General features: G+C 43.5%; 3 protein-coding genes across 6 annotated transcripts in view; 2 read left to right on the forward strand and 1 right to left on the reverse strand.

Moving 5' to 3' along the window:
- Positions 1-25853: 25853 nt before the first annotated feature.
- FLVCR1 (feline leukemia virus subgroup C cellular receptor 1) lies at positions 25854-62582 on the forward strand. The gene is made up of 11 exons (XM_029226961.1): positions 25854-26806; positions 32107-32251; positions 38742-38882; positions 52296-52363; positions 53067-53170; positions 54969-55079; positions 55667-55772; positions 55994-56105; positions 60827-60894; positions 61059-61134; positions 61557-62582. Exons 1-10 carry the CDS (start codon positions 26069-26071, stop codon positions 61131-61133), a joined length of 1668 nt encoding a protein of 555 aa, XP_029082794.1. The 5' UTR covers positions 25854-26068; the 3' UTR covers position 61134; positions 61557-62582.
- A 31296-nt stretch (positions 62583-93878) lies between these two features.
- Positions 93879-128448, forward strand: VASH2 (vasohibin 2). The gene is made up of 8 exons (XM_029229131.1): positions 93879-93972; positions 94614-95043; positions 102621-102709; positions 106607-106663; positions 107176-107250; positions 113673-114054; positions 115278-115393; positions 128045-128448. The coding sequence occupies exons 2-8, from the start codon at positions 94768-94770 to the stop codon at positions 128115-128117; spliced, it is 1068 nt and encodes a 355-aa protein (XP_029084964.1). The 5' UTR covers positions 93879-93972; positions 94614-94767; the 3' UTR covers positions 128118-128448.
- The window catches only part of ANGEL2 (angel homolog 2), a 28050-nt gene continuing 5880 nt past the window's right edge, over positions 122010-144179 (reverse strand). For 3 of the 4 annotated variants that reach the window (XM_029229128.1, XM_029229129.1, XM_029229130.1), the window contains exons 3-9: positions 142628-142884; positions 141323-141392; positions 139699-140120; positions 138678-138804; positions 138204-138261; positions 135937-136100; positions 130661-134325 (exon numbers count right to left, since the gene is read on the reverse strand). In XM_029229128.1, the coding sequence (XP_029084961.1) occupies positions 134174-134325; positions 135937-136100; positions 138204-138261; positions 138678-138804; positions 139699-140120; positions 141323-141392; positions 142628-142884 (1250 nt within the window). In that variant the 3' untranslated portion in view covers positions 130661-134173. Of the gene's footprint in view, positions 122587-130660; positions 134326-135936; positions 136101-138203; positions 138262-138677; positions 138805-139698; positions 140121-141322; positions 141393-142627; positions 142885-144179 lie in introns of those variants that run through there. The other variant, XR_003794484.1, reaches the window with a different exon arrangement.

Consider the following 144179-nt stretch of genomic DNA (forward strand, 5'->3'; position numbering starts at 1 on the left):
CCCTCAAGCATGCAGACACCAAGCCCAGGACAACTGCAGCCCCTTAGCCCAACCTATGTCAGGACCCAGCCCACCCACCAGCAGGCCAACACCAGCTCTGTGACACCTTGGTCCCCTCATCCAGCAGCCCCAGGATCCAGCTTACCCACCAGCAGGCTGACGCCAGCTCAGAGAAACCTTGGACTCCTCAGCCAACTGCTCCAGGATCTAGCCCATCTCACCAGCAAGTCAGCACCAGCTTTGGGACACCCCAGAACCCACAACCAGCCATGTCAAGAACCAGCCCACTCACCGGGAGGCTGACACTAGATCTGGGAACCTCAGCCCCACGACCACCAATCCCAGAACCTAGCTCCACCCACCAGTGGGCCAGCACTAGCCCTGTGACACCTGGGACTCGACAGCAAGCACTTCATGACCTGGCCCTGCTAACCAGCACCTGGCAACCAACCAAACCGGGGGCCAGCCACACTACCAGACTTCCCACAGTACTCAGCCTGCCACAACAGGAGGACCCACACAGCCCACATAGGGGGCACCCCTAGAGCATATAGCTCTGGTGACCAGAGGGGAGTGTGCTGCTGAGATGCATAGGATGTCTCCTATGAAAGGCCAATTCTCCAAAGTCAGGAAGTGTAACCAATCTAGCACATACACAGAAATAAAAACAGCAAATTAGGCAAGATGAGGTAACACAGGAATATGTTCCAAACAAAGTAGCAAAATAAAACCCCAGAAGAACTAAGTGAAGTGGAGATAGGCAATATATCTGATAAAACGATCAAGTTAATGATCGTAAAGATGTTCAAAGAACTCAGGAGGAGATTGTATGAACAGAATGAGAAGTTAGAAGTTTTTAACAAAGAGTTAGAAAATATAAAGAAGAACCAAACAGAGATGAAGCATACAATAGCTAAAATGAAAAGTGCTCTAGAAGGAATCAACAGAAGATTAAATGATATGGAGGAGTGAGTCAGCAAACTGGAAAACAGTGTAAATCACTGATGCTGAACAGAAAAAAGAATAAAAAGAAATGAGGACAGTTTAAAGAGACCTCTGGGACAACATCAGGCATACTAACATTCACATTATAGGGGTCCCAGAAGGAGAAGGGAGAGAACAGGAGCAAAGATCATATTTGAAGACAGAATAGCTAAAAAATTCCCTAACTTGAGAAAGGAAACAGACATCCAGGTTCAGGAAGCAGAGAGTCTCAAACAGGATCAACCCAAAGAGGACCACACTAAGACACATTGTAATTAAAATGACAAAAATTAAAGATAAAAAGAATATTAAAAGCATCAAGGGAGGGACTTCCCTGGCAGTCCAGTGCTTAAGACTCCATGCTTCCACTGCAGGGGCCATGTGTTCAATCCCTGGTCAGGGATCTGATCCCTCATGCCGTGTGACGCATCTAAAAAAATAGAAGGAAGGGAGGGAGGGAAGGAGGAAGGAAGGAATCAGTGTTTTTAAAAAAAAGGCATTGACGGAAAATCTACATACTAAAGTTACATACTACAAGGGAACTCCCATAAAGCTATCAGCTGACTTTTCAGCAGAAACTCTGCAGGCCAGGACAGAATGGCATGATATATGCAAAACAATGAAAGGGAAAAACCTATAACCAAGAATACTCTACCTGGCAAGGCTTTCATTCAGATTTGATAGATCAAGTTTTGCAGACAAGCAAAAGCTGAAAGAGTTCAGCACCACCAAACCAGCTTTACAAGAAATGCTACAGGGACTTCTCTAAATGAAAAAGAAAAGGCCACAGCTAGAAACATGAAAGTTACAAAAGGAAAAAGCTCATTGGTAAAGGCAAATACACAGTAAAGGTAGTAAATCAAGCATGTATGAAAGGAGGTTAAAAGACAAAAGTAGTAAATTCATCTATATCCTCAATATTTAAGGGGTATACAAAACAAAAAAATAACATGTCAAAAATAGTAAACATTGGGGGGAGTGGAGTAAAAATGAAGAGTTGTTAAAATGCAGTTGAACTAAAGAAATCAGCAACTTAAAACAGTCACATGTAGAGTCACATGTACATAAACCTCATGGTATCCACAAACCAAAAATCTATAATATACAAACAAAAAAGAGAAAGGAATCCAAACATAACACTAAAGATAGTCATCAAGTCACAAAGGAAGACAGTACTGTATGATTTCACTTATATGTGGAATCTTAAAAGAACAAACATAAAAGAGAAACAATTATAGGTACAGAGAACAAACAAGTGTTAGCCTGAGGGGAGGGAGTTGGGGGAGGAAAAAAATAAGTTAGGGGGACTAAGGTGAAAACTTCCAATTGCAGAATAAATGAGTCACAGGTATGAGTTGAACAGTGTGGGGAATATAGTCAGTAACTATGTAGTATCTTTGTTTTGTGGCATATCATAACTAGACACCATGGTGATCAGTTTGAAATGTATAGACATCACTGTGATGTGTAACATAACAGGAACTAACATAGTGTTGTAGGTCAATTATACTTCAAAAACAAACTCATAAAAAAAGGAACAGTATTTGTGGTTGCAAGAGCTGGATGTGCGAGGAGGGGGAAGTGGATGAAGGCAGTCAAACAGTAAAAACTTCCAATTATGAGGTAAATAAGTACTGGAGATGTGATGCACAACATGATAAATATAATGAACACTGTTGTATGTTATACATGTTAGGTTTTTTTTGTTTTGTTTTAACATCTTTATTGGAGTATAATTGCTTTGCAATGATGTGTTAGTTTCTGCTGTATAACAAATTGAATCAGCTATATGCATACATATATCCCCATATCTCCTCCCTCTTGCGTCTCCCTCCCACCCTCCCTATCCCACCCCTCTAGGTGGTCACAAAGCACCGAGCTGAGCACCGAGCACCCTGTGCAATGCAGTTGCTTCCCACTAGCTATCTGTTTTACATTTGGTAGTGTATATATATCAATGCTACTCTCTCACTTCATCCCAGCTTACCCTTCCCCCTCCCCGTGTCCTCAAGTCCATTCTCTATGTCTGCGTCTTTATTCCTGTCCTGCCCCTAGGTTCACCAGAACCATTTTTTTTTAGATTCCATGTATATGTGTTAGCATACAGTATTTGTTTTCCTCTTTCTGACTTACTTCACTCTGTATGACAGAATCTAGGTCCATCCACCTCACTACAAATAACTCAATTTCGTTTCTTTTTATGGTTGAGTAATATTCCATTGTATATATGTGCCACATCTTCTTTACCCATTGATCTGTTGATGGACACTGAGGTTGCTTCCATGTCCTGGATATTGTAAATAGAGCTGCAGTGAACATTGTGGTACATGACTCTTTTTGAATTATGGTTTTCTCAGGGTATATGCCCAGTAGTGGGATTACTAGGTCGCATAGTACTTCTATTTTTAGTTTTTTAAGGAACCTCCATGCTGTTCTCCATAGTGGCTGTATCAATTTACATTCCCACCAACAGTGCAAGAGGGTTCCCTTTTCTCCACACCCTCTCCAGCATTTATTGTTTGTAGATTTTTTGATGATGGCCATTCTGACCTGCGTGAGGTGATACCTCATTGTAGTTCTGATTTACATTTCTCTAATGATTAGTGATGTTGAGCGTCCTTTCATGTGTTTGTTGGCAAACTGTATATCTTCTTTGGAGAAATGTCTATTTAGGTCTTCTGCCCATTTTTTGGATTAGGTTTTTTTTTTTTTTTTGCGGTATGCGGGTCTCTCACTGTTCTGGCTCTCCCGTTGCGGAGCACAGGCTCCGGACGCGCAGGCTCAGCGGCCATGGCTCACGGGCCCAGCCGCTCCGCAGCATGTGGGATCTTCCCAGACTGGGGCATGAACCCGTGTCCCCTGCATCGGCAGGCAGACTCTCAACCACTGCGCCACCAGGGAAGCCCAGGTTTTTTGATATTGAGCTGCATGAGCTGCTTGTATATTTTGGAGATTAATCCTTTGTCAGTTGCTTCGTTTGCAAATACTTTCTCCCATTCTAAGGGTTGTCTTTTCTTCTTGTTTATGGTTTCCCTTAGGTCCCATTTGTTTATTTTTGTTTTTATTTCCATTTCTCTAGAGGTGGGTCAAAAACCGTCTTGCTGTGATTTAGGTCATAGAGTGTTCTGCCTGTGTTTCACTCTAAGAGTTTTACACTGTCTGGCTTTACATTTAGGTCTTTAATCCATTTTGACTTTATTTTTGTGTATGGTGTTAGGGAGTGATCTAATCTCATACTTTTACATGTAGCTGTCCAGTTTTCCCAGCACGAGTTAATGAAGAGGCTGTCTCTTCTCCATTGTATACTCTTGCCTCCTTTGTCAAAGATAAGGTGACCATATGTGCATGGGTTTATCTCTGGGCTTTCTATCCTGTTCCCTTCACCTATATTTCTGTTTTTGTGCCAGTACCATATTGTCTTGATTACTGTAGCTTTCTAATATAGTCTGAAGTCCAGGAGCCTGATTCCTCCAGCTCCGTTTTACTTTCTCAAGATTGCTTTGACTACAAGTTGTGAAATATTTTCTTCTAGTTCTGTGGAAAATGCCATTGGTAGTTTGATAGGGATTGCACTGAATCTGTAGATTGCTTTGTGTAGTATAGTCATTTCACAGTGTTGATTCCTCCAATCCAAGAACATGATATATCTCTCCATCTGTTTGTGTTATCTTTGATTTCTTTCATCGGTGTCTTATAGTTTTCTGCTTACAGGTTTTTTGTCTCCTTAGATAGGTTTATTCCTAGGTATTTTATTCTTTTTGTTGCAATGGTAAATGGGAGTGTTTCCTTAATTTCTCTTTCACATTTTTCATCATTAGTGTATAGGAATACAAGAGATTTCTGTACACTAATTTTGTATCCTGCTACTCTACCAAATCCATTGATTAGCTCTAGTAGTTTTCTGGTAGCATCTTTAGGATTCTCTATGTATAGTATCATGTCATCTACAAAGGGTGGCAGTTTTACTTCTTCTTTTGTGATTTGGATTCCTTTTATTTGTTTTTCTTCTCTGATTGCTGTGGCTAAAACTTCCAAAACTATGTTGAATAATAGTGGTGAGGGTGGGCAACCTTGTCTTGTACCTGATCTTAGAGGAAGTCGTTTCATTTCTTCACCATTGAGAACGATGTTGGCTGTGGCTTTGTTGTATATGACCTTTATTATGTTGAGGTAGGTTCCCTCTATGCCTACTTTCTGGAGAGTTTTTATCATAAGTGGGTGTTGAATTTTGTCAAAAACTTTTTCTGCATCTATTGAGATGATCATATGGTTTTTATCCTTCAAATTATTAATATGGTGTATCACATTGATTGATTTGCATATATTGAAGAATCCTTGCATCCCTGTATGGTCATGGTATATGATCCTTTTAATCATATACCATCATATACCATCATGGTATATGATCCTTTTAATGTGCTGTTGGATTCTGTTTGCTAGTGTTTTGTTGAGGATTTTTGCATCTATGTTCATCAGTGATATTGGCTTGTAGTTTTCTTTTTTGTGACACCTTTGTCTGGTTTTGGTATCAGGGTGATGGTGGCCTCGTAGAATGAGTTTGGGAGTGTTCCTCCCTCTGCTATATTTTGGAAGAGTTTGAGAAGGATAGGTGTTAGCTCTTCTCTAAATGTTTGATAGAATTCACTTGTGAAGCCATCTGGTCATGGGGTTTTGTTGGAAGATTTTTAATCACAGTTTCAATTTCAGTGCTTGTGACTGGTCTGTTTATATTTTCTATATCTTTCAAGTTCAGTCTCAGAAGGTTGTACTTTTCTAGGAATTTGTCCATTTCTTCCAGGTTGTCCATTTTACTGGCATAGAGTTGCTTGTAGTAATCTCTCATGATCCTTTGTATTTCTGCAGTGTCAGTTGTTACTTCTCCTTTTTCATTTCTAATTCTGCTGACTTGAGTCTTCTCCCTTTTTTTCTTGATGAGTCTGGCTAATGGGCTATCAATTTTGTTTATCTTCTCAAAGAGCCAGCTTTAAGTTTTATTGATCTTTGATATTGTTTCCTTCATTTCTTTTTCATTTATTTCTGATCTGATCTTTATGATTTCTTTCCTTCTGCTAACTTTGGGGGTTTTTTGTTCTTCTTTCTCTAATTGCTTTAGGTGTAAGGTTAGCTTGTTTATTTGAGACGTTTCTTGTTTCTTAAGGTAGGTTTGTATTGCTATAAACTTCCCTCTTAGAACTGCTTTTGTTGCATCCCATAAGTTTTGGGTCGTCGTGCTTTCATTGTCATTTGTGTCTAGGTATTTTTTGATTTCCTCTTTGATTTCTTCAGTGATCTCTTGGTTATTTAGTAGTGTATTGTTTAGCCTCCATGTGTTTGTATTTTTACAGTTTTTCATGTAATTGATATCTAGTCTCATAGTGTTGTGGTCGGAAAAGATACTTGATACAATTTCAATTTTCTGATTTACCAAGGCTTGATTTGTGACCCAAGATTTGGTCTAGCCTGGAGAATGTTCCATGAGCACTAGAGAAGAAAGTGTATTCTGTTGTGTTTGAATGGAATGTCCTATAAATATCAATTAAGTCCCTCTTGTCTAATGTGTCTTTTAAAGCTTGTGTTTCCTTATTTATTTTCATTTTGAATGATCTGTTCATTGGTGAAAGTGTGGTGTTAAAGTCCCCTACTATGATTGTGTTACTGTGATTTCCCCTTTTATGGCTGTTAGCATTTGTCTTATGTATTGGGGTGCTCCTATGTTGGGTGTATAAATATTTACAATTGTTATATCTTCTTCTTGGATTGATTCCTTGATCATTATGTAGTGTCCTTCTTTGTCTCTTGTAATAGTCTTTATTTTAAAGTCATTTTGTCTGATATGAGAATTGCTACTCCAGCTTTCTTTTGATTTCCATTTGCATGGAATGTCTTTTTCCATCCCCTCACTTTTAGTCTGTATGTGTCCCTAGGTCTGAAGTGGGTCTCTTATAGATAGCATATATATGGGTCTTGTTTTTGTGTCCATTCAGCCAGTCTGTCTTTTGGTAGGAGCATTTAATCCATTTACATTTAAGGTAATTATCAATATGTATGTACCTATTACCATTTTCTTAATTGTTTTGGGTTTGTTATTGTAGGTCTTTTCCTTCTTTTGTGTTTCCTGCCTAGAGAAGTTCCTTTAGCATTTTCTGTAATGCTGCTTTGGTGGTGCTGAATTCTCTTAACTTTTGCTTCTCTGTAAAGGTTTTAATTTCTCCGCTGAATCTGAATGAGATCCTTGCTGGGTAGAGTAATCTTGGTTGTAGGTTTTTCCCTTTCATCAGTTTAAATATGTCCTGCCACTCCCTTCTGTCTTGCAGAGTTTCTGCTGAAAGATCAGCTGTTAACCTTATGGGGATTCCCTTGTATGTTATTTGTTGCTTTTCCCTTGCTGCTTTTAATATTTTTTTCTTTCAATTTAATTTTTCTTGGTTTGATTAATATGTGTCTTCTTGTGTTTTTCCTAAGGTTTATCCTGTATGGGACTCTCTGTGCTTCCTGGACCCGGGTGACTATTTCCTTTCCCATGTTAGGGAAGTTTTCAACTACAATCTCTTCAAATATTTTCTCAGACCCTTTCTTTTTCTCTTCTTCTTCTGGGACCCCTATAATTCGAATGTTGGTGCATTTAATGTTGTCCCAGAGTTCTCTGAGACTATCCTCACTTCTTTTCATTCTTTTTTCTTTATTCTGCTCACTGACAGTTATTTCCACCATTTTATATTCCAGGTCACTTGTCCGTTCTTCTGCCTCAGTTATTCCGCTATTGATTTCTTCTTGAGTATTTTTAATTTCAGTTATTGTGTTGTTCATCACTGTTTGTTTGCTCTTTATTTGTTCTAGATCCTTGTTAAATGTTTCTTGTATTTTCTCCATTCTGTTTCCAAAATTTTGGATCATCTTTACTATCATTGCTCTGAACCCTTTTTTAGATAGTTTGCCTATTTCGTCTTCATTTATTTGGTCTTGTAGGTTTTTACCTTGTTCCTTCGTCTGTAACATATTTTTTTGTCGTTTTTTGTTTTTTTGGTTTTTTGTTTTGATGGGTGGTGCTGTATTCCTGTCTTACTGGTTGTTTGGCCTGAGGCCTCCAGCACTGGAGTTTGCAGCCACTTGGATAGAGCCGGGTCTTGGTGCTGAGATGAGGACCTCTGGGAGGCCTCACTCTGATTAATATTCCCTGGGGTCTGAGGTTCTCTGTTAGTCCAGCAGTTTGGACTCGGAGCTCCCACTGCAGGAGCTCAGGTCTGACCTCCAGCCTGGGAACCAAGATCCTGCAACCTGCGTGGAGCGGCAGAAAAAAAGGAGCAGTACAATATCAAAGAATTGAAAAACAAAATAAAATTGGAAAGATCAAAAATATATTAGGAAAAATATAATTGAAACAACTACAACAAGGTAAAATAAAACCACAACAGATAAAAGAAAAAAAGGGGGGAGGGGGAGACAGGGGGAACAAGCCAAAAGGAGAGAACAATAACAAAGTGTAAAGAATAAAATAAAATTAGAAAAGTAAAAGATTAGGAAAAATAAAAATATAAATGAATCAACAACAATGAATCAACAAGGTAAAACAGAACCCCAATCTAAAAGAGGAAAAAAATAAAAACCCTTGGCTTTGGGGGTGGAGTTTAGGGGTGGGGGTGGAACTTAGGCAGGGGCAAGGTTTAGGGTTGGGTGGAACCTAGGCGAGTGGGGGGGGTGATGTTTGAGTGTGGGGGTGGGACCTAGGTTCAGGACCCACGCAGCAGGAAAAGGCCTTGGGGGCGGGGCCTGGGCGGGGCCTAGGCAGTGCCTCTGCTTAGCACCTGGGCTGAAGGGGAGAGGCAGCACGTCCAAAGGAGGGCCTCTGGAGTGTGGAGTTCCGGAGTTTGGAGGTAGGGCCCTGGGTGAGGGTGTGTGGGTGTGTTTTAGGCCCAGTGCAGTTGGAGGGGGTCTCAGAGGGGGTCTCCGAGTGTAGAGGTAGGGCCCTGGGTGTGGGTGTAGGGGCGGGGCTCGGGCTCTGGGCGGCAGGAGGGAGGCTCCGAGGACAGAGAATTAGGCCCCGGAGCCCAACAGACTCCCTGGTGCCTAAGTGGACAGGGAAAGCTTTGGCCGCGTTCCCTTCCATTCCTCCGTGCCCCCCCACCATGGTCTCCCCCATGGTCTCCCCCATCCCCTTTGGACCCCTAACCGTGGGTGGATCCTGGTGGGTGTGAGAACACCTCTCCTTCCCCAGCCACCCCTCAGGGGTGCTGGTCCTGGAGGTCCGGCCTTTACTTTTGCTCCCCCTTCCCTCCCTCCCACTCCCTCAGGACCCGCATGGCTGGAGGGGGCCTAGGTGGGCAGAGGATCAGGCCAGGGATCTCAGCAGGTTCCTCGGGGTCCAAGTGGGCACGGGAAACTTGTCCGTGCTCCCATTTGATCCTCTGCCCTCCCAATGGTTCTCCAATTTCCCCCTTCTGGCGTGGGATCCCTTCCCCTCCCCCAGCCACCCCTCAGGGACGCCAGTCCCGTCCTGCCTCCACTTCTCCTCCACCTTCACTCCCCACCATGCCCCACATTCTACCCAGTCGCTGGGGGTTCCTCCCATCCCCTTAGGTGTCCATGGTCCCCCTCCGGTGCCTGGTAGGTGCCCTAGTTGTGCAGAGACCCAAATTCCACGTCCTCCTAGTCCGCCATCTTGACTCCGCCCCTACATGTTAGTTTTTAAGAGTAAATCCTAAAAGTTCTCATCACAAGAAAAAATTTTTTTCTATTTAATTTTGTATCTGTATGAGACGATAGACATTCACTAAACTTACTGTGATAATCACTTCATGATGTATGTAAGACAAATCATTATGCTGTACACCTTAAACGTTTTCAGTGCTGTATGTCAATGATATCTCAACAAAACTGGAAGAAAAATTCGTGAATAAATAAATAAGGGAATGGAGACAGTAAGTCCAACTGATTGCAGTTGAGAAATCCAGTATTTTATCTTTCAAACTACTCTTTGAAATGGATGTTGGATAATATGTGTATCTTCACTGGGTTTATTATTCGTTTTTAGATGCATATTTTTCTCCTCTAACCTATAAACGTATTAAATACTACTCAAGTATTTTCTAACATTAAACCTTTTGAAAAATAGGAATAAACTCACTTGGTCTGGAAAAGCAACTCTTTTTGCATTCTCTAGGAGCTGTTCCCCAGCTGAAAGACAAAAAGAGCTTCTCCCCTCTATGCATATGGTGACCTGCCATACTAAAGGAAACAGTTTTTTTAAAGCTTTTTTAAACCGTTTTTTTCTTAATTTCTATATTTTTTCTTGTTTTCTTTTAATTTGTATTAATTTATTTGTTTTTGTAATTTGGCTGTCCTGCGCAGCATGCAGGATGGTTCCCCGACCAGGGATCGAACACAGGCCTCCGCACTGATAGCACCAAATCCCAACCACTAGGCAACCAGGGAACTCCCTAAAGAAAACGTTTCTTATTCCAGCTCTCATCTTTTTTTATTATAGTAAGAATCAGATAGGATAGCATCCTTCCTTTTTTTTTTTTTTTTTTGGCTGTGTTTGGTTTTTGTTGCTGCAGGCAGGCTTTGTCTAGTTGTGGCGAGCAGGGGCTACTCTTCGTTGTGGTGCACGGGCTTCTCATAGCGGTGGCTTCTCTTGTTGCGGAGCACAGGCTCTAGTCTCACAGGCTCAGTAGTTGTGGTGCGTGGGCTTTGTTGCTTCGTGGCATATGGGATCTTCCTGGACCAGGAATCGAACCTGTGTCCCCTGCATCAGCAGGAGGATTCTTAACCACTGCACCACCAGGGAAGTCCCAACTACATTTTCTTTAATTTTCTTTTTTTTATATCAGAAAAAGAGAGAGAGAAGATTTCCAACTAAGCTGGATATCAAGAGTTCTATGTTTTAGAACTTTAGGGTTCAATTTATCATGCTTTCAAAAGTTTGCGCAAGGCATACAACAGAGGCCCTCTTTCTGGGTGGGCCTAGCCATTTACCCTAGGGGCAAAAAAAGAAAAACAAAATACCCTCCATTATTGCTTATATTAGCCCCTGAATATTAGCCCCCATTTTTTATTTTATACTGTGTGGGCTCAGGTAACCCTATTGGTTTCCTTTAGTATGTTTAATTAATATTGCCTGAGCAGCAGATTTATGTGCCTGTCTTACAATACCAGGCAGAGGAAGCATTCCCTAGTGAGACATAATGCCTTTCCTGATAGGGATAGAATAGGATAGTTATACACGTAGTTGTAGAAGTCCCAATAGGGGACTATACATAGAGAGGGAAACCTAGGAAAACTTTGGGAGACCACTGTAAGTTAATGATCACTCAAGAAAGCTGTTGGAACTTGTGGAACGAAGCAGCCTAGCTTAACTATAAAGCCATAAATAAAAACACCAAATCCCAACCACTAGGCAGCCAGGGAACTCCCTAAAGAAAACATTTCTGGAGATAGGCCCCAGGCCATTAGGTGGAAGAAAAATGTTACCACCTTTCTACTGATAATCCTAGTTTGATCTCATAGGGTCAGACACTCTCCAGCCTGATACGAAGGAGGAACTAGTGATGTAAGCCTCATGTCTACTCGAAGAAGGGGATCTTTTCCCCTTTCCTGTCGGAGTCCAGCTCCAACGAGTCCAGGGAAACCTGAGGGATGGACGGTGTCGGCGAAGGAAATGAGACCTGACACCCTTGTAGATGTCAGCACATTAAGCTAAATTTATTTTTTAGAGCAGGTATTTATATGTAGGCAGGTTTCATCATCATGTACAAAATTTAAAAATCTTAACATGTTCTAACCTCAAAATGTTTTTATCAGTTTTTTGAAAATGTCCCCAGTTTTTAGATGTACTAACAAGATAATTTTCTAAGTTTTCATTAGTTGCAGGTTATTTTCTAGTAGTTAAGCCAAGCTATTATGTAAGTTTTTATTACAGAAATGCAATCTTCGTGTTTTTTCTGCATGGGCAAGTTTTTTGAATAGTGCCTTGAAAATATTTACAATATATTCTACAGTTCCTGTGTTCCTGACTCCACTAGTAGCACTCACAATACGTTCTACGCTCCTGTTTATCATCCAGCAATTATTGCCAGAGTATTAACCTTTCTTTTTAGTGGACCCATATAAAACCAAAATTATCAACAACCCCTCCGTAGGGCCACAGTTGTTTAATTGGGGGTGTTTTTCATAGGAACACCCCTATATTTCCAGATTGTGTATTGTGTTCCCAGTTTCCTGGGGCCGGAATAGGTACTTTCCATTTTGTGGTAATAATAGTAGGGGGGGTAGTAGTTTTTCTCATTTTCCTAACCCTGGGCACAAATCCGCCTTGTGCTGTTTCCTTAACACAACCAGACTTAACATCAATAGAGATGTAGTCCACCGACCTGGCACAGTGCTGCTTTGCAGTCCTGCCTTTGATTGCATCATGACTTTGTCACGGCGCAGGGACTCCAGGATGGCTTCCAACACTTTCCCTTTCCTTTGACTATAAAATTGTAGCCCACTTAATCTTCAGGGCAGAGCTTCCTCGCCTGCCCGCTTGCATCTCTTACAAGTGTCCTATATTAATAAATCTACTTCTTGCCTATCGCTTTGCCTCTTGCTGAATTCCTTCTGTGCTGAGACACAAAGAACCTGAGCTTCAGTAAGTCCAGACACTAGGTGAGTGATTCTAATTAAAAGACCATGGGTTCAAGTCCCAACCTGAGGTGCACAGTTTCAATCCCACAATCTAATTAGGCAAAAGAGATCTAACCATCTTGTATAAAGTCCATTCAAATATACCAATTTTTATAAACTGTCACCTCAATTCTATCAAATCTTATACCTTTAATTTTAGCCTTGATTGGGATCCCATCAACGAATCTTCTGAAATAAGAAGTCTCAGAAACTTACGTTTTATCCCCAGCCATTTTACCCATTTTTGTACAAAAGGCTTTGAGATCCCCATTGAGGGACTGAGCCAAGGGACTCAGGCCCTTTTGTCAGTATTTAACTTGATTTATTATCCTAACTGTCCCCAAGCAATTACTGGTCAGGTATCTCAGTGTAATTTTCTTGCAGGCTTTTAAAAAGTTTTTTGAATTGTGGGAAATAGAGCAGACTTGTTCCAGGCCCTTTAATGTTGGGGGAACCACCAGGGGATCCCTTTGTTCCATTCAATCCTAGGTGTGTTACCGAGTCCAAGCTCACTCTGCTCACCACACAGGCCAATAAATCGGACAGCAGGCGTTGAGGCAAGGAAAAGACTTTATTCTTCGGAAAGCCAGCAGACCAAGAAGATAGCAGACTAATGTCTCAAAATAACCATCTTATCGGGGTCTGGATGCCAGTTTCTTTTATAGAACAGAGAGGGGGAGGAGATGAGGAAGTAAAGTAAAAAGGCCATTAGTTTTGCCTGGCTTGACCAGCGCTGGGGAGGGAATGTGTTAATTCCTTCTTTTCTGCAGCCATTCACAGGTGGGCACGGTCAGATTGCCTCCCTGTGAGCTGAACAAAGGCACTTTAGTTTAACATTCTGGCAGAGGGGCAGGGTTCCCTGAGGCAGGCCACTATGTATGGTTATAATAATAAAAGCAACGAAAAGCAAAGGTTAAAGTCGAAGAAACAGATCCGAAGAGTCAAAATTGGCTCTTCCCTGTTACAGGTGGTGTTGTATTAAAACCTTTGTTTTAATTCCATTAATGTCATTTTTATTTATTCCATTTCTTAATAACCATCTAAAGATGTCCATCCTGGACATCCAATAGATGCTGGAGAGGGTGTGGAGAAAAGGGAACCCTCTTGCACTGTTGGTGGGAATGTAAATTGATACAGCCACTATGGAGAACAGTATGGAGGTTCCTTAAAAAACTAAAAATAGAACTACCATATGACCCAGCAATCCCACTACTGGGCATATACCCAGAGAAAACCATAATTCAAAAAGACATGCAGGGCTTCCCTGGTGGCGCAGTGGTTGAGAGTCCGCCTGCCGACGCAGGGGACACGGTTCGTGCCCCGGTCCGGGAAGATACCACATGTCGCGGAGCGGCTGGGCCCGTGAGCCATGGCCGCTGAGCCTGCGCGTCCGGAGCCCGTGCTCCGCAACGGGAGAGGTGACAACAGTGAGAGACCCGCGTCCCGCAAAAAAAAAAAAAATTCTTGCAATAAATGATTTATTTGCTTTCATTTATATAATATTTACTATTCATTAGACCTTACTATGTTTCATTTCTCTTTTCCTTACTTTCTCTGTATTTAAAAAATTTTGTAAATTATTTATTTTGGGGGGCCTTGCCATGTGGCATGTGGGATCTTCCCCAACTAGGGGTCGAACCCGTGACCCCCTGCATTCAGAGCCCAGAGTCCTAACCACTGGACCACCAGGGAAGTCCTATCAGAATTTTATAATCAGTTTCTTGTATGGAATTCTTTGTGTTTGTTAAGAAATGTGTTGAACTTAATTTTTGACACAGTTGATTAATTTTGTGACTTTTGAACTTAAAGATAAATTTCCTCCAAATGTTTTTTTTTTTTATTCAGTCTGAAATCTTCTTTATCTCTAGATTTTACTGAAAAATGTTTATTTAGTGACCTAAATAGACATCAGATTTTCTTTGGCATTTGTAGTCTCTGTGGTTTGTAAGAATATTTAAATTTTTCATTGAATTCCATTTATTGACTGAGTTATGTTTTATGGTGTTTGTTGTTATTAGGAGGCAAATATGGTAACATTCTATTTCAGCAATTCCCAAATAAGATTTAATAAGTAGTCTCTATATATTCTATCCCTCTTAGGACTTGTAACTAAAAATTTGTAAAACTGGAGGATACTTTACATATATACACACATATATAAAATGCATATGTATATTGTATATATGTATGTAACATATAATATACAAAAACTTTATAACTCATCCCCCAATTTATAGATAATAGTGATCTCTTAATTTTCTTTGGGACAGGAAGGATTAATTTGATAAAATGAGCAATAAGACAATGGCTGAGGATAAAAAAAATCACTGAACATGTTTTGCCTGCCTAAAAGTAGTTCTATAGATAATTATTTTAAAAAATTAAAGCCTACTTAAGTTTATTTTAAAATTGCAAATATAATGTTGAAGTCATCATTAAACATGTAATGTTGAAATAAATGGAGATGAACTCTAAGAAAAAAAAAAAAACTATTATCTAGGTACTTCAGAGAGAAGCTAAAACAGAGGATATGGGGGAAGGCCTGTCCTGGGAAGGTCCCATAAGGTCCTGCTCCGTTACAAGTCCAGGATTTTCCTTGAAAACAATTTCAAGTCTGTTGTAATAGTCATGCACAAGTTTGTTAGTCCTTGAGTGCATGCTTTGATTTTATTCCAATCAACAGGTTTTGGGAAGGCCCAAGGAATGGCTTCATGTAAAGTTTTTGCTATTTCTTTGGCTTCAGAGCTGTCAGCTAGCATGAAACATTGAAGATCCTCTAAAGGATTATTCCAGCCAGCTTTAGCCATCCAAAGTTGGGCGATCAGGAAACACAGGCTCATAGATTTGAATGACAATGTTAAATTCCTTTGCAAAATGGTGAGGTTCTCAGTAAGCTTGGAAATCCCTTTGGCTATAGCTAGCAATTCTGCCTTAGTCCCAAGTATGTAAATTAGATTTAAAAGGGTGCCCTCATTATTAGGTTTCAATTTAAACGTATGATTTTGTGTATTTATTTATGTATTTATTTTTTGGCTGCACTGCACAGCTTGCAGGATCTTAGTTCTCTGACCAGGGATCGAACCCGTGACCCCTGTAGTGGAAGTGTGGAGTCCTAACCATTGGACCATCAGGGAATTCCCTAAACCTGTGAGTTTGAATTGGTTGAATGAAAGAGGTTGGGGGTGGAGGATCAAGGGAGGCCTCAGGGTTTGGGGAGTAAAAAGGGAGTTCAGCAAGGGAAGAGGAAAAGAAAGAGGGAGATGGGGGGAAGTGTGGAGGACAGACTTGAGGAGCTGGAGGGGGTGACAGAAGAGTTACCAGTCTTTTGTAACTGAGAAATCTTTTTCAGAAAGTTTAGAATTTATGTCTTGGAAGGAACCGATTTGGGGATCAAAGAATTGTAATTCAGGTCACATAGATTCTGGTAGCAACCTAAACAGCGTCCTGCTGGGGAGTAAAAGTCAGGAGCTTTTAAAGGCAAAGACGGGAGATTTGTATTACAAAGAATTTTAATTGTAGTTGGAGGCAGAAGCTAGTGTTGACTAAACAGGTTTGATAAGGCTAACACTAGAGGGAGGGGAAAGTCCGGTCCATAACTGTGACAAGTTTCAGGTGTTCTTGCAGAGTCCTTGGAATATTTGTGGTTTGGCCCAATTCAGAAGTCCATGGTTCCATCCGTGTGTGAGGTTCACCTCCTTAATGGGTTCCTGGCTCCATTTTAAAACCCCTTGACATAAGTGAATCTATTTTATTTCACATTTCACCAAACCTTACCAAGGTCTTACTTCATTCCCACTCTAAGGTTATAGGATACAACACTAGGCATGCACAGTTGTGGCCAACTATGTAAAATTAAATTTAAACTGTGTTTAGTTACATTTCAGAAGGACAGAAGGCATGATTTAATGTGTAATATAGATTAAAATTTTACAATAATGGAGCAGGCTATCTTCCTAATGTTAGTCACTGCCATCTAAAGGCATTTACCAAGTTACGTGCAAGTGATTCCATACAGCATGAACTGCCAAGTAAAAAGCCTTTTTAAGTACTGAGGGAGTTATAAAATAAGATACTATATAATACAGTCCCTGGCTTTAGCAAGCTCAAATCCAGAAAAGGGATAAAATATGCAAAGGGAAGTTAAATAACATTGCCAGGAAGAGTTCGGCTAGTGGCTCTAACAGTGCTACGAGGTCAGAAGAGAGAGAGGTCTGTAGGGGCTCCAGTCATGGAGAAAGACTAAGGAAGGAGGTGGGAACTGAGCTGACTTGGACCCTAAAGGATGGGTAGCTAGGCCTAACTGAGAGAATATGGAGAGCAAATCTTAGCAGATCATGAGTTCGATTGCATGATAAACATGCACATGGCATCCTGGCTGCACTGCGAGGATTAATGTGGTGTGATTTATTTTCTGCTCTGCCAGTCCTCCTCTGCTCTCGTTATTGTCTCTACTCTGTACACTCAGCCATGCCCAGTTCCTTCACCACTCCTGACCAAAGGGGCACTGTCTTAGTGACCTCACCCTCCCAAGCCTGGACATGAGGAATTTGACTTGCTATGGTAGTGTGAAAGAATTGCAATCCAAAATAGAACTGGAGGAGATAAAATGGAGAATCTTTCGCGTGTGCCCTCAGGAAGACAAAATTAAGGACTAAGAGACTGATTTCCCATAAATGACTGATTTATCAAAAACTGATAGTGTGGGAATTTTCTCAGATGATGGGGTTGGATCCGGAGATTGTCTCCTGTTGACTTTGGGAAGTTTAGCCAGAGGCAGGCAAGGAAGAGGACCCAGATGGTATTGGTCTCACAAAGTGGACTGAATTGAGCTTTGTTTGCATGACTTGTTGGCCTGAAACAAATAGACTGCTAGATATTTTTCCAGCAAAGGTGGGATTATTCAGATCAGTAGAGAATCGCAATTCAGGGTCTGCAACCATGGCGAGCCACATGCAAGTTCCCTGTACAGTAAAGAAAGGAGAATGCTTTTATTGAGGGGAGAAAGAAGTTAGGAGGGCTATAGTAGACAAAGAGACCGTGGCTTTTCATTGGCTGAGTCCTTTTCAGGAAAGGAGTCTTTCTTCTTCCTGTTGCGTTCTGCTGTTGCTGCAGGGTGTGAGAGCGCCCCCTGCTGGTCTCCCAACTCTTTAATTGCGGTTTCTGTTTATTAATTTTTTTGCTTACTTTACAAGAAAATGAAGAAATCATAATATAATATTTTTGGTAATGTTTTTGTAATCGTAATAATCAGTATGAATTTTGTTAGTTTAAATGTATGAATGGCTAAGAGACCCTGATATATTAGAGAATCTGACTTACTAGACTTGTGATTTTAATTTATGTTTAATTGCTATTCCACTTGTAGTTTTTTTTATCCTTTTGTTTGTTTGTTTACGTATTTATTTTTGGCTGATCCGCACAGCATGCAGGATCTTAGTTCCCTGACCAGGAATCAAATCTGTGTCCCCTGCTGTGGAAGCATGGAGTCTTAAACACTGGACTGCCAGCAAAGTCCCCCATTTGTAGTATTTTTTTTTTTTTTTTTTTGGTGGTACACGGGCCTCTCATTGCTGCGGCCCCTCCCGTTGCAGAGCACAGGCTCCAGACGCGCAGGCTCATCGGCCACAGTCCGTGGGCCCAGCCCCTCCGCGGCACGCGGGATCCTCCCGGACCAGGGCACGAACCCGTATCCCCTGCATCGGCAGGTGGACTCCCAACCACTGCGCCACCAGGGAAGCCTCACTTGTAGTATTTTTATTGGAAAGCTCTGTATAGGGAAAACTCTTCCTCCCATGTGTTTCTTCTTTACTCTGACACTACTATCACACTGACAATGCTTCCGACACCAGATGTGTGGGATTTTTTCCATGTCAAGCAATTCTGTGACACCCTCTGAGTGTCCAACAATTCAACTCAATTTTGACACTATCTACCTGGAGATAGCATCAGATCCCACAGGTGAAGATCTCAGTCCCACAAAACTGCTCCTCTCCCCACTTCGGATGACAAATAAATGCAAGTCCAGGTTGTCGCCTATGCTTCTGACCAATTGATTGACTCTAAATCAAGGTTCCCATGACCCCATCCTTGGTTTCGATTAATTTGCTGGAGCAGCTCACAGAACTGAGGAAAGCAGTTTACTTACTGTTTACTGGTTTATTATAAAAGGGTAAGATGAACATCAAGATGGAAGAGATGCAGAGGGCAAGGTATGTGGGAAAGGATGTGGAGCTTCCATGTTTTCTCCAGGAACACCACTCTTCCATACCTGCAGGTGTTTGCTGGGTGTTAGAGAAACTCTCCTAATGCAGTACTTTTGGGATTTTTATGGACGCTTCATCATGTAGGCATGATTGATCATTAATTTCATTTCCAGCCCCTCTCTCCTCTCTGGAGAATGGGAAGTGAGGCTGAAAAGTCCAAGCTTCTAATCATGGCTTGGTCTTTCTGGTGGCCAGCCCCCATCCAGCAGCCCACCAAGAGTCACCTCATTAAAAGTGACTAATGACACTGCTATCACCCGGGAAATTCCAAGGGATTTATCAACTCTGTGTTAGGAACTAGAAAGACATATATTAAAACAAAGGATGCTCCTAGTGCGCTTATCAATTAGGAAATTACAAGGGTTTTAGGAGATCTGTGCCAGGAATGGGGTGAGGGGCAGTGACAGAGACCGATATATATATATTTCTATTATCTCACAGCTGTAAAAGAGTTTCTTTGCAAACAGTATTTCACTGTTTAAGAAAATCTGTTTTAATCAAAAATTTTGGACTTATTAAGTTTGTAAGTAGTGTTTAAAATACTTTGGATGATTTGTTTTGTTAGATTTTTAGCAGTGGTGCATTGGTAGATGTAGCATTTGCCAGTTTCACTGTGTACATGTTCCCATTATGGTCAATTTCACGCTACCTACATGATGTCACTGAAGCTGAGATTGAAATTTGAAATTAACAACTTTAATAAATTTTGTATTGATTTAAACACAAGTAACCATGCTTTCTTTTGTTTTCCTGAGCACAAAACTCTCCCTTAACATTAAAAAACCAACAAAATAAGCTCAAATGACTATGGCTGGGGGTAGGGGAGCCATCAGGGGTAAATGTGTGAATGGAAATCTCTTCTTTAAATTCGTTGTTATGAATCTCACCATCTTTTTTTGTGTGTGTGTGGTACGTGGGCCTCTCACTGTTGTGGCCTCTCCCGTTGCGGAGCACAGGCTCCGGACGCGCAGGCTCAGCGGCCATGGCTCACAGGCCCAGCCGCTCCGCGGCATGTGGGATCTGCCCAGACCGGGGCACGAACCTGTGTCCCCTGCATCGGCAGGCGGACTCTCAACCACTGCGCCACCAGGGAAGCCCGAATCTCACCATCTTTAAAACCAACATGCCAAATCTGATAAATTCATTCAGGTAAAGGGAATAGGAACAAGATGTAATATGGATAATTTAGTGTGATTTGACATTGGTTATACTTAAATCACTCAATAGGCAAATTTTAAGCCAGATTAAGAGAGGCAGGATCTAATTTAGTAAATCTGTGGAGATGTTTTAGGGCGGAACGCTCTTCCCACTTCAGAATTAAATCCCTAGCACATCTGCACAAAAATGTACACATGGTTTCCACCATCTTTCTGTGCCACTACAATGGTAGGCATGAATGTCCTGGCTGATGCTCTCAGGAGCATCAGCAATGCCAAAAAGAGGCCCAAATGTCAAATCCTTACTAGACATTGCTTCAAAGTCATTGCCTGGCTTCTAACTGATGTTGAAGCATGGTGATATTGGTAAATTCGAAGTCATTGATGATCACAGAGCTGGGAGAATTGTGAACCTCCTGGGCAGTTAAAGTGTGGAGTGATCAGCCCTAGATTAGGTGTGTAACTCAAAGATCAAGAAAAATGGCAGAATAATCTGCTCTTATCCTGTCAGTTTGGTTTCATCGTGCTGATGAACTTAACTGGCATCATGGACCAGGAGGAAGCAAGACAAAAACACACATAAGGGAAAACCCTTAGGATTCTTTTTCTAGGAATGTAACATATAGATACAGATAAATCACTTCAATGGGGGGAAAAATACAGCATGGGAGGATTCTGATTTCCAGCTTCCTCCATGCCTCTATTCCCAACTTAACCTTTCCACAGCGTAGAGCAGCATTGCCTTGCCCACTCAGGTGAACAGACATGGTAATAGTGGTGCCAACTGAAAACAATGTTGCTAAAATTTACCTCTCTCCGTGAAACATGGATTTTACATCTAGGGACCTTGTTCTGGTTTGTATCTTACCCTCTTAGACTTCAGGAAACCTTTGCTCAGGAACAGCCACATCACTGTTAATAGTATCTTGGACCTTGGCTCCTGGGTGTCATTCAGATCTCATATCACTGAACTATTACTCATTCAAATTGGTCTGACTTGGCATTTCACATCCATAATGTAGCTGAAACTCATCTTGACTCCCAGCCAAGTGATGTTCTCAGTACTGTCCTCTCTGGCAGAGATTAAGGTTCGTGTTATGTTATATATCCATGATATAAAGTATGATTCATGCCTAAACTGGAACATAAGTATCTACCACTGAAGCCTCAAGAGAGAGGAGGCAAGGTTAAGAGATTAAAATGATAATACAAAGAGATACTGCTGAACTTTCCCCTTTCTGTACTCCATTTGTTACTTTATGGAACTTTGTTGAAAGAGGCATACAAATTTTGTCAAACCCTTTCATTGGAAATATCTTACTTTTCATAAATCATAGAAACTTAAAGTCAGAAAAAATCTGAGATCTAACATAGCTCACTTTTCCATGGAGTTTGGGAATCTTATCCACAACATACCTAGTCCAACACAGATGTTTCATCTAACTCTTGTCTAGATATGTCACGTGGTGGTCCATTCAACTGTTGGCCACTTCCTTTTATTTATTTATTTATTTTGCAGTACGTGGGCCTCTCACTGCCGTGGCCTCTCCCGCTGCGGAGCACAGAATCCGGACGCGCAGGCCCAGAGGCCACGGCCCATGGACCCAGCCGCTCCGTGGCACGCGGGATCCTCCTGGACCAGGGCACGAACCCGCGTCCCCTGCATCGGCAGGCGGACTCTCAACCACTGCGCCACCAGGGAAACCCTGGCCACTTCCGATGACAAGAAATCTCCCTCTTGTGAGGCTAAGAGTAATTAGTATATGCCATTGTGTACTGCCCTTTAGGGACATCCTCAGAGCATCTTCCAGGGAGGGACTTTACCACCATAAATTCCATCTAAAAGAGCTTGGAGTAGCTCCAGGACAATCCAAGCAGGTTTAAATAGACAAGATGGGATCAAATCTAAGATAACATGAGAATGTGATATGACTTTGAGGAGATATGAGTTGATAATAATGGCTATAGGTAATATTTTACTGAGTATTACTGTACATCAGGGATCAAGGAACCATTTAAGTACTTTATATTTATTAGCCATTTATTTCTTACAACCATCTCATGAAGAATATTGTCTTCATTTTCCCTGTTGAAACTGAGGCACAGAGTAACTAGTCCAAAGTCATGCAACTAGTAAGTCAAAGAGCTAGGATTTGAATCCAGGTCATTTGGCTCTGGAGCCTGGATCCTTAACCACCATAGTAGACTATCTCAATAACTGTAACTAAGAATGTGTAAACCGGGCTTCCCTGGTGGCGCAGTGGTTGAGAGTCTGCCTGCCGACGCAGGGGACGCGGGTTCGTGCCCCGGTCTGGGAAGATCCCACATGCCGTGGAGTGGCTGGGCCCGTGAGCCATGGCCACTGAGCCTGCGCGTCCGGAGCCTGTGCTCCGCAATGGGAGAGGCCACAACAGTGAGAGGCCCGCGTACCTCAAAAAAAAAAAAAAAAAAAAAAAGAATGCCTGAACCATGTGCGGGGTGTTATTTACTCACTTAATCCTCACAACAACAATCTAACGAGGCATGCACTATTACAGAACAGCTAAGTAAATTGCCCAAGTTCTCACAGCTAGTGAGTACTGAAGTTGGAATTCAACTCCAGGTAGCCTGGCTCTAGATCTGATACTCTTCTCCACTATTCTAGATCCTCTTGGTGGTATGCTCCATGTAGATGATGATGGTGTCAGATACAGAACTTTGTTAAGTGCAGGGAAGACAAATGACAAGGTGGAAAAGAATAAGATAGGCACCAGCTGGTAAAAGCATGGAGGGAAATTTTTTTTTTTTTTTTTTTTTTTGGTGGCGCCGAGCAGCATGCAGGGATCTTAGTTCACCCACCAGGGATCGAACCTGTGCCCCCTGCAGTGGAAGCACAGAGTCTTAACCACTGGACCACCAGGGAAGTCCACCATGGAGGGAAGTTAGATGCTAACTGGTATCCAGGACACTCAGAGGACTCCCAACTCCCAACCCCAATCATTCTTGCTAAGGACATAGAGAAGACAAATTATCTCTAAACAGATGGAGCCTAAAGAATCAGAAAGAATGGCCTCCCTGCAGGAGTACATTCAGGAAGCTGCCTCTGTGCAGAAAGGAAAGTTATCTTTCCAGTCTGGTAGAAGACAATCTCCAATCTTCACTGGATAATGGGGAAATGAAGCCTAATATAATTTGCCTCTTTTTGGTTTCAGGAAGGGGGTGAGAAGTTTGCAGATATCTGAATGTTTACTGTGAACATGTGGATTTGAGGTACTACTGGGGCAAGTAAAGAAAGGTCAGTTTAAAATTTTACTCATTGGTGATGATCATTTTGAGATGTGTAGAAATATCAAATCACTATGTTGTACACCTGGAACTAACATGTGTTGTAGGTCAATAATGCTTCAAAAAAAAAAAAGAATCAAAAATAAAATTCTATCCACTGGATTACTTTTTTTTTTTAATTTATTTATTTTATCATTTATTTATTTTTGGCTGTGTTAGGTCTTCGTTGTTGCGCTCGGGCTTTCTCTAGCTGCGGCGAGTGAGGGCTACTCTTCACCGAGGTGCACGGGCTTCTCATTGCAGTGGCTTCTCTTGTTGTGGAGCACGGGCTCTAGGCACACAGGCTTCAGTAGTTGTGGTGTGCGGGCTCAGTAGTTGTGGTGCACGGGCTTAGTTGCTCCGTGGCATGTGGGATCTTCCCGGACCAGGACTTGAACCCGTGTCCCCTGCACTGGCATGTGGATTCTTAACCACTGCGCCATCAGGGAGGTCCCTGAGTCCCTTTCTGAACAGGTTTTTGTTGTGTGTGTGTGAGCTATGTAGAAGGTTTCATGGTTCATGAAGGTATTAAAAAAAAAAGCCTCAGAATAATGAATAGTGAGTTGTACTGAATATTAAGCAATGCAATTAGTTCATTTTTCAGAAATCCATATAATAGACATCTTAACTAAGAATGAAGTCCTTTGGATTCCACATTTAGTTATTTTTTTGTTCATTCAGAGGACATCACTCAGTCATCTAAAATAATATCTAAATCAGTGTTTAGAAAATCATATTTGCAGAGGAACTTTACAATTTTTAAAAAAAAGAAATGGATTCACTCTTAAAATAAGTAATTATTTAAAATATCCAATGCTTGTTAGTTGCAGTCATTCAGTAAATATTTATTGAACACCTACTGCTAAGTACTGTTTCAGGTTCTCAGTATACAGCAACAGCAGCAAAGCAAAACAACTTTCAGCCCTGCCCTCACAGAACTGACGTTTTAGTGGGGAAGGAGGAAATAACCAACAACAACAAAATGACATTTTAGAGTGCTAAGCATTAAGAAGAAAAATGAAGGGGATTAGGAGTGGAATGTGCAATTTATATAGGATGACCAAGGAAGACATAAAATGCACATATTTCTTCAGGTTTAGGATTATGTAGTATTTCACCTGCACTGAGACATATCTGATATATTTTTATATGCTACCAAAATAATGATGTTAAGAGGCAATAAAAAGAAAGTGTACTGGGTTTTAGAGTTCTAGGTAGCAACACTTTTTTAAAAAAATAAACATTTATTTATTTTTGGCTGCATTGGGTCTTCATTGTTGCGAGCAGGCTTTCTCTAGTTGTGGAGAGTGGGCGCTACTCTTCGTCGAGGTGCACGGGCATCTCATTACAGTGGCTTCTCTTCCTATGGCGTACCGGCTCTAGGCGCATGGGCTTCAGTAGTTGCGGGGCCCCGCCTCCAGAGCGCAGGCTCAGTACTTGTGGCTCACGGGCTTACTTGCCCTGCGGCATGTGGGATTTTCCTGGACCAGGGCTTGAACCTCTGTTCCCTACATTGGCAGGCGGATTCTTAACCACTGCGCCACCAGGGAAGCCCTACCTTTTAAGATTAAATCCATTGTGAGATACCCCTAGTTTCAATTCCACTTTAATAATGAATACTTGGAGTCTTTTTATTTTTCCTTCAAACTTAGTTTCCCAAGAAGTAGCAGGACTGACTTTTCCTGTAGTCCAGGAACACTTACAAGGCTACGTGTGCTCTTGAGAGTAAGCAATATGTCTCATTTTTATTTTTTATTCCCCAGAGTCCATGACAGTGTGGGGCACATACCTTTCAAAGCAAGTATGGTGCTTGGAAGCCACTGAATGTGTGTCCAGTAAATACTAACTGCAAGTGTTGGTGCAAGGGAGAATGTTGAGCAACAGGGCCTGCTCAGGCACAGCACATCCCAGAGATTCCAACTTCACAAGGCCAGATTTCTGAAGAAATCTCTTTATTTGCATCAAAATGCTTTCTGGTGCTCTCCCTCTGCCGAGACAGCACGAATTTATGAAACGTGCTCCTGTCTGCTTTAAAGGCAGCGTCCGATGTTGGCAGCTGCATTGGGCCGAGAGGCCAAGTTTGTCCTCTGCCAGTGTTAGACCTGTCCCTAGAGGAGCCCCTCTAGGTGGAGAGACTCACGTCTGCCTCTTTGTCTCCCCCGTTTCTCCTAGCCCCTCGTTCCCAGTCCCGAGTTGCCCAATCCAAAGTTCGCCTCCCGCCCGCCCACGCCCAGGTCGGAGGACTTCTGGCCACAGCATCCATCCAGAAGGAGAACACCTAGCGCAGACCTCCAGCTTGGCCTTCCTCGTCTCCCGCCCCGCACACTCACTCCCGCCCCGCACACTCACTCCCGCCCCGCCCCTCCGGAAGCTCCCCGATTGGCTCCGACGGGCGAGGGTGCCGCTGATTGGCCAGCGGGCCTCCACCGCGCAGTGACGCTGCTTTCTCCCGGCCCGGCCTGGCCCTGAGTGACTGCCTGCCGGGCAGCGCACGGGAACGAGGACTTTGCCTGCGGACTCAGGCAGCGCGGGTTGCAGCTCCCGGCTCAGACCGAGGCTCACTCGGCCGGGGAGAGGGTCGCAGGAGCAGTGGGCCGAGGGGTAGGGCTTGGGGTGCAGGGAGGGCCTCGGGTCTTGGGCTGGGGGTGCAGGGCTGGGAGGAGGGCGGGGGCGCCAGGCGGCCCCGGGGAGCCCAGGGACATGGCACTGCCCGACGATGAGGAGGGGACAACGGTGGCGAACGGGCACCCGCCCGCGAACGGATACCTCCCGGTCCCGGGGGACGCGCCCGCTGGAAAGGTGAGTGCGGAGACGCAGAACGGGCCCAAAGCCGGCTGCTTGGCCTTGAATGGGGTCTCTCGGGACAGCCCCAAGGCCGCCTCGGGAGCTCTGGACAGGCCGAAGACTCCGCTGGCCCCGGAGGAGGAGACCCAGGCCCGGTTGCTGCCCAAGGACCCCGGCGAGCAGACGCCGGCGGTCGAGGGCACCCTGGTGCCCCGGACTGCGCTCTCCGCGCGGCGCTTTTTGGTGCTACTGATCTTCAGCCTGTACTCGATGGTGAACGCGTTTCAGTGGATCCAATACAGCATCATCAGCAACGTTTTCGAGGGCTTCTACAACGTCTCCTCGCTGCACATTGACTGGCTATCCATGGTATACATGCTGGCCTACGTGCCCCTCATCTTCCCGGCCACCTGGCTGCTGGATACCAGAGGCCTGCGGCTCACCGCCCTGCTGGGTTCCGGCCTCAACTGCCTGGGCGCCTGGATCAAGTGCGGCAGCGTGCAGCAGCATCTCTTCTGGGTCACCATGTTGGGCCAGTGCCTGTGCTCTGTGGCCCAGGTGTTCATCCTCGGCTTGCCCTCCCACATCGCTTCAGTGTGGTTTGGGCCCAAGGAGGTGTCCACAGCTTGCGCCACCGCCGTGCTAGGTAATCAGGTAAGGACTAGGGTAATAGATGAAAATCGGATCCTGAAGGACCAGATAAAACGTCATAGGCCATGTGAGCTAGGTATATGGATCCTTAGGAGGCATTCTATAAATGAAGGAGAGGAGGTGAGCAGTCATAAAATAGGAAGCAGTCTTGGATTAAAGAGGGGTTTTGATTTATTTGTGAAGACAGACCTTTCAAAACCAGTTTAAAATGACTACCTGGTCATCTTTGAGAATTACCTGTAAAGTAATTAACTGTACAGGCCCATATCTAGGCCTAACATCATAAAAAACTTGTCAGTGCGATAATGAATGAGTCTAAAGTAGGTATTATTTTTGTCATCAGTGTATTCTTTGCAAAAGGAAGGTGCTGTGTTCTGGGAAGTTTGTTCTTATTTTGAGTGGTCCAGGTAAACAGCTTCTGTTTAATTTTATATATTAGCAGTCAGCAGAGTGCCTGGTACATAACAGACATTTGTAAATGATCGCTAAATAAATATAGTGATAAAGACCTCACAGCATTACTGAGTCCTATTACCAAATTTTAACGGTAAGAAAATGCAAGACAAATCATAGATCATAGAATCCATTGCAAAAGCGTGGCTTATTTTGCCAAGTCTCCATTAAACTGTTTCCTAGACTTGCCAACACCATAGGTTCAAATTCATTAGCATTCCAGTAGCATTATTAGGTAGAATTTGTGTGTGTGTGTGTGTGTTTGTGTGTGTGTGTTTTAATTGCAGAATGGTCCTTTTACTGTAATTTAAAATTTGCATATGGAGTCCTATGATACTTTATGTAAATTATATCGAGTGTTCATTCAGCTCGAGGAGAATCAAGTTAAAAACCTGTATAACAAGGGACTTTCCTGCTGGTCCCATGGTTAAGACTTCCCCTTCCAATGCAGGGGGTGCAGGTTCGATCCCTGGTCAGGGAGCTAAGATCCCACATGCCTTGGGGCCAAGAAAAGCAAAACATAAAACAGAAGCAATATTGTAACAAATTCAATAAAGACTTTTAAAAGAAATTGCTTAAAAAAAAAAAAAGACCTGTATAACAAAAATGTTACTTCTCTCTATACATATATCATGTAGCTATGTAACAAAAGAATGTTACTCTTTTACTTCTGGTCTAACACTTGTTTCAGGATCACAGTAAGATCTATTTAAATTCCATGTAAAGAGTAACTCTACATGTGGGCTTATTGCTTTATATTTATTTCCTTTAAAAGTACAGAAGAAGGGATAGCTTGAAATATAGTTGTATATCCAAAATAATTTGTTACTGATATTTTAGTTGGTTGCTTCTGCATGTTTGGATAGGAACTGTTTCCTTCAACTATTTTTTCATTTACGAAATTATATGCAAGATTAATACTTCATTGAGCATGATGGAAATATTATCAACTCCATATCTATGGATTATCTATTTCATGGATAATAAATGGAAATGTTTTCTCACAGGCAGATTTCCCTCTAAGACTTGGCACACCTCTGGGCCTTCCTCCTACATTCTCCCTAAGTGTTCGAATCCTTCCTTGACTCTAGTAGCTCTGCACTTGCTCACGACCCCCAAGTATGCCTAGATTATGGAGTGATCATTCATAGTAATATTCAACATTATTGAGCATTCACTAAACCTGGCACCATGCTAAGTACTTTACACACATTGTTTCGTTTAATTTCATTATGTAAGGTAGGAACTATTAGTCTCCTCATTTTATATATACAGAAGCTGAGACTTGAAGGGATAAAATTATTTTCCAAAAGTCACACAGCTAATTAGCAGCAGAATTCACACTTAGGTCTGTCTGATTCCTGAATCCTATCTTTTAACTACCCATCTACTGTGCCAAGTCTCTAACCTGAGAGAACCTTCTAAAAAAAATTTTTTTTTAAATTTTTTAGCCATGCCGCACGGCTTGCAGGATCTTAGTTCCCCAGCCAGGGATTGAACCCAAGCCCCAGCAGTGAAAGCACCAAGTCCTAACCACTGGACTGCCAGGGAATTCCTGAGAGAACCTTTTAAAACATAGATCAGATCATGTCATAGCTCTGCTTTGAACTCTCCAATGATTTCCCATAGTAATTAAAATAAAATCTAAATTCCTTACTCTGGATTACAAAACCTTACTAATATGTTTTTGCTTCCTTAAACGACACTAAGCTTGCATTTTTCATAAGGGCCTTTGCAAAAACATTCTCTCTGTCTGGAATGTTCTTCCTCCTAAGATCACATTGTTATATTCTTATTATCATTCAGCTCTCAGTTTAAATTCATTTTAAATATCATTCAGTGGCATTTCTTCAGGATCCCATTTAGAGTTGCCCAGTCACTGTCTTATTACATCATTGTACTTTAATCCTCTATGTAGTGCTTATCACTGTCTGATATATTTATGTTTATATATTAATTGTTAATTATTACTCTTCTCCGATCCCCACCATTAGGTTGTAAGTTTCATGAAATAGGCACATCGTCTAAATGTACAGCATTCATTAGAGTGCCTGGCACGTTGTAGATTCTCCATAAAAATTTATTCAATAAATTAATGAGCTTCAGACTTATGTAGATACTGGTCAGCTGGATATTTCCACTTGACTATCCCATATGACCCCACCAATCAAAATTTACCTTGTCTCCCAGCTCATTACTCTTCATTTCCACTGCCACCATCTTAGCCTTGGCCACCTGTGGCTCTCACCTAGAGCTTGCTAACTGATTTTCCTATCTGCAGCTCTTGCTCTCTTCCCTCTATTCTCCACGTTCATCCATTGTGGTCTTTCTAATGTGCACATCTGTCCTGGACACTCCCTTGCCCTCTGCAGTGTCTTCCATTGCCCTTAGGAAAAAATTCAAACTCTCTTTAAGTGCAAGTGAGACCTTCCAGTTCTGCCTCCTGCCAATTCCTCAGCATCACCTCTCTGCACAGCCTCCATTCCTCATATACAGACTTGCTCTGCTCTGAGGGGACTTGTGCACTACTTACAGTTTCTCACAAGGTCATGCTTTCTCCTTCCTTTGTACATGATGTTCCGTTGACTGGGAACATATATATATTTTTTGAATTTTATTTTATTTTTTATACAGCAGGTTCTTATTAGTCATCAATTTTATACACATCAGTGTTTACATATCAATCCCAATTGCCCAATTCATCCCACCACCCCCACCCCCGCTTTCCCCCCTTGGTGTCCATACATTTGTTCTCTACATCTGTGTCTCAATTTCTGCCCTGCAAACCGGTTCATCTGTACCATTTTTCTAGGTTCTACATATATGCGTTAATATACGATATTTTTCTCTTTCTGACTTACTTAACTGGGAACATTTCTATTTCACTTGGCTAACTCTAATTTCTTATTCAGATCTTTGTTCCTTTAGAAATTTTTCCTCAACCCCAAGTCTATACAAGGTGCTCCTCTAAAGTACTCTCTTAGCTAAGGTGACCATATGCTCCAACTGGCCTAGAATAGTCCAGGTGTACATCTGTTGTCCAGTACAACTGCTCATGGGGTCCCTTTCACTCTGACTAGTGTTCTTGCTTGAATGATCAATTACATGATCTTCCCAGTCATGGCACTCTCTACCTCTCATCACAGTACTGCTCTTACTACACTTGTAATTACCTGTTTAACTGTCTCTATCCAGCTTTTTATAGGGAGCAAATGCAATATTTGGTAAATGTTACTTCTCTGCCTCAGCCTCCTCTTTGAAACCTATCTTGGGCCCTTCTGTCTCACCTCCGTCCCCCAAAGAATCTGAAATCTCCCTCCACTGATCCTCCTTTAATACTTTGATTTTATTTCTCTTGTTGTGATGATCATAGTCGGCCTAATTTTTTTTTTCCTGAGGTAAAATTCACATAAAAAAATTAATCATTTTAAAGTGTACAGCTCAGTGGCATTTAGTACCTTCACGATGTTTTGCAGCCATCACCTATATCTGGTTCCCAAACATTTTCATCTACCCTCGAAGAAGACCCAGCTCCCACTAAGCAGTCACTCCTCATTCCCCCCTCTCTAGCCCCTGGCAACCACTAATTTGTTTTCTCGCTATGGATTTCCCTAGTCTAGATATTTCATATAAATAGAATCATACAATATGTGACCTTTTGTGTCTGGCTTCTTTCATTTAGCAAGTTTTCAAAGGTCATCCATGTTACTGCATCTATCAGTATTTCATTCTTTCTAAATAATATTTCATTGAATGGATATACCACATTTTGTTTATCCATTCATTCATTGATAGACAATTTGCTTTTTTCCACCTTTTGGCTATTGCAAATAGGGCTGCTACGGATATTCATGCACAATATTCAATACATGTTTTCAGTTTGGGGGTATATACCCAAGAGAGGAATTGCTAGGTCATACAGTAATTCTATGTTTAACTTTTTAAGGAACTGCCAAATTGTTTCCCATGGTGACTGCACTGTTTTACAGTCTTATTAGCAGTGTACAAGGGTTCCAATTTCTCCACATCATGACAACATTTGTTACTTTCTGTTTTTTTTTAAATTATAGCCATTCTAGCGGGTATGGTTTTGATTTGCATTTCCCCAATAACTAATGATATTGAGCATTTTTTCATGTACTTGTTGAACATATATACATCTTCTTTGGAGCAATGTCTATTCAGGTCTTTTGCCCATTTTTGAATTGGGATGTTTGTCTTTTTGTTGTAGAGTTGTAAGAGTTCTCCATATATTCTGGATGGTAGATCTTTATCAAATATATGATTTGCAAATATTTTCTCCCATTTTCTATGTTGTCTTTTCTCAGCATTTTTTTGTGTATATGGGTGTATTTTTGTTCTCCTTTTTTTTTTTTTTTTGGCGGTACGCGGGCCTCTCACCGCTGTGGCCTCTCCCGCTGCGGAGCACAGGCTCCGGATGCGTAGGCTCAGCGGCCATGGCTCACGGGCCCAGCCGCTCCGCGGCATGTGGGATCTGCCCGGACCGGGGCACGAACCTGTGTCCCCTGCATTGGCAGGCGGACTCTCAACCACTGCGCCACCAGGGAAGCCCTTATTCTCCTTTTTTGTTGTAAGTAGCCAAAGGGTAAGGAGTGTGTCTTACACAACTTTATAGCAGCATCATTTGGATGGTTGGAGCTTAGTAAATGTTTATGAACTAGGGAAGACATTTGACAACAATTTTCCTTTAATGGTATGGTAAAAAGACATTAGAACATGGTGCTTTAGAGCTTACGAAAGGACCTTGCAATAGTGGTTGTCTTTATGTTGATTACTTTTTTTTCTCTTATAATAAGAAGAAAGAATTAACAGGACTGTTTATTTTACAGCTTGGAACTGCAGTTGGCTTTTTGCTGCCACCAGTTTTGGTGCCAAACACACAGAATAACACACAACTGCTGGCTTGTAATATCAGTACCATGTTTTATGGAACTTCAGCTGTCGCCACACTTTTATTTATTTTAACGGTAATTGGTAAGTGAATTATTTTCCCTAAAGCTTAAATAGATAAGTGCATGACAAACATATGAAAATAAAAATAACCAACTCTGAAAATTTGTACTGGTAATATCTCAAGTGCTATTTGCTTGTTTCATTCTTGCTGTTCACTTTCTTGTTGAGGTAATGAATGCTACCGCCTAAGGATATGTTATGGTCCGCTACATCCGTTTTAATATTGTAAAGGGTTTGAAGACTAATTCATCTCATTTGTCTCCCTACTAACTTTTCTTTCCTGATAACTGTTGGTTTCAAACATATTACCTGCCTCCTCTTTGCCTATCCGTCTACGTGTCTGCATCTTACACTAACCTCGCCAGGAACAAGTTCTTGTCGTGCTTTGAAATGATGCGACTAGGCTACAACCTTCCTTTAAATGATAAATCCTTCCAGGGATCCCCAATTTAACAGTTAACTGGATCTGAAAATGTTGACCAGTGAATGATCCTGGGCAGCAGCAAGCTGTTCAGCAGAATTTCAAACTGTGGCAACTATCTGCTTGTTAGGCCACTCCAGCAAAGCACTGCTGCCACCGCTCGTCCCCGAGTCCTCTCGTCCGGGCCTGTCTCTTGAAGCAGTCAGTCAAAATCAGCTGCAAGCAGCCATCATCAGTTTGGAAGAAGGTTTGGGAAGGTCTGCTTTTTAAAGTTATTTTTAATGAGAAACAATTTTGATTTCAGGGAAAAGAATAGGTGCGGCTTATTTAAGTAATAGAGCTGCTAACATAACTATAATATTGCCTTTTGGGCACTCAGTATATCTTAAATTGATTTGAAGAAGAAAGGAACTTTAAAGTTGAAAGGCCATCTTTCAATCATTAAAATTTATAATTAAATTTCATTATAGCTGGAGTTTTAAATTTTATATGTTGATTTTTACCATGGTTATAACAGTAATGAAAAATGCAATTTTTTTTTATGATCACCAGATATAAAATCCTCAGTTTTCAAAGAAAATGTATATTAAAGACTATGGAGTGTTTTGATAGAGATGCCTTTATTTTTTAAAATTTTATTTATTTAATTATTTTATTTTATTTTTGGCTGATTTGTGTCTTCGTTGCTGCACGCGGGCTTTCTCTAGTTGTGGCAAGCGGGGACTACTCTTTGTTGTGGTACGCACGCTTCTCATTGTGGTGGCTTCTCTTGTTGTGGAGCACAGGCTCTAGGCGTGCGGGCTTCAGTAGTTGTGGCACGTGGGCTCACTAGTTGTGGCTCGTGGACTCTAGAGCGCAGGCTTAGTAGTTGTGGCACACGGGCTTAGTTGCTTGGTGGCATGTGGGATCTTCCCGGACCAGGGCTCGAACCGGTGTCCCCTGCATTGGCAGGCGGATTCTTAACCACTGCACCACCACAGATGCCTTTAGAGATGAACTGCTGGACCCAGGGATAGGAAACTCAGCCCACATATTTTTAATTTCCCTTAAGATAATGAACAAAATATTCTCATGGTAGCATTTAAAACATTCTGACATGTCCAATCTACCTATGATTGGTTTTTATGTTTCTGTTAGGGAGTGGCATATTTGCTGTGTGCTGACTACTGAAAAAGGATAAATTATCCCTTGTACTATTTTGGCAGTTTAACAAGGTTTTAAAAGAAATCTATATTTTTAAAAAACAAATTCCTGTATCTACTTTTCTGGTAGCCATATTTGACGTGCTAGATGAAGTATGAGATATAGTTTATATACATTTTGCATAAATGGATCTTCCATTAGCAATAGGGATTATTAAAATATAAAATTCTCGGGCTTCCCTGGTGGCACAGTGGTTGAGAGTCCACCTGCCGATGCAGGGGACACGGGTTCGTGCCCTGGTCCGGGAAGATCCCACATGCCGTGGAGCAGTTGGGCCCGTGAGCCATGGCTGCTGAGCCTGAGCGTCCGGAGCCTGTGCTCCGCAACGGGAGAGGCCACAACAGTGAGAGGCCCGCGTACGGCAAAAAAAAAAAAAAAAAAAAAAAATATATATATATATATATAAAATTCTCTTTCCTTTGATTGCTATGTAGCTTTGCATAAATTCTGGTTTTCCTTTTTTTATCGTCTTCAATTGCTTGTCTCTTTGGAAGAAGTGAGAGTAATAGACTGTATATAAGACATCTATAGATACAAAATTATATATATGACACATGTATTTAAACATATATGTATATATATATATATATATGAGATGCTACAAATATAAGATTTTTATTTGTGGGACAAAAAACATAGGTATGACCATTGGCGTATCACCCTGTATTATTTAAGAAATTAAAAGAGAGCTATTCATGTACATAATTATTTATGTACTCATGGCTTATGAGTAGACAGTGGAAATGGAAATGGGAGGTGAATGGAATGGAAATAGAATAGGAAAAAAAAAAGCTCATTGTCAAGTTTTGCTTGGTGACCTATAAACTTAGTCTTATGATACTAAGCATAGTATAAAAGCAAGATAATATACAGTTGTGATATGAAAGTCTAGGTTGAAAATTGTGACGTTTAAATTAAAAATTTACCTGTTTTCCTTATACCTAAATATTTGCTATTAAGGAAAATATGGATTATTTTAAAAATCCTAACTTTCTTAAAGTTCCTTAATTACTAAGAGACAGTGCTACTTCCTTCTAAATTCTACCCATACATACTTTGGAAGCCCAATCAAATCTTATAAAATAATTTAGTTTTGTGCTGATGCTTTTCAGCAATGTGACATATACCAAACTGGTATTCAGAAGTCTTCCTAAAATACTAACTTGAGGAGGGTTCATGTCATGTAATCCCATTACCCTCCCTAAGTGTAATCCATCTAACATTTCTGGGAATTAAGCCCAACCTTCCACTGAATTTCACACTAATACCCCATTCTTATTGGGAGAATACTATTACAGTCTCTAACATTTGATTGATATGTACCAAACATGTTTAAAAGCACAACTGCATGCTATATTTCATTTAATCCTCAAAGCCCTATAAGGGCGGTACTATTATTATCATTCCCATTTTATAAATGAGGAAACTGGGCACAGAATTTAAGTAAATTTAACTGACTCATGGTCACAGTTAGTATATAAATGCTAAAGATGAAATTTGAGCCTGGGCAATCTAACTCCATTAATAAAATGTTACATATACAAATATATCATTTTAATTTTTACTTAGTCTGATTATTTGTTTCAATTCCTCTTGTATAAGTGGTAATGCTGTTGTATTTGAAAGCTGTTCTTCTTATGCAGAGCAGTAAACTATATCACTTAAGTGTGTCAGTTAAAATCCTTATCATCCTGATTCACTAAAATGAGTGGATGACAGAAACCAAAAGTAATGGCAGTCAAAATATTTAATATTAAGGTATTTAAATACATGAGTATAAAACATGCATGCATAATTTTACTTTTGATTCTTATATTCAGGATATTTATATATTGGCTCCTATTATAAATTGTTAATAGAAGTACGTTTTACTTAGTGTATAAGAATTTCAAGCCCTGAGAAAAGTCTCTGATTTATTTTTAAATATTTATTTATTTATGTTTGGCTGCACTGCACAGCATGTGGAATCTTAGTTCCCCGACCAGGGATCCAACCTGTACCCCCTGCAGTGGAAGCCAAGTCCTAACCACTGGACTGCCAGGGAATTCCCTGAAAAGTCTCTGATTTTTAAAAATAAATATTCCTCAAAAAGACAATGTATTTTGTGTAGTACTCAATAATTACAAAATTCTTTTACACATATCATATAGTCCTCATACCAGCTTGTTGTTATTATCTCCATTTTATGAATGAGAAAGCAATAGCTGAGAAGCAGGAATTGATTTCGAGTCATATAGTGAGATGAGGCAGAGCCAGGATTCAAACCTGTGTTTGTCTTATAATAAATTAATATGTGTAATGTCCGCTTGAATCACAAAGGCACAAATAATGAAATCAAAAGATAATATTATAACCTGATTTCAAAAAATAGAAGTGGTCCTAAACACAATAGATTTGTTATTTATTCATCATGGGAGAAAAGGTTTGAATGTGGTGCCCAAAATCCTTTGGCTACTTTCCATTCCTATTGCTAAGGGTGGAGAATAACTTTTACTAATTAATTATTGTATTAGTTATTTTATTTGCACAACTTTTTGGTGGGGAGAAGAGAAATTAGAAGTCTATTTTTCAGTTTCAAAGGAGAAAGAAAAAGCCATATTTCATCCTTTGAAAGGAGGAATGAGGCGTAAACAGGGTCATAGACCAATGGTTTTTTTGTTCCTCTTTTTTTTTTCTTTATAGACTTAAGCCTGACTTTACTATATTGTGTAGCTGGTAGATAAAATCTTGATTTTGTCCAAGAGAGCAGTTAACTTCCTGAAACTAAGACATAACACTTGTATTCAGAAAACAAGTCTAATGGAATTAAAAACTACCAGAACTTGTTTTTATTTTGCATTTGAGTTCAGATCTGAGCCATTTAGACTTATTTTATTGTAGTAAATAAAAATCTAAGTAAGAGACTTAGGACTCATTCAATACCCATGACTACGTTGTAAGCATAGTTTTTACATTCTGAAACTTTGTTTTACAACATGTGAGTTCTGTTTTACCAATATTAATAAAAAGAAGTATCTCCTATCTTAACTAGGATGCAAAGAGACTTTCAGGAGAGGACAACAGGTGTCCTCAACAGTGCAAGGAGCAGATAGGGTGAAAGGAAGGGGAGGGATTGCAACCACTTAAAACGTTTTATGTCTACCAGTCCTCCAATGTAAGGATATTAAAAAGTAAATATGAGTTATGTCTCCGCTTCAATTAGTTGTAAGACCTATAAAAATAGAAGTCTAGTTTGTTGTTTTATTTATATCATAATTAATCCATGTTTTGGTGAGCAAAGAGCTGTAATTTTTTATTTTTAGCAGCAAACAGGAGAATTAAGAGAATTACAATATTGTGTGCAAGTTTTAAGAATCATTTCTTTCTTTTGCAGTGATTTTCAAACCTGGCTGAGTGTTGAGTTTTGTGTAATACAGTTCTAAGGTTCTGTTCTGGAGGTTCTGATTCACTGAGCCTTCTCTAGAATCCCCAAATCTGTATTTTTAAAAAATTTCTACATGATTACAGTTGACAGTCAGGTCCATCAGATCTAGACCACTTTCAAACTACAAAGCAGGCTTCTTTGTTGGAAGAAAGAAATAGCCACTATTTAAAAAGAGAGAGAGAGAAAGAGGAGGAGGAAATTCTAATATTTTAGAAAATATTACTTTCTTCTGAATCCATATACCTTCTTTTTGGCTTTTGAATTTACCCTACTTTATTGATTCTAAAGTGTACATTTTTTAAATGACGTCTCTGAAATTGAGGTGCCTTTAGTAATCAATCAATGGCATCTAAGATGACTAAGTTCTGGAGATATGCTGTATAACATTATGCCTATAGTTAACAATACTTATTGTACACTTAAAAGTTTGTAAAGAGGGTAGATTTCAAGTTAAATGTTCTTATCACAATAAAAAAAATCAATGGCATGTAACACTGGTGTCAATTGAGGTATGGTTATGTGAAAACCGTCTGTTGATGCCTGCCAAGATCATTAAGGGCCAGCATCAGACCATTTTAGATTCAGTGAAATACAGCATTTTTCCTGTATGTATTTGAGTTTAAAATTTTGAGTCAGTACTAAAACTAGATTTTAATTTCTGATGTACCACTCTTAGCAGGTCAGCTCTTCTATCAGAAAGTCTTGACTCCTGGCTAGCCATACCCTACAGAAATCTCTGCCTAGCCATCTGTTGTAGGAAATTAGTAGATCCTTCCCTGCCCAGCAGAAGGGCAGTCTCTAAATATCTGGCTGAGAAGGCTGTGCGATCTTTCTCTAACTACATAGTAATGGGCAGTGCTAGAACTTACAGTATCAGAAACTATGTATCACACTTTTATGTCTCCCAGCTCTACCCCTAGATTTTCCATATGCAGCTGAAGTGAGTCGGCAAGCAGGACCTAGCTCTGCTCCCATGAATCCACATGGACCTTTTCAGTTCTAGAGGGGTAATTGCACCAGATGATAAACTTTATATCAAATTTCAGAAGAAAATAGGTACTAACTCAAGACAGTCCTCTAAAAGTTCAATAAGATACTGGCTTGCTCATATCTGATATTACCTCTAATTACAGATTGAACCAAATTTAGAAATACAATTGTTGAATACTTAATATAATAAAAATTAATCTTGCTTAACTAAAAACAGAATAATCACTGGGCAAAGTTGTGACATAGTATTGATGGTTTTACAGTTCAGTTCTGTGAATTGGCCAAATCTCTGAGTTTTAGTCCATCTCAGAGGGTTGAGATGATAATATCAAACTATTCTTCACTTAGAAATTAGTGAAAATGAAAAGCCTTCCTATAAAAGACTTTTACTACCTCTTTAAACTTAAACTGAATTTAGTCTGCTCACTAAAGAAGACTTGTATATTGAATTATCTTTTCATGTATGTTTCCAGCATTCAAAGAAAAACCTCAGTATCCACCAAGCCAGGCTCAAGCAGTTCTCCAAGACAGTCCCCCTGGAGAGTATTCCTATGGGAAATCAATAAGGAACCTATTTAAAAATATTCCTTTTGTCCTTCTATTGATCACTTATGGTAAGTGGTTTTATTTTTGTTGGTGTCTGTGTAAACCTTTGAGCATTACAGGTTATTTTCTTATAATCTAGTAGTTTGAGCTAGACTATTATTATAATTATTATATTATTATATAATATTAATATATAATAACATATTAATAACAATATATTATTATATAATATTATTAATATATAATAATATATTAATAACAATAACGTATCATTTATATATTATATAAAATATATTATATTATTATTATTTTCTTATAATCTAGTGGTTTGAGCTTTAATTAATGAGATAATGAGATAGGTTTATTAACTCTATAATAATAGCATAGTCATAAACTTAAAATTTTAACCAAAAGCAAAAACTTCAGAATGGATTTCCTTACATGTTTTTAGAACAAAAAAAATTGGTGGATATTAAAGAGAGAAGCACTCGGGTTTTTTTGTTTTGTTTTTGCGGTACGCGGGCCTCTCACTGTTGTGGCCTCTCCTGCTGCGAAGCACAGGCTCCGGACGCGCAGGTTCATTGGCCAAGGCTCACAGGCCCAGCCGCTCCGCGGCATATGGGATCTTCCTGTACCGGGGCACGAGCCCATGTCCCCTGCATCGGCAGGTGGACTCCCAACCACTGCGCCACGAGGGAAGCCCGAAGCACTCGTTTTTTAAAAAATTTTATTTAATTAAGAAAAGTTTTTTTATACAGCAGTTCTTATTAGTCATCCATTTTATACATATTACTGTATATATGTCAATCCCAATCTCTCAATTCATCACACCACCACCCTCCCCCACCACTTCCCCCCTTGTTGTACATACGTTTGTTCTCTACATCTGTGTCTCTATTTCTGCCCTGAAACCGGTTCATCTGTACCATTTTTCTAGGTTCCACATATATGCATTAATATACGATATTTGTTTTTCTCTTTCTGACTTACTTCACTCTGTATGACAGTCTCTAGATCCATCCACGTCTCTACAAATGACCCAATTTCAGTCCTTTTTATGGCTGAGTAATATTCCATTGTATATGTGTACTACATCTTCTTTATCCATTCGTCTGTCGATGGGCATTTAGGTTGCTTCCATGACCTGGCTATTGTAAATAGTGCTGCAGTGAACATTGGGGTGCATGTGTCTTTTTGAATTCTGCTTTTCTCTGGGTATATGGCCAGTACTGGAATTGCTGGATCATATGGTAATTCTGTTTTTAGTCTTTTAAGGAACCTCCATACTGTTCTCCATAGTGGCTGTATCAATTTACATTCCCACCAGCAATGCAAGAGGGTTCCCTTTTCTCCACACCCTCTCCAGCATTTGTTGTTTGTAGATTTTCTGATGATGCCCATTCTAACCAGTGTGAGGTAATACCTTACTGTAGTTTTGATTTGCCTTTCTCTAATAATTAGTGAAGTTGAGCAGCTTTTCATGTGCTTCTTGGCCATCTGTATGTCTTCTTTGGAGAAATGTCTATTTAGGTCTTCTGCCCATTTTTTGATTGGGTTGTTGTTTTTTTTTTAATATTGAGCTGCATGAGCTGTTTATATATTTTGGAGATTAATCCTTTCTCCATTGATTCATTTGCAAATATTTCCTCCCATTCTGAGAGTTGTCTTTTTGTCTTTTTTATAGTTTCGTTTGCTGTGCAAAACCTTTTAAGTTTCATTAGGTCCCATTTGTTTATTTTTGTTTTTATTTCCATTACTCTAGGAGGTGGATCAAAAAAGCTCTTGCTGTGATTTATGTCAAAGAGTGTTCTTCCTGTGTTTTCCTCTGAGAGTTTTATAGTGTCCAGCCTTACATTTAGGTCTCTAATCCATATTGAATTTATTTTCGTGTATGGTGTTAGGGAGTGTTCTATTTCATTCTTTTACATGTAGCTGTTCAGTTCTCCCAGCACCACTTATTGAAGAGACTGTCTTTTCTCCATTTTATATCCTTGCCTCCTTTGTCATGGATTAGTTGACCATAGGTGCGTGGGTTTACCTCTGGGCTTTCTATCCTGTTCCATTGATCTATGTTTCTGTTTTTGTGCCAGTACCATATTGTCTTGATTACTATAGCTTTGTACTATAGTCTGAAGTTGGAGAGTCTGATTCCTCCATCTCTGTTTTTTCCCTCAAGACTGCTTTGGCTATTTGGGGTCGTTTGTGTCTCTATACACATTTTAAGATTTTTGTTCTAGTTCTGTAAAAAATATCACTGGTAATTTGATAAGGATTGCATTGAATCTGTAGATTACTTTGGGTAGTATAGTCATTTTCACAATATTGATTCTTCCAATCCAAGAACGTGGTATATCTCTCCATCTGTTTGTGTCATCTTTGATTTCTTTCATCAGTGTCTTATAGTTTTCTGAATATAGGTCTTTTACCTTCCTAGGTATTTTATACTTTTGTTGCAGTGGTGAATGCGATTGTTCTCTTAATTTCTTTTTCTGATCTTTCTGATGTTTCATTGTTAGTGTATAGGAATGCAAGAGATTTCTGTGCATCAATTTTGTATCCTGCAACTTTACCAAATTCATTGATTAGCTCTAGTAGTTTTCTGGTGGCATCTTTAGGATTCTCTATGTATAGTATCATGTCATCTGCAAACGGTGACAGTTTTACTTCTTCTTTTCCAATTTGTATTCCTTTTATTTCTTTTTCTTCTCTGATTGCCGTGGCTAGGACTTCCAAAACTATTTTGAATATTAGTGGCAAGAGTGGACAGCCTTGTCTTGTTCCTGATCTTAGAGGAAATGCTTTCAGTTTTACACCATTGAAAATGATGTTTGCTGTGGGTTTGTCCTATATGGCCTTTATTATGTTGAGGTAGGTTCCCTCTATGCCCACTTTCTGGAGAGTTTTTATCATAAATCGGTGTTGAATTTTGTCAAAAGCTTTTTCTGCATCTATTGAGATGATCATATGGTTTTTATTCTTCAATTTGTTAATATAGTGTATCACATTGATTGCTTTGCATATACTGAAGAATCCTTGCACCCCTGGGATAAATCCCACTTGATCATGGTGTATGAGTCTTTTAATGTGTTGTTGGATTCTGTTTGCTAGTATTTTGTTGAGGATTTTTGCATCTATATTCATCAGTGATATTAGTCTGTAATTTTCTTTTTTTGTAGTATCATTGTCTGATTTTGGTATCAGGGTGATGGTGGCCTCATAGAATGAGTTTGGGAGTGTTCCTTCCTCTGCAATTTTTTGGAAGAGTTTGAGAAGGATAAGGGTTAGCTCTTCTCTAAATGTTTGATAGAATTCACCTGTGAAGCCATCTGGTCCTGGAGTTTTCTTTGTTGGAAGATTTTAAATCACAGTTTCAATTTTATTACTTGTGATTGGTCTGTTCATATTTTGTATTTCTTCCTGGTTCAGTCTTGGAAGGTTATACCTTTCTAAGAATTTGTCCATTTCTTCCAGGTTGTCCATTTTATTGGCATAGAGTTGCTTGTAGTAGTCTCTTAGGCTGCTTTGTATTTCTGCAGTGTCCGTTGTAACCTCTCCTTTTTCATGTCTAATTTTATTGATTGAGTCCTCTCCCTCTTTTTCTTGATGAGTCTGGCTAAAAGTTTATCAATTTTGTTTATCTTCTCAGTGAACCAGATTTTAATTTTATTGATCTTTGCTATTGTTTTCTTTGTTTCTATTCCATTTATTTCTGCTCTGATCTTTATGATTTCTTTCCTTCTACTAACTTTGGGTTTTGTTTGTTTTTCTTTCTCTAGTTCCTTTAGGTGTAAGGTTAAATTGTTTATTTGAGATTTTTCTTGCTTCTTGAGGTAGGCTTATATTGCTATACACTTCCCTCTTAGAACTGCTTTTGCTGCATCCCATAGGTTTTGAGTCATTGTGTTTTTACTGTCATGTTTCTAGGTATTTTTTCATTTCCTCTTTGATTTCTTCAGTGATCTCTTGGTTATTAAGTAGTGTATTAGTTAGCCTCCATGTGTTTGTATTTTTTATGTTTTTTCCCCTGTAATTGGTTTCTAATCTCATAGCATTGTGGTTGGAAAAGATGCTTGATATGATTTCTATTTTCTTAAATTTACTGAGGCTTGATTTGTGACCCAAGATGTGATCTATCCTGGAGAATGTTCTGTGTGCACTTGAGAAGGAAGTGTAATTTGCAGTTTTTGGATGGAATGTCCTATAAATATCAATTAAATCTATCTGGTCTATTGTGTAATTTAAAGCTTGTGTTTCCTTATTAATTTTCTGTCTGGATGATGTGTCCATTGGTGTAAGTGAGGTGTTATTAAAGTACCACACTTTTATTGTGTTACTCTCGATTTCCTCTTTTATAGCTGTTAGCATTTGCCTTATGTATTGAGGTGCTCCTCTTTGGGTGCGTATATATTTATAATTGTAATGTCTTCTTCTTGGATTGGTCCCTTGATCATCATGTAGTGTCCTTCCTTGTCTCTCTTTTTTTTTTTTTTTTTTGTGGTACGCAGGCCTGTCACTGTTGTGGCCTCTCCCATTGCGGAGCCAGGCTCCAGACGCACAGGCTCAGCGGCCATGGCTCATGGGCCCAGCTGCTCCGTGGCATGTGGGATCTTCCCGGACCAGGGCACGAACCTGTGTCCCCTGCATCGGCAGGCGGACTCAACCACTGCGCCACCAGGGAAGCCCCTTCCTTGTCTCTTGTAACATTCTTTATTTTAAAGTCTATTTTATCTGATATGAGTATTGCTACTCCAGCTTTCTTTCGATTTCCATTTGCTTGGAATATCTTTTTCCATTCCCTCACTTTCAGTCTGTATGTGTCCCTAGGTCTGAAGTGGGTCTCTTGTAGATAGCATATATATGGGTCTTGTTTTTGTATCCATTCAGTGAGCCTGTGCCTTTTGGTTGGAGCACTTAATCCATTCACGTTTAAGGTAATTATCGATATGTATGTTCCTATTACCATTTTCTTAATTGTTTTTGTAGGTCCTTTTTGTCTTTTGTGTTTTCCACTTAAAGAAGTTCCTTTAGCATTTGTTGTAGAGCTGGTTTGGTGGTGCTGAATTCTCTGAACCTTTCCTTGTCTGTAAAGCTTTTGATTCCTCCGTCAAATCTGAATGAGATCCTTGCCGGGTAGAGTAATCTTGGTTGTAGATTCTTTCCTTTCATCACTTTAAATATATCGTGCCACTCTGTTCTGGCTTGTAGAGTTTCTGCTGAGAAATCAATTGTTAACCTTATGGGAGCTCTCTTGTATATTATTTGTCGTTTTTCCCTTGTTGCTTTTAATAATTTTTCTTTGTCTTTAATTTTTGTCAGTTTGATTACTATGTGTCTCAGCGTGTTTCTCTTTGGGTTTATCCTGCCTGGGACTCTCTGTGCTTCCTGGACTTGGGTGGCTATTTCCTTTCCCATGTTAGGGAAGTTTTCGACTATAATCTCTTCAAATATTTTCTCAGGTCCTTTCTTTCACTCTTCTCCTTCTGGGACCCCTATAATGAGAATGTTGGTGCGTTTAATGTTGTCCCACAGGTCTCTTAGGCTGTCTTCATTTGTTTTCATTTTTTTTTCTTTATTCTGTTCCGTGGCAGTGAATTCCACCATTCTGTCTTCCAGTTCACTTATCTGTTCTTCTGCCTCAATTATTCTGCTATTGATTCCTTCTAGTGTATTTTTCATTTCAATTATTGTATTGTTATCTCTGTTTGTTCTTTAATTCTTCTAGGTGTTTGTTCTTTAACTCTTCTAGGTCCTTGTTAAACATTTCTTGCATCTTCTTGATCTCCATTCTTTTTCCGAGGTCCTGGATCATCTTCACTACCATTATTCTGAATTCTTTTTCTGGAAGGTTGCCTACCTTCAGTTCATTTAATTGTTTTTCTCAGGTTTTATCTTGTTCCTTCATCTGGTACAAAGTACTCTGCCTTTTCATTTTGTCTATCTTTCTGTGAATGTGGTTTTCGTTCCACAGGCTGCAGGATTGTAGTTCTTGTTTCTGCTGTCTGCCAGCACTGTCTTCTTTTGTGAATTCTCCCAGGATGTTTTAGGTCCTTTATAAATTATAGTTGTGACCACCATAAGCATATGGAAAGTGTCATCAATAATTCCTTTCTTTGACCCTGTGTAAACTGTCATCTATTTTGACTACTCTATCAACGTCTCATCCTTCTAGGTCTTTCAGCATAGCAGACAGATATTCCTCCTAACACTGTAGCTTTGACTGCAGGCACCAACACATTGTGTTCCCTTCAGAGTTTTCTGACAGAGTATTCTTTTGTCCTTATATTAACACTGTTTATTAACCAATACCCCCTATTTCTGTCTTACTTGCCTTCAGAAGTCACTCACTGCTATTCTTTTCTTTATATTTTTGGGGGGCAGTGCACACAAGAGTACAGAATTGTTTTATAAGTTGTAACAAGTTATGCTGTGACCTAAACTCTTACCCTTTTACTGGGATTACTTCCCCCCACCCCTTTTCTTAGTGGAAATTATTAAACACAAAAGTAGAACATTTAATTTAATGAATTCCTAAGTACCCATCATCACCCAGCTTCAACAATTACCAACAGTTCACCAATCTTGCTTTTATTTCCTCTGCATTTTTCCTGGAATATTTTACCTTTTTAATTTTTTTTTTTTTTTGGCTTTGGCCACGCTGCAGCTTGTGGTGTCTTAGTTCCCCAACCAGGGATCGAACCCGGGCCCTTGGCAGTGAAAGCACAGAGTCCTAACCACTGGACAACCAGAGAATTCCCTGGAATATTTTAAAGCAAATACCAGATGTTATATCATCTCATAATTAAATACTTCAGTTCCTTTTCTTAATTTTGGTTACCTCCACTGCTTAACTTAAACCTAAAATTCATAACTAGGAAGCAGAGAAAATATAGTGGCTCACTGTTATCTAGTAGAGCAAATTCATTTCTTTAGCCTATCATTTAAGGTGGCTTCTTTCCTTCTTTTATACCTCATTGTTTCCCAATACAAAATTCTCTTTTAGCCAGATTTATAACCAGCCCTGTGTCACATACACAGACACACAAACATGCCTTCACATGCACATACACTGTTAGTTCTCATCTCCGTAATACATTTTGTGCCATTATTTCTTCTACCTGAAATGTGTCCTTTTTTTCGTTAAGCAGTCCTATAAGAGCTAGCTTAACGTTTACCTCACTTATTGTTCATTGTATTATTCATTCATTTATTCATTTATCCTACCAATAATTATCAAGTATCTACTAAATGTATAATAGTGCCCTAGATGCTGTGTGGATTAGAAAGAAGCATGATACATGATTTCCACCCTGAAATAATTATAATTCAATTGAGGAGTTTATGTAAACCTCTGAAAAGTAAACAATAGTGTAAAAGTTATTTATCAGAAAGATAATGACATAAGAGAAGTTGTATGGCAAGTGCATGCTAAAGGCCTTCAGAATACATAATTGGGACAAAATACAAGAAAGGAAGGGGTGTGGATGGCAGGGAGGGCATCACAGCAAAGATGGTGGTTGAGGCTGGCCTTGAAGGACAGGTCAGATTTGGATAGACAAGGGGGAAGAGGGTAATGGCATGAGCAAGGGCCTTAGATGGCACCGTCTCTGAATATTCTGATTTCTGTGGAGCTTTTAGGTGTTTTATAGCACATTATTTAGCACCTGGTTATGCATAAATAATTAGGTAAAAATTTGTTTGAAATTTGTAAAGGACTTCCATATATATTATTTCAGCTGAATTTTTGAGATAGAAAGATTATTATACTTGTTTTAAAAATAAAGACTCTGAGTTCTCATTTCTTTTTCTTTTTTAAAAAAATATATTTAAATATTTATTTATTTGGCTGTGCCAGGTCTTTTTTTCTTTTTGGCTGCATTGGGTCTTCATTGCTCAGTGCAGGCTTCTCATTGCGGTGGCTTCTCTTGTTGCGGAGCATGGGCTCTAGGCGTGCAGGCTTCAGTAGTTGCAGCACGCAGGCTCAGCTGTTGTGGCGCACAAGCTTAGTTGCTCCATTGCATGTGGGATCTTCCCAGACCAGGAACTGAACCCATGTCCCCTGCATTGGCAGGCAGACTCTTAACCACTGTGACGCCAAGGAAGTCCCTGTGCCAGGTTTTAGTTGTGGCACGTGGGATCTTTGTTGCCGCATACGGGATTTTCATTGCAGCATGAGGGATCTTTAGTTGTGGCATGCAGGAATCTTTTAGTTGTGGCATGTGGGCTCTTAGTTGTGGCATGCGGGATCTGGTTCCCTGACCAAGGATCGAACCAGGGCCCCCTACATTGGGAGCATGGAGTCTTAACCACCGGACCACCAGGGAAGTCCCCTGAGTTCTCATTTCTTAATTCTAAATTTTATTTGTATAGGATTTAAAAGGTACAAAGGACATACAATGAAAAGTCAGTCTTCTCCTATCTCTATCCCCAGGTCATCCACTCCCTGGAAGGAATCACTGTTACCACCTGCAACTTATTTGTTATCATTTGCAATTTCTTTGTGAGGCTATAGTATAACCTTGATATCAAAATCAGACAGGGACAGCGTAAGAGAAAAATTATAGGCCCGTTTTACCTATGAACCTAGATGTAAAAATCCAAAATAAAATATTAGAAAACCTAACCCAGCTATTTATAAAAATGATAGTGCATCCTGACGAAGTTCGGTTTATCTCAGGAGTGAGAAATGATTTAGTACTAGAGATGTATGCATATAATTGACCACAGTAAGAGATCAAAGAGGAAAGTTTACCCAATGGCTGAGGAAAAAGCATTTAATAGAATACAATACCCATTGGTTAAAGACTCTTAGCCAATTGTGAGAAAAATGAACTTTCTGAACCTGATAAAGTTTATCTACAAAAACCCTATAGCAAACATCATTCTAAAGGCAGAACCTTAGGAACATTACCCTTAAAAATCAATAAGAAGGGCTTCCCTGGTGGCGCAGTGGTTGAGAGTCCACCTGCCGATGCAGGGGACACGGGTTCGTGCCCCGGTCCGGGAAGATCCCACATGCCGCGGAGCAGCTGGGCCTGTGAGCCATGGCCGCTGAGCCTGCGCGTCCGGAGCCTGCGCTCCGTAACGGGAGAGGCCACAACAGTGAGAGGCCTGCGTACCACAAAAAAAAAAAAAAAAAAAATCAGTAAGAAGTATCCCTTAAAATAAGGATGCCTATTGTCACCACTTCTATTCAACATCCAACTGAAAGTCCTGGCTGGCCCACTAATACAGGAAAAATGAAAAGTATATGAATTGGAAAGAAAAAAGATGCTATTATTCGCAGATAATATGATTATGTATACCAGAGGTCAGCAAACTGTCTTAGGAGCCAAATCCAGCCATTGCCGGGTTTTATAAAGTTTTGTTCGCTTACATATTGTCTATGGCTGCTTTTGAACTACAAGAGCAGCAGAGTAGCCACATCAGAGACCATATAGCCTGCAAAGCTAAAATATTTACTGTCTGGTCTTTTACAGAAAATGTTTTTGCTAACCCCATGGTCTATAAAATAATTCAAGAGAACCTACAGACTCTATTAGAACTAATAAGGATGGGTTCAGAAAGATTATGAGATACCTAACAATGTGAAAATATCAATTGCATTCTTATAAAAAGATACATTTTATAATAGCAACCAAAAGTATAAGATGCGTAGGAATAAATCTACCAAAAAGAACTTAATGTAAATCAGCTATACTTAAATGTTAAAAAATAACTTTATAAATTATAAAACATTGAAAGACATAAGAGAAGACCTCAATTAAGTGGAGGGATATACCATGTTTTTGGAAGACCCGAGATTGTAATAATGCCAGTTAACCTTACAGGACCACTGTATTAACAAATGCCAATTATGGATTTGGACTGATGGAAAGGCCAGACACAGACACAGTCTTCAGAAACTGAACAGAGTTTACTTGTTGAAGGAATTAGAAAGAGGGAGTTGGGAAACCCTGTGGAGAGTTCAGTAATATTCCCCAGGACAGTTGGAGAAGTTTCTTGACTTATTCGTCACCGAAGGGGTGCATAGTTAGGGATCATAATGTCTGAATGAGTGAGAGTCATATCACACCTTTTGGAATTGTACCTGTCCCCCTCCATGCCTAGTATTATATACAAAAGATTGGAGCAGACTTGTACATGGGATAGTCTGGATAGGTACTACACTCCTAGGACAGGTTTTCAGGATATTTTAGTGTCCAAAACTCAGGAACCAAATAAACCAAGAAACTTTTTTTTTTTTTTTTTTTTGAGTTAGGGCTATTTGGAGAAAGCATGATCCCTCACTGTCCCCATCTGTAGCTACTTGCTATCTGAAACTCAGACAAATACCATACTCTAGATTCAGCTAACAGTATTCGTTGCTATTATAATTCTTTCTCCAGATTCTGGCTATCCTCACTGAGGTCTGGAATAGATTTGAGATCACCGTAGGGTACAGTGCAGTAGAATACACTCAAGCCTCAGCACAGGCCTCCTTTATTTTCCTTGGCCTCCTCAGGCTAACCTCGCTGGGTCCCTATGCATTCCTGGGCTCGGTGGGAAGAGAGTAACAAAGGCTAGTTACCCAGGGGTTTTTGATAAGATCTTTAGACCTAGGCCTCATCTTGCAATCTCCAACTTAAACAGGATTTGCAATAAAACTTGGCTAATTCTGAAATTACTGTGAGATAAGTAAGGGCCAAGAACAACAATGGTAATTTTGATGAAGAACAAGGTAAGGAACTAATTCTCAGATATCAAGATTTATAGAGCAGTGGTAATCAAGATGTCATGTATTAGTAAGGGATAGGCAATTAGATCACTGGAACAGAATAGAGAGCCCAGGGACCTAGCCCTGTGTATCGGTTGGCATAGGCTAGGTTGTATTATAGCAATGAAACCCCACCAAAAAAAATCTTAGTGGCCAAACACATCAAAAGTTTATTTCTTGCCAATGCTACCTGTTCACTGTGAGTAGGCAGCAAATTACTCAGGGATCCAGGCACATGTCTCCATGATTACTCAGGTAGGAAATGAGAAGTATCACTTTTACTCACCTTTAAAGTCATATGGCCATGCCACTAAGTGCCTGTATAGAGAAAAACTAGAATATTTGCAGACAGCTGTGATGACTAGAACATTATGCATATATGAAAACTTGATATTTGTAGAAGAGAATCTACATAGTAAATTGTCCTGGGACAATGAATTAGCCATAGAGGAAAAATAAGGTGAAATTAGAAAATGAATTGTGGATTAAAGATCAAAGGGTAAAAATCAGAACTTTAATTTTTTTTTTTTTTTGGCCACACAGCACAGCATGCAGGATCTTAGTTCCCTGACCAGGGCAGGGATTGAACCCGTGCCTCCTGCAGTGGAAGCGTGGAGTCTTAACCACTGGACCTCCAGGGAAGTCCCCAGAACTTTAATGTTTTAGAAGCAATAAAGGGAAGGGAAGGGAACCATCTTTAGTATTCTTAAAAGAATTTCCTAATGCAAAAAACATAAATCCTAAATAAAAAGATTGATAAATATATACATTAAACTAATGATATTTTCTAAAAGGACATGACATAGGCTATGAGAAAATGTCTGCAATGCATATAACCAACAAAGGCTTCGTACTCACAATATAAAAGTGACCCCTACTAATCACTAAGAAAAGAGCAAACAGTCTGGGGAAATCAGAAGGCATTTATATGTTTGTGTGTGTGTATATTGCTCATGTATGATGCTCAACCTTACTAGTAATTGAGGAAATCCAAGTCAAAACCAAAGTAAGATACAATATCCCACACATTCAAATTGGCAAAAAAAATTTTTTTTTAATCTGATGCCAACAAATTTGGCAAGGATGTAGAGTAAAGGAACTCTGTTGGTAGTACAGCAAGTCCCCTACATATGAACCTTCAAGTTGTGAACTTTCAAAGATGCAAACGTGCATTCCATCAACGTCAGGTGTGAGTGAAGTTGCAGCTTGCCCCCCGTCTCCTATTGCTGACGATCCTTCAGCTCTACCATCTCCCACCTCCTCTCCCTCCTCCAGTCAGTAACTCTTCTTGCCTGTTCACTCGATGCCAGCCCCTGTATGTCAGCTGTTGTACTGCACTACTGTACTTTTCAAGGTACTGTACTGTAAGATTAAACATGTTTTCTTTATTTTTTGTTTGTTTTTTATGTATTATTTGTGTGAAAAGTATTATAAACCCATTACAGTACAGTACTATATAGCTGATTGTGTTACTTGGGTACCTAGGCTAACTTTGTTGGACTCACGAACAAATTGGACTTACAAACCCACTCTCGGAACGGAACTCGTTCATATGTAGGGGACTTACTATATAAACTGGCACACCCATTTGGAAGAGTAGTTTGGCTATATCTAGAAAGTAGAAGTTTTACTCCTAGGTACAAACTTAGAGAAACCCTTATACATAAGAACAAAAACATAGTATTTATTGCAACATTGTTTTAAATAGCAAAAAACTGGAAAAAGCCTTAACATGTCTATTGACTTAGGACAAGAGATAATTAAATGGAAGTATATTCACACAATGTACTATTATACACCAGAGAAAACTGATGAGCTAGAACTAAAAGTATCAACATGGTTAAATCTCAAAACCATGATATTGAGTGATATGAGCAAATTACAGATGGATACTAATACCATATTATTTATATAAAATTTAAATACATGCAGAATAATTCTAACTGTGGTGTATTGATACACATGTGTTATAATATCTATGATGATAAACACCAAGATCAGGATGGGGATTACCTCTGAGGAAGAATAGGATTAAGGAAGGTCTAAAAAAATGAATCTACAGCAAAGATGGCAAAATGTTAATGTTTAGCAAGAGGGTGATGAGTAAGGGTATTTGTTAAATTAGTCTCTGTACTATTTTGTATGCTTGAAATATTTAATAATAGAAAAACAATAAACTTAAATTTCAGCTAGGTTAAAAGACTTAGACCTAAAGTTATACAACATATGTGAAGAAACTCCATGATTCAAACCTAGTCATATGATTCCTGATAACCAGCTGTTTTTATTTTTCCTTTTTAAGTATTCTTTAATTAACATTGTCTTACTAATTGCCTTATAAGGCTTCGATGTAGGGGTGAGATCTCTGAAAGAGGGATTCTGTCTTAATGCTTTAACATTCATTAGCTTGTGTAGGTGCTCAGGAAGCAATCCTGATTGCTAGATTGCTGTATACAATGTTATGCATGGGACTGTGATTCCTGGTCCATATGTCTGAATCTAAATAATAGTAAATGATGTAATGACAGAATTTTACAATGACAATCTCTAGTAAGTTTAGGTGTTACGTTGATCAGTCCACATCCTGAAAGGGAATAGCAAGAGGTCTTAATTTTTTCTGTCAACTGTCTAAGAAGACATTATATTTTCACAGCTGTCACAGAGTGTTCCATATTACTTTATGAACTAGTACATGGTACATTGATAGTTTTCTCTTTATTTATTGTAGGTATTATGACTGGAGCATTTTATTCAGTCTCAACATTATTAAATCAAATTATACTGACATACTATAAGGTAAGCTTCTGCCTATATTGTGTTGCATGCCTGGCCAAGAATTTTTCTTTAGCAATATAATCCCTGTTAGCATGATCATAAGGCTAAAGATTTATGACCTTGTTGCTGTAAAAGATTTATATTTGTTTTCACTGAGAATACATTTAGTCCAGTTTATAAAACAACATGGAAAGCAGAAGTCATTATTGCTTTGACAATACGTCAGTCTTTTTAAAAATTTTTTTAAAGAGATAGTGTGACTGGTTATATGAAAAAAGACAAAGAACAAACTTTAAAAGAAACCAACACAAATATAAAGACGTAAATATCAAGCTCTGATCTCTCTTTGCTTTTGAAAGGAGGATGCAGTTGTAGTATGTAAAAGCTATCAGCTTAACTTCCTTTTCAGACATCTGTGAATTACTTAAGAATTCTAACAAAAATTACTGTACTTTCTAACCATGGAAGATCAAGAAAAATTCCCTTTTTGATTTCTCCCATATATCAGGGTTTTTTTTTTTTCTGTTTTAATGTAGAATGTCCTTTAACATGTGCTTTTCCTTCCTCTACCCCATTCACCTTAACACATGTACTGAATTCTTCATGTTATATTGTATGCTTAATTTTATCTGCTATTTCCGTTGACTTTGAGAAGGTATTGGAATGTGAAGGATCTGTTTGAATTCGAAGTATCTGATCAACTTCTTTTGAAAAACATTTTAAGGGAGAAGAAGTGAATGCTGGAAGGATTGGGCTAACGCTAGTGTTAGCTGGAATGGTGGGCTCTATTCTTTGTGGTTTATGGCTGGATTATACCAAAACATACAAGTAAGTGAAAGTAGGCAAATGTATGGTGTACAACCTAAGGTATTTTGGTTTTGAAGGAACCTTTACTTTTTATTTTAAGAAATTTACAAACTGTTATTGTTACTAAAAGACTTGGATTCTAGACACTCTTAGGTTCCCTTAACTTTTGAATACAGTAGTCTCTGTATTATCTTATCGGTCTTGTTTATTTCAACTTTGAGAACTTGGATACCTTATGAACTCTCCTCCCCTCTAATAATACTCACATATACCTCTTCAGAATGGATCATTTCTATTCTAAAAAGAGCCCTTTCTGAGAAACATTTGACTTCTGACAGAGACTTTATATTGCTCTTTTCTCATGTTATGAACTTAAAAACAAACAAATAAAAAGTTGTTCTTTCCTATCAAAAGGCTTTTTGGTAAAAATTGTTTGGCTAAAATGCCCCCAAACTGTAGTTCCACTTAACTCTAATACTGTAATACATAATATGAAGATGCTATATTAATTGTACATCTTTATGGAACCAGAAAAATGCTAATACAAAAGAAAAAGTGAGTAATACCAACTAGGAGACTGAGAAAGGGGTTTCAGAGGCAGCATCTTTTGCACTGGGCCTTAAAAGAATAGCTATATTTCAAAAAAAAAAAAAAAAGAAGAAGAAGAAGAAGAATAGCTACATTTCTTAACAGACAGAAACTTCCCATCTGTTTGGGAGAAATGAATGAATGGAACTATGAATGAATGAAGTAATGGAACTATGTCCTCTGCGCCTTTCAAGGCCTAAGATATATTTGATACCATTATCTAAACCCTTTCAACATACTGCTGATCTTGAAATTCTCCAAGATAGTTCTCGTGTAATTTAAGACAGCACTTACTGTGGCTTCATTATTACGTAATGGTAGCTTAGAGTAAAACCCATTAAATTTGTAGATGAAGGGAGCATATGTAAAGGATTTATATTTATTAATAGTCTTTGGTCCATTTTATAATTAGGAAACTGGATTGGCATAGAAATGTTCTTTGTTGCCCTGGCTTTCTTCTCAGGATAACTGCCATTCATTCACCAAGTTCCTGTTTTGTTTTTTTTTTTGTTTTGGTTTTTTTTGTGGTACGCGGGCCTCTCACTGTTGTGGCCTCTCCCGCTGCGGAGCACAGGCCCCAGACGCGCAGACCCAGCGGCCACGGCCCACGGGCCCAGCTGCTCCGCGGCACGCGGGATCCTCCCGGACCGGGGCACAAACCCGCGTCCCCTGCATCGGCAGGCGGGCTCTCAACCACTGCGCCACCAGGGAAGCCCAATGGGAAATAATATTTGATCCCTGTCCTTAGGATCAGGTGTTCCTGATAAGGTGTTCACATATGTAAAGTTAAATAATAATATAACAGACTAAAATAGATGTCAAGTGCCAATTATGTACATAGAAAATGATTAGGGAGTTTGGAAGAAAGGAGAATCTTGTAAGCTGCAGTGGTTAGGAAAAGCATTTTGGAAGAGGTGGAATTTGATCTATATCTTGAAATACGGATAGGGAACTATCCCATTTGGTGGCACAAAAATGATTTTATCCTTATGAGTTTTCCTTCTTGTCTGAGCATTGGATATGATGTGAGTTTTGTTGTCTGTTGCTGTTGAAACTTAAATTTAATCTTTCAAGTCCATGCCTTGGTGGAAACATTTTCCATAGATAAGAAGGGGTTAATCTTGAAATCTGAAGAATTTATTACTGTATGGACAGAGCATAGCTAGACGTGATTTTTATATGCCTAAGAAAATCGGACAAAATACTAACAATTTTGTTGTTTTTGTTTTAGACATACTACTTTGACAGTTTACATTTTGTCTTTTGTTGGAATGGTTATATTTACTTTCACACTAAACCTTGGGCACATTATCATCGTGTTTGTCACTGGAGGGTTGCTTGGGTAAGCATCGCATGTATTTAGGAGGAATGATAGCATGCTGTTATAATTCTGAAGTATCACTACGGTGGTTTTTAACTTTTTTAAGTTCATCTAAAAGTTCTTTAATATTTTATTTTTTATTTTTAGTTGTTTAATGTCTTTATTGGAGTATAATTGCTCAAAAGTTCTTTAATATTTTAAACTTTAAAAATCTGTCTTGTGCATGTCAATGTGTAATTCTTTACAACTATAAAAATTAGCTTAAAATTATTTTTTTGCTATACTATAGGTGAAAAATGGATAAGCCTCACTTAATCCAAGTAACTTTACTTGGCTAGAAAGACAACTGACTTAGAAAACTAGGGGTAAATTTTTCTCAGGAAAAATAATTAGAAACTGTTTTGCTTCCTAGTTCATGGTTTTGCTTCTCAGTTCTCATGTCCTTGGGTTAATTGGTGAATCATAATAGTGCCTTCCTTTCACATACCAACCTCAAAACATTCACTTACTTGATAATTAGAATAGGTCTGAGAAGTTAAGCAATTGCATCAATATGTGATATTGTCCTTTTAATGATTCTTTCTGTGATTTTGGATTTATTTTCTTAGTTTCTTCATGACTGGTTACCTCCCCTTGGGTTTTGAATTTGCTGTTGAAATCACTTACCCTGAGTCTGAAGGCACTTCATCTGGTCTTCTTAATGCTGCTGCACAGGTAAACCTCTGATTTCTCTTAAATCTGAGACCATTAGTTTACCAGATAGTCTAGTGGATAATGAGTTTGACCATAGTTTTTGTTTTAAAAATTCCACCTTTCAATGCATGTTTCTAGAAGCCAAAGCATATGAATAAAATAGTTAAGAAAAGTTCTGGGGAAAACATTATATTTGTTTTAAAGAAGCAAACAATAAAAATATTTCTCTTACTTTATTTTAGATATTTGGAATTTTATTCACATTGGCGCAAGGAAAGCTCACGTCAGACTATAGTCCTAAGGGAGGGAACGTTTTCCTCTGTGTTTGGATGTTTGTAGGCATCATTTTAACAGGTAAATTAGGGAATTTGCCTGCCAAAGTACTCGTGTCATGTTGTCTTTATATTTAATTTTCATTTATATTGCTTCTCAAGGCTTGACAGAACTCAAGAAAAAAATGAGATAAAAAGCAGGATATTATTGTTTCCCTTCAAGGATATGAATCTATGAATTCATTTTTCAGGTTTCAAATTCAATGCAATTACTATGCATAGAAAACAAAACCATTGTAACAAGTGTCAGTAAAGGCCTGGAATGGACAGACCTGGCCTCAAGTTGTGATTCTGCTGCTCACTAGCTGTGTGACTTTGAAAAGTTACTCAACCTCTCACATCCTCCCTTTCTCATTTATATAATAGGGTATTAAAAGCCTGCTTTATGATGGTTATACAATTTTTTGAATATAATTTTAAAAACACTGAATTGTATACATTAAAGGGGTAAATGTTATGATATGTGAATTGTATCTAAAAAAAATGTATATAGATGTAATATAAATATGGTAAAAATAGCAAAAAGAAAGGGGGAAATGCAACTATACTATTGCAAGATTTCTACATCTTTCTTGAAGTAATTCTGTATAAAGTCTAAGAAGATTGTGATAAATTAAAGATGCACAGTGTACTCCCTAGAGCAACGAATAAAAAATAATAACAAAAAAAGGCTGCCTTAGGGGGTTGCTGTGAGGATTAACTGAGATGGTTGATGAAGAGCTCCTAGTATAGTGTCTGGCACCTAGGACATGCCTGATCATGTATCACATAGGCTGCTTTTTTTTTTTTTTTTTTTGCTGTACGAGGGCCTCTCACTGCTGTGGCCTCTCCTGTTGAGGGGTACAGGCTCCGCGCAGGCTCAGCGGCCACGCCTCACGGGCCCAGCCGCTCCACGGCATGTGGGATCCTCCCAGACAGGGGCACGAACTCGTGTCCCCTGTGTCGGCAGGCGGACTCTCAACCACAGCGCCACCAGGGAAGCCCTGCTTTTTTTTTTCTTAAGATTTTTTTTTTTTTTTGGCTGCGTCGGGTCTTAGTTGTGCGGCATGTGGGATCCTCCGCTGTGGCGTGCAGGCTCTTTGTTGCAGCACACTGGCTTCTCTCTAGTTGTGGCCCATGGCTTGTGTGCTCAGTAGTTGCGGCACATGGACCTAGTTGCCCTGTGGCATGTGGGATCTTAGTTCCCTGACCAGGGATCAAACTCATGTTCCCTGCATTGGAAGGCAGATTCTCAACCACTGGACTTCCAGGGAAGTCCCCTTAAGATTTTTTTGATGTGGAGCATTTTTAAAGTCTTTATTGAATTTTTGCTTCTGTTTTATGTTTTGTTTTTTTGGCTGCAAGGCATGTGGGATCTTAGCTCCCCAACCAGGGATCGAACCCACACCCCTTGCATTGGAAGGCGAAGTCTTAACCACTGGACCGCCAGGGAAGTCCCAGGCTGTTATTATAATGTGGTAACCATGGGACGAAGTCAAATGGTGGTGGTGGAAATAGCGTGTGGAATTATTTGCCAGTTCTTCTTAGGTTTAGTCAGAATAGACATGGGCAGGAAAGAGAATAGCGCCCAATCTCCAGAAGAAGAGCATGTAAAAGAACTTTTATCCATAGTTTGTCCAGGCACACGGGTGTAAGGATGAATTTCGAAGCAAGATTTATAGGGAATTCCCTAGCAGTCCAGTGGTTAGGACTCTGAGCTTTCACTGCGGGGGCCCAGGTTTGATCTCTGGTTAGGGAGCACAGATCCCACAAGCTGTGGTGCGTGGCCAAAAAAAAAAAAAGCAAGATTTATATCCAGTAGTGCTTCCAGGCCCATGTTGGCCTCAATTGTTATTTCACTTTGTTAATTTCTTTCAGAGTCCCCTTGTCAACATGAGAGACAGAGCCATGGAGACTTGAAGAGGGATTATTTTTTTGATCTGGTATAACTTGATTCAAGGATAGAATCTAACAGAAAGATATGAATCAAGGCTTCTTTTTATATTCGTTGAATACCTGATCATTCTTTTTGAAACCCCCTATATGATAAGTGCTTACCAGTGATAAGCACTTATTTTGGAAATACACAACCACCTAAGGTCACTATCATTCATTCATTACACTCAAAGAGACTAAATGTACCATTTCCTCAAAGAAAAACATCCTACCACAGAAGTGTTTTCTTCTTATTCTCTTCAGTTAGTAAAACAAAGCGTACAAAACTGAATGTTTTGTAACTGAATGTATGTAATTTAATACATTAACTGTCTTAACTACTGATCTGTCATAAATAATTCCATATTTGTTCTTAATTTCCAGGGAAGTAACACCTAGCTATCAAATAGAGTGTTTCTGTTGCACCAAAAAAGGGAACAGTTTTGTGTTCTCTTTTCACATTATCTTATAGTAAGATTCATAAATGTTAATTCAAACAGGTGAAGTACAGAAAATTAATTAAGAAGTGAAAAAAATATCTTTAAAATTAGTTTTACATTGATACTTTTGCCACCTAAAAATGCTAATTAATGTCTCTCATATGTTGAATGTTTTACTGGAGAGAGATGATGGATTTATATCCAGTAGTTATTTGTTTAGACAGAGGAAAGAAGGCTGGGAAATTCCTGAGGTGTGGTGAAGGTGGTACCTTTTCTTTTTACATTTTTTTGAGAATTGTTGGCATGTCTTGTTTTGACAGGGGAATTACCATTTAAATGCAGTGCATTCTGCTTTTCCAGTATTGACAGCTCTCTGTAAAGTCTATTATATAGGCTCCTTAGCCCATTTATGTCCATTGAAAAAAGTGTTTCTAAACACTTCACAGTGTTTCTAAATTCTATGATTAATATTAATGGTAAAGAAATCCACAGTTTCCCCCTATAAAAAATGAGTAGCCTCTTTGATTTGGTGGATTGTACAACAGTGTCGAGCAGATCAGCCGATATCGATCATTGCTGCAATTTAAAGCATGACGTTTTAATATCAAGCTGCTTGTAAATATGAGCTTGTTATACAACATCACTTTAAAATCATTTAAATGCATTCAGAAAGGCCATTTTACATATATCCAATTAGTTCAGCGTAAATATCTGAATTTCTAAAATATTGGTATCAGTAATGGAACAGAATTCTAAGGGGCCGTGTGGATTTCTAAAGAAGCATTAGTCTAATTTTTAAGACTGATTTTACTTTCACCTTTCAGACTTTGCTTTATGACTGATTAGATTAGTTAACTACCCACAAACTTTTATCTTTTCTTGTTTTACACTCTCTTTGTGCAGTCTGTGGCCTTAACTACCACATTAATCTGTACCTCCAGACCCTGATCGCTTTTACATTTCAGACCAATATGTCTAATCATCTATTTATCTCTGGACCTGGATGTCCCATGGGATTTTATACTCAACCTATGCAGAACTGAACTCACCACCTTCCCAATCACACCAATTCGTCTTGTATTTTCAGTTTCAATAACTAGGACCTCCATCCATTCAATTGCCCAAGCAAGTCACCCACTTCCCCCTCCCTATTCCCCATTTTTCATATCCTATCAAACCACTGAGTCTTTTTTAAAAAATATTATTTATTTATTTATTTTTTGGCTGCGTTGGATCTTATTTGAGGCACACGGGGCTTTTGCTGAGGCGTGCGGGCTCTTCGTTGCGGCGCTGGGCTTCTCTCTAGTTGTGGCGTGCGGGTTTTCTCTTCTCTAGTTGTGGCGCACAGGCTCCAGAGCATGTGGGTTCTGTAGTTTGCGGCACGCGGGCTCTCTCATTGAGACGCACGAGCTTAGTAGTTCTGGCATGTGGGCTTAGTTGCCCCGCGGCATGTGGGATCTTAGTTCCCCGACCAGGGATCGAACCAACGTCCCCTGCATTGGAAGGCGGATTCTTTACCACTGGACCACCAGGGAAGTCCTCCAAACCACTGAGTCTTATTGGTTCGATTCTAAAATATCTCTGAAACCTGTCCCTATATCACCATTTCTCACACATGCAGGCTTTCCCACCTCTCGGCAGGATGAAAGCCTCTTGACTGGCCTTCCTGCCTCTAGCCTTGTTGCTGATGACATCCCCCGCACAGCTGCCAGACTGAGTTCCCTAACGCACAGACCTGATCATGTCCTCCCCTACTCAGACGCAATGTCATCCTGCCAACCCAGCCTCCCATCTTGCCACCTGCCTCTTGTACTTGATGTTCCAATGATCCCAAACTACCTCTAGTGCCAAGAATAGGCTGTACTCTTCCTGTCCTGGTCTCTTGGCATGTACTGGTTTCCGCCTGCCTAGAATGCCTTCCCCTCTCCTCTTATCTGCTTGACAAGTTCCAACTCATTTTTCAAGTTTCAGTTCAAACATATCTCCTCTGGTAAGCCTTTCCTGATTTCCTTCTGACGTAGGTATTTTTTTCCCCACACTTCCGCTACACTGTGCGTGCCTGCATTATTGGAGTTGTTATACAGTGTTATAATTGTTTGCACGTCAGGGTTTCCCTAGACTGGAGTGTCCTTTAGGGAAAGAATGGTGCTTTTCATCTTTGTGTCTTGGTTCTTAGCATCCTGTATTTGTTCACTAATGAATGACTTGCTAATTAAATTAATGGCTTAGAGAGATACTGTTATTTTTTCAGGCTACAAGAATGTTATGGAATATTATGGTACTGTAGAGTGCTAAATTTGACAGTATCAAAAAAGATTTTGTACTGCTTAGAAAAAAATATATTTATACATACTCTACGGTAACTCCATTGATGCTTCTCTGTTTGCAGCATTAATCAAGTCTGATCTGAAAAGACACAATATAAATAAAGGAATTACAAATGGCGATATTAAAGCTGTAAGTAGTGAATGTTTTTATGATTATACTATTGAGAAATGTGTGCCTAGAGTGAGTATAAACCCGTCTACCCCATCAGCTTTTTTTTTATTCCTGTGGATCTGTCATAATGGCATATGCCAGATACGTACTGTAAATTTTTTATCCTCTTATTCTTTCTACAGGTACCAGTTGATAGCCCCACAGATGAAGAATCAAAAACTATTCTGATGTCCAAGCAATCAGAATCAGCAATTTGAGGTGAAAGCAAAAGTTAATATCATGTGATAATTGAGTAATAAAGCTTAGTTTATAGGTTGTGGGAATGGACACTTACTTGAAAATTATTGTATGATTCCTGTATGCAGTTACTGTTCTTATTTATTAATTTAAGCAATATTTTGCTTAAAATACTTTTGTTTACATCATTTTAACACTACCATTTATCTAATGAGTGTCCCATCTTATATTATTGACCTAAAAGTAAGCTTCTTGACATTTGGTTTTTAAAAGTAAATGTTCTTTTCGTAGAAAATGGAAGCTTAGAAGGCTTTCTAAAATGATAATATGGAGGTCCAATCCCTTCAAGTCACATAGGAGTACATGCAATTTGTTTATACAAAACTATCCAGTGGAACCAAGTGTACAATGTATTCCTAATTATCTCCCTTTCCATTGTTCAGACCAGCTGTCCAAGCCCCCTCAGTGTGAATACAGTCTACGAATATGACACTTCTAACCCACCAAATGACACTATTGGGATGAGACTTCCAGATGACCTCTTAAGATTTTTCCCATTTCTTACATTCTTGTTAGAAAATACTTTGTAACAGGTACTGTCAGTGACCATAAAAACTTTTCTGTGTGCAGACGGAACCCATAACTTTGGTCTTAGGCATATGTTCTCATTAAGCGAAGTAGCTCAGACACAGACTCATTACCTTGAGTTCTTCTTTGTGCTGCCTTCCCATTCATCGCAAGAATGCTAACACTATATTTTTTCACTCCAACTTGATATAGAGTAGTTTTGTATCCACTACCTTTTTTTACTCTTTTTTTCTTCAATATATAACTTTCTAGTAAGAAAATTTCATCCTATGTGTTACTGGCTTTTTCATGATTTTTTGTATCACACCTTATACTTTTGCCTTGAAGATTCCTGAGATAAGGAAATCTGTAATAACTTCAGGTAGCCTAGGTATTCCTATTTAGTGGAGACCTCTTGAAATGCTGTCTGTTCTAATTCAGCAAATCATTCTTTATGGAATCTTTATCATTCTTTGAGGAATCCTTTGCCCAGGTCTGTGCTCCCTCAGTGTGTTGGGGGAGTGGATTCTTTTCTTCACCACAGAATGTGCATAGGCTCCAAACTGTTGGAACATCTGCTCTTTTACATGCTCAGGGTAAGGAGAATAGGACCAAATGCATTTCCACAGTGCCTACCACTGCGTTTTGTTTACAGTGAGAATCTCAATGTTGTTCATGTCCTGGCTCTCTAAGCTGATAGGGAATATCTTTAGAGTAATGGCATTTAAACAGCCATAATATTTATATTATGTCCACAGAAACACAAAAAACCAATCAGGTATTCCCTTGAATATCCTTGAAGTGAATTAGCAATTCTGATTTGGGTGTACTATATGCATCGCTTTATACTGAAATTATAACATTCTCTGTAACCAAACGACAATAAATTATGTGGAATCTTACCCTGGAGAACGTGTTACTGGAAGAACTTAGCTGGGAATCAGGAACTTCAGGTCTATGTCCTGGATCTGTTTCTAGTTTCCCTGTAAATCAGCCAGCACTTTCCTCATCCGTATAATGAATGTGTAAAATTTGATCTCAGAGATCTTTTTTGAATTTTAAATGCACTCATCGGGGGATAGACCAAATCATTGTACCACAGGAACTTAAATCTAGCTGTAGAAAAATTCCCTGGACAGTTGAATAAACAACTGTGGTTGTTACCTTGTAGATACAGGAAACTTAAAATCTGTTTTTAGAACTCCCCTGGTGGCACACTGTTTAAGAATCCGCCTGCCAAGGCAGGGGACACAGGTTCAAGCCCTGGTCCGGGAAGATCCCACATCCTGCGGAGCATCTAAGCCCATGCGCCACAAATACTGAGCCTGTGCTCTAGAGCCCGCGAGCTGCAACTACTGAGCCCACGAGCCACAACTACTGAAACCCATGCACCTAGAGCCTGCGTCTGCAACAAGAGAAGCCACCACAATGAGAAGCCTGTGCACCACAACGAAGAGTAGCCCCTGCTCACCACAACTAGAGAAAGCCCTCACGCAGCAACGAAGACCTAACACAGCCAAAAATAAATTAATTTTAAAAATATGCATGACAAAATTTTTAAAAAATAAAATCAAATCTGTTTTTAGCCTTTTTGTTCAGCTGGTGATAGCTCAGGCAGAATATGCTGAATCATTAACTTCCTTAGATATTTACGTCACAGATTTTATGGCCAAAAATATATTTTAAGGTACCTCCTCTAAATAATTGTTTTTACTTGTAAACAGTCAATGTTATTTCAAATGATCATATACTTGTCAAGTTCCTGAGGTTTGAACAAATTACAGATAAAAGTTGGAATATTTTATTTCTAAAAAGCATATATACATATATGTCATATGTATTTTTCCTTGTTGATTAGAAAAAGAATGAAATATGTTGTGACAAAACACAAAATGAATTGATAATTTTTCTGTATTTTGAATTAAATTTGTCTGTAATACATCAAACAAGAATGTCATGTAATTCTATGTCGTATCTTTGGAATATGGAGTTGGTAACTATCACTTGTGTAAATTTTAATCAAGTGATTTTAGAAAGAAACTGGATGCTTTCAAAAGCTCTTGTATTTATAAATGTTGCAAATATAGCTTTTGCCTTTTGTGAATGTTGGAGAAATGTCTTTAAAAATGTGTTTTAAAAATATGTGTAAACATAGAGTATTGCCAGAAGAATGCCTGTTTGTCTTAAGTCATTTTTCATGTTCTGATTTTTGCTTTTTGTACTATTTAGCTGTATGCTTGTTCTTCAGTTATTTCAGACTTGAGATAAATTTATTTTTTTAAGGTTAATTTTGTGTGGCTTTTTTCTTTTTAAGTTATGATGTTTTAGTACACATGGGGAATGGAAAGGGATTATAACATTTCAGAATGGGCCAAGGGGGAGAGGTGGTTTGTGGAACACAGTAAGTCCCCTACATATGAACGAGTTCTGTTCCCAGAGCTCATCCCTAAGTCCAATTTGTTTGTAAGTCCAACAAAGTTATTTTCACTTTTGTTTCCATTGTTATTGCTTGGCGCTTCTTAGCAGTAGTACCAGCTACATCCCTGCTGCTTTCACGCTTGCTTCCAGACATCCTAGGCTTGAAATAAATATGCTATACTACTGTACTCTATATAGTACTGTACAGTAAGGTACACAAAAGCACGTGATTGGACATGCAAATGCACGTTCGCATCTTTGAAAGTTCGCAACTTGAAGGTTTGTATGTAGGGGACTTAACTGTACAAGGTAACAAAGCCCACCAGGGTCAGGGTCCAGATCAGGTTCAGGGCTGAACCAGCAAAGTAGCCAGGGCTCAATTTCTTCCCCTTACTTTGGTGCCTGCCTCTCATTGGCCAGATGGGTGGCCCGCCATGAGCCATCATGGACACTACATCTAAGCTCCAGACAGTTTGCCTTTTTCTCCTGGTAGCACGTGCCTGTATGGGACCGTATATCCTAGAGTATGTGTCACTGTTCCCCAAGGCCTTGCTGATGAATGTAATAATACCAATCTACAAGTTTATTCATTGAAAATAGGGTAGGATAAATGTTCATTCTTCATAAGATTAAGTGAGATAATACATGAAAAGTGTTTAGAATTAAGCTTGACATAGTCAACACTCAAAAGTTGGGTATTGGGACCTCCCTGGCAGTCTAGTGGCTAAGACTCCACACTTCCAATGCAGGGGGTGCAGTTTCGATCCCTGGTTGGGGAGTAAGATCCCACATGCCACGCAGTGCAGCCAAAAGATTTTTCTTTTTTAAAAAGGGGCATTATTCTAATACATTAATGACTGGTAACTAGCAACGACTACCACTTACATGTATTTAAATTTGAAGAGAGACGTTCAAGTGACATATCAAAAGAATACCAATGAGGAAAATCTGAAGTCCTGTGGAGGGTCAACAGAGAAGATATTTGGGGAGAAGGGAAGTGGTGGCCTGCACCATTCAAATCAAACCGGGCAGGGGTCTGCCCACTCCAAATCCTCCCGAAGCTAGTCTTGTGTACTAATAAATGGGTTAGTGTCTATTAAGGAAACTGTAATAGAGACTGGAGGCCAGATGAAAGATTGGTCTAGGGCAGTGACTCCCAAAGGTTTTGATCTCAAAATTCTTTTACACTTAAAAATCAATATGTATCATATTAGAAACTAAAACAAAACTACTTTATTCATTTAAAAATAACTTCATTATATCTTAACATAAGTTACATCTTTATGAAAATAACTATTTCCCAAAATAAAGGTGGTGAGAAGAGTGACTCTTTTAAATGTTTAAAGAATGCAAAACTCTTTAATGTCTGGCTTTATAGAAGACAGCTGGATTCTTAGATCCTGGGTTCAATCTGTAAAGATAAGCTATTTTGACATGTTTGAAGGAAAGCTTTGCAGGTATCTGGAGCTGGAAAGGGAAACGTACTAGTCTTTTCAGGTAATTGTGGATATTCTTTAATACTATACCAAAATTCGAACTGGTAGTGTCTTAAAAGTTAGTTGCTATGTGGAATCTGAAACTTTGTTATATTAAAATCTAATGGTCTGTCTTCTTGTTTAAATAGATCTGTAACCATGCATGATTTTGTAATATTATGCATTGACATTTGGAAAATAGGATTTCACTGAATTATGCAGCTCTTCCAAATACTGATATATTTCATTATATGGTGCCAGACATATCACCTCTGATCTCATCAGAAAGTCTTTCAAGTATTGGGAAGCAGTCAAGCTCATACAAGTCTTCTGAATCTTGTTTTGGCAGAGGCAGGATTTCCAAAACACTAATTTTAGTTTGAAAACTTGATTCTTATCATTGGCAAAAAAAATTGTCAGTTGCTTCTTGAAGTGACTCGCTTCATTGTCTCTTGAGAAAATATCTACTAAATGCCCATCTAGGTAACCGTAATTTATGTCAGTCGTTCTTTCAAGTGAAAATGATTTTCTGTGAAAATAAGGCTCTAGTTCAGCTTGCAACTCAAATAATTGTACAAGTGCTTTTCTGCGAAACAACCCTCATACTCCGGTGTGTGGCAGGGTGTGTTATGCATACTTTCCATGTCATCACAAAATATTAAAAAGTCATATACCCAAGGATCGGGATTCAATAGCTCTTACTCCTTCACTGAGGATATTCTTAGGTGAAACTGACTTTTTTTAAACTGCAAATGCGTGGTGGTGAAGGATCCAATGACCACCAGTAGTATAGTTTGGTGCCACAGCCCTAGGGCTAAGATGCCAGCAGTTTTACCAGTTACCGCTTTTTGCAAATGTCACCCAGTAAAAAATGCAAGTAACTTCTTTGTATTATTATTATTACAAGAATTTTGACATGGTTTCCCTGTAAAGGGTCTTGGGGACTCCCAAGTTTCTGCCAACCGCACTTTGAGAACCACTGTTCTAGAAAAGAGATTGGTTTTCAATCAATGATTGACAGTGTGAGAAAAAAGGAAGAATGGAGAGTAAGAGGGGGTCAAGGATCAAAGGTGTCTAATAAGGGGACAGAAGAAAGAATCATTGGAGACAGAAGAGTCTGTGAGAAAGGAAGGCAGAACTGGGTAGTTTTATTAGTTACCCTATAATAAACAGAGACTTCAAAATCTAAGCCCTTTCTTAGATCCTATTGAAAAGCGCTAAAATTACATTTAGATTTTCAGTGGAAAAAAAGACTTCCTTTCAGAAAAGAAGTACCATTCTCATTTTCCACAGCAGGCAAAGATATATAGGTAAGTAGCACATTTCTTTTTTAATATATTTTAAAATTTTAACCATGTGCATTTTATTGCATGTATTTATACCTTATTAAAGCTTAAAAATATTATCCAAAATAAAAATCTGGATTTCTTACTGTTTTTGTAAAATCCCCTATATTGACTTCACCACTTTGTGCCACACCCCCTGGGAGGGTCACCTTGCCTCAGTGGTCAAAAATATAAATGAGCAGGGCTTCCCTGGTGGCGCAGTGGTTAAGAGTCCGCCTGCCGAGGCAGGGGACACAGATTCGTGCCCCTGTCCGGGAAGATCCCACGTGCCGCGGAGCAGCTGGGCCCGTGAGCCATGGCCGCTGAGCCTGCGTGTCCGGAGCCTGTGCTCCGCAACGGGAGAGGCCACAACAGTGAGAGGCCCGTGTACCGCAAAACAAAAAACAAAAAACATATATATATATATATATATATATATAAATAAGCAACCAAGACTGTTCCCACCTGATTCAACAGGAATATTGTCTGGGTCACAAAGTCCATTACTCGATGAAAAGATATCCCTTCTCTCTATTCTCATTTTTCTGTCTGCACAGAAATGGCCTTGAGGAGGATAGCCCACAGAGGCTACAGAAATCCACAAAACCTTCAGATTATTTTCTCTTGTAATGTCCTCTGCTATACAAGCTTCACAATTCAGGAGATCTGAGAATTTCTGTACATGCTCATCCTTCACAGCCACAATGACTGGAACATTGTCATTGTGGATGCCCCTTTAAATGAGGCACATTCCAGCCAGCTTGTAATAGTGTCCTCCTCTCACTATTAATCCAATGTTTTCTGTAACAATTATCATTCCCCCTATAATCTTACAACCAGTGATGCTATGCTACAGAATTCTGCACATAAGGGCACATGGCTCTACTGAAGGACCTGGGAGAATATTTTCCTCACTAATGCTGAGCTCAAGGCAATATCCCCTGTGAACAAGACAACAATTTCACGTTACTCTCAGAAGCAACGAAGGTTGTCACAACAATTGCTCCTTCCCCAGGCTGACCTCTGAACCAAGAAAATATGGCACTCGGGCCACAAATTAGGACCAGAAAGCTCTGTAGTCTTCCCTTGGAAGCCTTGGGCAATAATGCAAACAAGGCCAAAATGGAGAGAGGTATATCTGCTATCATACTGTGCTCTTGAGGCACACAAAGCATGGGATTCCCAACAAAAGCCGATCACTCCTTTATGTTAGCAGAGCCCAACTGTTTTCAAATCATCCCATACAGTGAATGGAACCTCAAGATTTAATGTGGCTTAAACAGTGAGACCTTTATAATTGCACAAACCAGAGCAATCGGAGGGAACCTACTACTCCTGGATTGGTGACTTGATGGCTAGAAAATCCTATCATAGGAGTTAATGTGAGGCCAACAATATCCCTGAATAAGGTCGTCCATTTTTGCAAGTCACAAGCAGAGTCCTTTGGGCCAAAAATGGGTCAGGTCAGTGACTTAACTCATCAAAAAAATGAGAAAGGAGTGGGTGCTCAGGATTCTCACAGTCCCTCCTGTGAATGGGAAAAACCAAGGTTTCTTTTCCTGAACACACTGTGGCGGGTGAATGCTGTACACTGTGAGTGCCTGCCAGGTGGGAGAGGTGAAATGGCTTTGGCCACAGAAACTGTCAGTGACAGAAATCTGGCAAGGGACCTGGGCAGGTTAAAAAGTACGGTGCAGCTCCCACGTGCCTGGGATGTTTGCAGATGTTTGGATGTATGAGGTTCAATTCAGATGGTACCACAAGGAGGGATCTCAAGTGTTGACATACTGAAAAAGGAAATTGTACATCCCTGCACATGCAAGATGTTTTTTTTCCTTCTGAAGTCTGTGGTTCCAGAGTCAAAACCTTGGGCTAATGGCCTTGTCATATTCATTGCATTAACAAGGCCTTGATCCAGTGCAAACTGTCTAGTGTTTGAAGAGACTGGAACTGTAGGTAAAGAATTCAGCATATTCCCCAAATTGTAAGGCCTTTTCTCAGTGTGAACTCTCCGATGTGTGATGAGGTTAGAGCTTTGGCTAAAGGATTTCCCACATTCACTGCACTCATAAGGCCTTTCTCCAGTGTGAACTCTCTCATGTCTAATGAGATGGGAACTTTTGCTAAATGATTTCCCACATTCGCTGCACGTGTAACATCTTCCTCTAGTGAGGACTCTCTGGTGCTGAATAAGTGTGTTTGCCACTGAAAGTTTCTGGGCAGACTCCCCATTTATAATGATTTTTTTCCCCTTGGAAAGGGAGCCTCATGCTCAGTTCCACTAATTTTTTTGTTTGTTTTTTTGCGGTACACGGGCCTCTCACTGTTGTGGCCTCTCCCGTTGCGGAGCACAGGCTCCGGACGCGCAGGCTCAACGGCCATGGCTCACGGGCCCAGCCGCTCCGCGGCATGTGGGATCTTCCCGGACTGGGGCACGAACCCGTGTCCCCTGCATCGGCAGGCGGACTCTCAACCACTGCGCCACCAGGGAAGCCTTCATATTCATTTTGAAGTCACTGTGAGCTTCCTTGATCAGAGACACTCTGCTCAAATAGTGCCTCGCATCCTCTTCTGCACGCCAACAACCCAGGGGAGTTGTAAGTGCCAAGTCCTCCAGCATCACATCATGGTACGGGCATCTCTGAGCCTCGTCAAGGAGACCCCGTTCCTTCAAGGAAAAGTTCACGGCCACATCTGCAAAAGTCACACTGCCCTCAGGCGCGTCCCTCAGCGCCGCCGCCGTCATCGGACTCTGTGGGCAGAGCGGGGCCGGTAGCGGCGGGAGAGGAGGCGGGACGCGGACACGGCGGTCCCTCTTCCGGGCCTGGTGCGGGGCACCCTGAGCGGCGTCGCCGAACCTCAGGCCAGCCTCTATGTCGCAGGGACAGCCCCTCCTCTCGCACCTCTTCGGTCCCGTGACCTCCGTCCCTATCCAGCGTTGCGGAGCTGAAACAGGCCAAGGCCAATTAAAAACTAATATTTTTTTAGAATTAAACATTTTTTTTTATTTATTTATTTAGGGCTGCGGTGGGTCTTAGTTGCGGCATGCGGGATCTTTCGTTGCGGTGCACGGGCCTCTCTCTAGTTGTGGCTCAGTAGTTGCGGCATGCGGGCTTAATTGCCCTGTGGCATGTGGGATCTTAGTTCCCCGACCAGGGATCAAACCCGCATCCCCTGCATTGGAAGGCAGATTCTTAATATCTCACAGGAGATAAAATACCTTTGGGTTCCTAAAGAGAGATAAGGTGTCAAAGTGCACTGACCATCAAGGAAGAATACCTTATCTTAAATCTGTACAAAGATCTATAGATGTCCTGTGAGCAGGTTTGAATTGGAGGAAGGAGGACATGGGTCTGGAGGTCCTAGAGCCTTGAGAAAAGAGGAGAATGGGATTCAGGAGAGAGGAAAAAACGACTCATAAGGTAACGTATATGAGCTTCATTTCCTATTTAGACAAACGACAGATCAGGCTTCTGCCTAGTTCTGTTCCATGTATTCATTTGCACTTTTCCCTTCATTCCTATTATTTTAATCCCATGGTGAAATGGTCACTCTAAAGAGAAATGTCAGAAACCAGTAGACCCTTGATTTCTGGTTGCAGCCTCCAGGTTTCGGTTGACACATGCTGCTTGAGTACACCTTTCTCAGGGAAACATCTGATTCCTCCAGGGATTGAAATGGCCCCTAACCCCCTGAGATTAACGGATAGAATAAATTTTCATAACGCTTCAGAATGTAAAAGAGTGAAGCTGAAATAAGAGTAACAGTGGGCACTTCCCTGGTGGTGCAGTGGTTAAGAATCCACCTCCCAATGCAGAGGACACGGGTTCGAGCCCTGGTCCAGGAAGATCCCACATGCCACAGAGCAACTAAGCCTGTCCGCCACATCTACTGAGCCTGTGCTCTAGAGCCCAAGAGCCACAACTACTGAGCCCGAGTGCCACAACTACTGAAGCCCGTGCGCCTAGAGCCTGTGCTCTGCAACAAGAGAAGCCGCCGCAATAAGAAGCCGTGCACCGCAATGAAGAGAGTAGCCCCTGCTCACCACAACTAGAGGAAGCCCGCAGGCAGCAGCGAAGACCCAACGCAGCCAAAAATAAATAAATAAAAAGAGTGACAGTGATTTCTTTTTCAGTGAAAAGTCTAATCCTTCAAAACATATTTTGACTGAAAACCAAGAGAGGTAAGCTCCAGATCATCAGCTAGGGCACGATTCATGGGTGGACGGAGCTTCCCGTTACACAATCAGCAGCTCAGTATTAGAGAAGGGGTCCCTGGAGACATTACCCATAGGCATAGACTCATTGTCTCCAAACCTATGCAGTGCTCGGTACTATTATTATTTTTTTTTTCGGTACTATTATTCATGACAGTTTTCTTGTATAGTTAGGCTGTATTATTCATGTGCGTTATTTTATTGCCTCTGCTGCATTGTGAGCCCTTTGAAAGCATCCGTCATGGTATGGCGGGTAAAAACATGCACAGCCTTTGGGAGCCTAGTCTGAGGTATGAAACCCTACTGCCTATGGTCTTGGGGAAGTAATTGAAATCCTCTGAATTTCTGTTTCTTCCTTTATGAAATGGGATAATATTTCCTTGCTTGCAGGTTTGTGGTGAGGATTAAATTTATGTAGAAGCCACATGGTAGCTTCTGAAAAACTCAGATCCATTATTACTCTCATTGAGAAATGGTACGTATAGGGACTTGCTATAGATAACACTTGAGAAGCAGTTGACTGATTTGGGAGAACTTAAGTGAGAAGCAGTTGACTGATTTGGGAGAACTTCAGTTTAAGTGTTTGAACTCGATGTTATTCACAGCAGTTGCCATAAAATCATTAACATCCAAAGGATTTAGATACTTCTGTGTGCATGTGGGTGCAGCCCCGGGCATTGTGACCAGCACATGGAACAAATGAATTCTGAAGAGACAGAGATCTGAGCAAACAGGATGGGAGTCAAGGTACTTTGGCACCAAAGAACAAAACTGAGACGCTCTTGTGAGCAGAAAAAAAAGGTTTTTATGTTTATTGCACAACCCACAACAAAGAAGATTAAATCACAAGCTAGGAAGGAAGCTACCCACAAGTCCACTGCCCTGCCACAACTCTTCATTTCTCCTTGTTCCCTTTTTGTTCACATGAATGTGTAATCTTCTGTAGATATAAAGCAATTTGTATACTCAACATAATATCATAAGCATTTCCCATGTTGCTACATGGGCTTTGTAAACAATATTTTATTTTTATCCAGTTTTATTGAGATATAATTGACATATAACACTGTATTAGTTTAAGGTGTGCAACATAATGATTTGATTTATATATATAGTGAAATGATCACCACAGTAAGTTTAGTTAATATCCATCACCTCACATGGTTACAATTTTTTTTTCTTGTAAGAGCTACTCTTTTAGCAATTCTCAAATAACCATTATTTTATTTATTTATTTAAACATTTATTTATTTATTTGTCTGTGCCTGTCTTAGTTGCAGCATGCAGGATCTTTTAGTTGTGGCATGGGGGATCTAGGTCACTGACCAGGGATCAAACTCCGGCCCTCTGCATTGGGAGCGTGGAGTCTTAACCGCTGGACCACCAGGGAAGTCCCTGAAACAACCATTATTTTAAATCACTGAATAATATTCCAATAAGGCTGATACACCATAATTTACTTAACGGTTCCCTACTCGTGGCCATTCATTTGTTCATTTAGTCAACTTTTATTGAACATTTACAATTGTGTCAGGGTTTATGACAGGAGCTAGAAATACAAAGCAGTGTCCCGTTCTCATAATGCTCAAAGGCAGGAAAATAAATCATCAGGATCCACAGCACTTGATCAGAGACTGTCCACGTGCAAATAATAACGGACCCGCAAGGAGGTGGCGTCCCTCCTGAGGGACGCAGACACTCAGGCAGACTCAGCTCTCACCCTGGGAATCACACGAGGCTTTTCTTTTCTCTGGAACAGAAGAGGATTTTGATGCTTGTGAGGCCCCAATCTCATTGTTTTATGTCCCGAATGCCTCTCTGCTCACCCCAGCACTCACTCACCCTCACTTTCTAGTTTGTCAAAACCCTCTCAGCTCCCTCCATCTCAAGGAGACAGGAAGCCATGAAGTGTAATCCTGGATTATATTTGCATTTTAAATGGATAAACCTCAGACAGTCTCAATTGTCTGGGAAGACAGACTATGCGAGCCTTTGTACCTCCCTGTGTCCCTGAAGTCACTCTGCGTTAGGCTGGTGCCTCTTTGACCTCCGAGTCAATCTGGGTTTTCCTTAGCACTGAAAGTCTGCCTGCTAGACCCATAGCGGGCTCAGGGCCCGGAGAGCCGGTTCCGCCCCAAACTGGGGCGAGCACGCCCTCTACTGGGTGGTCTCACAAACCGTTTCAGGCAATGCAGAAATCTCGCTGTTTGGGGAGTGGGGGATAGGATGTGCGGGTTCATTTCAACCATATCCAGGCCAGCAGGAGTCACTTAACCCAAACACACACACACACACACACACACACACACATCACATCGCGGGGCATCAACAATCTCTCATACTTCTAGTGACGCTTCCAAGCCAAATAATGGGATGGTTGGTGAACGTGCTGACTTCTCTTAACTGTCCTGCACAATTTCTGTAAGATTGGGAAGACCACAGTGTTTTCTCACTGGAGGCTGCTCCAGTGGCCCTCGGGGTACCTCTGGCCCAATGGCGGGATTCCTTCCACTGACACCCCTCAGCTTGGCCGTGGGCTTTCTCCCTTCTCCACACCTGCTGACCAAATATCAAGAAGTAGCGGGCCTGTGCTGAATGAAACATGACAGTTTTATGTTGGGCAAAAGGATCTGCACACACTGTTAGTCTCCAAGCCAGGTTACCAGGGAATCTGTGGAAACACATTCTCCAAGTGGGGATAAACGGTCATCTGCACCTGGAAGAGGGAAGGCATCCTTCAGTAGGTGACTTTCCTCAGCGTTTCTCCCTGTCATGTGCTTCTCAGCGGGCTCTCAAACGCTTTTCACCTGCCAACACACCTAGAAAAGGATACTCTTTGTACAACACACTGGGGCAGATGGATGAGACTGCTCTGACTGGAGGCCCCCTGGGGGGACCCCCAGCCCCTGGGCCCTGCCTTCCTCACCAGGGCTCAGGGCTCCCTATCCTGGCAGACCTTACCCGGGGGCCCGGCAATCCGGGCCTGCCTCAGAATCCCCTGGAAGGCTTGTTAAATCACAGCGTGCTGCGCACCACAGCAGAGGTTGTGATTCTGCCCGTCTGTGCCCAAGAATTGGTATTCCTAACAAGTTCCAGGTTATGTAGATGCTGGTTCCAGGACTGGGAACCACTCTTTGAGAACTCCCACCCTACAGTAGCTGCCTCTGGCCTCGCGTCCCTGGGTGGGCTGAGCGCATGCCACCTCTTCAGGGGGGCCTCCCCTGGCTCAGCACTCCCTCCCCTCGCATGCGACCCCTGGCTGCCCCAGAAGTGCTTCCTCCAGCCTCACTGGAAACAGGCCCCGGCTGTTTCTTTCATGATCCGGATGGGAGGCTTTTTTCTTTCCCCTGGTGAAGAGGAACAAGGTAGAGACTGGGTTTCTTAGCCACCTGGACAGTTCCAAGGCGGGCGGGTGCATCTGTGGCTGCGGAGGGAAGGCACGCAGATGGCGCAGGGGGCCCATCTCCAGCCTGCCCGGGACACAAGCCACCACCAGGCACCTGCTTCTGTGCAGAAACAAGCCGAGCACCCACGGGAGACACGGGGAGGGCCAGGCTGGTCCCTGGAGAGTGTCGGCTGGCGCTCTTCCCAATCAGACGTTTATCTTCCTCCCCTCCCCTTGCTTTTGGACCAATTCAGAGAACAGGGTGGATTTGAGATGCGAGCGAAGGACTCTGCTTCAAGGAAAGGAGGGTTGGAAAAACCAGCTTCCAGGAAAGCTGCTCTCTCCCTGGTGAAGACAGCACTAACACACACCCTGTTCCCGCAGCCACTAAGGGAGGGAGGCAAGAAACACCCTTACCAGGACTTCCCTGGTGGTCAAGTGGGTAAGACTCCGCGCTCCCAATGCAGGGGGCCCGGGTTCGATCCCTGGTCGGGGAACTAGATCCGTATGCATGCCGCAACCAAGAAGTCTCATGCCACAACTAAAGATCCCAAATGCCACAACGAAGACCTGGTGCAGCCAAATATAAATAAATTTAAAAAAAGAAAAGAAGCACCCTTACCTGGTTTGGAGAAAAGATAGCAAAGGAGAGAAGAGGCTCTGCCCCAGAAACTGGGCGCAAAATCCACCACTCTCAACAGGGCAACCTCTTAGGCTTGATGCTACGGCCTCTTTCCGAGAGACTAGAGGAGGGAAAGCGATGCTTGTGGTCTTGATTTTTAATGTCTAGGAGTCACATAGTGATCTGGGATGGCCACACTGGGTCAGACCCACAGAAGACAACCACTCCCCTGAATTACATATTCATCTCTAGAACTCTCAAGTATGGGTTTGCCTAACCCTTCCTCTGCCTGTTTATGTTTTTCCTCTATTATTTATAAGGATAATGAATTGTATGATTAGACTTCCATTTTTTTTCTTCTTCTTTAAATTCTCTCTTAAAATTCAAGATCTTCTCTGGGTTTCTATCTCACAGGTTAATTATAGGATTTGTTTGTTTATTCGTTCAACAAACATTAAACAGTACGTTGGGCCAGTGGATGGGTTGCAGAGCCAAGCAAGACCTGATGCCAGTTTTCATAGTCTGGTATGGAGAATTTTAATGGTGAGAAAGTGCTAAGGAGGGGATCTGTGCCGCGTGCTGAAGCACATTAGCAAGGATGAACTCTTTGGGTGGAGGTGCCGGTGCGGTGGGCAGGGAGTTGGGGAGGGAAGGCTTCGGGGTAGAGCTGCTGTTTGAGCTGAGTCTTCCAGGAGCATCCCCTAGCCCCCTGTGAGACCTCCCCTAGTTTTCTATCGTTTCCAGACAGAAACGAAGAAACAGAAGAAACGTTTGCTTCTGCCCTTAGCAAAAGTTCCTAATGCATTTAAAACCCTATCTCCCTAGTTCTGTTTTTATTCTCGAGTTTCCTTCTACACTATTTCAACTGACTTTTCCAAAAGGAATACGTGGCTGGTATATGTAGTATGTTCCTGTCACTTCATCACCTCCCAGGGACTAAGCAAGTACTTTAAAACTGGGAAAGATTCTCCCAAATTTGAACGGTTTGCAGGAACTCTGTCTGGGCAGGGCACCAGATCCCATGCAAAACCCTTTCCAAAACTCAAATTCAGTTTGTACAACAATAACCAGGGATGCTTGTGATGAAAAACAAAACCAAACCAAAAAAAACCTCACAGATTGTTCCAGCCCACTCCCAGAAATTAATTCCTTAGACCAAGGGTGCGGCTGTGGAATTTTTCACAAGCATCCCACTGGTTCCGGAAGCAATTGGCCATCTTTGCCTCTGAAGGTTCTTACCACCTATTTGGAGGACTACTTGGGCTGCTGCCAAGTAGGGAGATTCCTCCAGAAAACAATGCTTTGGGGGGGTTGGGAGGATCCAACCAAGTCCCTGGCGTAAGAAGGAGCCAGATAACCACTTGGGACATCGTCCACAGCTGGGAAAAGTGCTTATTGGAGGCCTCGCTGCAGAAGGGTCCACAGCAACATCACTGATCCATTAGCAAGCAATGCTGGTCAGGCTCCTGGCTGAAGGGCTAAGGTCCTTCTTTAGGAGGAGGCAATAACATACTCCATCTGTTGAGAGCATTACAATTCCCAGAGGGCTTCACTGCATGATCTCATGTGACCATCACAATCACCACGTGTGGGAGGCAGGTTTTGATTCCTATAACCATGGCAGCACTAAAAGATGGCTGGAAGAGGCTTCAGCATCGCCCTGGCTCCCCGTTCCCCAACCCACCCCCAACAAACCTGTAAGCTAAGCAAAATGTGTATGTGCTTGTCGACAATTTCCCAGCACCTCCTTCCTTAGGGCCCATAAGTGCCTCCTATAAAGAACTCTGGAGCCTCACTGATTACAACCATTTTGCAGAAGAGTAAACTCAGACTCAGCCTTGCCAAAAGTTGCAGGGCTAGAAAAGAATGGAGCTGGGACTAGGAAAGATTTGCAAGGCAGGCCTTTCCCTTGCTGCATGCTGCCTCCTTGGGAAAAGAAGGGTCAGAAAACCCAAGCTGGGAGATGCTGGCAGCTGCCCCCGCCTCAGGCAGGCACCAGCCCACCCCGGTGACCCAGAGGGATGCACGTCTCTAAGGAGAAGTCAGCGCTGATCATCAGCCTTGAGGGGTCTCAGGGGCTGGCTTTCTTAGCCCTGGAACGAATCTGCTGCTGGCACTTCTGCCTTCCAACACCCACAGGACAGCTGCCTGGATTGCTCCCCGGCATGGGTCCCATGCAGACTCTCTAGGAAGGTCTCCCACACCCGACCTGTCTGGGGCAGCCACTGCTGGCGCCCTCAAGGCAGTCCCCTTTCTATGCCCACTCCATCCTCTGGGCCTCGAAGTCAGGCATATGGCGATGGACACTCTGAGCTGCGAATTATGTCAGTGATTGTAAGCCACGCTGGTGATTCCCTTGGGGATCCTGGGAAAAAGTCCAACAAGCCACACCCACCTGCTCCTGAGTCAGACACCCTGAGGGGGCAGGAGGTTCATATATGTTAGGCTCTTTGACGACATCCATATGTTGAATAAAGCTTAAAGTATAAACCCACTCATGCTTTCCCTGTGTTTTTCGTGTGTTTATTTTAGTGATGCTTATGTAGTTTGGAGTCTGCAGCAGAAAGTGTATCTTAAAAAGCTACGTTGGTTTCAAGTGACCTGTAGCATGAGGTGGCTGTGGCCCACCTGATGGACCCAGGAGAACAGTGGGGCATCTGGGCACCACATCACCATCCCAGGCTCAGCTCGGCTTGGCTGGGCACCTGCACCTGGGGCTCATGGTGGCCAGGCTGCTCCGTGCTGCACCAGGGACCTCATCTGTCCCTCCTCTGGGAGAGCTGAGCTATTGCTTTTCCTCATTCTCCACCCTCCCCAACTTGGGCTCTGCTCTGCAGCCCCCGCTGGGAGCCCTGAGGGTGGAGACGGGCACCCTCTGCATGTAGCTTTGCCCTGGTGAGAAGGCTTTCCCTCTGACCTGGGAACACAGGCCAGTGTTCCTGGTTTCTGAGTTGGTTGGAGCATCTTCCCTTGTCAGAGCTGCTGTTGAGCCACCAAAGAGGGCCCTGGGAGCCGAGGGCAGGGCAGCTAAGCAAGGATGCTCTCTTGCTGTTGGATCCCACAGGTTTCTGGGTGTGAGAACTGCCTGGCATGATAGCCAGCCCAGAAGGGTTCTGCGGTGGGGAAGTGGGCAGCAGGGAGAGATGGACAGAGAATACAAAGGCTTTGGTGTTCGATCTTACTAGCTGGGGGCTTACTAGCTGTGTGACTTTGGGCAGGTTACTAACCTCTCTGAGCTGAGTCTTGCTGGGAATTCGGTGTGAGTGGGTTAAATGAGACGGAGATCACGGGTTCCCCACACAAAACAGGATGCCCTACAGACACTGGTTCTCATGCCCTTCCCCCTCCCTCAGAGTCTCCAGAGCACAGTCAGGACAAGCCAGATGTGTCAGGACCAAATGAACAGCCTACTCAGCAAGCTGGGCACCTCCCCCCAGAACCCCGCAGCTGCCAGCTCCTTCCATAAAAATGCAAAATCAGAGCCAGTCCCCCAAGCACTAAGCCTCCTGCCCTGCTGAGTCTGAGGTGAGTGGGTGGGGGGGCAAGGGAAACAGCAAGAGGCCTTTGTCTCTGGACATTTCCTCCTGGTTGAGCTAGGTGGCGAACCCCATCTCTGCAGTGCTGGTCACAGCGGCTGGAGGGGGCTGCGCCCTGAGGGATCATCTCTTGTTCTCTTCCCCCCAGGCTCCTGGCAGAGACCCAGGGAGGGCCAAACCAGGTGAGCCCTGGGATCTTGGGGGTCTTATTCACAGGATCCGGCTGAAGTTGTGTGCTCTCCCAGGGAAGAAGGGGCTCTGCTTCTCCTGGCACCCCCTGAACTTGACAGCAACTTTTGGACCCTGACCCCTAATGGGGTCATCAGTGTGAACATAAAGGCCTCTTCCAGCCAGTTGTGCCCACTCCCCATGAAAGCCCCAGGTGGGTTTGCCTTTCTAGAAACAGACTTTGGGTTTGTCTCTGGTCTGGACTCTAATCTAAGTCTTAAAAAGTGTCTGCGAGGCAGCCTTGGGTGAATCCCCTGCGGAGCCTGTGGATTCCCCAGTGCTTTCCAGAACTTGCTTCCTAATCTGTGTATTAGCAGTGCTGCCTCTTCAACCCCAAGTTTGTCCTGCGCTGGAAGCTGGGTTGTTGTTCACGCCGCGGCCACTGGGTGGCAGAGTGAAGCACTGTCCTGTCGGCGCCCTCCACCTGGGGCTCCAGCACTACAGCAGGGATTCTGACTTGTGTGCACCAGAATCACCCAAGGGCTTGTTCAATTGCTTTTGTCCTGCCTCTTACTAGCTGTGTGACTTTGGCAGGTTACTAATCTTTCTGAGCCGATTTTCTGATTCAGCAGGTCTGAGGTGGGGCTGAGAATTTGCATTTCTACCAAGTTCCCAGGTGATATGGCGGCTGCTGGTCAGGGGACAATGTCAGGGGCTAAGAGCCCCTTCCAGGCCCCTGGGAGCCCAGCGCCTTTGATCCCCGTGGGATCAAACTCTCTGATTTCACAGGAGGTGTGTGGAGGTGGCCACGGCTGTCCTTCCTGTAAGGCTCCTGCGCCGGCATTTCTCGCCTTACCCCCTCCCAACATCCTTTGTCATTGTTCCTAGAGCATGTCTCCACTGAAGCCCTCAGTGGGCAAACAATCAACCTTTCTGCAACCACAGAACCCCAACAGAGGGTAGGCGCCATTGGAGAGAGAACAGGAATTGGAGGAAAGTAACTGGAGAAGGTCAGAGAGAAAAGAGAGAGAAGACGAGCCCTGCACATGCGCAGTGGTCCCAGTGCTGCCCCAGACGGGATAACCACTACCTGTGCTAGGGCTTGAGATGGGAGACAATCCTATTGGCTCCCGCCAGCCCTTCTTTTTTTTTTTTTTTAATTAATTAATTAATTTATTTTTGGCTGTGTTGGGTCTTTGTTGCTGCACACATGCTTTCTCTAGTTGTTGAGAGCAGGGGCTACTTTTTGTTGCCGTGAGCGGGTTTCTCACTGAGGTGGCTTCTCTTGTTGCGGGGCACGGGCTCTAGGAGCACTGGCTCAGTAGTTGTGGCTCACGGCCTCTAGAGTGCAGGCTCAGTAGTTGTGGCGCAGGGGCTTATTTGCTCTGTGGCATGTGGGATCTTCCCGGACCAGGGCTCGAACCCGTGTCCCCTGCATTGACAGGCGGATTCTTAACCACTGTGCAACCAGGGAAGCCCTCCAGCCCTTCTTCACAGCACCTTTCCCAGGCTCCCTGTGGCATGACTGGGTTCTGGCCAGTGGAATGCCCGTGGAAGTGACGCCATTCCCACATGGCCCACTAAAGCTCCCAAGATAGTCTTTCTCTCTCTCTCTTAGCTTGTGTGCCATGTGGTTGTCAAAGCCCTGGGCTGCCTTGGGGGCCACACCTTGAAGATGATGGAGCCTCTGACATCCTTCATGACTACATGGGGCAGAGCACCCCCTTCCCCACTACCATTAGACTTTATGAGAGAAGAATGAACTCCCACAGAATTAAGCTGCTGAGATCTCAGGCTCTACCTGCAACAGGATGTAGCATTCCCCAACCAATGTGTCAGACATGGGAAGGGAGAAAGACAGCAGATGCCACCACATACAACCTACAACCTTGCTGGTCGCTCCATCAGTCTGATTGGAACAAGCACGTTTAACATCTCCTGCTCTAGGATAGTAACAGTCACCACCTAGTGGGTGTGCTCATGGGCCAGACACTGCTTTCCCTTCATGAATTCATCTGTTCCTTGTAACAATGCGAAAGGCAATGCTGTGATAACACCCATTCTGCAGATGCACATCTGAGGTGGGGGGTTGGGATGCTAAGTATGTGCCCAAGGTCATGTAGTGATGACCTCTGGTAGGAAGGCAGAGGCAAGATCTGAATCCAGACTGCCTGTCTGTAGCCCCCACACTCCAAACTACACCAAGCCCCCCAAAGACTCAAGCCCTGGTCCTCGGCTGTGAGGGGCTTAAGCTGAGTTGGGAAGACATGGTGTGTACTTGGGAGTATGGATTTGGGCTCATGGAAAAGAAATTTTCTGGTCCTAAGTTTGCTTGCTAACTGCAGATATGATGATCCCACAGTTGTAGGAGGAGGTAGGGAGTAAAGGAAGATGGGATTAATACAACAGGGACAGACCCCTGATAACCTTAGGAGTTTGATGAAATAATGTGTAAGTTTGGGAACTCTGTGTGAATCAACACATTCCCAAAATTTCCTTCCCACTCTCTGCACCATCCTACACCCTCCTCTTTAGCTTTGTGATTTCAGGTCTGTCCCAAGAGTTGAACACAGAAGAGGGTCTGTCTCATTCCAGCCCCTAGAATGGCGCTAGGCATACAGTAGGTGCTCAATAAGTATTTGTGGAATGAATTGATAAGGAGAAACAGCTGGCTGGAACTTGGCAGCAAGAGCCTGTCCACTTGGAGCTTCAAATCGTTGAATGCTATGGGCAGTGGAACTCTCAAGTGGCCATCTGCTCCATGTCTTGCTTCCACTGAGGACTGCCTGCCAATCATCCCCTCTCTCCTTTCCTTAAAGACTTAGTATATGGCAGCAGGGCTGATTAAGACCTTGAGAGACCACGTAGCCCTGTGGATCTCAAACTTGGATCCATACAGGATTTTAGTTTATGGGATACTGATGCCTGGACCTGCTCTTGGAAAGATTCTGATTTAGTTGGTCTGGACTGTCGCCAGGTATCAGAAGTTTTAGTAGCTCCCTGGGTACTTTTAATGTGCAGCTGAGGTTTAGAACTAGGGATCTAATACAATCCCTTCGTTTTATAGACCGAGCGTCAGAGAGGGGAAGGGGCGGGGGTGCCCAGGATTACTCAGCCAGTTCGTGGCAGGGATGAGCCCCAAATCCAGTGAGCTCTCTTCTCTACCTCAAAGGCCTCCCCACCATCTCTTCTGAAAATGCATTTTTCGATCTCCCAGTTTTTGTGGCCGAAAGTTCTTCCCAAGGTGAGGAACTTTAAGCTTTTCCTTGATCTGCCCAGAGTGGATTTAGCTTTAATACAGAGTTTCAGTGCAGCCCCCAACGCAGCTTCACCTAGGTCCTCCTTCCTGCTCTGTGAGGTCCTCTCTTTATGACCACTTGCAGGTTCTTCCGTTTCTGGGGGAGGTCTCCCTGTATGCCTCTCCGGGAGGGTCTGCTCCACTAGCCTCCGCTGCCCAGCTCCCTTCTGGCCTTCTTTCCTCCACCTCACCTGCCTTTAACCCACCCATTCTTCTCCAGGTCAAAGTCCTCGCCAGAGCATTCCCCCCACCGCCAGTCCCAAGCTGTCACCAGCAAGACCTGGCAGACAGTGAGTTTTGCCTCCTTCTTTTGCATTTCTCCTCCTTGGTGACTCCCCTCCGGCTCTGCAAAGGGAGAGCTGGCCCCAGAAAACCAACTCTGTCTCCCTCCCAACTGGCAAACAGCTAACTTGAGTCATGGCCTTGGAACACACATAATGGCTCTCATTTGTTAAAAAAAACAAAACAAACAAACAAAAAACCCCCCACCAGCAGCCAAAAACACACACTGACAGAGGCTTTGCTGAAAGATGATACAAAGTAGATAAACTGTTCCTTAATCAGCAGCCCAGTAAATACTCCCTTCCTAGGGGAGCCTGTCTGAGACTATTTTGAGCAGCCTGGAGAGTTTTTAACCCTCATTAGCCCCAACTCAAAATGGACCCACTGGAATTTTTACAGGCAGCTTTTAAGCACAAGAACTTTCAGTGCATTATTGCAAACACTGTTACTAATTCTCCCAAGCCCTCCCGAGCAGACGAGGCTGCTTGGCTCCTGTCTTCCGGGGGTGAAATCACTGCTCTCTCATTCCTGACAATCTCTCCACCTCCCAGCCAGGCCCCTGGGCTCTCCAGGTCACCCTCTGCTGAGTTGTAGAACTTGGCGGATGGTTTCTCTTTCGAGCATGTTGCAGCCAACAGTATCCTGTGGGTAAGGAGCTCACGCACAACACTGAGACACCTGACGATGTATGGGAAGGCTGAGCAGTGCCTCTGAACCCAGCAGGGGCTCCACACACAGCTAACTTATCATTGGCCAGTGGCTTCCTCCTGCAGCGTCTTATTTAATCCTACCACAACTCCTGCAAGGTGGGTATCGTTGGACCAGTTTTCAGAAGAGGAAATGGGCTCAGGGTTTCATGGCTCAGCCAAGTCTGCACATCGTTCTTTGCATGGACTGTGCTTGGAAACACTTCTGGATCACGTTGGTGATTATTTTCCTGAAGACAAGGGACTTAAGAGACACCACAGGAATATCTCCAAAGGCAGAGAATCATGGCCAAGTGGAGAGGAAGGAAGAGAAGGCAGGGTAAAAAAATCACATGATCCAGAGGGGACATTGTACACCAGACATGGCCTGTAGACATGTTTTAATTGGCCTGCACACTCTTTTATGATGTAATTTGTTGCCGGTATTTGAAAAACCAGAACATTTCCCCAAAGGATCCAGACTTCTAAGTTTGTCTTGAAAAACAGTAACCACTTGGCCAACGATTGGTGGAAGCAGACTAGGGCCTCCCTCCTCTTTAGAGAGAGCAGTGGTCTCCAGCGTGCCAGGGTCCCCACTCTGCCAGCTTCACCTGTTTCTGTTACCTGCATGACCTCTGTTGACAATTGAGTTTATGGCCCCTGACTTATTTCCTCCTACCCCCTTCCTATAAGAAAAGCAGGACCCTGCGAGGTGACAAGATCAAAGTCAAAGGCAAACGGGGTGACCTAAGAAAACCACTCCCCTTCCCTATGCTGCAATTTCCTCATCTATAGGATGGAAATATTGATAGTGCTTGTCTTGGCTCGGGCTGATATAACAAAATACCACAGATTGGATAGCTTAAACAACAGACATTTATTTGCTTACAGATGTGGAGGCTGGAAAGTCCATGATCAAGGTGCTGGTAAATTTGGTTTCTGGTGAGAGCTCTCTTCCTGGCTTGTAGACAGCCACCTTCTTGCTATGTCCTCATGTGGCCTTTCCTCACTGCATGTGCTCCGGGAAAGGGCAAGCTATCTGGTGTCTCTTCTTATAAGGACACTAACCCTATTGGGTCAGGGCCCTACCCTATGACCTCATTTAACCTGAACTCTTTCCTTAGGGTCCCCATCTCCAAATATAGCCACACTGTGGGGTTAGGGCTTCAACGTACAAATTGGGACAGGGGGACACAATTCAGTCCATAATGGCGCCCAATTCCTAGGGCTGCTGTGTGAGGCTGGACTGAGTCCATGCCGGAAGAGCACTCAGTGTCTGGCACATCATATGTTCTCAGTAAATGTTAGTAGTAATGTGTGATGATAACATTCAGGGTGTGGACTTCCTCTTTAGCTTTTCATAGCGCTTCCTCTACTGAAAGAGATGTTTGTCATGGGTACCCGCCTGCTCCCCAAACAGCTGTTGTTTTTGATAAGGTCGAGGAAAATGTTAAAATTAAAAAAGGAACACATGTTGGCACATTTCTAATGCTGACTCTTTCCTCAAATTGGACATTCAGGGAGCATCCAGGGAGACTGTCAACAAGAGGCCCCTTGGTCCTCTCCTCAGGGAAGGTTGAACACCTCCCTACGTAACTTGGGCTCACATTCCCTATTCAGTATCCCCCGGAAGACAGTCAGCCTCTGAATGTTCTTAGCTCGTGGTCTGGATACACGAATGCCTTGTTTTCCCTCCTGTGTTGAGTCCTCGTTCCATCTTATCTGTCTTTCCCTTTCATCTCCAGGTATGTAAGAGTCCCTGGAAGGCACTGGGCCTGCGCCCATGCCCTGAAGATCAAGGTGTACTAGTCATCTTTGTTTGCCCCCCAGCCCACTTTCTGCTCTGCTCTCTGTGCAGGAGGCCACCCTCGGTGGACTGGGCTCCTGTCTCCTGCCCTCACCTGCTCAGGCCTCAGGCAGGTAACAGCTTCTGGGTTCCGCACCATCCCTGGTGGTCCCCTTCATCCCGCCTATGCCTCTGTCAACAAGGCCTTCAAAAAATATCTTTCACTTAAACCTTTTTTGAGAGTCCCATCTGTTTTGCGCTTGACTCCTGACTCATATAGGAGGAAACTGATCTGTACATAGATTTTTTTTTTTTTGTGGTATGCGGGCCTCTCACTGTTGCGGCCTCTCCCGTTGTGGAGCACAGGCTCCGGACGCGCAGGCTCAGCGGCCATGGCTCACGGGCCCAGCCGCTCCACGGCACGTGGGATCTTCCCGGACCGGGGCACAAACTTTTGTCCCCTGCATCGGCAGGCGGACTCTCAACCACTGTGCCACCAGGGAAGCCCTGTACATAGATTTTAATGGGACAGTAGAGAGATCTGAACCCAGAAAAACTACTCAGTGGCTGGGGTGATGGGTCACGCACTCATCCTGCTCAGGGATGACTGTCCTACTCCAATTTCCATGAATATTCCAAATACACATTCTGTTGCAGTCACCAAATACCTAGAGATGGCTACCTGCCTCAGCCGGGATGTTGCAGGCAGAGCTAAGATTGGTAGATGGCATGCCCTTCATATCACATGGGTTCCTGGACCTTCAGAAACTCTCAACTGTAGCTCCTGTATGGACCCCAATCATGTGTTTCCATAGCAACTGCCTTAGGTCTCATTCATCAGACGGGGCAGGCCTGGGTCACTGTCTTCCCATTTTCCTTTGGGAAACAGATGCTATCTTGTTAACTTGCTTCGTTTTAGTCTTCCTAAAGTGCCAGAGAGCCAAAAGGGGAGCTTCCTCACATAACCCCAGCTGTCCCAAGGCATCTGAGCAGTGGCTCCTCTCTGCGTGAATCTCAGGAAGCCCACAAAGGCCAAATACAAGTTTTTGCGAGATGGTTGCTATTAGAGACTGAATTTTTGTGTCCCTCCAAAATTCATATGTTAAATCCTAATCCCCAATGCAGCGGTATTAGGAGATGGGACCTTTGGGCAGTGATTAGGTCAAAAGGATGGAGCCTTCATGAATGGGATTAGTGTCCTTGTAAAAGAGGCCCTGGAGAGCTCCCTTGTCCCTTCCACCAAGTGAGGACACAGTGAGAAGCCAGCTGTGTATGAACCAGGAAGTGGTCCTCACCAGAGCCTTGAATCTGCCAGCACCTTGATCTTGGACTTCCCAGCCTCTGGAACTGTGAGAAATTAATGTTCGTTGTTTATGTCATGCAGTCTATGGTCTTTTTGTGAAGGGGCGAGCACAGAGCCTCTGACTGCAGTGTCCGGAAGAGACACCAGGTTTCTCCTCTGACGGCTGCCACTGTAAATTTACAGATGATTCTCTTCCTCTCTGGGCAAAAAGTAGCTGTAATCCAAGAAAGTCTTAAATTTCTGCTCCCTCTAGCCAAATGTCCTCAAAGCACCTTAGCACTCTAAACCTGGCAGGGAGGACCATTGTCCAGGGCCCGTTGCTGCCAGTGGATCATTCCAGTGTGGTTCTTTCCCTGGCGGCTCCCCTGGTCTTAGTAATTTTGTTTCTAATTCTCCTCTGTGCTCCCCCTTCTCTGGCCTCCCCTCTCCAGGGGATAGGTTAGAAAAATTAATGAACCTGAAATTCAAGGGACTTCCCTAGGAGGCAAAAGTTTGAAGCATCAGGACAGTAAAACTTTTTGATAATAAAGACGCCTGGGACTTATCTGTGATGAGCATTTATATCCATGTTCTTCTTACTATTAAAAAAAAAAAGAAAAGAGTTGGATTAAGATAATCTAGTTCTTTTATTTATTTATTTTGGCTGCTTTGGGTCTTAGTTGTGCATGCGGGATCTTTTGTCGTGGCACGCGGGCTTCTCTCTAGTTGTGGCGTGTGGGTTTTCTCTCTCTAGTTGTGGCATGTGGGCTCCAGGGCATGGGCTCCAGAGCATGTGGGCTCCGTAGTTTGTGGCACCCAGGCTCTCTAGTTGTGGTGCGTGGGGGCTCAGTTGCCCAGCAGCATGTGGGATCTTCGTTCCCCGACCAGGGATCGAACCTGCGTTCCCTGCATTGGAAGTCGGATTCTTTACCACTGGACCACCAGGGAAGTCCTTAATTTCTAGTTCTGACACTCACTAATTGTATCACCTTATGCAAGTTACCTAACTCATTGAACCTCAGTTATTTCCTTTGTGAAATGAAAATAATAATACCTGCCTCACAGGGCTAGTAAAATAGACAGTTATTATGTTTTCAGGGATTATTCAGTCTGCCCCCCTGTTTTAACCTTTTACTTTGAAATAATTTCAAACTCACAGAACAGTGGCAAGAATAAGAATAGTGCAAAAAATATCTACATACTCTTTACCCAGATTTATCAACTGTTAACATTTTACCTTATTTCTTTTATCATTTTCTCTCTCTGTACACACACACACACACACACACACACACACACAAACACGGTGGGGTGTTTTTCTGAACAACTTGAGAGTAAGTTACACATATAATGGCCCTTTGCCCTGTATACCTCAATGTATATTTTCTAAGAAAAGGAATCAGGATATTCTCTCACATCATGGTAGTACAGTTATTAACTTCTGTAAAGTTAACATAAACACAATTCTTTTACCTAATTGAACACCTAGATTCCAATTTTGTCAATTGACCCAATAATATCACTTACACCATTTTTTCCCCTATAGGTCAAGATCTAGTTTATAATCAGATATCACATTTAGTCGTCATGTTTTTTCTTCTTTTTTCTTTTTGTTGGCCGTGCAGCATGTGGGATGTTAATTCCCCGACCAGGGATCGAACCCGTGCCCCTTGCAGTGGAAGCATGGAGACTTAACCACTGGACCACCAGGGAAGGCCCAATCATCATGTTTTTTTAGTCTTCCTTAATCTGGAACGTTTCCACAGATTTTCTTTGTCTTTTATTACATTGACAGTTTTAAACATAAATTTTTTTTTTTTTTTTTTGCAATACGCGGGCCTCTCACTGTTGTGGCCTCTCCCGTTGTGGAGCACAGGCTCCGGACGCGCAGGCTCAGCGGCCATGGCTCACAGGCCCAGCCTCTCCACAGCACGTGGGATCTTCCCGGACCGGGGCACGAACCTGTGTCCCCTGCATCGGCAGGCGGACTCTCAACCACTGCGCCACCAGGGAAGCCCCAGAATGATGATTTTCTAACTGTAGTACTCCTTTCACATTTATATTCTTCTCTAAGCAAGTCTTCCCTTCTTCCCCACTTACTTATCTATTTATAATCAATATAGACTCATGGATTCCTATTTTTCCAGTGCTTTGTATTTCATTATTGTAGTTAATTATTTTGTGCTCAGATTGTCCCGGATTTGACTAATGGGAGCCCCTTCAAGCCAGCTTCCAAGGGGTAAGGTCCAATATAAATTTACCTGCCACCAGGCGGCTATATGGCTTTGTTGAGGAATGCTGCTATATTGAGGGCTCAGCATCAGTCTTTTCTGTTGGCCAGTTGGGCTTCTCAGCAACAGCAGTCACTTTGGGCCAGATCTCGTTTAGATTTGGAAAGGAGGAAGGGTCTGTGATTTTTCACTATGGTGCCTAAAGTTGGCCTTCTGCTCACAGCTCTCTGTTCTGTCTGATGATACAAATCGTGCAACACTCGTATTGGCTGCTCATCTATCTCACCTCTGGTAGGGTGACCATGGGTATCAGTTTGACTGGGAGGGTTCTGGTGTATACCTATGCTCCCCATGTAATTATTACTAGGACCCTTTTAACTCTTAAAAGTGGCTCAATTTAGACAACAAATTCTATGGATACCCTCCCCCTTGGAACACCATGACTTATTATCCAAACACCAGGAGTCCCTGCAGATATAGTCACCCTGATCTTCCCTCCTCCTTGCTGTCCATTGTGGTAAGTATTCCACCTTGTCCTTTATGATTAAGTGCTTTGCAATTCTGTGATTTTTATCATCTCCACGGAAAGTATGGAGCTCAGTTCCACAGCAGCTTTCTCCTTCCCATCGACCCTGGACTACAAGGATAGCCACTACCAGGTGCTCAAAAAACCTCCTTGCTAGTACGCTCTTTATTGCTTTAGTGAAGGGAGCGTCCTCTGGGCTGGCCCAGGGAACTAGTCAGGTGGTGGGTTCTTGAGCCACGTATAATAAATGCTTCTAATATTCCTTCCTTCCTGAGACTTCTGACCCGTTCCTCGACACTACACAAGGAAGTCTGGCTTCTCCACTTTGCTTACTATAGGCCATCGATGAGACCAGGCTCCAAAGAGCCATCCCAGCAAACTATCGGGACAAACTCCGAGCATCCTTGCGAAAACATTAAATCTCGAGTTCTGTGTGAGTATCCCCAAGTCAGTGGATCCTCCCAATTGAGCTTCCTGTTGAACCCCAAATATAACATCTTCCAGATCCACTCCCACACATATTTCTACAGTTCCTGCCAGCGCATGTTAGCCAAGTCCCGCAAGATCTTTGGCAGGTGTGCTTTTTCTCCCTGAAAGAGGACTTTTTCCTGCCAGTGTGGGCCGTGCTGCAGCTTGACTCTGGGTTTTGGCAGAGGCAGTAGTGGTGGGGCCAGGTCTCGAGAAGAAGCAGCAGCCATGGAGAAGGGGACCTGGTTTGGGCAGGAACATTCAGGGGATCTGAAGGGTCAAGATGCTCATCCACCGAGATATGCCCATCCCAGGTCTCAGGGTTCCAGTCTTTCCCTATCAGGGCTCTGCTTTGACATGGTTGCCTATCAAGGCCATGCGTTTAGTCCTTTTTTTTGCAGTTCTGCTACCCTGTGATCAGATCTTGGGCTTGATTTTATAAGTCTCTCCCACAGTTTCAGGAAATAAGACTTTCCCTTAAAGCCATAGCGGCTCTCTGGCTTTCAGAGCATTCCATGAGTTGGTAGTTAACTGCTCTGAGCCTGTCTTTTTCTGTTTCCAAGGTCTCTGGTACCTGTCATTAGCACTGTTTCCAAATTGACTACCACAGCCACTTGCTCTCCCAATGTCTCGCTCTCCACCCAGTTCACCCCAATTAACCAAGTGAAAGCTTGGGTGCGATCGCATATCAAAGCTATTGCCATCTCTCTTATCACCAGCAAAGGACTCTATTGATTTCAGACACCTAGGAGATACAACCCCAAAATCCATCCTGAGGACTTGCTTTTTGAACCTCTTGTGGAACCAACTGTCTTAGCTCTCTTTCTCTACAAAACGTATCTGAAGCAAAGACTAAATCTGACTGAGAAGGCAGTAAGAGTGAGCGAAAAGGGGAATGAGGTGGGCTAGGAAGAGAAGCAGTGCAAGACGGTGTGTTATCACGCAGGTAACTGCTTCACCACCCACCGCAAAGAGCCCTGGCAGGTTACTCAGGAGGTATGTCTGCTCAGCCATGCAGGACATCTCCAGACAGGCTGTGTTAGAAAATCATGACTCGGAACAGTCCACAGGGGGCAGGAAGGAAAGAGAGTTTATTTGCCCAGCTCCCTCTCATCTCTTGTTTCTTATTGGTCAGAATGTTCCCTAGAGGGAACTAATTCCCTCGGATTCCCCTTTGATGGCTGCTTAGAAGCCACACCCTGCAGTGTGGCATTTCTTCTGATCCAGAAGTAGTGGAAGAGTCACAGGCTCCGGACATGTGGTCAGCCAGCTTGGCTGTGCAGTAGCAGCCTAGAGGGACCTGACTGGGCCAGTGACTATCAGTCCTAGGTGGCTGAACTACACAGATTTGGTCGGCTGTGCAGGGAGCTGCGGAGGCAGGAGGAAGGCAAGGTCTTGCCGGTGCGATTAGGCTCATAAGGTGCGTCTGATACATCCATCAATAGGCTATTAACATCAACAGGTGGTAGAGCTAGAAATATGATCACCGGGTTAGGATTTTGTGTTATTTATCTTTGAGACCCCAGCGACTGGCACTTGAATCATTAGATACCATCTGAACCCACTTTTTCTCGTTCCAAACCTTCCCACTACATGTCTCTGCTATACCAGTTGTTATGCCAGTGAATGGACATGACCATGCTCTCAGAGGTTGGGCAGCTAGTCATCATGTGTCCTTGTTCAAGTTGCAAGTAGGCCCTGCCCCACTGTGTGCTATGTCATTCTCACTAACCATCTGAGCTATGGTTACCAAAGGGAAAGGGTGGGGGGATAAATTAGGAGTTTGGGATTAACATATACACACCACTATGTATAAAATAGGTAGCCAACAAGGACCTATACTCAATATTTTGTAACGATATATAAGGGAAAAGAATCTGAAAAAGAACATATATATATATTTGTATATATAAAAGAATATGTATATATATATAACTGAATCACTTTGCTGTACACCTGAAACTAATACAACATTGTAAATCAGCTATAGTTCAATTAAAAAAATTAAAAACAAGCAGAAAACAACAACAACAAAACCCCAAAACCCATAATCTGTTTGGCCTGTGTTCACTTGAGTGTCATGTAACACAAAATACACAAAGAAATGAAGAACAGAGTTGGCTGGTCCACACAATTAGCACAATTCTCAAATGCAAAAGAATTCTGAACAAAAGGGCCCTTCTCCTTTCCAGTCCTTTCAATGGGACACTGCAGCTCACTTCACAAGGCTTCTTACCACCTCTTTGGAAAATTAGCCAAATTTCACAACTCTCTTCATAGACCATTTCACTTGCCTCCCCACTGCACCCCAGCTCCTAAGGAAAAGAGAACAGACAGTTGGAATACTGGAGATGAAAAACAAAAGCGTTGCCCTCAACTGTCAAGGAGTCCTGAGGTGCCTGGGGCGGGAAGATGAACCGATAATCCTCTCTGGTCCCTAGGATTTTGATTCAGGTAAAGCAGGAACCAGGCCCTGGTTTGACAGGGACATTGTAGTTGTTTGGATTTGGCATGAGTCAGGACACTGGGAATCGATGCCAAGGACAGTGAAACATGCCAGACATTCTTCGATGTTCACCAACTGGTCTGATCACTTGAGCTTTGAGAACTCAGTTTTCTCCTGAGGGGTGGTTAGGCCATATACTCATCCTCTGTATAGAGTTCTGCATCCTGAAATCCTAGTCACCTGGGACTTGAAACCCCTGGGGAAGCAAGAAGGGGACAGATTCGAGAGATGAGTGAGAAAAGAAGGGAGGAAGAATGTTCGAGATGAGAAAACAGCTCACCCTCCGAGGCATGTTTTCTCCTAATCAGGAAATGAAAACTGAGGCAATTATATATTGAGAGGATAATTCTCTTTCAATTCCCTAATGTTTTCTTCAAGTGTGCTTGTTCCACTTGAATTATTCAGATAATTTCCTGAATATTATTCTCAGGGCCATTTCCTCTGTCTATCCAGACCTAAGTTAGTCTCCTTATGGAATCTATAAAGTCCTGGGCATGGGCTCTGTCTGTAGCTGTGCAGGACTGGTCCAGAATCCAGGTCTCCTCACCCAACACCTGGCTTTCAGCTACCCTCCAACACTCACCTCTCACCACGCCCTCCTCTGAAAGAGAAGTTCCAGGGTTAAGCATCCAGATAGAGATCTGTCATCAGTGGTCTTTGATGACCACATTCTTTTTTTTTTTTTGCGGTATGCGGGCCTCTCACCGTTGCGGCCTCTCTCGTTGCGGAGCACAGGCTCCGGACGCGCAGGCTCAGCGGCCATGGCTCACGGGCCCAGCCGCTCCGCGGCATGTGGGATCTTCCCGGACCGGGGCACGAACCTGTGTCCCCTGCATCGGCAGGCGGACTCTCAACCACTGCGCCACCAGGGAAGCCCTGATGACTGCATTCTTAATTCGAGGTTAACTTAGCATTGCTGTCACAGCTGCTTCACTCCCCTCAAAGCTGGCAGGCTGGCCTGGAGTTTAAAGAGAAAGCATATTATGGCCAGGTTCCCAAGTGTCCGTAAAGGAGGAAGTCAGAAGATCACAGAATCTTAGAGCCAGAACAGGCCTTGGAGAGTGAAGGGTTTGCTCTCCTCTTTTCATAAAGCAGCTACGGCCCAGAACAGGCAAATGGCTTGTCCTGGATCACACAGCTTTGCCAAGTGATAAACCTGGACTTAGGGCCAGACCTCAGGTCAGTAGTCTGGTGCTCCTCCTCACCTTGCTCTTCTTTTAAGAAAAAAAAAAAGAAGAAGAAGATGCCTTTAAGGAAAAGGTATTTCCCTGGAGAGTGTGGGAGGGTCTCCACTTCACAGTGGCTCTGAAGCATCTCTTCACCCTCTCATAACTCAGTAGCTGTGACAGAACAGTGGGGACCTGGCTGACCACCCCGGCTTTAGTGTTGCATATCAGCTTGGTTTAAAGGAACTTTATTAATCATGACTAATGTCAGAGGATATATGGCTGGGTCCCCTTCTTAGTTTTGGGGAATTTGTAATGTAGGATTAAAAAAAAAAAGATTTAATATTGTGCCGTCACGTTTACATGCCTGCCTGAACCATCCATCACTGCCTGGTAGCGGCAGGTGACTGTGTGCCCAGCCTTCTTCAGGGAATGCTGTCCTATGACAAGCCCTCCTCTACCTCAGGGTCACTTCTTGGGTGGCTTTAATTCTCCTCTGCTTCCCATAGTTGCTTCCCCCGTAGTGCCGCGACCCCTGGGGAAACTCTGTCTTAAGTCCCAGGGACAAACGCTCCAGCCCCACGGGGCTCGCAGGACAAGACAGCGATCGGATTTCGCGCTGCGGCCCAGCTCCCCCTACTCTTCACCCCTCCCGCCCGGGAACCCCGGGAGCCAATCAGAGCGTCGCGGAGCTCCGGGTTGTAGAGTCCCGCGCCCGGGACCCGCCCCTCTTTGTTGCGGTGGCCAATGGACGCAGTCGGAACATCGGCGGCTGCCCGGGTGACTCGCTTATATGTCACAGAATAACATTAGAGGATGGGACATGGAATGAGGCGACGGCCGCAGCGGCCCCAGCAGCTCCCGCCACCCCCGCCGCCCGGAGAAGCCGTGCAGCCATGAGGCCGACCGTCCAGAGGTAGGGTCCGGGAGCTGCGGTGCGCCCTTCCCGCGCCCCGCCTGCAGCCATTTCCCCGGGGTGCCTGGCGCTGGAACTCAGGGAAGGGGGCGGGTGGAGCCACTGCCACTGGAGCCTGGGGGCCGGGGCCGCCCCTCGTCCGCCCAGCTTCGGGAGGGCTTCTTGGAAGAAACGCGGCCGCTTTTGCAAGCCGAGGCTGTCGCTGGGCTCTCGCGGCAGCCCCGGGCGCTCACGTGCCGGCACGTTCTGGCTCGGCTCGGCGCTCGGCCACATCTGGCGACCAAGGGACGTGTGGAGCCTTGCGGGGACCTCCTGTTCCATCCCGCTGCACGAGCTGTCTTTCTTCTCCCTACCCCGTCCACTTCGCAGCCTCCACGCTCCTTGTCTTTCCCTTACGCGGTTTAGGTGGGTGTGAAGCTTTATGGCAAAATTCAAGTCGCCTTTCTAGGTAATGGCAGGGCTGGAAGCTCGTGTGCAATTCCCTGGTGGGTGGGGGGGCGTCCTGTCCGCTCGCGGGGGGAGCGGACAGGGAAGTGGGGACACGTCGAAGCCCCCACACCCCCGTCTTGGCCACGGCCCCCTCCTTGGTTCCTCCGGGTGTCTACTTACCCGTGGTATGTGCTGGGTCTCACTGATTTCAGGCACGGCCCGTAAGCGGAGTTCCAGCCGCCGCTGCCCCTTCGCGCGTCCTGCGGCAGCCAGAAGCATGGAGAAGGCCGCCCCCGCGGGGCGCTGATCCCCGTGCCGCGCCCGCGCGCACACGCCCCTCGCCGCCCTCCCCGCCCCTGCCCCACCATGACCGGCTCGGCGGCCGACACTCACCGCTGCCCCCACCCCAAAGGCGCCAAAGGCACCCGGTCCCGGAGCAGCCACGCGCGGCCCGTGAGCCTCGCTACTAGCGGGGGCTCTGAGGAGGAGGACAAAGACGGCGGGGTGCTGTTTCACGTTAACAAGAGCGGCTTCCCCATCGACAGCCACACCTGGGAGCGCATGTGGATGCACGTGGCCAAAGTGCACCCCAAGGGGGGAGAAATGGTGGGCGCCATCAGGAACGCCACCTTCTTAGCAAAGGTTAGTGGCTCCGAAGGAAGGGGGTGGCGTGGGCAGTGATGGGACCATTTTGCCTGTACGTAGCAATTTCCATTTTCCTGGTCCTGCTGCAGACTCCCTTCCCCTCCTCATTTTTCGCAGCAGCCTCCACCCCCTTTGCTTAATTGAGATGTTTGTCTTGGACGTCTTAGAAATGGGGGAGGGAGAGAAAAGGGGCTTGCTGTCCTGGGACTGTGTGGTCGGCTTGTGCCAAGGTTTCTTTGAATCTGGAGCCAAACTCTATAATTTACTTAGCTCCGTGTACATCCCGCTTCAACGAAGACTGTAGCCACCAAGTAGCACCAGTGATGCCAAGCATGCATAGGCCCCCTAGGGATCCCACCCCGCTTATCCTCTTTGGAGTCTCTTGGTCCTCCTCTGTCCCCCCTTCGCAAATGATTTATTAGGCTATGAATGAATTTACAATCAACCAGTCAGACTTCTCAGCGTGAATCATTCCTAGACTTTTTGCCAATTTTTTTTTTTTTATGACAGTGACTTTCACCTCTGAAACTTGCAAAACAGTCAGCTCTCTCTTTTCCCAGCTTATCTGAGCTCTGACAAAAAAGAGTTTTAACTGTGGCTTAAAAGGGTCTTTCCAGTACACATGATGAATGAATCTCACTGGATAGAGAAAGAGGCTTAGGAGTGAAACTCTTTCTACCTTGGAGAGAAGCCAGTGAGCCAATTGGGTTTGGTGGCCAAAGATAATGTTAGTAAGGTGGAGGAAGATGTGCAGCGGTCGCTGTACGAAGCATGAAAATGCAAACTGGAGGAGAAACGCCGCAGAGCCTGGGGGTTGTAGCATGGCGGATGGTTTCCCATCCATCCTGGGGACACTGGTATGGCCAAGAAGATTCCTGGACAGGTCTAGGAATGCCAGACCTGAGACCTGGAAGGCCATCTGGTCGAGCCCCCAACCTGGAGCATCTGGTGACCTGAGCATCTGAGCCTGCAGGCCAGAAAGCTGTGTGTGCCCTTGGGAAAAGTGACAGAGCCTGTAAGCTTCCTGCTGTAGTTGGTTACGGTGTTTTATTACCCTGCTGGTCAATGAGATCTTCGTTATGCCCAGCGAGAATCTTGCCTGCTTTTATGTCAGCTATAATGACCCTTGCTGAGTCCTCCTTGAGGACTCAGAGCCTGAGAACAACCCTGATACTGGAGTGCAGTTCTGACTTCGGAGTCTGTTCTCACTTAAGTGAGCCTTTCTCATTTAGCACCCTTAGCACCTGATTGTGACTTCTAATTGTGGCTTCATCTTTCTCCCAACATTGTGGGTGGGGACCCCCTCTTTGTGGGAAAATCAGACAATGTCAGGGTTGGTAGAGACCAATCCTGTACCTCTCAGCAGAATCCCTTCCTCTTTCTGAAGGCCTCCTGGGAATGGGGGCCTTGTCGCCTCACAGGGCAGCTCCCAGGCCTGGCCAGATTGGGTCACTGGGAAACTCTTCTCTGAAACTGAACAGAGCTCCTCCTCGGTCACATGTCACCACTGATTCTTGTGCTCAAGAACCAAAGGGCGGCACACGTCGACTTCCTGTGCTACTCACAGCTCCCTCGAATGTTACGAGATGGTTCTCTTGGAGTCAGGAAAGGACCTGGAGTGAAAAAATCAAGGGACTGAATTCTGGTTGTGCTACCTCTAGCTTTGTGGCCTAGGTCACTCACTTAAAATCTCCGGCCTTAGTTTTCTGACCTATAAAATGTGAGTAGATCAGATTTCATGTGAAGTTCTTTCCAACCCTCAAATCCCATGCTGTTGTGACCCATTAGTCTTCAGGTTCTGGTCATCTGTGTGACACGTGCACTGGATTATTCTGCATCTTCCTTTAATCGTCTTTGTCCGCAGGTAGTTCCTTTCACCTTTTCTTACGTGTCATAGTTCCCAGATCAGCTCATTTTCCTCCTCCTCTTTCTAGGACAGTTGCTAGTTTGTCATCAGTCAGTCCCCGAAAACATGAGCACAGTAAGAAACACAATGTTCTAAATGTTGTCTGGGCAGCTTAGAACATAAATTACTGCTTCCTGAGACTCGTACTTGATACGTCCGTTATTGTGGCTGAATTCTGGGTTCTTGAAAAATGAGCTTTCTTTCTTTCTTTCTTTCTTTTTTTTTTTTTTTAATATAGCGGCCATATCATATTGTACTTTCATAGTAACTGGAAGGTCACATGAAAACTGCCAAGCCAGGGCATCCCCGGGCTGAACATGGGCATTGGCTTTTTGAACCTAAATAAAGAGCTTCACATTTCTCTCTTACACTGCATGGTAATGCTTGGTTCTCCATCCTCAACGCCCATCACAGCATCCCCTCTCTCCCTGGTCCTGGCATTCCCCAAACCATGACCCCTATGCAGGCCCTGGGATGGGGACAGCTTTGGAAGTTCCTGTTTCCAGGAGCCACTCCTCTCTGATTTGAGGGCTATTCCTGCACTCAGCTCAGCAGACTTTTTCCTCTGGGGCCAAGTCCTTTTCTCCTTTAATCAGATCAGTGTCTTGCTGAGGAATTTGTACAGAAGGGGGGTGGTGAAGTGGTGGTGGAAGGGTTGGAGTGTTTCAGGGAGGTGAACCTTTTTTGGCAATTGAATTGTGGACTGAGAAGACGTGGCCGGGGAAGGTGTCAAAGGCCTAAGAGGAGGACTGAATGACACTTTCTTTGACCACAGGACATTTTGTTAGCAGCCGTGGTAATTTCTGCCCAAAGATCCAGGTGCCCCCACTGGGGAAAGCGGGACAGGTGTCACCTGCTCTGCAATCCTAAATTTGTGACTGCAGCCTTCTCCCCTGGCGGTTACTGAGTCTGAAGTTAACAGTTGACTAGGTGAAAGCCAGGGTTTTTCAGGGATAGTGCAAGAAAGCAGCACGGGTCAGTTGGAGGATAGTAGAGGTTGGGAAGGGAGGGGCAGAGAGGATGGCTGGCCCAGAAAAAACAGCTGGGCCGACTAGGAAACAGCACCTCCTGCTTCTCGACTGGCTGGAGCCCGACTCTCCTGGGGCAGACAGCCAGATGGATTGAGCAGGAAACACCAGGCCGTTTCTTGCAGACACCACGTTTTTGTGGCTCATTCTCACGCTGATCCCAAATTGGGAAATAATTCACATTTAGAGGACTCAGCTTTGCGTGAGTGAAGAAGAGTGAGGGCTTTGGGGCCAGACTTTGCTGTGGTCAGGGCTCCACTCCTGCCCCCTGCTGGCTTACACAGGCAGTGCACTTTCTCCCCTGTCCTGCGTTCAAAACCATCCATATGTCTGACCTTCCTGCTCAGCCCAAGGTTGTGACCGCTGGACCAGGTCACTATCAACAGATTCCTGGCTGCTCCTGATGCAGGGGCCTGGGGCCCATTCTTGGCCCAAGAGTGATGTTCCATGCTCGCCCCCCACCCAAGGTTGCCAGAGAAATTTCTACCTGGCCCCTGCACAGTGTATATAATACATATTCACAGCAGGGACGGCAAAAGCCTTCGCTTTCTCCTTGTACTTTCTTGTTAAAGACTCCTGGTGCCTGGGGCTCTCGATGCCTCCCTGGCTCCTTTCCTGGCTTCTCCCTTCTTTCCACATGGTGATGCATGGTGATGATACACACTCGTGTCCTTCCACATCCCTTCTTGCATTCTTCTGACAGGGCATTGCATTTGGCAAGAATGGAGTGAAAGAGAGCTTGTCCACAAAAGCTTGCCTGTGGTTTGTTTCATTTTTCTTCTTGAACAACCGTATTCCTGTCCACTCCCCTCCTTCCCCCCCTATTCCCTACCCTCAGGGACCCCACCCCCTAACTGTAGGCACAGTGCCTGTGTGGAGAGGGTGGTTTTGATGTGTGCCCCCTAGATTCTGCCATCATCAGCTGGGCTGTGGTTTGAGATGGCTGGATGCAGGTGGCAGGAGGGAATCTAGATGGCCAGGGCCAGGGGAATTCTAGGTTGGAGTCTCGGCTGAAACGGGGCAGGAAAATAACAGGAGAGACTCTCAGGACCCCAGTCAGGGAGGAGGAGAAAAAAAAGGAGTGTGCCCTGGTCTTTTCATAAAAGGTTGTACCAATTAATTTTCCCATCATGCCGTATGAGAGCATCCTCACCAGCACTGAGTATCCACATTTCAGAATATCTCTGCTAATTGGAGAGGACAAAAATGACATTTTGCAGTGGCTTTAATTTGCAGTTCTTAAACTGTTAGTGTGCTGGAACATTTAAAAAAAATATTTATTCCCTATTTGCATTTCTTCTTTTGTGAATTGTCTTTTCATGGCCATTTAAAAAATTGTGGTAACGTATAATTTACCATTTTAACCATTTGAAGTGTACAGTTCTGTGAATTAAATATATTCACATTGCTGTGCAACCGTCACCACCTTCCACCTCCAGAAATTTTTCTTCTTCCCTGACTAAAACTTTGTACCCGTTAAACACTGAGTTCCCATTTCTCCCTCCTCTCATCCCCTGGCAACCACCCTTCTACTTTCTGTCTCTATGAACTTGACTACTATAGGAATCTCACATAAGAGAAATCATCCAATATTTGTCCTTTTGTGACTGGATTATTTCACTTAGCATAAGGTCTTCAAAGTTCTGGCACGTATAGCATGTGTCAGAATGTCCCTCCTTTTTAAGGCTGAATGATATCCCATTGCATATATGCTACATTTTGTTTATCCATTTATCTGTTGATGGACACTTGGGTTGCTTCCACTTTCTGGGGCCATTTTCTTTTCATTGAGGCCTAGAGAGCTTTCTTATCACTTTGTATGAACTCTTCATGAATTAAGGATGTTAACTCATGGTCACCACGTGTCCACAGGGGAAGTGGATGTTTTCATCCTCTTCCATCAGGCTGAGAAGGCATCTTGGTGATGCTCCTGAGTTGAGTGTCTGGGGGCTCAGGCCCCGCTGATTCTGTTTTCCAGTTACTGAAAAGTGGAGGCCATTCAGGCTCCCCCATCTAGACCTCTGAAAACACACTGTTGATGAATAATGATAACACAGCTAGCACTTAAAAAACACCGAGTGCCAAGCCCCAAGTTGTCCGCTTTATACATTAGGTCATATAATCCTCACAACCAGCTCAGAAGGTTTGAAGTAGGTGATCTCCTCTCCTCTTTTATCAGGAAGGAACTGGAGGCTTAGAGAGGCCATGCAGCTTGCCCAGGGTCCACGGCAGTAGGTGACAAAGCAAGGACTCATAATTATACCCCAAGGAGCCTGCCTGGTTTATAGTCCATCATCCTGTGGGGCCTTGGCAGCCCGAGGTGCTGGTTGGGAGCTGCCCCAGCCTGAGCCCCAGCCTGAGCCCCCGCCAGCTGCCCCAGACGGCAGGGTGGGCTGTAGCCAGATGACATCATCCCCTCAGCAGCCTCGGCTTTTCTCCCACCACAGCCCGGCTCCCCAGCTGGGGTTTGGGGAATGTGACTGCAGCTCCTGCACTTACTCTTAGCCCGGGGCTGAGGTAACCAGGCAGCGGTTTGAAAAGCCCTGGGGCGCCACTGGGCTGCTTTTCTGAGGACTGGCTGCCGCCTGACTCCCCGCATCATCTGGCTCTTGTGGGTTCCGCTGGGCTTGGGGGAGTTGCAATAACTTGGTGGTCGGCCCCCAAAGCTGAGTCAGAGCCAGGTCACTCCGGCTTCCTCAGGGCTTTGGCCAAGGGATATCCCTCTGGGGATCCTTCAGGTGGCTGGTGATTCTCCGGGGCGTTGTCCCATGCATGCCAGGGCAGAGGTGTGCTCCTGCCTTCATAAACTGTGTCGTTCGCCACCTCCCTCTTGTACCTGGCCTAGAGCTGGGAACACTGGAGGTGCGAAAGGAATGGTTGTTCTGTCTCCCCTGCTTCCTTACTTCTCTGTGAAAGCTCTGGCACATTCTTATGCAGAATTCCAGGTGTGGGTAGCTCAGTGGATGTTACTGCCCAAAGCAGGGACGAGCGCCCTCATGTTTGCTAGGTCGGAAACACCAGGACGCGCTTTGTATTTTGACGCTGGGCTGGGCGGGGGTGTTGTGGGAATGGCCGCATAAGCAGATGTTCAGATGGGAACATTTTGCTCCCAAAAATGACTCTCCAAGACAGGAATGTGAATGGAGTTGATATGTTGTAAACAAAATGTTTGCAGAACAGCTGTGTGAGTGTGTGCACACAGTCTCACATTCTCTCTCTTTCACACATGCAGTCATGAACACACACACACACACACACACACACACACACACACACACTCTCTGCACCTTGGCTGTGAAATAGGATGTGTGACTAGTTCCCTTCTATTTTAAGTAAAAGCAGCAGAAGGTGTAGAAGTATGAAGAGCCTCCTGCTTCAGGCCCGGGGGACCCACTCGCCCTCCAGCTTGTCTGTGGGCCCTGAGCTTGCAGAGCTGGGGACAGAAGTGGGGACCGTCCGTGGGCAGCGTCTGGCGCTGGTGCCCAGCCAGGCTGCCCAGTGCTGTCCCTCAGTCTGTTCACCAGTGGCTTCACCTTCCATCAGCTAAGTACTAAATCCCCAGGGCCTCCCTTTCCCTGTTTTCTTAGAGGGTGGAACTAATCTGTCCTGCGGCCCCTTCTGCCCCTCCCTAAGAGGCTTAGTCCTCCTTCCTGCCAGAGCTACAGACCCACGTGGGCTGAGTATCTCTGTCACCAGCGCCCCTGCCCCCCACCCATCAGACAGGCCGAGGTTAAGGGACTGGGTAACACAGAGAAGAAATAAAGCAGAAACTGCTCCCTTGCTTCCCAGGAGTGACTGGATTGGAAGCCCCTGCTTCCTCTCGCTCTTGGCCTGGTCGGCAGGGTTGCTCAGAGCTGGGTGGTGTCTCAGCTCTAAATTCCCGAGAAGAGGGACTTACCTCCCCCTTTTCAGTCCTGGCCCGCCGTTGCTCCCTTCCCTTCCCAGTGGGGGTTAGAACTTCATACTCTCAGCTGGTGAATGTTGACCAAGAGGCAGACTAGGAGATGCCCAGGCAGACTGGGCAGCCGGGTGGGGTCAAAGGGTAAAATGGCTCATGAGTGAGAGGAGCTGCACTTACCTGGGAAGATTCAAGGCAAGAAGGGAATCTTTCCTAGTGCACTCGGGGCTGGACTCAGGCAATGGATGTGATGGGCATTGCAGGGGGTGCTGTTGAAGAGAAATGGCATGTGTAGCACCATGTTGCATTCCTTCGGGGCGCCATTCATCTTGTATTCAGTGGTGCCCTGGAGTGGACACATACAATGGTGACACCAGCCATGCAGCAAAAGTGTAGTCGTGCAGTAGAAGTGTGAGGATTAATGGAGCACCTCTGAACCCTCCCGGACCAGGCCTGGGGAGGGGGGGACACTATAGGACATGGTCCTTGGCTTCAAGAAGGGCTGAGGCTCCCATGGGGAGGCAGGCGGTGTTCATACCACAACACATAAAGGGTCATAGAGAGCCGCTGCGACCCAGGGCGGAGTATGTGCCAAGGGAACGCAGAGAGAGGACTGGCCGGTCTGGGGAGACCTTGTCCAGGAGGCACCAGTTGAACGGGTGCCCAGGCCAGCGTGGCCATCTGCCTTCAGGAGTAGCTCTGCATCTCCTTGATAAAATGATCTCTCTCTACTTCCCTGCAGCCTTCGGTACCCCAGGTTCCCAACTACAGGCTGTCGATGACGATCCCAGAGTGGCTCCAGGCAATCCAGAACTACATGAAGACACTACAGTATCCTTCCGACCAGGGTCTGAGCAGACCCAGCCCGGGGACAGGCGTGATGATCGCAAGCCTGGTGGCGGCTCTGTCCCCACCTGGTCAGCAAATGCTGTCTGAGGTTGGCGAGGCCGGGCACGGAGGGATGCCTCGATGTGAGAGTCCAGAAGAAGTGACACTGGAGGACGTCACTGCGATGATCAGACCCTCTCCGTTTAAGCAGGGTGTGGGCCGGGACGGCAAAGGGCAGCGGAGCGGCGGTGGGCAGCACACGCCCCTCTTCCTTCCACCTACTCTTTCTCCACCTCCTCCTCCTTGGTTATCCTTGGCTCCCTCCATCTCTCTTCCTGTACCAGCTTTCTTTCTCCCTGTTCCTTCCTAGTCTTTTTTTTTTAGTATATCTGTTTATTTATTTATTTATGGCTGCGTCGGGTCTTAGTTGCGGCACACGGGGTCTTCGTTGAGGCGTGCGGGATCTTTCATTGCAGCGTGTGCTCTTTGTTTTGGCGCGCAGGTTCTCCCTCTCTAGTTGTGGTGCACGGGCTCCAGGGCGCATGGGCTCAGTAGTTGTGGCGTGCAGGCTTAGTTGCTCCGTGGCATGTGGGATCTCAGTTCCCAGACCAGGGCTCGAACCCGAGTCCCCTGTGCTGGAAGGCGGATTCTCAACCACTGGACCACCAGGGAAGCCCCCCTCCTAGTCTTCTGTTCCTTTTCTTTCCTTTCACTTTTTGCCCTGATCCTGACCACTCATCGTCTACAAGAGGCCCACCTGGTGTTGCCTTTGGCGGCTGGTGCCCTTGGTCCATTCTGCATGAATGAATGGGGCCCTGGGCTGGGGGCCCTCTCCCCTCACGTGAGTTTGAAGAAGAGCTGAGAAGTCCTGTGGGTCCAGGCTGGGTGCAGACCAGCGAGTCTGTGGCCCCTTTTCTCCCCCAGTGTTCGCAGTCAGGAGTACATCTGTTCTGAGCGCCCATATGAGCTACGTTGTAAGAACCAAGGGGCAGGGTCAGATGTTCCCCTCGCCACGGCTGGTGCTTTATCAGGGATGGGAGTCAGACGGGAGCTGGGCCAACAGAGGGAGGTGTATGTGAGTGGGACAGGCCGTTTGCCCAAGCGAGTCCATGAGCATCTCAGCTAAGCCAGCATCGCACTCCCTGCCGAGGCAGCTGCCGCCATCCTAGCCCCCAGCACACTGTTCAGGAGGTCTGCTGACCTCTGCCCTTCCTCCCTAAAGGCATAGAGCTTAGCAGAAAGGATTTCACGGGGCACTGCACACATGTCCCACGTGCCTGGGAAGAGGCCTCCCCTCTCTGTGCTATAGGCAAGAAGCTTTCCTGTGGACTTCTGTGTTTTCCCTGAAGGGAAGGGTCCTACCAGATGAGAACTGCAGCTCGTTTGGGTGGGCAGATTACTTGATTAGCCTCTCAGTTCCCACTTCACGGACTGTGAACTCCCCTGCATGGCATCTTCCTCGTAGAATCCTGAAGCGACATTAGAGAAGATAACACCAGCCTCCAGGGGTCAGGCGGACAGTTCTAGCCCACGGAAGGCTGATGTCGGTGCTGATCGCTGAACTGGGACCACACGTGGGGAGTTCCATGTGGCCCAGAAGCATAAACTCCTGCCAGAGTCAACCTGGACCCCAAAAGCTGAGCCTTCCTGGATGTGATCGACTCCTCACAGAATGTTCCAGAAGGTGACAGAAATTAGCATGGCTCCCCCCTTCTATTTAGGACATGGTCTTCACAAGGATCATCTGGCTGGAGATTAAAGAGGACGAGCCTGGCCGCTGGGAATGCACTGATGGGGCAAATTTGCATGTGCTTTACATATCATTGGCTCATTCTGCCAGAAAGGCTGCAGCCCATTCTCAGTCCTGAAGGATCTGCGTTTTCTGACCCACTGTGATGTTCACTGAGCTGGTTCAGTGACTGCAGAGAGGGCTGGAGAAGGGAAAGCACCACCATGCTACTGGGATCAGGCTCCAGGTCACCTGGCCATTGGAGTAACCTCTTTGCTCTACCTCCTGACCAGCCTTTTATTTAGTTCCTTGGGCCTTCCTACTGCTTTGTCCTGGTGCTAGGGTATGGGGACCGATTGGGGCCAGCCCTGACCACAGATGTCCTCAGCTGGGGACAGGAAAGGACAAATCCTGCCTTCCCTTCTGACAGCCTCACAGCGTTGGCCAACTGGAGTGCTGACCTTGCACTGGGTTCTGGAAAGAGAAGTCCCCACCCCCGAGCCCTGCTGTGTAGGGAGCAGAGGGTGAAGTCTCTCTCTTCAGGCAGCGTTTACAGGAGGCTGTCCTCCCCAGCTCACTTTCAGGGGCCCATAACTGTAAGGAACGGAGAAAGAATGGTCAGGTAGTTTTTTATTATTTTATTAGAAGTTTGTCTCACTCCATGCACTAGATGTATAAACTAGATATAGGAACAGGGGGAAAATTGGGCATATAAATAGAACTTTTGCCAATTGCATGCTACTTTAAATATACAAGGAATCTCACTATTTGAATGAAATCTTTGGTAAAGTGAAAAATCATTTCACAGTGAGGCTACATAGCCCTTCATTTTTCTCTCTTATCTCTAGGGTTTTGTATATTGTATTTTTAAAAATCTGGGCAAGCCTGTATTGTTATTGGTTATTCTTATGGCTCATGCTGGTAATTTCTAAACGGTGAGCTTGTTAAAATCATCCCCTGGCCCTCACCCTAGAACTTCCAGTTCGACAGTCCCAGGTGGGGCGACTCTGACATCAGGGGCTAAGACCATGGCCTGAAATCAGAATCTCTTAAGGATGGAGCCCAGAATCTGCTTATAACAAACTCTCCAGGTGATCGTTACATATGTTTGTGTCTTAGCGGCCAAGCACGTCTTTGCCCGGAGAGGAATCCCAACCCTTGTCGGGAGGGTGTGCAGTGCATTGAGGTGATCATTGCCACTTTTCTGCAGCTGCCCATACCACTGTAGGGGCACACATCTAACCTCATACTTCCTGCCTGGGCTACAGGTTCATGCTTCATTAGCACCTTCCCAATGTGCACTTTTTCTATAGGATTTGGTTTGAGGCAGGAAAAAGAAACGTATAAAACAACTTTTCTTCAGGCTCAGAAAAAAATCAAGATCCAGTCTCAGAGAGCCCGGTATCTGAGAATCTCCAGTCTCCTTCAGAAGCCCTCCTGGTGCGGGCTTGCCAGTCCCTGAGACCTTGTGGGCACCCAGCTAAATCCCAGTTTGTGGTTAGTGCTGTCATCTTCTCAGATCTAGTCATCAATGTCAGATATCAGTCCAGGCATGAAATGAAAGTGCTGTCTCCACAGCAGGCTCTGCTGCAGGGTCCGCACTCTTGAGAAACCCTACTACCATCTATCCACCTTCCATCCGCAACCCTTCCATCCTTCCTTTCACCCATCCGTCAACCTACCTTTCTGTCTGTCCAGCCACCCAACCAGCTTTCCATTGATCCAGGCATGCACTCTTCTATCAATTCCATCCTTCCTTCCTTCCTTCCATCCACCCATCCATTTACTTATTCTTCATTTATTTAATAATATTTGCTAAATGGGATATGTTGGGCTTGTGCCAGGCTTTATGGGTGACACAAAGATGATCAATGGTCCCAACTCTCAAAGGGCTTGTAGTCTAGTAGGTGAATTAAGACATGTAGTCAACTAAACAAAATACAGAGCAGATTGAAAATAGCTATTGTATAGATCCAGGGTGCTTTGGGGCCTAAGTTAGAAAGTAGATTTCTAGGGCAGGACAGAGAGGAGGAAGATACTGTTGGCGATCTTCTGGCTACAGGCCACCTTCTGGAAAGCCCCCACTTCCTCATCCCTTTGAGAAATCCCTCTGCTGGATTACTGGGACCTTTGGAGTTTTCTGTCACTTTCCCTTTACATACTTCACACAGATACAATCATACAGGGACCCAGTTCTTTGAAATTAGGAAAATGAGACCGCTGAGTGGGTAAGTGGTGCATGATCTGTGGGCCAGGTGACCATGCTCCTATCTGAGAGCTGTCATCTTTCTCTCCCACTCTCTCTCCTCCATCCCGGTGCTCAAATATTCTGGTCTGTAAGGGGTAGGGGTGCCCCGGGCCGGGTTGGAGGTGGGGCTGAGCTAAGCTCAGTGGTGGAGACTAACTCAGGGGTGGGGCAGACCTATGAAATTTGTTTTATGTGGCTTTTTTCACTTGCTCCGTGGTGACACCCGTGTCCTGGGTTAGTGGGAGGGTGCTGTGGAGTAAAAGGACTAATCTCCTGGAACTACGTCTTGCAGAGAGGAGTGGAGAATTTAGGAATTTAGTTCCACCAGGTGCGGATGTGCTTTGCGAGTCTCCTCCAAGGCAAGTTCTGCCCTTTCTCTCTGTACTCCTGCACGCTGCCTAGTGTGGCGATGGGCATGCCTGGTGGATTGGCACACAGACCGACTGCATAATTAAATAAGTCTGAGATCCTTTGCTGTGCTCTACCCTACAGGTTAATGGAAACAGCGAAAGAAATGACTCGGGAGTCCTTGCCTATCAAATGCCTTGAAGCTGTCATCCTGGGCATGTATCCTTTAAGTGATGTAAGCTTAAATTTACTCCATAGATGATGGCTTCACTGTGGGGCTGCTTGTGCCATTTTTTTTTTTTTTTTTTTTTTGCTTGTGCCTTCAACATCCTAGATCCACAGAGATGATGCCTGTTGTCTCCTTGGAGGAAAGTGTCAAGCCCTCCTGGTGCTTCTCTCGAACTTTCACCATCTGGAGTTGAACCAAATCAGAGCTTGGACCATCATCAGTGTAACTTGTGAGCTGAAGCCTGCATCACGGCCAGCTCCCAGGCCAGACGCGTTAGTCACGAGGAGAATTACAGCTTCAAGGGACTAGTGAGAGAGTGTGTATCTTTATTTTTTGCATTAATCTGGCATTGCAACAGGAAAGACCCTCCAGGGAGAATGGGATTATCCAAAGCCATCTCCAGGGAAAGTTCTATGAGTGGATTGTGGAGGAGACCAATGGCGTAATGTCCTGACCCTACAGGATGTAGAGCTGAAACAAGGGTCTGGTCTCTCCACACTTTCTGCTCTGTTTTGCACCAGGCTCCTGGATCCTCAGCCTGAGGGGGAATATGGTCCAGAATAACTGTGATGGCACTGACTTATTAGTGGTGGTGGCAGTAGACTATGATCTGGTAGAAAAGCAAAGAAACTCCCAGTCCTGGGGTGGACGGCTGGGGTGAACCGGCCAAGGGAACACAGTAAGACATGAGCTCGAGAGGTGATCCCAGGTTAGGACAGGTAGGTCCTTGAATGCCATTCTGAGAAGAGTAACTTTTTCCAAAGGCAATGGGCAGCCCAGCCGAAATCTCTGGAGCAGAGACAGGACATGATGAGGTGTGCACTTTAGAGAGGTAGTTCTTGGGGCCAATTGAAGGGCAGCCGGAGAAGGGGGGGCTGCATCTGCAAGGCCAGTTAGGAGCTGCTACATGAGGGCAATGGTGATGCTTGAACCATGGTTTTGGCAATGGGAATCGATTTGAGGGGACCGTTTCAAGAGATCCCGAGGAGATAGAATTTACAGGACTCGGAGGCCAGAGAGGTAGAAGGAAAACCAGGAGAGAGAGCAGATACAGAAGTCAGTGGGAGGACTGGTGACTCAGAATCGGACTGGGGACAGTAGGCTGGGTCTGGTCTGTTCTCCCGGCCCCCTGGACATCTTCGTGGGGAGGGGAATTTCCGCCCCTATAGTCTGCAGAGCGCTGGCTGGCTGGATCTGAAACAGGACTGTCCGCAGGTGCCCAGGCTGACGTCTGAAAAATGGAAACTTGAGCTTTGTGGAGGCCTTTGCCCAGCCCTCCAGTCATACCTCCTCCCTGTTCCCCACCAAGGAGATGGACCGCATCTGGGAGCCCAGCAGGAGGGCAGGATGGGGGCGGGGGGGGGCAGCAGATGGCTCCGGGCCCCACCCTTTGGAGGCAGGAGTCAGCACAGCTGTTGGGCAGACCCTCCTGCAAGTTTAATGGGGTGAACAATTGTCGGGGATTTGCTGGTGATGGGTGAGGGAGCCCATCACCACGGGCACCAGCTGCCTTCAGACCCTGTGCTGACAGAGGTCGCAGGGCCCCTGGATGGAGGTCATCTTGCTTCACACGGCAGTCCCGTACACAGTTGTCTTGTCGCCGAGCAATTATATCAGTCCAAGCCGAAATTAGCTTAGGTTACCGGAGTTACCAATAAAACCTTTGCGGTTGGGGGGATGGACCTGTGGCCAGCCTTTGGGCCTGTCCGAATCAGAGGGTAGTGTGCCCTGGGTTCTCCTTTGTTCTAACCGGTGTGTCATTTCAGAAAAGTGGAGGGAGGGTGGAGAAATACAGCTGAACTCAGGGAAATGTGACTCTTGCACAGACAAGAAACACAGCTGAATTCTAAAAGTTATGGCCTCTTTGTCTTTGCTCTGTGTCAGCAGCCCTGTGGCCTGCTTTGCTCCCAGGCACAGTGAAGGATGGACTTGGGTCATCGGTCGGCCTCCCATGGGCCCTTCCACAGGTCCTAGGGGACAAGCGGTGTGTTGACAACTCTGAAACAGGTTGGCTTGGCTGCTGCTTGGAAGCTGTGTCCATGGGCTTGTCCTTGTTTTCTCTTGTTTGACGTGAGCTCCGAGTTCAGGATTCATTCGCGAAGGGCCACTTCTTTTGATCTTGCTTTTTTGATCATGCTGGAGAGAGAGACTTTTGGTTCCAAATTATTTTCTGAATCATGGCAGCTCTTTAGGGGGCCTCACTGGCCCTGGTGGGGCTTAATCATGGTGCTGAAGTGCTATGGTTTATTCAACAACAGGTGTGTCATTAGAGGCAGGGGAGGCATAGCCCCAGCAGGCTGGGTACTGGGCAGATCTTCCCCAAGCTTGGGGCACTGCTGCTCCCTTTTCCCTAGAAAAGCTCAGGCTACTTCCCAGCCCTCATCCATACCTCTTACTCCCCTCCCTCTCCGTTCACAGAGGCTCCAGGTCCCAAGGCTTTACTGATTGCTGTAGTGATGGAGCAAATCCAAGTGATTGGTGACTTGTCACAGGATGGGCTGGTGGTCCCTGCAGTCCCCTCCCCACTCTTCTCCCCTTGGCTGACTCTACCTGTCCTGTGGGACTCATTCTGGTCCCGAGGGCTCTTCTCTGCTCTTCCTGAGGTGGCAGGGATGCCTCTCTCACAACACACGTCACGTTGGGATGGGTTTTTTTCAGTTTGAGATAAAATTGATTTAGGGCACCGTGTAAGTTTAAGGTGTACAGCATAATGACTTGACACATATATTGCGAATGCGGGGTTTCTAAGAACTGTAAAATATTCATAACACAAATTTACCATTTTAACTATTTTTAAGTGTACGATTGAGTGGCATTGAGGACATTCACGCAGTTGTGCAACCATCACCACCATTCATCTCTAAACTTCCTCTTTCCCAACTGAAATGCTAAACCCATTAAACACAGGGTCCCCAGTCCCTGGCAACCACCATTCTACTTTCTGTTTCTATGAATTCGACCACTCCAGGGACCTCATAAAGTTGAATCATAACAGTATTTGTCCTTTTGTGACTGGCTCATTTCACTTAGTGTAATATCCTCACGGTTCATTCATGTTGTAGCATATTGCAGAATTTCCTTCCTTTTTTATGACAATAATATTCCATTGTCTGTATATACCACACATTGCTTATCCATTCATCCCTTGATGGACCCTTTGGTTATTTCCACCTTTTGGCAATTGTGAATAATGCTGCTGTGAACATTGGTGTGCAAGTATCTGTTTGAGTCTTTGCTTTCAGTTCTCTTGGGTATATATACCTGAAGTACCTGAAGTACAATTGCTGGGTCATATGGTAATTCTATGTTTAGTTTGCTTGAGAAACTGCCATACTGATGGTATTGTGTGCACTTTGAGTCTGTCTCCCTATCAGACTTCCGGGGAGTCTTCATCTTTGGCTCTGCAGCCCTACCTAGCAGTCTGTCTGGCACAGGAAACACTCACCCAGTGTTTATTACACTGACTTAACTGAGGAATGCCCTTGTTCCAGCCCCAGAGAACTCGCCCCAGAAAGCAAGTAAGAATTTATGTAAGAGGACTTAGAAGGATGTGATTTCACTCCCTTACTGCCAGTTTATCTCACATGATAAAGTGAAGAGAAAGCAGGTAACCATTTTTATAGAGAGGAGCCATCTGTGATTTAATTGAGGGTAGAGGACAAGGCTTCTTTCTTTTAAGGGTACTGGATTAGCCCCACACCCAGTGCAGACCTTTTTTAAAAAAAATTATTTTAAAAGAAATTTTAATATGATTCTTAAAGGTTACTTTCCACTTACAGTTATTACAAAATATTGGCTATATTCCCCATGTTGTACAATACATCCTTGAGCCTGTCTTACACCCAACAGTTTGTACCTCCCACTCCCCCATCCCTATGTTGCCCCTCCGCCCCACTCATAACCACTAGTTTCTTCTCTGTATCTGTGAGTCTGCTTCCTTTTTGTTATATTCACTAGTTTGTTGTATTTTTTTAGATTCTACATGTAAGTGGTATCATACAGTGTTTGTCTTTCTCTGTCGAGTACAGTCTTTTTAAACGTAAGGAAATGTATCCTCACAATCTAAGATTCATCCTTTCAGCAAGCACTAACCAGGTACTTCTGTGTGCCAGGCCTGTGCGGTGCCTGGGGATACCAGGATGCAAAGCACAATTCCTGCCATTACAAGATACAAACGCACACACGTGTGCGCGCATACACACACACACGAAGCGGGATGAATAAGCACCAAGTGCTGTGGGAGTTCTTGCAGGGGGTGTGGGAGACTTAACCCACACTGAGGAAGGTCAGGGAAGGTATCACACCCAGGAAGTGAGGCTGTTCCAGTCAGAGTGCAGCCTGTGTAAAGAGAGTAAGCCCAATAACATCCTTTTTTAAAAAATAAATTTATTTAATTATTTTTGGCTGTGTTGGGTCTTCGTTGCTGTGCGCGGGCTTTCTCTAGTTGCGGTGAGCAGGGGCTACTCTTCGTTGTGGTGCGCGGGCTTCTCATTGTGGTGGCTTCTCTTGTTGCGGAGCACGGGCTTTAGGCGCGCGGGTTGTGACACACAGGCTCAGTAGTTGTGACGCACGGGTTTAGTTGCTCTGCGGCACGTGGGATCTTCCGGGACCAGGGATTGAACCCGTGTCCGCTGCATTGGCAGGCGGATTCTTAACCACTGCGCCACCAGGGAAACCCCCAATAGCATCCTTATTGCTCATTCTTAGGAGACCCCAAAGATCTCTGCCAGGTTTAAATCCCCCACAATATAAGACTGATGTGTGAGTGAAGCCATAAAAGAAGTTATACTACGATGGAGACATGAGGTCATATACAGTGGGTTTAGTAGCTTGTTTTTGAAAGTTTCGTAGGTCACTTTGGTCTCATGGCCTTGTAATGTAAAGGTCATTTAAAATATTCGGTTATATTTGACTTCATATTCTGGGGGAGTATGTGCTGAGGGCAGTGGGCACAGATCTTTGGGTTCTTCATGGTCTCAGGGTGTATCCTTCAAAAATGTCACAGGTCGGGAGTTCCCTGGAGGTCTAGTGGTTAGGACTCTGTGCTTTCACTGCTGAGGGTGTGGGTTCAATTCCTGGGTGGGGAACTAAGATCCTGCAAGCTGCACTGCAGGCAAAGAAAAAAAAAAAGTCATGGGTCAACAGTAGGTCAGTGTGTGAGCCCAGAGTGTGGGGGAGATGAGACGGTACAAAGGGATGATGAGCAGGGGCTGAATCATGGCAGGACTTTGCTGAGGGATTTGGACCAAGTCCTGGAGAAGGTGAGAGACACTGAAAACTTAGGCAGAAGAGTGACATGTACCAAATTTTAGCTTCAATAGATCATTCTGGCCACTGTGTGGAAGGTAAATTGGAGCAGGGGCAAGAAATGGTGAAGACAAGTTCTCAGAGAGTGGAGAATGGTACCCACTTACTGAGCACTTGCCATGCACAAGCCACCATGTTAAGAGCCTGGATTGTTATTTCCCTTAGAAAAGGTCTGGAGACACCAACGGTCTTTAGCAGGGTGTATTTGAACTACCAGTATCCCTCTCCAGAGGAGTTGGGTCTTTGAGTCTCCACGACCACGCCAGGGCTGTCCAGAAACTTTGAGGTGGACTTGAGGATGTGGTGCCTCCTGTCCGTCGTTGCAGCGTGTGGAGCCAGTGGGGGTAGTTACTTGAAACTGCACCATGTGGGGTTGCTGGGCCCAAACTGAGTTAATGGTAAGAGGCTGGGTGGCTCAATCCAGACGGGCCAACACGTGGAGAGAGCTGAGCTGTGACACCAGCTGGGTTGGGGACTGAAGGGAGCCTGAGGTTCGGATGCTGCAGGCAGCTCTCTGTGGTACCCAAGGCTACCGGCATGGGTATGCTGGGGCCAATGAGAGGAGCAGACAAGGCGCAGATATGACCCATTCTGACACCATTCTGTCCCTTCCCATCCTGTCAGTTGGTCTGTGTCTTACATCTCCACTGCCTTGCCTGGGCTCTGGTTGTCATTTCTCCCAGCACCATTGCAGAGGCCTTCAATTCCTGGTCTGTCCCACATACTCCAGCCAGAATTAACGACTGAGAACATCATTCCAATGGCAGAAACCAACTTTTAATAGCTTATCATCCCCTGTAGAGCACCAAGGGAGGATAAAGTACGTTGTTGATGGTTTTGTTTGCATTTATTTATTTACTAAAGAAGATGACAAGTCTTCCCTTTTTGTCCCATATTAATTTGGTTTGGTATGCACCATGTAGCGGGTACTCAAAGATATCCAGTGAATCCTTTATAAGAGGATCGGTCTGGAAAGGTCAGGCCTGGGCCTGCTCAGAGGCAGAGGGGTGGGCCCACTGACCGTATGGGCTACCTTCCTTTCCTGGGAGTCCAAGTTCTGGTGTCTTCAAGCCTCGTTTCTCTTCCTTGACTCAGATTCTCTAAGATACTTAACCAATGGACAGCCTTCCATCGAGCGATTCCCCATCAGCTTTAAAACCTACTTCTCAGGAAACTACTTTCACCATGTTGTGCTGGGGATTTACTGCAATGGCCGCTATGGCTCACTGGGCATGAGCCGGAGGGCTGAGCTGATGGACAAGCCATTGACCTTTCGGACTCTGAGTGACCTCATCTTTGACTTTGAAGACTCCTACAAGAAATATCTTCACACAGTCAAGAAGGTCAAGATTGGGTTGTATGTCCCCCATGAGCCTCATAGCTTCCAGCCCATCGAGTGGAAGCAGCTGGTCCTCAATGTCTCAAAGATGTTGAGGGCTGACATAAGGAAGGAGCTGGAGAAATATGCCAGGGACATGAGAATGAAGGTAGGTGCAGGGGAGGCAAATGAGCAATGTAAGAGTTCTTTCCTCGTTCTCTCCCTCTCTCTCCCTCCCTCCCTCTCTCTTTCTCTATTGCCACGTGCCCTGTGTTTCTGAGATGGTCAAAAGTTTCTTGAGGTTATCTTGCTTAGTAGGCACCCTGTTAAAAAAATATCATTCAATTTTTGACATGGACAATTTAAGTCTCTTTGCATTTACTACTTTAAAAACTAGAGCTAAGCTCAATTTAGGTGTTGTTGCTGAAGCAGAGTCTTGGCCTGCAGTTCCTTCTACGAGTCAATCTAAAATGTTAGTCATTTTATACTAAGGCTCTAGTTTTGTCTTATTCTGTTTTGTCTTTATAGTAAGAGTGGCCAGTCATCTCAGTTTCCCTGAAACTGAGGGGTTTCTGAGGAAATGAGATTTTCAGTACTTAAAGCCAAGAAAGTCTCAGGCAAGCCAGGATGAGTGGGTCACCTTGCTGTATAATCTATTTCAGAGTCGTGTTTTATCTCTGCTTTGCTTTGTAAGTTGCAAAGCCCTTTGGCATAAAATTCTGACCTGGAGTCACAAAAGCAAACAAAGGAACATGCGCTCTGCTGGCTTTATATAAACTACACTCATAAGCCCTTCTTCCTTCTACCATGTCACTTCCAAGGTGACAGGATGCCTGTTTGTCCCTGCTCCTCCAGAGCTCGTGGAATCACTGAGAGAGAAAGCCTGTGTGTATGCTGAGACCCGCAGGGGCAAGGGATTATGCCGAATTCAGGCTTGGTTGTGGTTAGCACCTGGGGACTTCACTTGGCAGCACCTGTAATGGAGATCCTGGATCAGCTGGACCCACTCTGCGCATGCGTGCGGGGTGGGAGGGTCAGAAAAGGAACAAGCTGGCTTCTGGGGCAACATGGATGGGACTTTGCCTTCGCGAGAGGGGAATTTTCTGAGCAACCAAACAGCCCCAGGAGGCTGAGACATTGGGCTCTGCTCCTCTCTCTGCCGTGGGGAAAGGGGCGCAAGTGTAATCCTGTCATCCTCTGGGAAGTGGTACCTCTGCTTCTTGTCAGTGCAGCATGAGAGAAGCACATCTGTGTGTCAGGAGGAGGCCTCCAGCTCAGGGCTTTCTAAACCCCGGGGTCATGAATGGGCAGGGGTTGAGATGCTGGGCTGTAGGAAGGCGCGAGGCTGGGGCTGTTAGGAAGCAGTGTGGTAACTCCTCGTATCTCCTCCAGCTCCTGAAACCTGCAAGTGCCCACTCTCCAACCCAAGCGAGAAGCCGGGGAAAATCACTGTCCCCCCGACGGAGGCAGGCGAGCCCCCCAAGACGGCTCGGCAGGCGAGACAAGTCGTGAGTAGTATTTCCTCTTCCCCAAATTAAGGCCTAACACACACGTTTGGGAGGTTGTCCTGGCCCTTGGGGATGAAGTTGTGTCCTGGGCTCGGCATTTGAACCAAATGGTGATCTCCAAGAGATCTGCCCCTCGTTCGGTGGACATCTCTTATGGAAAAGGATCCACCATGCACATCACCCGCAGTGCTCTTACCCTCCTGACTGTCAGGTGGAGACACAGTTGGAGGGATAAGCCCCAGCTGGTGTGAGATGGAGAAACAGTGCGAACTCCCAGCAGCATGGAAGGAGCATTGGCCTTAGAGTTAGGAAACCTCTGTCTGGAGCCAGCTCAGCTGCTGAAGGAGCTATGGGGCCTTAGGCATGTCACGCAGCCTTTCCGGGCTCAAGTCCTCTCACCCCAAAAATGAGATTGTTAGAAGTGATGAACTGGCCTAAAACCTTAGCCTTCTGTGCCCAGCAGAAAGCGCGATCGCCCTCCATGGATGGTGGCATCAGAAATACCACTAGGCTCAGCCTCTTCCCTGGGTGACTGTATCCTCCCCTGTTTTAGTCCTGAAGCTAGTGATTCCGCACCTGCATCTTAGTTCAAAATGACCCACTTAAGAAGTGATGGATTGGAGATGCTGAGGCTACCCAAAGTAAGCAGTGATAATCCACTGGCAAATATGTGGGTCATAATTACACTGGGAAAAACGACTACTTTGATTAATAGCAGCAGCATGCTGTGTCTGTCACATGGGTTCTCACCGTGCAGGGGACCGAGTGGTACAGGGTACAGAGGTCAAGCTTGGGCCCCGGCTCTGCTGCCTATTAACCTTGCAGCCTGGGCAAATCCTTCGGGAGCCTGAGTTTCCTCATCCGTCAAAGAGGATAAAAATGCTTTTCTTGCCTATATCACAAGGTACTGTAAGGATCAAGTTAGAAGACGTAATGAGAGCGATTTGTTAATGGTGAACTGCTGTACGCAAGCATGTAACTGTCACATCAGTTCTGTAGAGGGAGAAGGGAGAGTTTCACGGTTTTCCTTTTTAGATGAAGCAACCAGAGCACAAAAAAGGTTTGTCATGTTTTGCTGTGTCGTGTAGCTGGCCAGTGATGGCACTGGGGCTAGAACCCAGGTCTCTTGACTCTGGGAAGGTGGCGGGGGAGGGGAGCATCGGTTCTGTTTTTGGAAGAATAGGACAGGACCACGTATTGTCAGTTCTGAGGAAGGTTTCCTGTTCATCTCCCCTCCACCTCCCACTGCCAATCCCAGGCTTCAGCATCGACAGCCAGGAAGGCCTTGAGCAAAATGACTGTAACCCAGGGTTTGAAAGGGGAGGAATGACAAAGCAGGAGGGTCAGGTGCTCCTCCTGTAGCTGAAGGTCAGGGTGGTTTCAACATAGGTGTGTCCTTTCAGGGAGCATGATGGCTTCAAGCCTTTCATACATGGCCTCTGACCCTGACCCTAACCCTGTGTCTCCTCCTCTCTGATGCTAACATCCATCCGCTGCTGTCCCTGAACAAAGTAGCAGTTGTCTCACAGGACTATGGACATGTAAGCCCTTCCGAGAGGGTCATTTGGCATAGAGTGAGTGGCCCAGAAATGGGAATCTGGTGGCTCCTGAAGCAGGGAAGGGGGCCCTTTAATCTGATAGATTATCCTTTCTGCCCGTGGAGGCCTGAGTCCTTTCCTGAGGGGCTCCCACTCTTCAGCAACCGTTGAGCAGTGCGTAAAGTCTTTCTCTCCCCTTGAGACCCTGGCGTTCAGGGTACATGAAACCCTAGGCATTCTACCTGACGGATTTATGCACAGAATGGCAGCCGTTGGTTTTTAAGGCGATTCCTGTACGAGTCATTTTACTTGGATCCACAGGAACTTTGCGGTCCAAAATACTCTAAGTTTTTAACCAGAAAAAGTTACTGTGATCGCCCAGGGATGGTAAAGCCAATAAGATCTTAGAAACTGATTGTAGAGACAAAAGTCAGGATGACAAGCTGCTGGTGATGGTGGTGGTATTGGTGGTGGTTTGAGTGGGGTAAGAAGGTGAATTTGAGTTTGGCCTGTGGACTTTGAGGTACTTCTTAGGCACCCAGGGAGCAGGGTGTTTGTTGTAGAAGTTGCTGAAAACGCAGATTTGGAGTTGGAGGATGTTGGGAAAGAGAGATCATGCTTTTAGAGCCACCCCCTCAGAACTGACAGCTGAAACAACAGCTGGATACATTTGCAAGGAAAGAAGGGAGAGAAAAGAGAAAAAAAGAAGTGATGTCAAGGTCCTGAGTGGGCCAGAGGAAGAAGACCCAGCGTAGTAGATGTGGAAGAAACAGAGGGCGAGAGAAAGGGTCAGGAGTGTGGAGGCGTACGTCTGTGCCCGCAGAAAACAGTGGGGAAGAGGGAGGGTTTAAGGGGGATGAGGAAGTAGAAGTTGACCACTGTACGTCGTTGGACGGCTTTGATCCTGCTGGGGCAGGAGGCCGACTCATCTGGTGGGAGTGAGGAGGTGGGTTATCAGTACAGGGTGAAAAAAGGGCTGCACACAGGGCCCATCTGAGGAGAGACAGAAGGATCCTATAACCCGGTTCTCAAGCTTGAGCAAACCTAGAACCACCCGGAAGGCTTGTTCAAACAGGTTTCCGGGCCCTGCCCCCAGCCTTCCTGATTCAGCAGATCTGGGTGGGGCCTGAGAAGGTGCCCTTCTCACAAATTCCGTGGTGATACTGATGCTCCGGTCCAGGGACCACACCTGGAGAGCCACCGTTTGATCAATCAATGTGGGAGAACTGATTTGGGGCTTCACTTAAAAAAAAAAAAAACCCAGAACGTCAAGATGAAGGTCCTACGTCTGCTGAGAGGGGCGGATGAGGCCATTGAGTGTGGTTCAGGGGCTCGGCCCTGCCTGGTCCTCTGGATAATGAGGTTGCTGGGGTGAGGTTAGAGGGTGTGACCGGCGCCTGGCCCCATGGTTGGGCCCCACTGAAGTCACTCTGGGAGGAACCCAGCTGGTCTTTCTCCTGTGGGCCAGATAGAGAAATCTTGTTCTCGGTCCTCCCCCAGGCCATGCCCCTGCTCTGATCTGCAGCCGCTTTGTGGTGCAGCCGAGGCACGCAAGCACACCGGTGCCCGCCGAGGACGGCTGTCACACTGCGGATGGGAGTGCAAAGCCACCCTCTGGTGTCAGGGCCCGCCCTCCTGAGGCGTGGGAGTGGGCCTGGGAAGGGGTCAGGAAGGAAGACGTGCAGGGACTTGAGATTCAATTCCACCAGCCTCCTTCATGCCCTGAACTGGTCCCAGCTGTAGCCGAGCAGGCCCCAGGAGCACACAGGTGGCGGCTCATGGTTCAGTGAAAATGTAAACTTTCCCAAAAAGGTGAAGAGTGGCTGCAGGCAGCCTCTGAATCCCTTGGACTCATGACCCTTCTCCGCAGCCCCTTCTTCCGGGCAGAGCACTGGTTCCCAGGAGTCTTCCTTCATAAACTCCTCCCAAGGTCAGAATATGGGGATTTTTTTTTTCCCAGTTAGGGTCAGGTGGCCTTGGTTGTTTGCCCATCAAGGGAACCCAGGTGGCTTGTGGGTTCCTATGGACAATTTGATGTGAGCAAATCCAGTAAGACCACGGTTATTCTTGGTGGTGGAAGCCCCTGCCGCTTCTTTTCTCCTAGTGTTTGGAGGTCAGGAGAGGAATCTAGAGGGCAAATATCTTGGCTGAAGTTTCACAGTGGATGGAGGAGTTACAAGGAGGGAAGAGTCTCTCCCCGGTTCCTCCTAAACCCTGACTTGTGGGTTGCGGGGCTGGGTGAGGGATGACAGGGGCCACCATGTGTTGGAAGAGAGGGAAGAGAGATGCAGGAGATGAGAGTAAAATGAAGGCTGTGAGAGGTGGGGACCACGGGAAGAACTGAGCACCAAGCCCCTCCATCCCTCTCCAGCTCCCAGCCTCCGCCATTGCAACAGACTAGAATCCAGGACAGCCTGGTTCCTAGAGGTGTGTATGGAGAAAAGCAGCTTCTCGGCTTCTACCCATGGCCTTCACCAAGCAGGCTTTTCTCCAGGTAATCTTGCTTTTGGCTAGGAAACGAGAAAGTGACAAATTTGATTATGACCCCATAACTCCATCCAACTCTGGGCATCCTACTGTAGCATGGTCAGGATTAGCAAGGGTTTGGTGATTCTCACTGTGTTATTATTTCAGCATCACCTACGGCCATCAAGTCATTTCTAAACGTGTTGGGTGCCACAGTGAAGCCAGGGAGTGGCCCAAAGGGTGGAAAATTACCATAACAGGCAAGAGGCCCATCAGCTGTGGGGCCCCAGCCCCTGTCTGTGCGTGGATAATTTTAGTGACTTTATATCCTCAGCCACCACCTCCCTGCAGCTGGAGCTACTTCCAGCCCTGCATTCCTCTCCATTTTTGCACATGTCTGAATAATCCTTCTAGGAAGGAGGATCAGTGTCACTGGGTTGACAGAGAGTCAGCTGAGTGGGAGGAGGGCAAGTAGCAGTGACTACCTTAGTGTCAGCTGAGACAGAGTTTCAAGAGAGAAACAGGGACCCCTCCACCCCTCCACCCAGGAGTCCTTTCTCGTACTCGCTGCTCCTCTACGAGTGTTTAGAGAAGCATCCACACGGAACAGCCAGATTGTTTCCTGAAGTTCTTACAGAGTCAGGGAGATGGAGGTTAGATCTAGGTGTAAAAGGCCTTTTGCGAACTTGAATCAACTCCTCTACAACTCTGGGCCTCAGTCCCCGCTTAGCTCTTCACTGAGGGGTGTTCACAGAGGTTCTCAACAGGAGCCAGGGCGCCCCCTGGGGGAAAAGGGTTAGAAGTGCAGTGGGAGGGGAGGGTTTTGCTTATCAACAGTGATAATGCTCCCATTAGGGCCTGGGAGCCAAGATGGTAAATGCCCTGCAAAGCTATGGACCATCCTCCCCTGTAAAGAACCATTCCACCTAAAATGCTTCCACTGAGAACCCCAGATACTCCCTGGGGTCCTTTCCGTCTCTGACAGTCCATAGCTCTTGGCCTGCTGACTGTAGCCTGAACCCGGGGGAGTGGGGGAGAGTGGACAGTGTTTTTCTGGCTGGGCTGCCTGTGTTCGCATGAAAGCAGCTCCTACCAACCAGAGTGACCCCGAGGAGCGTTCTTCTGAACTGGGGCAAGAGTCCCTCAGGACCCGCAAGACCATCTTTCTCTTCTCCCCCCCCTCTGCCTCCTTTCTTCCCCTCTGTCTCTGCTCTCTTCTTTGCTGTTCACAATTTTTTTTTTCCTTCTCTTTGATTTCCCTTCTTTGTCATCTATCTCGAGGGCACTTCGTGCCTCCAGTGGGCTTTACTCACCCTGCTGGAGACCCTCAGGGTCGCAGAGGTTACTCAGCCCCATGAGAGTTCTCCTTCCACTGCTGGGCCACAGCTGGATGAGGGAATTCCTTCTCTGTTCTATCACCAGGCTCATGAAGATGCCTCCAGGCAACTGGTTGAGTGAGGCCCTCAAGTCATTTCTAAATGAAGTCATAATGTAGTCATAGGAGAAGCAGTTTGATTCCATGATCTAATCACATCGAAGATATTTTGAATGGGGCCCAAGAAGTCATTCTCTATAGACCCGAAATGAGAAAATCTCCCCAAGTGGGGAAAGGGGAAAATTGCCTTCACATGGAACGTAGCAGGGGCACAAAGAGGGAGAGAAAACTAGGAAGGTTATGGAGGGAGAAGTAAAGCCTCCACGATGATGTGGGGTTTCTTTCCAGGAGCCCAGAGAAGGTAGTCTCCAACTCAGAGGCCCACCCTGCTTCGTTCCCCAGGGGATTTCATGTGGTCCAGGGTCCCCGGGGATGCTTGAGGAGACCGAGATGGAGTGACGGGCCTTATCAGGAAAGACTGCCTCTGGCAGAGTGAGTCAAGAGCCTCCAGAGCGGACGATTGAAACAGTCATGCCCGGTTGGGGTTCCTACAGGGGTTCTCTGCCATGGAAAGGGGAGGTGAGACCAGAGCCTGGAAGCTGTGCCCTGGAATCTCAGTGGCCCATGGCTCTTGGTCTCTGGCCAGAGCTCCTGGCTGGGGAGGGCTTGGAAGAAAGGGCAAAGGGCTGGAGGATCTTTTCAGAGCCACATCTCTCTTGCCTCAAGCCTGTCTGTTCACATAGCAGCCTCAGCTGTCTGCCCTGTCAGCTGCCAGCAGTGGTGCCTGCGGTCCTGGGAAGTAAGGAATGTGAGCAAGGAGCAGGACTGGCTTTGAATGAAGCTGACAGGTGGGCGGGAACCACCCACCAGTGTGCGTCCCTGAGGCGTACCCGCATGGGCCATGAGTCCTAAATCAGGCCCTGGCCTGACCTGACTGCTGCCAGACTAGACCAGAGAGGAGGGCCTGGGGTCTCCCTGAGCTTGTGAATGCTGGGCCAACACCATCCCTGATTTAGCCCGTTCCACACCCTTAACGCTGAGGACCGAGAGATTAACATTGCTCCTTTACCGTGTATCCCTTTCTCGAATCCAGAGACCACAAGGATCACAGCTCAGCTGGTCCTTGCGAGCGTGTGGTGTGCGAGGACGGTGCGTGTGAACACGGGCACATGCACCCCCACCCTGAGGGGCTGTGACCTCAGGGGAAACAGGAGCAAGAAGCATGAGCAGCCCGACTGGTGGTCTGTGTGTCCCCATCAGGCGGCCCTGAACTGGACAGAGCTGGGCCCTGTCCCTGAATCAGTATCTCACACTCGCAGGGGAGAAGCAAGAGGTAAATTTCCATTGGAAGGAAGGGGAGTGGATTGTGGCTCCACTGAGCTGCCATCTGTCTTGGTAGCCCCAAGACTTGCAAGGTGCTGCTTAATAAATTCTTGTGAATGAGTGGGTAGCAAGCAAGTTCCAGGAGCCCTGCTGTCCGGCTGCCACTCAGGCCCTCTGACCCGTCCTACCCAGTGACAGCTTGGGGGCTGGGGAGTTGGGATGTGAGCAGAGGAGATGCCCCAGACACAGCCCTTAGTTGGAGGGACAGAAAGGGGACTGGGTGGTTTTAGGGAAAACGCCGTAGGCTTTTCCTCCACTTACTGCCTCTTTCCTGAAAGCCAGTGTCACACAGACGCACGCCAACTCATTCAGCCCCAGGATATGATGTTGTCCCCGCTTCTGTCCCCAACGTGCTGCCATCACTTTCTGGTTCTGATGCTTCTTGGCGGCTTCAACACCAACATCCAATCTAGCCGAGCTCTTCCTCGGCCCTGAGGAAGACACGATGTGCCACCTGGAGACGGTTCACTCTGCCCGGACTGTCAAGGTGTAGTTAGCGAACAGTAGGGGGTGTGGTGAATAGCAGTGGCACGTCTCACAGAATACCTTCTCCGTGGAACAGTTGCCCTGTCCTCCACAGCCCACCTCCCCCTCTGCACAGCTCCGCTGCGGCTGACTCCTGGGATGCAGGCCTGAGGGTGGGGCTGAGGGTGGACCTGGGACCAGGCCATCAAGCCGTCACCCTGGTTCACCCTGGATACGGTTGGGGCTGGGATTTTCCATTTGTGCTCGGAGAGGAGGGCCCCCTTTTCCATCCACAAAGTGCATCAAAGGAAACCTGAAGTCCCTACCCCGCTTCCCCTAAAGTAGAAGGTGCCCGAGAGCTTTCCAGAGGAGAATCCTTTGACTTCTTTTCCTTGTTTGGACTGGGGAGGGGTTTGGAGAAATATATTGTTCTAAAATAATAACCCTGGATCTGATGCGAGGTTCTGGGCAAGCGCAGACCCGGCTGAATCATTATCCTGGTGCTTGTGTTTCTTAAAAATAACCCCCCTTGCAACATTCTAATTATAGCCAGGGGAGTACTTGGAAGAGGCCTCTCCATACTCAATAGCTCCCCCAGCTCTGGCCCTGAGACGAGCTGGCAAGGACTGAACAGTATTTCTGGCTAGGTCCACGGGCAGGTGGCATGCTGTGATAACCCACTTCTGCCCTTCGCCAGGCCAGGAAATTGTAACCAGTGTTGCTGAGAAAGAAAAGGGTTTCACCTTACGGATGGGTCACCAGGAATCTCAGTTTAACTCATTTTCTGCCAGTGTTAACCTTTTTTTTCCCCCTCTTCTGGATTCTGGGCTCTTGGGGGGAGGTGGGAGGGGTGGAGATACAGAGGAAGGAGACAGCTTAGTCCCTTTCCATTGGAAGCCCCCAAGCTGTCTGTCGTTGCAGAACCACATTCAGCTGTACAAGTAGGCAGGTTCCCCAAATAGCTTTCGGAGATAAGGTAAAGCCTCTCACAGAAAAAAAAAATTCTTCCTACTTGTTAATTCTTCGAATGGTGTCATGGTGGCTTGAATTCCTGGCTTAGGACTTTGTTAAAATAAAAATATCCCATGACAAACGTAACAGAATGAAGTCCTATCAGTCGTTTACACGTTAGTCAGAACTAGATAAAAATTTATCCAGAGGTACAGGTGCAACAGTGGGGATTCACAGATGAATTCACTTGATCCCTGCTCTGAAGTTGTTTGCAGTCTCTGAGGCAGGCACAAGGATTATGAGCCTTCGAGATTCTTTAGCAGATGTACAAAAGGAAACACCAGCACATACAGAGCAAGGAGCAGTGTGCTGTGGGGAGAGGAAGTTGGAAAATACTGCAGGGGAGAAGTGGCATCTGGGTTGGTTCTTGAAAGGATGACAAGAAGACAAGCAGGAGGCATTCCAAAAGCCAAGGTGCACAGGCAGGAGTGGCCTGATGTCATCTTCAGATGCTTTGGGAGGATACTTTGCATGGGGATGGGGGTCAGTTTGCATCTTGGTCAGGCGCATGGGCTCTAGATTCTGGGGAAGAACTCTGGTTTCCACCACTTGCTAATAACCACACGACTTTGAGCAAGCTTCCTTTCAGTGCCTCCCTTTCTTCCTCTGTAAAATGGGTAGTAACACTGTCAGCGCCATAACGTTATGGTGAGAATGAATTCACCCATGTAAACTGCTTAGAACAATGCCTGGCCCAGAGTAAGTGCCTAATAAATAAAAGCTATTTATAACGGTGATTTCTCAGCACCTGGAAGGTGTGGGGAACTGGTGGAAGTGATAAGGAAAGGTTTAGAAAAAGGAGGCCAAAGAGCCCCAAATTATTTATTTATTTTTGGTCACACTGCCACGGCTCATGGATCTTAGTTCCCTGACCAGGGATCAAACCCGGGCCCCTGGCAGTGAGAGCGCTGAGTCCTAACCCCTGGGATGCCAGGGAATTCCCACATAAGAGCCCCTCATTAAAGTGCATCTGTTTTCAAGGGTGCTGAGAGCAGAACACGGGCAAGGTAAAGGGAGAAATTTTCAGGGCACAGAAAGTTCAAAAAATATGAAAATTCTGTTCATCAGGGCTGAGGGGCTCCAAAAGGAGGAAGCCAGGAGAGTGGCCAAAAAGTGGCTTCTGAGGAGGTGGCAAGCGTGTGGTTTGTGCCTGTGGCCTGTTGCTGCAGTGACCCCAGGGAAGCCCTCGTTACAGGGCTGAGTGGGTAGGGTTTGTTCTCTCCTTGACCTACCCTGTCGCCTGTCCTGCCACTGACTTTCCAGCAGGTGCTGTTGGTGAGAGGACCGAGGGAGAGAAAATAGGTCAGTGCAGATTTATCCCAACACCTGAGAAATGATATGAAGCTAGGGTCTTACTAGCATTATTCTCATATAGGAAGGGCAGCACCTTTAGAGTCTCAGAAGGAGGAGAGGTGTGACTTGGTGTTGAGGAAGATGCCAGGCCAGGAAGAAAGCATGTGCGAGAAAGGTTCGGAAACTGGGGTGAGCTAATTGGTAGGTGCTGCGAGGACTGTGGAGCAAGGGATTCTCTTGTTAAGCACAAGGGATTGCTAAACTTTCAGAGGCAACGGAGATCTAAAGAGCGGCCATGGTGGAAAATTATTTCAATTGCTATAGGGAATGATCCTTATTGAATCCTTTTCTAAAGCAAGGAATGCACATGGGTACTTCAAGCTTATCCTTTGGACAGTGAATTTTTTAAAAAAAATAAATTAATTTTATTTATTTATTTTTGGCTGCATTGGGTCTTTGTTGCTGCGTGTGGGCTTTTCTCTAGTTGCGGCGAGCGGGGGCTACTCTTTGTTGCAGCGCGCGGGCTTCTCACTGCACTGGCTTCTCTTGTTGTGGAGCACGGGCTCTAGGCGCGCGGGCTTCAGTAGTTGCAGCACGTGGGTTCAGTAGTTGTGGCTTGCGGTCTCTAGAGCACAGGCTCGGCAGTTCTGGCGCATGGGCTTAGCTGCTCCACGGCATATGGGATCTTCCCGGACCAGGGCTTGAACCCGTGTCCCCCGCATTCGCAGGCGGATTCTTAACCACTGCGCCACGAGGGAAGCCCGGCCAGTGGATTTTTGACTACTGAATTTTCTAAAAGTGGGGCACCCTGCGGAGGGGGGAGTAATTTACCTTTCTAACCACATTTGCCTTAGGCTGATGCTAACTTAAGGGGAGTCCACTTGAGGGAGAAAGTCTCATATTAGCTCTTTGTAAAGACAGCACCACGCCAGGCAAGGAGACAAAACAGACTTCTTTCAGGCTTTATGACAAAATGAACAAGATATTGATACATATGGACTGTGAACCTGGCTTGTCTGCAAAAACCCTAGTTCTCCCCACATTAGTTGGCCAAGGACTAGGGCAGAAATACAAGTTTAAGTTTGAATCCTCAAGCAAAAGTGTGCTCCCTTTAGCCGTCAACTCAAGAATGGCTCTTGCAGTTGTCCCTGGGAGCCACTCTACCAGGCCTGAGGCAGTGGCTCTGTTTATAGGGAATGGCTAATCTCTAGGGCATGTATGCGCTGGAGGACACCATTGCCCTGAAGGTCAGAAGCCTTAGGCTTTTTGATACAATGAAGGGTGTAGGCAAGGAGGTATTGGGATTTCTACCCACAGTCGACCATATTTATTAGCATCATCTGTGTATCCTGGGCACCATGAGAAGATACACAAAAGAATGAGAGGCATGATTCCTGACCAATCAAGCAGGGCACGTGGTCCAGCTGAGAAGTAAGCCCCGTGCAACGGAGACAAGAAAGGTTCCAAGTTATTTTAGTAGTGCCAAGTAGCAGGTCAGGGAAGGTTTCTGTACCACTTTGGATAATCTAGTTTCAGAGGGGATGATCATAGACTGCTAATGACTGTTCAGAAATGGCACATGTCTGAAAACAAGAAAGGGAGGGAGAGAGGGAGGAAGAGGGGAGAGAGGGAGGGCCAAGGAGAGAGAGAATGAGAATGAGAACGTGAGGGGTGGTAGAATTTGTTGCTGAAACTAAGCCTGGTGTCCTTTATCGAGCAGCACCCTAAGTAAAAGCTAGCTGTTGATTTCTCGTTCTAGCAACACTGAATGACTTGGACCACATTCATGCCAAGGGAAAAACAAATTTACAGCTAGGAAATCTTTCAAAGGTATAAACCAAGAAACTTTTAAACAATTATATTTTCATTTTGGTCTCTCTCTTCTTTTTTTCACACTTAAAGACAAGGTTCAAGTGTAACCTAAAAATAAATGTCTTTGATCTTCTTGTAAAAACGTGAAACTTTTCAATTAGAACCCAGACATACTGGTTTACAATCTGGGTTATGTCTTACCAAAGAAGGTGAGGAGGAGGCTCATTTTTTTTTTTTTTTTTAAGGAATTTTGCCTTTTAAAAAATTTAATTATTTTTGCTGTGTTGGGTCTCCGTTTCTGTGCGAGGGCTTTCCCTGGTTATGGCGAGCGGGGGCCACTCCTCATTGCGGTGCGCGGGCCTCTCACTGTCGCGGCCTCTCTTGTTGTGGAGCACAGGCTCCAGACGCGCAGGCTCAGTAGTTGTGGCACACGGGCATAGTTGCTCCATGGCATGTGGGATCTTCCCAGACCGGGGCACGAACCCGTGTCCCCTGCATTGGCAGGCAGATTCTCAACCACTGCGCCACCAAGGAAGCCCCGAGGCTCATTTTAAAAATGGAAAAAATTGGGAGATAAATCATGAGAACACTTAGGTATGATTTTATATTGGGAAGTCACCTAGGAAGTATCTTTGATGAAGACAGATGATGTGCTACTGAATGATTTCTTTCCCCACCTTGAAGTACTTTCTTACGACTTCCTATAAATGCTTGGGTGTACTGTCATATTGGAAAGTGCTTGAGAAAATGTATTTAGGGAAGAGAGGCGATTTGCCACTGAATGATTTTCCACATTGACCTGCTTTTACAGATGAATTCTAAAAGATTCATCCTGATTTTATACCCTCAAGCCTGGAATGAATAGTGACTGAGAACCTTCACAAGAACCTGAGTCACCTGAGACATCTTGTAGGTGCTGGGCTTCCCCAGGGCACCGACACGAGGAGGCCAAGGTTTCTAGGAGAATTTGGTTCAGATGTTCAGTTCTACTGTAGTCAAACGTTTTTAGACCCTTGCAAGGTTTACAGAAACTAGGTTTCAGAAGTTAGTGTGACCAAGTTCAGGCTTAAAGTTGAACAAACTCATTGAGCAACCTGTAAATTTTTTTTGAACTCTACACTGAAAGCCTGTTAAAAGGTTCCTTAAAACCTATAAAGGTGGACTTGAGAAACAAGAGGTGGAGTTGGGAGCTAAGGCTGGTGTGTGTGTGTAGGGGGGGCAAATACCAAAAGGGTAGAGGTCCCTGACAATACTGAATGATCTTTCTGTCCCTTCCCCTCTCGCCTACCGTCTTTCTTTTACCCTTAGGCCTGCACTGCCTGAAAAGAAGGTGGCTGATCTCAGCACTCTGAATGAAGTGGGCTATCAGATCCGAATTTAGGCCAGCAATACAGCCAGCAACAGGGCTTCTATGGTGCTTCTTTCTGCACTTTACCCAGCATCTTCAGGAGGAACTGCAACTATTTATTAAGAACTTGTGAATTTTATTTGTAAGGGTTCACTTGGAATAGACTCTGAGTGGGTGGTAACAATGAACTTTAAAAAAATTCACGAAGGGACAACCATGAAAAGGCTAAGTAATAAATCCCACTGCGGTCAGACTGTCTCCCTCACTCCAGAGAGAAAGGATAAGACCATAACTGTAGTTTTATATTTTCCCATTTACCTACATTCTTTTACTTGTTTTAAACAGCAGTAGTAAATGTTCATGAAACCCTCCCTCCCACTTTTGATATAGTAAGGTAAACTCAATCAGTATTAATGTCTTTTTCAGCAATAACAGTGGCAAAGATTGGTGGGGTCTTTTTGTAAGCAGTCAATATTACCTCAGCATCTTGACATCAGATATGCAAATTTAATGGTGTTTTGTTTTTTTATATTCTATTTGTATTGTTTCCCCAATATTTTCCATGGGGATCTCCACAAGGTCTGGAATTTTTTTCCTGGTGCACACATGCGATGAAACTTAAGGTATTATATATGCAAGTGTTTTACTAGAAAAGCACTGAAATTCTTCTGGCAATACGGGAAACCATTTTCAGGACCTTGGAGTTACTTCTTTCTTAAATCTTTCTTAAAGCATTCACTGACAGCAGTTTTTGTTCTTTCAAAACAAAAGAAAAGCACGTTCAGAAGCTAGTCTATGTTCTGTCACTAACATTTAAACTTTGCAGAGTCCAGCAAAAAGCACACAGGGTCATGAACTGTTACACAAATTTAGCAGTATTGCAATTACCTCTGACAGTAACACACTCAAAGGCACAGGCCAGGAGTGAATCAGTAGGTCTTGAGAACCAGCTAACCTTGCTGATCCCATTTCACCTGATTCCGAAACTCTAAGTCAGGCCTCGATTCTGAAGGACTCACTGTTGTTAGAGATGTGTTCTGATGTCTTATATTAAGACCAAATACAACACGATGTGATTATTTTCCAGTACCTTGCTTTTAGGTACCACTTCAGGATGCTTAGCAACTGGTATTGGAGAATACAATGAATTAGAGAAGCAGAACCTTAGTTTTAATGGAAAAGTCTTCAGGTACAGTGTTACACCTTATAGTGTGATTTAGTCCACGGAGCACAGTATGAATATCTGGCCTGCATATGGTAGTTACAGTGTAACTTCTGGCTGCAGACCACACAGAATAACTCTAACAGCATACCAAGTCTGTATGTTATCAAGAGTACAGCTTCCGTTTCATTTGTTTGATCTTAGCAACCATGCCAACTCATGAGACCAAAAGGCATATTTAAGTGAAGTCTGCTAGTCAACAAAAGTGTTATTTCAGTCTCAGTGCTTACCCCTCTGGTTTTCTTTGACTGAAGTGTGCATCTCAGTTAGATTAAAATACAGCATAAGTTAAAAATTCGGAACTTAACCACTTTCCTCAAGAATAGTACTATCAGTTAGCAGAATTTAAAATGAGTTATCCTTAATCTTCACAAGATGAACCCATTTGCAGCCTCATGGCCACTTGTATTTGGATGTTTGCAGTCGCCAGTGAATCGTTTCATTCTCATTCTAAAACAATACTGACCTAGCTCTCTCTCTAGATGAAATACCATCATGTTTATCAATCTGAAAATACTATATCCAATAAGTAGACTACTTATAACATTGCAATCATTCTAAGAGCTTGGAATAGGATTTTCCAAGTATTAAGTACTGTCCAATCTAAAATATGGAATGTCAAGAGTTGCATAGCCTCTTGTTTCCCACAGAAAAGGGGAAAGGAATAGGAATACAACCTGTTTCTAATATGCGGATGTATAAGCCTTAAAACTGCCAACTGGCTTAATGATTCAATTAGTAACCTGATTTATTCCACACTCATTTCTTGATTTTAAGATTCATTTCCCCAAAGCAAGAGTTAGTCACAGAAACATGAAAATTTATTTAAAATGTTCTTGGTTGTTATTCTATTTTTATTGCCTATGGAGTATGTTAATTTCTAAAAGATATGAGAAAGGCAACAAACTCCTACATTCTAGTGAAGTAATTTAATTGATAAGGCAAGAAAAAAAAAAGACATGATTTACCCCCTAGAACTGATTTTAAAACTGGCTATAATGCAAAAGATAAAAAACAAAACTATGAAGTGATCTGAAATCTAGTTTTTAAAGTTATTAACCCAAGAGAAATTTTATGCTTAAGCCATTATGGCAATACATGCAAAGTTTAAATGAATGACAGAAAGTTTGATTCTAGACTACATGTTGTGCTGTTTTGAGTACACTTTATTTCAGAAAGTGGTATTTAGTGTTTTCTATACACTCTGAAATCATGAGCATTTCACTTTTTCTAAGTCAATTATTTCATAAGGATTTTATTAATAGAAATTGGTAAATAGAACTTTGGAAATCTTAATTCAGTATTCTTACTATACCCGAGGCTTTTGTAAGCTATAGTTTTATGTACAACCTTGTACAGTTTTTTTGACGTGCAATTCAGAATCTTGTTTATTCTTTGGACTTTGTTCTGGCCAACACATTTTTAAAAAATCTTTTAAGAAAAACTGTGATTGTTTTAGTGGGTATTTTTCTAAGTAAATGAAAACTTGTATAATGGTATTTTAGAGAATGCCAGGTAAGTGCATGTTTCAAGTTAATGTTTTTCTCATCACTTGTATGTTTATACACAGCATGGGACTTTAATAAAACCATCCTGGAAACTCAAGGATTGTTTTCCTTCTAAAAATATAAATGGTGTGATTTTTTTCTTATTCCTCTTACTACATACTTGTCCTAGTAAACTAATTTATCACTCTCTCACCCTTGTTGGTAAACTAATTCATCACTCTCTCACCCTTGTTGTCATCCACAATTTTCAGACTCTGTGTTAAACATCACTCTATTTTGGTGTATCTTAATTCACTTATATTTTGGTATCACCCTAAGTAATAAAGGCTGAAAAGGGTAATGAAACAATTTAGAAGAGGCAACAAGTCAGTTACACAGCTTAGTACATCTACCACAAAATCTTCAGGCACAGATGTACTAGTACAATAATATATTAGGTAACTTACAGGGAAAAAGTGCAAATGACTTGACGTGAATGTTTCTCCAACCCCTTGAATCCTCTGGATCTTAGCTTTTTTATGAAAGCAAAGGGTTAAAAGCAGACAGTTGCTAAACTCCAAAAAAGATGATTTCAAACACGCATACTGATAGCAAAGGCTACATACAGTAAAGCCAAAATTTCATTACTCCATAATATATCCCTTTCCATTTAAAACTTAAATAGCATAGGGAATTCCCTGGAGGTCCAGGGGTTAGGACTCTGCTTTCACTGCCATGGCCCAGGTTCAATCCCTGGTCAGGGAACTAAGATCCCACAAGTCGCAGGGTGCAGCCAAAAAAACAAACAAACAAACAAAAAACCACGCACACACACACTTGGATAGCATAGCGCTTGAGACTGGGAGATTTGGTTTCAGCAATTAACCAAATTTAAATTAATTTAATTTTGGCAGATAAATACAAGGATCCAACAGAGTTATTAACTCTTTGGACCAAAAAAAGTAAAGAAAATGGACGTTAATTTTAGTGGAGCTTTTTTTTTTTTTTATGAATTTATTTTTGGCTGCACTGGGTCTTCATTGCTGTGCACAGGCTTTCTCCAGTTGCAGCAAGTGGGGGCTACTCTTCGTTGCAGTGCGCAGGCTTCTCACTGCAGTGGCTTCTCGTTGCGGGCACGGGCTCTAGGCGCACAGGCTTCAGTAGTTGTGGCTTGCACGCTCAGTAGTTGTGGCACACAGGCTTAGGTGCTCCGTGGCATGTATGTTCTTCCCGGAACAGGGACTGAACCCATGTCGCCTGCATTGGCAGGTGGATTCTTAACCACTGTACCACCAGAGAAGTCCCTAGTGGAGCTTTAAAAAGCTATGATGTTACATGGACCCTTTGGCCTCCAGTACACAAAATAATACTTCATTCTATAAGCTAAAGTAGAAAGCAATTTTATGGATTAACTCTATTGAAGTGAAGCGCATGAAAAGGGCCTAAAATCACAATATATTAATCAGGATACAAAAAATTAAGTTTTCATAGAGGTTTTCAGGGATGTTTATCAACAATACCTATATATAAAGTTAGTTAATAAATTCACACAACACAAAGTAGTAATCAATGAATCTTCATTTTTCTTTCCCCAATACTAAAAGGGGATATACTATGTGCTGTTATTATTTGATGATGACAATATCTGCTAATTAGAACATACAATTTTCTGAAAACTTACTACGAAATGAAAAATCCTAGAACTATAGTTAATACTGTGAGAGAAAGACATTAAACAGTTAAAAGTACTTGCTTATCGCTATAATTTTTACTAGGCAAATCCTTGTAACCCACATGCCTTTTGGGGGTATTTATCTGGTTTACTTTTTAAAAACTGTAGTAAATACTTTAGTAGAAAAACTTTTAAAGTCCAAGACTATAAAGTAGCTGCTGCTTTCTAATTTAAGATGAAGTATTCTATTAAGAAAACCCACTGTAAAAAAAACCCACTGTAAAACCCACTGTATAATTCAGTATAAAATTATTTAGTAAAAATGTACATAATTCTTTGATCCCAATGTCTAAAAAAGGAAATTTTCAATTATGTTTAAAAATTTTTGATTCAAACACTTATACAGAGCCACTTATACAGGATATTTTAGGCCTGCTCTTCACCACTTTATAAAAAAAATCAGCATCATCTCACACTGCTGCATCATGATAAAACATTTTAGAAACAAAACAACAGTTAAACCACAACAAAACAAAACAGTTAAAGTTACTACTTACGAGCATTAGGTCTCCAAGTTGATATCTCTCTAGAGTTTTGCTGGCTTCCTCTTATTTCTAAGGCAAAATAAAAATAACCTTATAGCTGCCACTTTGTTCCAAATATAAGTTTCCTAATAAAATAAATTTCTACAGGATTAGTTAAGTAAAATAAAATATCTTTCCCAATCCAGGGATCTTTTCTTGAAACTGAATATTAAAAAAAAAAAAAATTACTAGGGAAACACAAGGCATAACCCCAATCTCTGCCTCTCCTAGGTTCCTGCAATGGTCTATGACAGGATGGAAAGTGGGCTTGTGTAAAGCACTTCATCCTACTAGTTATGGTGACCTATATTTCCCCAATAAAATGCAGGCATATTACATGGCTCAGGATAGTAAGAAGATGGATTAAGCAATCTGTACAATTTTGGAAAGCATTACTGAGCCCCCTCAAAAACAAACTACAATGGTTGGCTGGACACTTGTGAACCCGATGATTTCTGAGATGAACTACTTAGGACTCAACAAACATATGATCCTCATGATGAAATTGGGCCTCTGCAAGGGAAATGAGCTGTGGTTTGTAAGAACTCAAAGATATTTTGGATCCACTGTAAAGCTTGCCAAAAACATGAAATTCTTTACTAAGAGGACTAAAGAAACTGCACTATATTTAAAAATCACTGTCAATTTTACTGGAATTTATAATAAATATTTACAACTCTTTTACAATAAAGAGTGTTTAGATCTCACTTGTCAGGAAAATATTTTTTCATTATCAAAAAAAAATTGTTGTAAACTTGTTTCTTCTGCTACCTGTTTCAAGCATTTAACATAACCTCTTCAGAAATTCCATAGCGTAAAAATAAGTAACATGCAAACTCTTAAGAACAACTTTACATTCTTTGAAAAAGAACATAAATGGGAAAGCACAGTATATATGTAATCAAAGAAGAGTAGGGCTTCCCTGGTGGCGCAGTGGTTGAGAGTCCACCTGCCGATGCAGGGGACACGGGTTCGTGCCCCGGGAAGAGCCCACATGCCGTGGAGCGGTTAGGCCCGTGAGCCATGGCTGCTGGCCTGCGCGTCTGGAGCCTGTGCTCTGCAACGGGAGATGCCACAACAGTGAGAGGCCCGCGTACCGAAAAAAAAAAAAAAAAAAAAAGAAGTCAGAGCTCAAGTCTGAATTTAGCCAATAAAGGCAGATGATCCGAAGAGTTATTTTCGTTTGGAAGTCCATTAACAGTCCATAAGTCTTGTTCTGTAAGAAGTGACAGTCTAGCTAGAAGTTTCAAGCCACCAACCAAAGCAACTTCGGCTCCTATATTAAAGAAACATATACATATTTAGTGAAACAACAGGTTACTGTAAATCATACAAATCTTTTTTTTCTTTTAAAACAACAATGATATATAGCTTGACACCCTTCTGGAAGTCTAATATGAAACAGTTTTTAGAATATGGTTAAATTTTTATTGCGCTATAACCTAATTATAATTCTCTAACAAACAGAAGTTTCAGATGCTTATTTTTTTCTATTTCAGATTTTTTTTCCATTTCAACTTCTGCAAATAATCTTTAGAAGAAAATATCAATGCGACACATAAGATGTTAAGAATAATTTGAGATTGACAACTACCTAAGAAATTCACCCATCAACCTTTCTGTAGTTGTATAAAATCAGACAGACCAAGCCACATCTGAGTAGGACGTTTATGAGGTGACTGCAGAATAAATTAGTATAGTTTGGTCCCAGACACTCAGTACCCATGGAAATAGAGTAAAAGAGGATGTGCTCTTAATGTTAACAGTAGCGATGCTGGTCCATGGCACACTTCTGCCACCTAGTGAGTGTTCTTCAGTATTACAACTACCAGAACCTTATTACAAATTCAAAGCAAGCTTATTTTACAGAGTTGATCTAGCAGAGAGGAGTAAACCACCTCCTGAATGTTACTAGTAAGGTTATCCTTGTGAAGGAGAAAACAAACAAACAGATGGGGAAAGAAAAGTAGCACTGAAAAAAGAAAAAGGAAAAGAAAAAAGGGGAAAATCAGGAAAAACAAAATAGCTGTCCACATTTAGGATTTTCAGTTTTCTGAATATATTTTTGACTTCCAGTTACTTTAAATGGCACTTTCTTCTCCATGTTAAGTCCTTTGATTAGTATTTAAAATCTTGGGCTTCCCTGGTGGCACAGTGGTTGAGAGTCCGCCTGCCGATGCAGGGGACACGGGTTCGTGCCCCAGTCCGGGAAGATCCCACATGCCGCGGAGCGGCTAGGCCCGTGAGCCATGGCCGCTGAGCCTGCGCGTCCGGAGCCTGTGCTCCGCAATGGGAGATGCCGCAACAGTGAGGCCCGTGTACCCCAAAAAAAAAAAAAAATCTTGTTTTCATTGAATCATACAAGGAAGAGTGTGTTATCACCTTTGCTTTTTGAAAACACATATATTATAGACTTCTCTTTCCAGGAAGAACCAATATTCCAGGCTCAACATGACAAAACTGTCAATTGTTGGCAGTACAAGCAAGGCCCTACAATGAAGGCAACATACTTCAGTAAAATTTAAGTACAAAACTGTATGATGTTGCTGTCACAAGAAAAACATAAATGTATGGAGAGTGAAACCAAAGGGCAATATGAAAGATCTGTACTCTACCTCAGAAGCCGACTGGGACTGGAGGGTAGAGCTGTGGATACAATTCTTGGGTAATAATTTGCTTTGAGGTGTTCCACTGCCTCCAACTTTTGCAGGTGATAAACTGATTTACTCAAATATATCACCAATCTGCCAAATATATTACCAATTTAAAAATATTTTTAATTTCTAAATCTAAACATATAGATGTTTAGCTAGCTTTCTCAACTTTAGCCCTGAAGTTTTAGTTACTGTGTTCTCAAGCAGAATTTAAGATTACATGCATTCTTTACCTGGCTGCCCAGCAACACCTTCCTTTTCAGCAGAATAGAAAATATAATCCACAGTTATGGCACTTCGGGAATGACAGGTGGTCACTTCTGGAATTCCAGTGTCAGGAAAATAATGTGAATAAACAGATGACAAGCTGAAATGGTGCTGTAACTTTGAAGATAATCTAAATTGAAAAGAAAAATTATTTAGCATCAAGTTCTTCATGATTTTTATAATTCCTCCTATTTAAACCACTTTTTCACTTAATTTCCAGACAAAACCAGACATTAGGACAATCTTTATTTAAATAGACCATATCACAATTTTGTATTCCTTTATTCATGCAGTGATATCCAAAACCCATTAACAGAGCTGTGATACATGGGGTGGGGTGCGAGTGGGGAGCTCAATACTTAACCGAATAATGTGACTTAAAATTATAACATATTTGAGAGACTTCACTTGCGAATGAACACATATTCTTAAACAATTTATAAGTTTTTTGTTGTTTTTAAGAAGGAAAATTAAAGTGGCCTTTAGGAATGCTATTTAGAACTAATAGACTTCTGATGTCAGAGGGTTTATATTTTACCATGACTGTTCTTGGTATGGTATATGAGATAATTTTGTACTGCATCTTTTTTTTTTTTTGGCTGCACTGCACGGCTTGTGGGATCTTAGTTCCCTGACCAGGGATTGAACCTGGGCCCTCTGAGAGCATGTAGTCCTAACCACTGGACCGCCAGGGAATTCCCTCATACTGTATCTTAAAACAGCTTCTATAATGGTTTACATTTACCCCACACTACAAATACACATAATGTTATGGGTAAAAGGTTTAAAAATCATTTCCTACTAACACATCATGAATTTTAAGGATCTTTTATGTCACAAAACAAAATTTTAAAAAAACTTTTTTTTTATTCACCCAACAAACATTTACCAAGCACGTACTAAGTCCCAGGCACTATCTCGTCTTATGCGCTGAGAATACACAAATAAAGATGTTGCTCTGCTTTTTTTTTTTTATTTTATTTTTTTATATTTTTGCTCTGCTTTTAAAGAGCTCATATGTCAATAAGCAAAGGTAATTGCTTCAAGATGCTCTACTTCCAAGTTTTAGCAACTTTTTATGTCTAAGGACTTATATTTACAATATTTTTAAATGTAAAATAGGTCTCCTGCAAACTGTTATCTTACTACCAACATTTCAGTTTACAGATAAAAGCTATGCGTATACACACACTGTATTTATATAGATACTTAAAAGTATCTTTTCTTATACCCCATTTTGTTACAAAAAGATTTTAGAATTACTCAAAACTAAGTAGTTGTTAGTAAGAGTAACCTTTTTATTAATCTTACTCAGGGAAGTTTTTACTTTGAAAGTTTTAATCACAGATTTTTATATATTCTTTTTCAAAAATTCAAAAAAATTGCTTTCTTACTAATTCTTATATATGAGATATTTTCCCAAAACAAGATATACAAAATAAAATAAGACTGAGGAGAAAGCAGATAAAAAGAATGAGAAAATTTAAATGTTAAACGAAAGTCAAAGCTATAAAAGAGCACAATATGAAACAATCAAGACATTTCAAGAATCTCTGAAGGGACAAGATTTAAGTCTCCATCCTGTTGTATTAATATACATCTGTTTCTCAACCACAGCCCTAAACATTCATGATTCTTTAATAAAAAGAAATCCAGGCATCTTCACCCAGCTACCTCTGATGACCTTTTCCTGTAGTTTAAGAGGTATGTATAAGTAATTGTCTTTTCTACAGACATATTCTTTTTTGGATCAATTCTCCTATAGATTTGTTTCAAGATCCAGTAAGTCAAAGGAGGCTAAAGGTCCTCTTGAAATCTGAAAGATATTTTTCTGTGATCTTGACCTTTGTTTAAATATGTAATAGCAATAAATTTCAAAGATAATAAATTTACTAGCCTGTTCAGGTTCAGGGACAAGCTGCTTCTATAAACAGCAGGGTTTAAGCACTTACTATTGTATGTCAAACACTGAGCTTTACATGCTTTGTCTCATCTAATCTTCACAACAACCTAAATTATAGATAAAGAAACTGAACCTTAGAGATGTTAAATTTCTTGCTCAAAAATCACACAGCTAAAAAGTAGCAAAGTCAAGGTTGGAACTTGGGTCTATTTGACTTAAGAGCCAGCATTCTTCACCAGCATAAAATATCATCAACTTCATTTTTCATCCAAGTGATTTCTTTACTCAACTAAAGTCAGCAAATGTCTGTTGTTGCTTTCCAAAACTCACTTTTCAGCTGTTACTAGGACCTCTGTTTTGTCCAGCTGTGTTTGTGTCAGATCACTGTCTGGAAGAACAAAGAGAAATATATTTATACTATCAATGTATTGTTTTGTTCTAGCTTGCCTTAGTATAGTCCTTTTACTCTAGGAACAATATTTAAGAAATATCTAGTTTAGATAGATGCCTAGTTAAATGGTTCATTCTGGTATCTATGTTTTGATGATCTCCAGAATTAGCAAAAATAAAACACAAACATTTCCAAAGCAACATGCAAGTAATTCACGCAAAGATAATTTTGGAAGCTGAATTTTAAAAAGGTAAATTTAGAGCTCTTTAAAAAAAGGAATAAGCAAACAACTATATGCTTTTATATATGAATATTCATCACTGAGATGTTATCCCTTAAAAAAATTTAGTTTTATGTCTTCAAATGGAACACTATTATCAAGAAGACTGCCAAAATGTATTGCAAACACTTACCTGTCTTTTCTACTTTTGGTACCTGCTGTACCTCATACACACAGTTCTGTGAGATACCTAGGTTTGGGGGCCAAATTGGAATAGATAAAATTCTTTGTCCCCGTGAAGACTGTTCCTGGCCAGATACCTAAACAAAATTTCAACAGGTATCTTAGGTGAATAGATTTTAAATAGTTTGTGTACTGAAAAGTTTATTTCTTAGATAAAAGGGAATCCAAGAATGGTAAATATTACCCTTTATTCATTACATTATTTGTGCTTATAAAATCTTGTTCAAATAGAGTTCAGAAAGCACTTATTATTTACATGTAAATGGAAATCTTTTCCTATGCATGTTTTTGTCTAATTTGGAAATCTAAACGATCTATAGTTTTGGACTAATACTGCTCCTCCTTTTTTACTACCTGCAATATATTTCCTGCTACATAAAATACTGAGAGAGATCAACTCCTATAAAATTTTAAACTATCATTCAAAACTCAGTGGTGGAGAGTTTATTTTGGTTAAATATACCGAAGATGAAATAATCTAAAGTAAGCAAAAGAAAGTACAATTAAAATAAAAACATGGGATAAATTACACTCAGCTAAAGAATTAAAATATTTATCACTGTATAAAGGGAAGCTTATATAATAAATACTAAATTACTGTTTTGCCAACTATATTGGCCACATCCAGCATTCAAAATTCTGTTCTGCCACCTTGTAAGTAGTTCCTTATTTATGCAGTACTCATGTCTGTTAATGCTTTCATTTTTCTTCTCCTCCCCCATTCTGAATTTTTTACTGCCTGTCAATTCCTCCAAGCAAAATGTTGCCACAAATAGATGGAAATTCAATAGGTGAAATTCACTCAAGTAAATATACTTACTTATCAGTAGCTGTAGCTCATCATCACAGGTTGGTAAAGTGAGGGTACTGACTCATCAAGGTTTTCAAATAGCCCTGTGATGACTACCCTCACTTTACAATGAAGAGAGAGACTAAGTCCACCTCCTAATAATGAGGAAGCAAGCACGTACCTTTCCTATGGCAAGTCCTTCATAATTCAATTTCCCTTCCTTTATAAAACTATACAGTGGAGAACCAGGAACAGAATTAAAGTCACCACACATAACAATGGGGCAGAAGCTGCCATCTTTCTGATGGGCAACACTGGAAATCTCTGCCAGAAGCATTGCCAGTTGGGTCAGTTTAATATCACCTCGCCTTGGGTTATACAACAGATGTGTGTTAGCCACACAGATCGCAGGGGAGGCAGCACTTGGGATTTTGGGCTGCAAGAGTAACACTAATCCAACATTGTCTCTGTCCAATAGAGGAACATCACGGCGGTAGAATTCCACTGGGTTCACTGATAAGAGGGAAAATTTGGAATGTTTGAAGCAAATGGCACAGCCATCAGGTTTCCTTCCTGTCCGCATCTTGTATTCACAGTGATAACCTAGAGGAAAGAAAAAAATTTTAAACAAAGATGGCTGGTTTTTTATATATGTAAGTATTAGAAGAGCTGTGTTTTGCCACACACACAAAATTATATATATGGCAAAACACAGTTCTCCTAATTTTTTGAACAATGTTTACCAAAGTGTATTCTGCAAAACATTAGTAATGTAGGATGTTAATAAGTGTTAGAATCAAAAAAGTCTGAGACTGGGTCAAATAGATTTTTTTACTGGCAGACTTCAGGGTTACATACGTGTACATTATCACCATTCTCATTTCCATCCTAACAAAAGTCAGAGTCATGACAAAGACAGTGAGACCTTATAGTAATCTGCCCCCTCACCGCCCCCAACCCCGTATCTCTCACCTTTTTGCCTCTAATTCTTCCCCGCTTGCTCCACTCCACACACAGCAGCTTCACTTGCCTTAAGGCACTCCAACTTCAGCGCCTTTCCTTTGCTATCTCCACTACCTGGAAAACTCTAGCCATGGCTTGTTCCTTCACCTCCTTTGTCTTTACTCATATGTTACCTTCTCTGATCATTTTGTTTAAAACTGAAACCTGACCCATTTGCTTTTCTCCAGAAAACTACCATTACCTAAGGCACTATTTACTTGTTTGTTCAGTTTATTCTTGGCCTTTCTCCACTAGAATGTATGCTCCCCAAGGGCAGAGATTGTTGCCCGTTTTGCTCACTGCTGTATTCCCACTGCCTAGAACAGTGCATGGTGTACAGTAGGCACTCAAAAAATATCAATATTTGCTGCATGGATGAATGCGAAGTAGGCAGCATTTCTCAAACAGACAACCTGTTTCTAGAGGTATTCACTCACCAAACAGATTTTCAGCTTCTATCCATTACACACGGTGGACACTGGTATTATATGATGAACTAGACACGATGGTCCCTGATCTCATGGAACTCAGAATCTTAGGGCTCTGGGAGTAGGCAAAGCAACTCCTGGAAAGGAAGCTATTAAGGGATTCTTGCATACCTTTCCATCCGAATTAAAATTATGTATTAACACAAAAGGTCCCATTTGATATACCTCAATCTTTTCCTGACCTTTTGAAATGCATATTAAGTTTTTTCAAAATTAAGATTTTAGGTCCAAATACACCACACATCTTTGTTATTAGCAAGTTATACTCTAACAACCCATTAAGTAAATCTGGCTAAAGTAAAAGTTACACTGTACCCAATGATTCCAAACTTGGCCTGATCTCTGTTCCATAATGATCTTCTTGCACTTCTTGCAAACAAAGTACCTTAAAAGAAAAAAAATGGCTTGAATTAAAACAAAATTATGCAAATATGAATTTTCTGGTGCTTTTGTCTTTAAAAATAGGTTTCTAAAATTCTAAAAACCTGATGAAAGCTGAAATAAAAAATTTTTTTTCCTGTAATGTATAGATCTATCGAATTAATGTCTCCAAATTTGATCAACCCCCAAAACCCTGACCTTTAATCACATGAAGCCCTCTTATTATCCAAAACTGGCATTTACCAAAGGAAATATTTATAATTTATATGTTGGAATATTTTTCCTGAATTTACATGTTCATTAGTACTAAATCCTTCTAGTCCTTTTTTTAAAAAAATTTATTTTATTTTATTTATTTTTGGCTGCACTGGGTCTTCACTGCTGCACGCAGACTTTTCTCTAGTTGTGTCAAGCAGGGGCTACTCTTCGTTGTGGTGCACGGGCTTATTGCTGTGGCTTCTTTTGTTGTGGAGCATGGGCTCTAGGTGGGCAGGCTTCAGTAGTTGTGGCACATGGGCTCAATAGTTGTGGCATGTGGGCTCAGTAGTTGTGACTTGCGGGCTCTAGAGCGCAGGCTCAGTAGTTGTGGCGCACGGGCTCTAGAGTGCAGGCTCAGTAGTTGTGGCCACGGGCTTAGTTGCTCCGTGGCATGTGGGATCTTCCCAGGTCAGGGCTCGAACCCGTGTCTCCTGCATTGGCAGGCGGATTCTTAATCCATTGGCAGGCGGATTCGCCACCAGGGAAGCCCCTAGTCCTTTTTTAAGAGATAATTTTTCGAATGCTATCATCTAAATAAATTTTTGCACGAATTATTTAAATTTTGAATCAAAGGAAATATTTACTGCATACTTAATATGGTGCCAGTCCCTGTCTCAAAACTGATCGATGCTTAAAACTTTTTGGATCTTATTTGAAACATTATACAATTATTTATATCAACAACCATTAGCAAGTTATTCCTCCAAAGTTATGATACCTTGTTAAAAACTGTTCCATCACTATATTTATATATTATTTATTTTTGGGCCACGCTGTGGCTTGTGGGATCTTAGTTCCCCGACCAGGCCCTTGGCAGTGAAAGTGCAGAGTCCTAACCACTGGACCGCCAGAGAGTTCCCTCATCACTATATTTAATGTCTTCCCTTCTTACCCTACAAACAAAAGGGATAAAACCATTTAGTTCAGAAATGAATCCAACTCTTCCTTATGTGAAGAATTTTGATGATATTTTGTACTTACATCTGCATCATAGTGTTTAATTTCTTTCAGAATATTGGGAAACCTAAAACTCCAGTGTAATACTGGCCGCTGGCAGTGTTTATAAAGGTGTGAATTGTCTTCCAATAAATCTTGAGAAAGTATATTATAGGACATCACTGAAAAGTCAAACTTGTTCTCACTGTCTTCACATATGGGGTCATCATTTTTGTCTCCTAGGATCTTCGTTTTTTCTTTATTATGGTTACATATATATTCCCAATCCCGTTTTATTGTGCCTGTTAAAATATATTAGATAAAATACAAAGAATTAATAAAAAATGGATATTTTTCCTGTATATAAGTATTTTCTTGCCTTTTAAACATTCCTATAGGCAATGAACAGAATGTTTTTCCCTAGGAAATGGCAGTGTAGTACTTAATAACTAGAAGTTGTCATCAAATTGACTACAAAGGCAGTAAAATGATACACTGACTGACCAAGAGGTACAAAACAGTTTAAAAGGGTCTAGCAAATCATTTTGGAGGCTGAGAGTGTGTGTTAATAAAACTGACTATATTGGGGTCACGGTTTCTCACTTCCCCATGGTTACGAAGTGGCTCTGCCGCAGACATGCTCAGCAACTTCATAACCATGATAAAATATTTGTATGTCACAGCTGGCCTTTCAATAAGGTGATTTCACATTGTATTTTATCACCTATTAGTATGATAAGATCATCAAATGCTTAACTAAGTTCCAGAAACAATTCATCTGAGAAATCTGGTTTAGACATGAATGAAGGGTATATAATGACAATAAATGGAAGCAGTACTTACTGGAAGAATGCAAACAAAATAAGCAAAAGAAATATTTTTAATGCACACCAAAGCAAAAGTTAAATGTAACACAGCTACAGAATGCTAGTAAATGATGCCTGACTGACAAACCTAGCATGCAGCAACCAGGAATGTGTGATAGTTTATATTCTGCAAAGACACCATGTACCCTGATAAAGTGATGAGAAGAGGATCAAATAGCATGAGATTTTGCAATTATAGGCAGTCTTTGACTTAGAAATGCCTACTAAAAATAAATATATATATATGTGTATCACTATACAGACACACACCACTAAGTATATATGTTTATATATATGTATATATACACAGACACACACACACCCCCTTTGATCTTGTCTTCCTCACCCCACCATTAAAGAGGATACTCTTACTGCCATGGAAGCCATGAAAAAAAATGTGGAACATTTTAGAGAATCTATAAGCTTAAAAGAAGGGAAAAACAAGAAATGGGATGAACTTGGGAAACAAAAAGATTTGAAGATGGACTTTTGAGAATGATTAGATGATATGAAAAAGATCTGAGCCCTAGAATATCTCCCTTTTCCTGAAAGAAGGTTTTCACTTCACTGGATGACAATCCCTAAAATTTCACCAATTAAAAATTAAATTGAAAAATATTTTATATATGGGGGAAAAAAGACTAAAGGGAAACATACCACTGTTTTTAAGAGTAATGTCTCTGAGAGGAAGGATTGTGGTAGATTTTTCCAAATCTTCTACAATGACGGTA

This window comes from Monodon monoceros, unplaced genomic scaffold (assembly GCF_005190385.1).
Source record: "Monodon monoceros isolate NGI ecotype Baffin Bay Population unplaced genomic scaffold, NGI_Narwhal_1 Super_Scaffold_18, whole genome shotgun sequence".
NCBI lineage: Eukaryota > Metazoa > Chordata > Mammalia > Artiodactyla > Monodontidae > Monodon > Monodon monoceros.

What these genes read in the sequence shown, in the direction of transcription:
- FLVCR1 (XM_029226961.1), top strand. Translation starts at nt 26,069, where the DNA reads ATGGCACTGCCCGACGATGAGGAGGGGACAACGGTGGCGAACGGGCAC. An exon ending in CCGCCGTGCTAGGTAATCAG is followed by an intron (nt 26,807 to 32,106) that starts GTAAGGACTAGG and finishes TTTATTTTACAG; the next exon opens with CTTGGAACTGCAGTTGGCTT. An exon ending in GATTATACCAAAACATACAA is followed by an intron (nt 53,171 to 54,968) that starts GTAAGTGAAAGT and finishes TTTTTGTTTTAG; the next exon opens with ACATACTACTTTGACAGTTT.
- VASH2 (XM_029229131.1), top strand. Translation starts at nt 94,768, where the DNA reads ATGACCGGCTCGGCGGCCGACACTCACCGCTGCCCCCACCCCAAAGGC. An exon ending in AAAATGAGACCGCTGAGTGG is followed by an intron (nt 106,664 to 107,175) that starts GTAAGTGGTGCA and finishes TCTACCCTACAG; the next exon opens with GTTAATGGAAACAGCGAAAG. An exon ending in CCAGGGACATGAGAATGAAG is followed by an intron (nt 114,055 to 115,277) that starts GTAGGTGCAGGG and finishes TATCTCCTCCAG; the next exon opens with CTCCTGAAACCTGCAAGTGC.